Genomic DNA, 114,106 nt, shown 5'->3' with positions numbered 1-114,106 from the left:
AGTGTGGATATAGGGGTGACCGACTCATACTTGCAGGTTCTAGCAGCTGCGTTTTGCACTAGCTGTAGACAGGAGAGGGAAGACTGAGAGACACAAAAATAAAGTGAACTACAATAGTCTAGACGAGTTGTTACGAAATCATGAATGACTGTTTGGAAGTAACTCTGGGATAAAAAGGGTTGCACTTTAGAGAGTTTGCGAAGATGAAAAAAGCATGATTTTACAACAGTACTGGGACAGTAAATACACATGGGATTGTCCAATATACCTTCTACTGCTCATTTATTTCTTGCCGCTATGTTGAGTTGTATGTTACATTTACTCAGTGTTTTGTATTGTGCTTGTGTGTTAATTTTACCAGAAGGAGTTTTGTTGTACAGCTAAGTGCAATGACAATAAAGGCATTCAAATGTATGTGAAATTAAACTACACTGGCAACAGCAGATCCTGAATCCATGGCAGGAAAGTAGTTTTACTTTAAAGAGGGTCTTCCGGACAATCCCTGTCTTTTACCTACTTATTTACACACTTGTTACGCTAAACTGTACTATAAAATCAATATCACACAAGCTTTATCACAAATACAAGGATAGCACAATGCTGTGTAAAATATAGCTTATAGAGTCTAGCATGTCACAACAGGAATTACCACTTCCTGTGAACTACAAGCTTAACACTTCTGCTTTTAAATCTTCTGACTGTGCATTTACTGTAATCATTTCTCAGCCTTGCCACAGATCCTGATCATTGTAAGGTTAAACACTGAATATTCCTTTGGAAAGTTCCAGATTGAAATAAGAAACATTTTCACCAGTTTTAGTTGTACATGAGATATACGCTACAAAGTTCTTATTCTTGAAACACCAAAAATTGTGGTTTTGAAAATTGATATTGTATGTTAAACATCATAGTTGCCCAGCAGAATGATCAAACAGTCCATGCAGAAGTTGGACGTGAGTTTCTGTCATGGTCATGTTTAGTTTCATTTTCTTGTTTAGTGTCTATAGTCATGCTTTTCTTTGTCACTTTGTCATAATTACGGTAATTTTGTGATGACAACATGTGATATTCTGTTTTCAGTTGCTGAGGGGAAACCAGTTCCCTAATTCAAGAGTGATCATTTTTAAGCCCTCAGTTCATGTTTCTCTTGTTAATGTCAATGTTAAGTTGTGTAGTTTAGAAAAGAGACCAAGGCACTTCTTCTGGTTCAAAAAAAAGTTTAAAATCCTTTATTCACATCAAGGTTTTTTTTTAAACTTTTTTGTACTGAAATAACTGCTTTGGACTCTTTTCTGAAGTGCAAGTAAGCTAGCCTAGAAATCTAGACAACACCCTAGCGGCAGCAAAATGTATTTTGCAGCCAGTGTAGTCTAGCAACTCTCCGTTCGACTTTCGAGCTGGAAAAACCAAACTCTAGTCAGGCCAATCAAATCGTGTATAGAGTCGGTGGGCGGGCTTAATATAATGACGACAGAGTTGTGACGGTGTGAAACCAAACACACTTCACCCAATCCTGACTCTGTGAATCAGGTGAAGATTAAACAATTACTGTACTCTCACTGAATTGCATTTCATTTAAAATTTTTATTAATTTGGATTAAATGTGTTAATTTGGAATAAAGATTAAGAAAATCTTAACTGAACAACTTTAGTTGAATATGATAAATGTATGATACTGAGCAACCCAAATGCACCAGCCACTATCTAGTGTACCATTCATTCAGAAGCAACCAAAACTTCCTAAACCTGAAACTGAAACCATTTATGCAAACCACCAGCCGAGTATGAATAATATATAATGAAATTGAGCTTTCAATAAAGCTGAACTACTACAGTAATTCGAAGTGATAGTACATCATGTGTTCAGGATGTCATTTTTTTTCCTCAGTTGTAAATAAGCAGCATATATGTGCAATGTGTGTTTTAAATTTATGTAAAATTTCAGAACTGCTGTACTTGTGACTCAGACAGGAATGCAAAATCTCACATGGTTTCTGTAAATTTCTGTTAGAGATTTGACTCTGCCTTTGCAGGCAACACTCACAAAACCACTTCCTGGCAAGACTAAGTCATTTTGAAGGGACGTTGGGGGCTTTCACTTACTCATCCGCTCTCATCCACCTGTTTAGTATATTGAAAGTAATTTTAAGGAGAATTTAAACAAAAATGTACTGTACAGAGCTGCTTTGCAATTAAGGAAGTATAAATTATATAAAAAATATATGTAATAAATAAATAAACCAATAAAATAAATGTATCTTTGTTCTCTTTCTTCATGTAGTTACTTAAATCAAGCTTGTGTTTAACTCTTCTTGCAGCTTTTACCAACAAAAAAATAAAGAAAAAATAAATAAATATATATATATATTTGTGCAGCTAGATGCAACTTAGCATTCATTTATGCCCTAGCTATAGACTATAGCAAGTCTATATTACACTAAATCATATCAATGGAAGAACTTCTGTGCACACATTGGGTCTCATTCATGAAACATTCGTAAATATACGAGTAAATATGTGAGTGATTTGCGCGTAAAGAGACATTCCCGAAAATTCTTCTCCTGATTCACAAATACTTCGTAAACGTCAGATTTGATAGTGAAATGTGTGTGTGGGTTAATGAATTCCAATCACTCGTAAATGGGACGCGCGTGCACGCTCATTCTCAATTACCATAAATCCCGCCAATTAAAACCGACTGACAGCTATATATGGGCATCATATTATGACACGAAACGAAGGATTTCAACATGTCTTCTCAAAAGCGAATGCTATTGTATTATTACATGTATAATTTTGGAAAAAAAAAAAAAAAAAGCGAATGAAGAAGAGAAATTTCTCAGATGCAGAAATTGAAGTTTTATTATCAGAAGTTCATTCAAAACGCCACATTTTATTTTCAAGCGTACATAGTGGCGTATCAGGTCCTAAAAAAAAAGGATTTTTTTAGGTAATAGGCTACATGCTTTAGGTAAAAATGCTTGGCAGCATATTACAGATGCAGTTAATGGAGTTTCATCTTTTAATCGAACAGTCCCAGAAGTGAAAAGAAAATGGTTCGACATGAAGCTTGACTGCAACACTTGTAACTTGCGGACTTGTAAAAAAACAAACAAAAAAAAAAACAGCTTGAATATAAAAAAAAAAAAAAAACTTGTGGACTTGTGTTCCGTTTGCAGATGCTATTACTGGCTCTCGTAATACAAGTAAAAAGAAAAACCGTATGTAATTACTATATATAATACTTTTTCAAAATGCTGTGTAAATATGTACCCGATTACGTTGAATTAAAATGCAGTTTATTAATGAGCAAAACGTTCGGATGTTAAACGTACTATTTACGCGTGGCTGGGAGCAGGTGTAGATTTCTTTCGTACCAACTAACATTTGGGAAATACGAACATTTTAATGAATCCGAAAATTTACGCCAGAACCACTTTACACACGATTTACACAAAAATTCGTTCTGCTCGTGTTTCATGAATGAGACCCATTGTTTTATCATTTTTGTGCTCTTTTGATAAATATTTTCTATTTTCTATTGCACAAAAGTAAACCTCATGCATTATTTGCACATATTTAGAGTATTGACTTTAACACTCATCTCAACCCCCTCACATGTGTTATACGGGGGATATGAGGAGGTTTCAGGTTTTAAGATGAATATTGTTAAAGCCTACAGGTATATGATTCACATGTGTTTACGGACTAAGTGAAATTTAAATAAACCAGGAAAACACATATATATCTAAAAAATTGACTAATGTTAAGAGATACAACTTTTGATCTTATATTTATTAGTAAATATTGGGATTAAAATTAACAAAGAACAATGCTTTATAAGTATTGTTCATATTTCATGTTACTAATGTAGTTATGTTAACAAATGAAACCTCATTGTAAAATGGTAGCATGTATTTTCTGTATTAGCTGTAGGCCTATATTTAAAGGGGTCATATAATGGTACATGCACTTTTACAAGTTGATTGTACTGAAATGTGTGTTGGCAGTGCCTGTACACAACCATCATAAAATGATAAAAATCCATCCAGTGGTCTTTTTTAATCTTCTTATATGTTTTCCCCTCTCTCAAATCAAGCCGTTCGATTTTGTGACGTCACAAAATCGACGCCCCTCCCACGATTGTTGATTGATAGCAGCGTTTCAACACAGACCCGCCCTCGCTCGTGAGCGAGCTGTCAATCATCATAGTCCGCGCAGGAATATTCCCCACGATCAACGTCAATGCTTTCATGTTTGCACAAATCATTTCACCTGACCAGACTGCTTTATAAACCAGAACATTGAAAAAGGTAGCCTATTAGCTCCTGTCTGAGTATGTGTTGTTTATGTGCCTAATAACTGTCATAGTCTCACAGACTGGTTATTTTTTAAACAGATCAGTCAAATTTTAGTGCTTCAGCCCTGACAGTTGTACCTAAGACTGCATAGATATTGTTACGCATCACGGACAAGCCTACATTTACCGAAAAAAAGTTTTTCATGACCATTAGCTGTAACATCAATCTGTCAATGAACTAACCTATAGAGCTCGGGATCGTTGCGTCACGCCGCAATGCATTGTGGGAATCACGGTACGGAAGTAGATGTACTGTATAGTAGCGTATAGTAGGCAGTAGGTAACGTTGATCATTTGGTCATTAATTTAGGTTATTTTTTGGAAAATGGTTCAGTATTGCTGTATTGTGAACTGCTGTAATCGGTCTCATGATCGACAGGGCAAACGCCTCATAAATCATATTAGTTTTCCCTATATGGCTTGGGTCGCCGCTGGTCGTCAACCGGACGAAAACAGTGGATTATTGCACGTATAATAAATAACTCCTGAAGTGTAACAAACCCACATAGACAAGCTTCGTAGCTCACAGAATCTGACAAGTGTGTGTGTGTGTGTGTGTGTGTGTGTCACCACTGATGCTTGGTTCACGGTGCGAACGATTGTTTTCTCCGCGTTTACTTTGTAGATCTGCAGATCTTGCACTCATCCATTTGTGAACTGCAAGTGAGCCTCCAGTGACAAGTTTCTACTTTTCTAAAAGTGTCTACTTTTAAACAAACAATTCAAAACGAAAGAAAACAGACAGCTCTCTGCTTATGTAAGTTAATCCGTATGCAATTTGCATTTCTCTCTGGCGCGTTCACTTAACTTACAGCGAAGATCGCCAATCAGCATCGTCAACCTCATCTTTGCAGCCGACTGTGACAAAAAAAACCCATTTGTTTATTAAACAATTAAAATGTGTGTGTGAATGTTGTTGCCGAGGGCACAGGAAATTGTAAATCCGGCTCTGGATCGGAGGTGTAAGCGCTCACTCCACAGACCAGGTAGGAAAATATCAGGGAAACTGAGGCTTGGTATTAGCCTACTCCAGACTTTATTCATAGGGATCGATTCGCCTATAATCTAATTTGTTTTTTAAGTAGCGTTGTTTGGCTTCATTATTAAGTTTGTCAGTATACGGTATAGCCAACTTTTTTTGTCACGGCCCATAACTTTTTCTCTTTCTTTCCCGGTGCCGGTGGAGACCGGTCGGCTACGCTATTACTTTATTCCGAACGCTTCTGCGTTGCCTCTAAAATGGCCGCCGTTACCCACAATGCATCATTCCATAACGTCTACGCCCAAGCTCTATACATCATTAAACACATAGCGTTCGTATCTCACTACTCTACCCTGCCAGTACATACAAAGATAGATCAAAGTAACATTAGGTTAACCAACCATTCAGAAACGTCCTGTTTTCCGACTCCGGTTCAAATTGATAGGGTTGCACAGTGTCCTCAGAGACTCCCGCTGCCATACCCTCAACTGTTGTCAAGGCAACACTCCACGTGTGTTGTTGTCAAAACGCCCCACAGAACAGAGGGGCGGGGTGAGCAAAGCTCATTATCATTTAAAGACACATACACTTAAACGGCGTGATGAAAACAGCTGTTTTTGACCAGGTAAAATGAGTGTTTTCTTACAATACTAATGAGAATTTTTAATTAAAGTATATTACAAACTTTTAATTTAGACCCTAAAGAATCATATTACCTTGTACAAAAATGGCATTATATGACCCCTTTAAAACATATATTATACGTATATTCAGCATGGTAACATTTTGTGCTTAATGTTCTGAAGAAACAGTATTTTCATTCATTTTTAATGTGTGTGCATGCTTTTGTCTTTTTTCATGAATTCAAAAGTTCTGGGTTACATGTGGGTTTCATCTGCTGTGTTTAAAAAAAAAAAGTGATCAGTTCAATTAATTGTCAGTGGTGGTTCTATTAAATCACATGACGGAGAACTCAAATAATAGTTTTTAATCCAATAATAAACAGGAGATCAGATCACAGGAAGCAACACAACTGTGTAAATAAAAAACAACACGGTACAATGAACAGACAGAACCCATGGACTAAATACACAGAGAGAAGAAGGAGAGATTATTAACAGAACAGGTGAGGGGTTAATTAACAACTGAGGAAACTAACAAGGACACGGAACACATGCAAATGAGCACAGGAAACACTCTGAAAACAAAACCAAAACAGAACACACAAGTTACATTAATATCTTCTCAGATTAATTTGGAATGTGGACTTTTTTCATTTTCTTTCTTCTTTTTTTGTTGTTGAAAAATCGTGACTTAAGGGATTTTTTCAAGTCAGGAAGTCGGGTTTACCCTTCTGTAAGCAGCCATGTTTTAGCTAGTAGACCAATCCAATATTAAAAATAGCATTCAACTGTATTGTATGTGCCTGCCATCTCAGAACAGCTGATGGAGACCTCTTTATCAATCCCCAGACCAAGGGATGAACGACAACATACTGTAAACACTATAAAGTTATTTAAAACTAGATGTACCGCATGGCGGTACAAAATATGACCGCCGCTCAGGCCTGCACTGGCTTTCCACAAAAATAAATGACGTGGAGCAATTTGGCTGTATTGCGTGTTTATGTATATAAGTTGTATATTTTAAAAGACTGTCTGGAGTATTCCTGTGGATCATGGATAATTTAGAGTTTTGTAATTATTTGCCATTACTATTTAAGTTTTATATCAAAAGTCATTAGTTTAGACACTTAACATCCATAATGTGAAAACGTCACATCCATAACAGTGGTTAACAGTAAAAAGTGACTGAAGTGCCCTTGAGCAAGGCACCTAACCCCTCACTGCTCCCCGAGCGCCGCTGTTGTTGCAGGCAGCTCACTGCGCCGAGATTAGTGTGTGCTTCACCTCACTGTGTGTTCACTGTGTGCTGAGTGTGTTTCACTAATTCACGGATTGGGATAAATGCAGAGACCAAATTTCCCTCACGGGATCAAAATAGTATATATACTTATACTTATACATACTAAGTATGAAAAATCTGTGTTTTTTTTTTTCAAAGGACCCTCCCATTCAATTTATACAAACCTCTACCAAACGGTTGAGGTGCCTGTTGATGGTAAAAGTCTGTTATCTGACTTTGGCATGGGTTTGTTGTGTTTTACTGAAATAAAAAAAAAAAATTCCCCAAAAAAGTGGTTTTATCTTGTAGCCCTGGTCCCAGAGTTTTAAAAAAACAATGTTAACAAAATTAAACTCATTCCCACTGTACCTAGTAGAACACTTAAGTAAATGTCCCATTGAAATTAATGGGATTTTATGGATTTAGGTGAAGAAAGTGTACACATAATACATTTTGGTCTGTACCATGAAGAGAAAACTGATTCAACTATATAAACTATATATTTTCTGAAAGCGTAGACTCTCAGGATGTGATCTAACATGGCATGAAACATGTCCCACCCACGTCATTAGTATACTGCCCAAGCATAACACATTGGGTATTGGTAAATCGGGTATATGGCTGATACCTAAAAAAAGTAGTAGTATGTGCATGTCTGTCTGTGTGTGTGTGTGTGTGTGTATGTGTGTGTGTTTGTGTATGTGTGTGTCTGTGTGTGTCTGTGCATGTGGATTTGTATGTGTGTGTATGGGTGTGTGTCTGTGCCTGTGGATGTCAGTGTGTGTGCATGCTTGCGTTTGTTTGTATTCCTGCATGTGTGTGTGTGATAGTATCATCCTAAACCAGCAACCCTTCGCTCAACAGCACCATCTACAGGCCGATGAGTGTACAGTCACTAAATGTGCACATAAATGAATTTATTTTATACCCCCCCATGGATGAAATTCTACGAAACTTAGCATACCCCCAGAGGATGTCAAGTTAATCATACACATGAAATATGGTGCAGTTCTGAACATCTCCACTGAAGATAGGGGCGATTAAAGCAGAATAATATTGCATTTTAATTTTTTATGGGAGGGGCGCAAATCACAAATGAGTGATTATGGCCTAGGTTGATGTGGGCCCTTAAGACCAACATACCATAAAAATTTCTTCATCCTCTGTGCCACGGTTCAGGTAGTTATTTAGGAAAAACTGCATTTTTTGGGTTTGGGGGGGCCCAGCGCGGGGGGGGAGTGGCCCCCGGGGACCAAACGAAATTTTTCCGTAAAAGTCTAGTGGGGCTACATGCCCACCAAATTTCATGTTCCCCGGTGTTTCGGTGTCCCTGGTATCGTTGACGAAAAATTCACGGGGGGCCCAGCGCGGGGGGGGAGTGGCCCCCGGGGACCAAACGAAATTTTTCTGTAAAAGTCTAGTAGACCAACATACCATAAAAATGTCTTCATCCTCGGTGCCACGGTTCAGGTAGTTATTTAGGAAAAACTGCATTTTTTGGGTTTGGGGGGGCCCAGCGCGGGGGGGGAGTGGCCCCCGGGGACCAAACGAAATTTTTCCGTAAAAGTCTAGTGGGGCTACATGCCCACCAAATTTCATGTTCCCCGGTGTTTCGGTGTCCCTGGTATCGTTGACAAAAAATTCACGGGGGCCCCAGCGCGGGGGGGGAAGTGGCCCCCGGGGACCAAACGAAATTTTTCCGTAAAAGTCTAGTAGACCAACATGCCATAAAAAATTCTTCATCCTCGGTGCCACGGTTCAGGTAGTTATTTAGGAAAAACTGCATTTTTTGGGTTTGGGGGGGCCCAGCGCGGGGGGGGAGTGGCCCCCGGGGACCAAACGAAATTTTTCCGTAAAAGTCTAGTGGGGCTACATGCCCACCAAATTTCATGTTCCCCGGTGTTTCTGTGTCCCTGGTATCGTTGACGAAAAATTCACGGGGGCCCCAGCGCGGGGGGGGAAGTGGCCCCCGGGGACCAAACGAAATTTTTCCGTAAAAGTCTAGTAGACCAACATACCATAAAAAATTCTTCATCCTCGGTGCCACGGTTCAGGTAGTTATTTAGGAAAAACTGCATTTTTTTGGGTTTGGGGGGGCCCAGCGCGGGGGGGGAGTGGCCCCCGGGGACCAAACGAAATTTTTCCGTACAAGTCTAGTGGGGCTACATGCCCACCAAATTTCATGTTCCCCGGTGTTTCGGTGTCCCTGGTATCGTTGACGGAAAATTCAGTAAGGTGACAAAAAAAAAAAAAAAAAAAACTTTGACAATCCCTATATGACCGCTTTCGCTAGCTACGCTAGCGGCGGTCATAATAATGATAGATCTGTTATTTATATTTATAGCTTTACAAATTTCGTTGCTTATAAGTAATAAAGTAATGTGAAAATAGTGTTATTTTGTGAATGAACGTTAAAGCTGCTCACTGTTATGTACCAGTGTCTCGTTTTAAAAGCATATTCAATAACTGTGCTGAATAGGTTATGATTTTGAAGTTGAGAACACATTGTGCGCATATGGGTCTTTAACCAGTGGGGGAACTTATTATTAAAAATTGTGAAAACAATGTGTGTGTAAAGAAGTGAGAACGGTGACAGTGGAATACCGCAAAGAAAGACCCTTGATGAATTTAAAGAAAGAAATATCAGATTGAACTGTAATGCCCTTTAATCAAACCAAATTGACATGCTTTAGGACAGTTCTCGGGTTCTCAGACTTTTTGGGGCCAAGGGCCCCCCTCATAATTATAACAGTGATTAAGCATATGCTTGCTACAATTTATACTTTTGTAATCAAAAATCATGTCTAATTAATTGAAATTATACAACATATAAAATTTATCAACGATTTATTAAAAGTTTAACAAAAACTAGATTTTTAGGGCCATATGAAATCGGTTCTATTTTTTTTCACATTTTTTGCCAATTTTAATGTTTGAATTCAATTTTAATAATCAAGTAGCAGTTTCAAGCGGTAATGAAATTAAAGGCTAATCTTTTAAAAACGTAATATTTTAAAGTGTAATGAAATGAAAATGTAACTAAATGTTCCTTTTATTTTTTAGGAAAGCTCAAACAGAGGTTTACTATTAAAATGAAAAAAATGTGTGGTTATTCCTTAAAAAATAAAGTTTTAATAATTGTATTATTAGTCTTATTACTGTGAGAAGTGCAGTACATTCTTCTGTACAATAGTAGCCTAATATATTTCTGTTATAATTTCTTCAAGTTAAACTGAACTTTTATTTTGAAGGGTTGTTGTGAAAACCGCTCGCCTGCAGCGCTCATTCACATACATGTGCAGACCATCTTCATATTTAAATAGCATTTTTTAAGTTTAATATTCACAGTCCTACTTTTGTTTTATTCACCCAAGTTTTGTCAAATTCTGTGTTATGCTGTAAATTACATGTTTATGAATGGACGAAACCCTGCTTTAGAAAGAGCTATAAAGCCTATATTTTACTAAATATATTTCTTTTACTTAATAAATAAACAAAAACAATGTTAATTTAGTAAGCAAAATATTACAATAATTTTATTGTTTGATTTTGCTGTTTAAGCTAGAAAATTTTCATATTTCATTATTTCATATTTATGCTTTGCCTGTTACAGTCCTCAAATGGACCTGATTTTTTATCGATCATATCTATCGTATCTATCCTTCCTACCTACCTAAGATAGAGGGTAAGATGGTATATAAACTGGAACACATATGTGCAGTATAATGTTCCATTTGAGACGATTATGCTTTCTTTTTTTCATGCATTAGATGGTGGTGTATGTATTGTAAATGCACAGTAGAACTACATAATGTGGAGCACAAGTTTGTTGGTTCAGTGGGGAACAGTGTTTTGGTAGCCTGTTTGAAAACTTTTTCAACACTTTTAAAACTCTGGTTTTGTCCCAACTGCAGTAATAATTTGTATGTATTGAGAGGATCTGTTATGGGTTGACTATAATGTTTATGAATAGCTGTATATTTTCCAGATACCATTCCAAATATTCTTTTAAGCAAAACTTTATATTTAATGAAACTAAAAACTATATATATATATATATATATATATATATATATATATATATATATATAGTGAGGAAAATAAGTATTTGAACACCCTGCTATTTTGCAAGTTCTCCCACTTAGAAATCATGGAGGGGTCTGAAATTGTCATCATAGGTGCATGTCCACTGTGAGAGACATAATCTAAAAAAAAAAATCCAGAAATCACAATGTATGATTTTTTAACTATTTATTTGTATGATACAGCTGCAAATAAGTATTTGAACACCTGAGAAAATCAATGTTAATATTTGGTACAGTAGCCTTTGTTTGCAATTACAGAGGTCAAACGTTTCCTGTAGTTTTTCACCAGGTTTGCACACACTGCAGGAGGGATTTTGGCCCACTCCTCCACACAGATCTTCTCTAGATCAGTCAGGTTTCTGGGCTGTCGCTGAGAAACACGGAGTTTGAGCTCCCTCCAAAGATTCTCTATTGGGTTTAGGTCTGGAGACTGGCTAGGCCACGCCAGAACCTTGATATGCTTCTTACAGAGCCACTCCTTGGTTATCCTGGCTGTGTGCTTCGGGTCATTGTCATGTTGGAAGACCCAGCCTCGACCCATCTTCAATGCTCTAACTGAGGGAAGGAGGTTGTTCCCCAAAATCTCGCAATACATGGCCCCGGTCATCCTCTCCTTAATACAGTGCAGTCGCCCTGTCCCATGTGCAGAAAAACACCCCCAAAGCATGATGCTACCACCCCCATGCTTCACAGTAGGGATGGTGTTCTTGGGATGGTACTCATCATTCTTCTTCCTCCAAACACGTTTAGTGGAATTATGACCAAAAAGATCTATTTTGGTCTCATCTGACCACATGACTTTCTCCCATGACTCCTCTGGATCATCCAAATGGTCATTGGCAAACTTAAGACGGGCCTTGACATGTGCTGGTTTAAGCAGGGGAACCTTCCATTTCAAACCATGACGTCTTAGTGTATTACCAACAGTAACCTTGGAAACGGTGGTCCCAGCTCTTTTCAGGTCATTGACCAGCTCCTCCCGTGTAGTTCTGGGCTGATTTCTCACCTTTCTTAAGATCATTGAGACCCCACGAGGTGAGATCTTGCATGGAGCCCCAGTCCGAGGGAGATTGACAGTCATGTTTAGCTTCTTCCATTTTCTAATGATTGCTCCAACAGTGGACCTTTTTTCACCAAGCTGCTTAGCAATTTCCCCGTAGCCCTTTCCAGCCTTGTGGAGGTGTACAATTTTGTCTCTAGTGTCTTTGGACAGCTCTTTGGTCTTGGCCATGTTAGTAGTTTGATTCTTACTGATTGTATGGGGTGGACAGGTGTCTTTATGCAGCTAACGACCTCAAACAGGTGCATCTAATTTAGGATAATAAATGGAGTGGAGGTGGACATTTTAAAGGCAGACTAACAGGTCTTTGAGGGTCAGAATTCTAGCTGATAGACAGGTGTTCAAATACTTATTTGCAGCTGTATCATACAAATAAATAGTTAAAAAATCATATATTGTGATTTCTGGATTTTTTTTTTTTAAGATTGTCTCTCACAGTGGACATGCACCTACGATGACAATTTCAGACCCCTCCATGATTTCCAAGTGGGAGAACTTGCAAAATAGCAGGGTGTTCAAATACTTATTTTCCTCACTGTATATATATATATATATATATATATATATATATATATATATATATATATACACACACACACACACACACACACACACACACACACATATATATATATATATATATATATATATATATATATATATATATATATATATATATATATATATATATATATATATATATATATATTAGGACATACTGAAATGTTGCTAAAAATAAAATAAATAAGCAGTACAAATCTGAAGTACAGAAAAAAATATTGTTGAGTCTTGCAAAGTCTATGGTATGTTTTGATATTGTAAACGTGCTGAATAAACACCCTGAAACAATCTAATCATGTAAAACCATTAACTGCATTAAAATGAAAGCTGTTAAGCATATTTTAATAATATCAGTTTACATGTTAACTCAAAGAATACATCCACAACTCACTTTTTACATTCATAAGAATAGTTTGGCAACAACTGCTCCACTTGTTGCTTCTTTAGATCATTATAAGAAAGTCAACAATGCTTTAGACATAACCACTATTAAATCACTATTAGTATTAGACAGGCTTGGGAGGGTTACTTTAAAAATGTATTCCGTTACAGTTACAAATTACTTCCTAAAAAAAGTATTCAGTAACGTAATCCAAGTACTATAATATGAGAGTAATGTAACTGATTACTTTTGGATTACTTCAAGGTCACGTATATAAATAAAGTCAAGCAAGAAGAAATATTATAAAAAAATAAATTAAAAAAAACGTTTATTTATTAAGAATTTGGTCCAGTGTACAATATTTGCAAAATATACACACAGGCCTGAATATATATATTTATGTAAAGGGCTATACAGACATCTAGTGGCTAATGTATGGTATTACAGATTATTTTGTTTTATTTTTAACTAATTTTTAACTAAAAAATAAAAACAACATTTAGTTGTGTAAAATAGTTTATTTTAAAATAGGCTTACATGTTGACTAAAGCCGTGATCTTTCTTAATTTGCCTGACTGAACTTGGGGCGTTGGCAGTGGGAGTTCCCCTACGTTACCTAGACAGCGAACATCCCGTTACGTGAGAAAAGATTAAGAAAGGACATTTTGGGTACTAAAAAAGCTTCTCTCCTAATTTCTACAAAATAGCAGCGGAATTTCCATGAATTAAAAGCGATTTTGCCCGCAGGCAGCATCGTTTCTACTAGCAGCAGTGATTCAATCTGCGTCTGAGGAGATTGTAGAAAGCTGTTATTTGCACACGCACCAGCGCGTGGCACACGTGAGTCATTACTGGCAACAGAACCAGGAACTACTGTATAATCAAGCAGCGCTTAATATAGTGTTATTATGCCAAAATACTTATTTATTTAGTTTCAAATGAAACCATTGTAATCCTGAAAGTATTCCCCCTTTTTTCAAAATGTAACTATAATCTGATTACAACGTTTTTTGACGTAACTGTAACGGATTACAGTTATTGGATTTTTGTATCCTGATTACATAACGCCGTTACATGTATTCCGTTACTCCCCAACCCTGGTATTAGACAGAACAAATATAGGCCAATGTAGCATATGTAGGCATATGTAAATGTGACTATGAAATATAAAGCAAAAATACAATATCTGCCTCTTTGTCTCTGTCTCTCTCTCTGAAAATGTTTAAACTTTATACAAAAATCAACAAATGAAAGACAATATCATATCTATTCTCTGGAAGCCAGTCAATACATTTATAAAATCCTAATATGGAAAATGATTGAGAGCAATACATTTATTCAACTCCTTAATAATTCAAAGAGAAAGCATCATAGAACCCGTTGTGAATGTAAATCCATGCCTTCACCCATTTTCTTGGCAAATACATGTATGCTATTCAAATAAAAATAAAATGTTAAAGATGAGACCTTCCTTCTCTCTCCAACACACTCCTTGTCATCAGTCCTGCTCAGGATGAGTCCAAAAGGCTTAAAAAGAAAGAGCGGGAATTGTTATCAAACAGAGAAAGACCATCTGTCTTGTGATTTAAACAGACCATATTCATATTTCTAACAGGAATAGGATATAATATAACAAAATACGTGGTAATGAAATATTAACATACAATTCAGAAACTTGTACATTTAAAGTGAAAATGTAATTTTTTTAAAAATATATAACAAAAGGACCTATTAGATTATTTTTTTGTCAAATGTTATGTAAAACATACTTGTGCATCTCTCCATAGAAAAGCCCTGTTTGTTTAGATGAATCTTCACCCACTGGTCTGTGCACTGGTCATATGATTTCTTGCATATGGATCTTAAACCATGCAAAAATAACTACTGAGTTTTTCCACAACTGGGACATTTCACATAGTTCAACATAGTAGACTGTTAAAACATGATACATTTTGGTAATATTTATTATTATAGCATAGTTATTGCGAGGCAGACCCACTGTGGATTGAACTTGTTGGTCTAGCACGTCAAGTCAAATCAAGTCACCTTAATTTATATAGCACTATTAACAATATAGATTGTTTCAAAGCAGCTTTACAGTGATAATAGGAAATTACCGTAACAGATTGTTTAGGCTTTACAACAGCTCTAGGATATAGTTATTGTCTAGCTAAATTTAGTATCGATTGATTGATTCACTTCAATTGCAAAGGTCCTTAGTTATTATTGACTTAGGGGCCGCTAAAGGAACACTTCGACTTTTTGGGACTTTAGCTTATTCACCGTATCCCCCAGAGTTAGATAAGTCCATACATACCTTTTTCATCTCCGTGCGTGCTGTAAGTCTGTTTGACGCACCCACCGCTAGCCTAGCTTAGCACAAAGACTGGATGTAAATGGCTACAGCTAGCATACTAATCCCAATAAGTGACAAAATAACGCCAACATTTTCCTATTTACATGTTGTGATTTGTATAGTCACAGTGTGTACAAATAACAAGGTCATATGAGACACAGCCATTTTTTAAACGTTTAAATACTGGGAACTATTTTCTCAGAAGGCGAAGCACTGCTACTTGGGCGGAGTGATTAGTGCAGCACCCGAGAAGCGCCGTTCCGGCAACAAAACCAACGTGAACATCAGGCACAATAGCCTTCTTTGGCCTCGTGCATCGATGAGCCTGGAGTTCCCAACACTCTGTCACCGGTTTGTGTTTTTTTCCTACTCGGACCACTGTTGGTAAATTCTCACCACTGCTGACCGGGAGCAACCCACAAACCTTGCCGTTTCAGAGATACTCTTACTCAGTCGCCTTTCAATAACAATTTTGGACCTTCCTTTAGATCTTTATTCCTGCCCTTTTCTCCTGCATCCAACATTTTGATTAAGAGAACTGATTGTTTGCTGAACACCTAATTTTCCCAGACCTTAATATGTGGCCTTGTTAGGAGACAATGTCAGTTTCACAGACAGGGTTTGACTAAGCCAGGATTAGACCTTAGTTCAATTAGGGCATTTAAGTAGCTTTTATAAAGTCTTAGAAAAAAACATTACTGGTGTGCATCTTGAGACAAAATAATGGCACTGAGATATTTTAAGATATATCAGTGCAAGTTCAGTTCAAAACATTTCAAACATGCATTTTAGTCTGGGACTAGCTTAAACCTTGTCTGTGAAACCGGGAATCTTTACACAAGATTAGATTAAATAAGCAAAATAACAGATCTTCCAAAATAAGTGGACACCACCCGTAGTGTATAGGCTGGTATTCAGTTTTAAAATACAGCCTCAGGTGTCAAGCATCTGCACTTAAAAAACAAAACGTGGTTAAAAAGTTATTTGGTCACGATTGTGATTTTTCTTCAAAACTCACTGAAAGCTAAATGTTTTGGTAGGTTCAGTCTTTTATTTATTGTTGCAGATTGTGGCAATAGATAGAGGTGCAGATTTTTTCAGCCTGAGATTTAACCGGCGTGAAAAGAATATGGTAATTGAACTGATTAATAATACGACTGGTTATCAACAAGATTTAACAGATGAGAAAATATGTTCAAGATCTTATACATGCTTGCTTTATTTTTCTTCACCTGGACAGTTCTTCGTCGATTGTCAGATGAAAAGTTCTAATGGAAAAATAATGGATTTCCACACTGCAAACAAAAGCATCAAAAAATGAATGGTTATTGTGGAAGCTCGAATTTACTATTTTGAGTCAATAGTATTTTAAAAAAGTATTACCTCTGTGATCTTAGAGTCTGTCCCGTTGTCAAATTTTGCATAGTGCCCCCAAAATCAGAATCTGATAAATCTTCACCAGAAAGAGGAATCCTCCAAAACATGAATGTACAAACTTTATACTGATAATCCCAAATAGTTATGTTCTAAGTAAAAACTGCATTTTCTGAAAAGCATGATCTCCAAAAATACTTGTTGACCTGTTTAACTATATCCAGAAATTAGGATAGGGTCTTTGTCATTTCCTTAAGTCTGCATTGATTAGCATTACTTATCCAACACAATTCGGTTGTTGGAGACATGTTTGTAGGCAATAAGCAAACCGAAGATAGATAGATAGATAGATAGATAGATAGATAGATAGATAGATAGATAGATAGATAGATAGATAGATAGATAGATGCTGGACAAAGTACTCACTTTACTGAGCGAAATTTGTGAAGTACAGGCCCAATAATAGCCAGCTTTTCTGATGTTAATTGGCAGAAAGCAAGAAACAGTTCTTTAATACACTGGCAGCACTGAGCACAGTACAGCAGGACCCAACAGTCTGTTGTTCTTAGGACTGTACAGTATATAGAAACACTTGGCCAGGCTTCTGTAACTTCTTTCACAAAGTCTGCTTCATGCAGCTCGTACAGACAGTGGAAAAAAAACAGAGTCCTCTCAGAATAAGAATGAGACATCTCTTCAAAGATCCATGTTTGAATGAATTAACAGACCATGTCTCTCCAAAAGTGTGTGTCTTGTGTTCCCATTCAACAGACCAAAAATGAAGTGCACAACGGCTGCAAAACATGGTGCTGAATAATTGACAATGTCTGAGTTCTTATGAATGGAAAATATTTGCGTGAGTTTCTTTTTTGACTCGTGTTCATCAAGAATGAGATAGTACAGAGCAGTGAAGAACTCCTGAAAGCTGAGATGCATGAAACTGAACATTGTCTCCTGGTGGATTCTTTTTTTAAAGAGGAACTTGCACAAGAACGGACTGCCAGCAGGGTCAGAAACCATTGCATTCACGGTCTTCTCATCAAACAGGACTTGCTGTGCCAGTATCCCTTTCTCTGCCAGCTTACCTAGACTCTTCACTAGGGTGGGAACGGACTGACCCAAATCCTGGGAGTGATGATCTAGTAGAGTGCACAGGAAGTCTACATAAATGGATGTGGTCATCTCCAGTCCACTCGTTACGTCTGCACGATCGCCAAGCCTCTCTTGGATAACCGTGCAGATGATCCAGCAGATAACTGGGATGGAGCAGGCCGTGAGGAGAGTTTCATTTGCTCTCACATACTCATATCCTTTCCTGAAGAGTCTGTCTTTCTGAAAGAACTTTTTGAAGTATTCCTCCACCGCCTTCTCAGAGAAGCCAACAATCTCATTGAAACTGTGAGGTTCCTTGAGCATGTTCTTCAGGGTGTCAATAGCTGTAGATCTGGTGGTGACCAGAAGGCATGACTCTCGCAGGATGCGTCCCCTTAACAGGGCACAAAGAGTGACCTCAGGTGGGGCTTTCTGGTTCGGATCTGTGGGTGGCAACATGCGAGAAATGTCTTCTGTGTTTTTAAGTTCATCGAATCCATCGACGAGGAAGAGCACTCGCTCTGGTGACTGCTGCAGTATCATGGATATCTGATCTGATGTTAAACAGCAATTGTAGCTCAGGAGCTCCACCAAACTGGTTCTGCTTGAACTGTAGCTTATTTCTTTACACTTCAGGTGGAAAACAATATCAAATTTGGTTCTGTACAGATCAGATGCCCAGTTCGTCATCATTTTCTGCACAGTGAAGGATTTTCCATTGCCTGAGTTTCCCTGCAATATGACAGCACCAGGACTGATTCCACGGCTATCTGGGTTGAACAGTGTGTTCAGACTGATTGATTCTTGAGCGCTTCTGGAACCGAGCACCTGCTGGAAAGTCTCTCCTCTGGAGGTAATCTCTTCTTCTCGCTCTTTCTGATCTCTATGTTTCTGAATAATCAGAGGTTGTATGTAGCGATCACACAGCAGCACATGCTCACCAGGCAGAGAGTTGTACTCAGTCACATATTGGTACTCATTGCGTATCTGCTTCTTATATTTGAGAAGCACTTACTGCAGAAATAAGATGACCAAAAGATTAGTAAGTTTCAAAATGTAATGACTTTTAAAACAGTTTCTTAGGGCCGACACTAGCTATAGGCAAATTAGACAACTGCCTAGGGCTTTGAATACAAACTATAAATATCTTATAGCGGTATAGTGATATAATTTCTTAATTTGAGGAAGTATTCTCAGGAGTAAGTAAAATCAAAATTTCATGCAAAAACATCTAGTCCCTATCATACACCACAATGCAAGGCCAAGTGAGACGCAATTGTGTTTTGATAGTTTCAGCCCGACTCAGTTATCATTTTCACGTCCTGCGCCACTTGTTTAGATAGCACTGAGGTTACACTCAAAACACACCCATTACTCATTAAGAGAATAGGGAAAACCTTTTTAGACCATGCGCCGCACGCCGACCATTTTCCCTGTTGTTAAACTAGTAAAAGTGAATTTGGACATGCCCTAAGTTTAACTGCACCCTGCGCTTAGACCATGCACTTACATTTTTAAAATAGGCCCCCTGGTCATATACTGTAATCTACTAGGTTCAAATCCTCTTTGAAATGACAATTAAAACCATCATTCATAATTTACATGAAGTCTGTGTTCTCTCATTTCGGGTGTTTGGGTGATGCCCAGTGATACCTGTAGATGATTACACATTGCCTATGTTATTTTTTTAAAATGGGTTATGTGCTATGCATTGTATACAGAGATTTATAAATATATTTATATACAAACAAAACAAAAATAATTGTAAATAACAATTTATTTATTTATTACCAGAGGCATTATGTATGATCTGAACATTGCCTGTGATGTTATTGTTAGTGAGCACAGGTGCTGTAATATGGCTTTCACTCTGAGCTACAATGTGGACATTCAGGCCATCATGAGATGCACAAAAGTCTAGATGACAAGGAGAAACAATGTAGGTTATATAACGAGTACTAGGTTTATAAAAATTAAATTATACTGATACAACTGTTATGTTAAACTGGACCATCAATAAAATGAATAATACAAGCTTTACACAGATGAGAAGTAGATTTATTATGTAAAGGATTTTAGATAAAAGTTTGATCACAGTAGACTTAATACTCCACATAGACTTTATGCTCTATTAATTTACATTCATACAGATGCGAATGCAGGAATGAGTAAATGTAAATTCTGATGTGAAAATATGTATGGTCAAAAGATGTTTGACCAACACAGGATGTAAACACAGAATGAATACAAAGAGTCAAATCTTCAAAACGTAATATTTTACGTGTTCAAATCACTGTATATTTTAATATTTTTTAACTAACATTTGTTATTGGTAATTTACATCCATATGACATCATATCATGTGTAAGCTAAGATTATGTTTGTACCATAGATGCAGGCTATTTAAATGGTTTTTGTACAGTGTAATTTTGCTTTACTCGCATGTTTACAAGTCGTGTGACCAAGAACAAACAGGAAAAACTGAGAATTGTTCAAGTTTGTTTAAAGACTACCAAGTCAATTCAACTCTACTGATGAAATCATCAAGTTACACCAAAAACAGTTAAGTTCTTAAAGTGTAAATTGCAGGTTAAATTTTTCACGAAGATAATGCAATGTGTTTATTAAACATAAAGATAAGAACCGCCCACCATTGTTTTTTATACCAAAATGCTGAATATAATGAAAAGTTGGCACTTTTAACAGTGGTTTTAACCGCTCCCGCTCCCTTCCACTAGATGGGGCGTGACGTCATAAGAGGAACTCACTAGTAGAGTTACCGGCATAGTCAGTAGTACGCTAGCAGCTATATTCGCCTTATTCATCTATAGGGATGTAGCAAACTTGACGTTGGTTTTTATCTAAATGTAATTACTCATGCATTAAGTATGGTACTCTTCAATGTTGTATTTCTTTGAAAGCTATAGATGCCTTACATAACTACAGAAAAGTTGGTTGTATGTTTTATTTGATAAAAAAATTATGGATAAAATAACTCAATTGTAAACATACTCGTGTGTGCTGACTTCAAGAGGACCGTGATCCTGCCTGAAATGAGAATAAGCTATTCGCAAAACAAACGGGTTCAGGCACCGGGTTCAGGCACGTCAGATTAGTCGTTGTCCCTCCTTGCTATTCTACATGACGGCAAGATTTTGAAAAGACTGGCTTGTTCCCTTATATTATCCGGGTTAAGTTTGCACCAGGCTAGCCTAGACTAGCTCTAACGTAGCTACTCACCAGGACACCTGGCCAACCCTCCACTCATTCTCCTCACATCAAGCATTAATAACTCTTTGAGTGCCATGGGTCCTGGCAATTTCCTCCCCTCTCTCACGCCTGACCGGTTAAAAATTGTAGGGCTGTGGTCCATAAAGAATTTGATGGTTTCCCACATCCTCAGTTGTTCTCCAAATAGCCATAATACAGTAAGAATCTAGCAGAGTATGGGTTGCGAGTTCCTCTTATGACGTCATCACCCAGTTACTGAAAAAACACGCTACCTTTGAAGAAACCCCAATATATGTTATTTTAACGTATTTTAAGACAGAAATAATTAAATATATACATATAGAGCACTTTAATTTACACATTAATTGGCTGAGGTGGTTAACCTGCAACTTACACTTTAAGTTTAACATACCGTTACTGCGGTCCATTTCAGTTCATTTTCTGTGAGAGAAAAACAATGGTAAAAAAAGTCAGAGCATACAAAATAATATTTTCCGTTTACAGTAACAGTTGTATTATTGTTTTGTATACATTTTAAGAATGTAAAAGTAAAATTAAAACAACCAAATACAAACTTCTCATTCACTTGTCAAACAAAACTGGTGAGACCGAAAGTCCCTGCACTGCCAGTGCCACACTTTCCATTTCACATAGAACAAATTACACTGTTTACTAATTTTCCTTTATACTGTTCAGATAGACAGTAAACAAGCCATGTAATGTCGTATAACATTACATAAATATTAGGACTTCCTAAGGCTTAAAATCAGAGATTATACGTTACGTTCGACACGGAAGCGAAACAAGGGTAGCGCACCCATTTCTCTGAGATGAAAAAAAGTGCCATAACGGATATAGAGCTGGTAAGTCCCGCCCCTTCCGCTAACCCCACTGGACCTCTAGGTTGAAAAATCGTCAATGCAAGTGAATGTGAAAAAATAATTATTTTCTGGTCCCGTTTGAATTGTGAATGTGAACATATGTTGTGAACATATGTTGTCTGTGAATTTTTTATATAATTTTTCATGTTACGAGTTTGACAGTATATTGTATGATTCTTTGGCTAGCAGTTGTGGAAAAGACATAACGAGAAAGACTACATGTCGCCTATGAGACGTCACCCCATAACACATTATCCCTCCACTTGTCAAATCACGGTGCTAATGCTGCGATAATCTATGGAGACAGATCGAGATGCCTGTGTGTGCAGAGAATCAGATTCAGGACCTTCAATGCTGCCACACAGAGGTTGAGAGATGTATTACAGCTACATGGGTCAGCGTTGAATTACATCGAGCTATTCAGCACAGTTATCAGGTGGTTAAAATTCACGAGGTGTGGCATTTTCCACAAAGCTCTGACAGTCTGTTTGCCGATTATGTCAAAACATTCCTAAAATTCAAACAGGAGGCGTCTGGCTTTCCCTCGCATGTAGTGACGGACAAAGACAAACAAGCGTACGTTGACGATTATCTTGAAAACCAGGGCGTTCAGCTAGACATCACTAAAATAATGCATAATTCGGCAAAAAGATCCATAAGTAAACTAATTTTGAATACTTTATGGGGCCGTTTCTCTTTGCGTACCCAATTGCCTACCACAGAGCTTTTGACAGAGCCTGAAGAATTCACACAATGTCTTTTTGGTGGTGCTGGTCGGATTATTACCCGACACGTTGTGCTCTGCATCCACTTTTATGCTTTTAAACGCTCGTATTTTGGGGTCGACATGCAGCTTATAAAAACTTACCGTAGTTCTGTTTTTAATTTAATTTTTTTTTAAAATTTTTTATTGTTATAAGTAGACACAAAAATAGACACAAAAACTTTCATATTTAACATAATACAGCCACAGATCATTATTGTTTATTAATGTATATTATAATGTTTATTAATATTATTTAGTGCATAACATTCTGTTTAATCAGCATGTTGTCATTGAAGAACCAAGTAAACAATTGGTGCATTCAAGTCCTCCTGGGAAGTTCGTATGTACGAGGTGGGAAGTCGTGCTTACGACGGCATGTGCGTTCAAGTCACTTTCCTCAGAGCAAGATGGCGGAGTAGTTTCTCTTAATTAATAACACAAAAATATAGTAATGTTCTTAAACTCTTGCTCTAGAAAATGCAGAACAAAGAAATGTGCATCAGGTGTAACTTACTTTGTTTTTTTATGTTTTTAATTAATTTATGAAGCCACTGCCAACTTTATCGTTACTTGTTGCATTGTTAAATTATAATGCCATCATATTATGCGTCAGCGATGAACTTACTGGGCTGTAAATATAAAAGCCTGACAATATCACAGCTAAATACCTTTACGTATTGTGTATTCCGCCATGTTTCTCACTGACACGCCCCTAACTCGTAAAGATGCTCCCCACTGGTATTTATGACATTGTGGTGGCGTTCATTTGCATTCAACTCGTAAATACGATCTATACGTGATGACTTGAACGCACCAAATTACCAGTGTAAGAATAGCCTACTGTATGTTCAGATGTGCTCACCACATGCTGCACCTGCGGTCATACTGTGTATTCAGCATTTCTTTCTCGACATCCCTATTTCTGTCAACTCTAGTGGTCCTGACAGAAATAGGGACCACTAGAGTCCCTATTTCAAAAAACGATTGACAATTAGCATATAGTTAGGAGGCGGTATGGTTCTGGTCTGGGCAAGAACTCCCTGCACATCCATTTAGCCTAGCATGGATAAGAGCAGCAATAACCCCCCTTAGGGTAAACAGAACAGAACCAACATGAATGTATTGCAGATACCATTTATTCAAGATTTTAAAGTAGGCTACAACATAATTCGAGAATTTATTCTGATTCAAGGGGAATCTGCCATCCTGACTGACGAGAGGAGGAGCTGGGGATGGAGGAGGGTAATAAGCTCCTGAGAAACGCAATAGCTGCTGATAATACTGAAGGAGCTGATAGGCGTCGTATTCCTATAGATGGGTTTCCGTTTCTCGAATTACCCATTATCCTCTGCGGCGCGCCGCCATGTTGTGTGTCAAAGCTGTCATGCTCATGTTTACCGCCTTTTCATTTACCCAAGTATTTTTGACTCTTTTGTGTTGAGATAACGATGACAAATTCCTCCAAACCTGGCGACAAGGTGAAGGTTATTTACAGGGACACATTAGACGATTTTTGCAAGGCAAGATATGATGAGAAATTGAGTTATATCGATGGAAAGGATCCTTACACAATGTCGAAAGAGGACTGGTCATGTAATCCTGCGGCGTACCCCGATATTCAGGAAATGGACATTGCCAAGTATCTCATCCACACCGTTAGTGCGTACACTTTTGACGAATTAAGAGGAAGAAAGTCTCTGGAAGCATACAATTATTTTGTAAGTGGATGGGTACAAGATATAAAGCATGCTGCCATCGGAGAAAGGTGTTTTGACCGCCCGAGTGCGCCATTCTCAACGTACCACAGACCCTTTTCTGGTGCCCTGGTTGATAGCGGAGAAGAGTGGCAGCGTGATTTGTGGACATTGTACATGCTTGGCCGGATTGGGTGAGGTGTGTTCCCATGTTTCGGCCCTTTTATTTGCCATTGAAGCAACAGTGAAGCTGAGAAACAGCAAAACAGTTACACAGGAGAAATCCTATTGGCTACTTCCATCAGCTATCAAAAAGGTAATTTTTTTTGTATGTGTTTTAAATCCGTGTGTTATTCGTTCAATCAAATGACAATTTCTAAACAAACAAAATTAGTCAGAAGAAACGTAATTTCCAAGATGCTAGCTCACATTGTCACATTGCAGGGTTCAAGACTGCGACCATTTTTGGAGAATGTGCGAGTTAAAATTTTATGTGGTCGCATTTGTGCGAGTGCATGGTCATGTACTACTCAGTTAAATTCACGCATGAATTCTCCTGCATTGAACTTGTTTTAGCGCCCGCCAAAGTAAAATTTTGTCCCGCCAAAGTCTTATTTGATCGGTGAGTAATGTAGATGAACTGCTGCGCTTGTGACAGGGCGCATGTTTAACTGAAAGAACGAGCAGAAAGAGAGAGAGAGACGGTCGCGCGCGCGCGCACTCCCTCTCTCTTCGGAGCCAGGCGAAAGTGTAAACAAGACTTCACCGTCTCCAAACTAAGCGCTGTCTTGCTCTCTCTCCCTCGTGGAAAAGTTAGTCTGGAGCCCTGCATTGACGGTTCACATCGCTGTAGCCAGGCGGCTGATATCAGCACAGCCCTTATTATACGGTACATTTAGACTCAGTGTCTAGACAACACCATCTGGGTAAAAAAACAACAACAACACAACGCTCCGAACTAATTTAGTGTAGGAGAGAGATGGAGAGCAGAGGCATGGAGCGATGTGCTCCAGGTGTAGCCTCTGCCTCTGGCTCGACCAGCTGATGTGGCCACAGAGAAAGTGATGAAGGTGGACAATCGTCAGAGTGTGCTTCTGCCCAGCCAACACCTCTCAAGGGCTGTGTCGATAGTAGCCGCCTGGGTACAGCGATTTGACAGCCGATGAGAGCTAGCGCGTTATGTCTCTTGTACGAAAGCCTTTCCGTCTCTGTTCCTTGGTGATAAATCACTTTTGGAATATCGAAATATTGTCTCTTCGTCGTGTCGGGATCAGCACGATTCGTACAGCCCCACACAACACAGGTGTGACCCATTGCTTCAGGATATTATCATGCTCCGTAACACAAACGCTTGACCCACTTGACACACAAGATGGCGCCGTAAGGAGTTGCGGCAGAAATGTGACGTCATCGTAAATCTATGTATAGAGAGCCTAAGTCCCTCCCCTTCCGGTTGACCACCATGGGACCTTACTTCGGAAAAATATTGTATGGTAGTCAATGGCGCGAGACAACAAATATTTTAATTTCGTTTGAATTGTGCCCTGAATTACACATATGATGTTTGTCAATTTAAAAGATACATTTTAAAGTCAAGAAAGTCGCAGTTTGATGTAAAATTGTTGAGGTATATGACTGTGAAAATACGTAATTACAGAGACTACAAACCCAAAAGGCGCACGTGTGACGTCATACCTTTTCTCTCCATGAATGAAGCTAACTTTACTGAAGCTAACGTCTGTCATTTTTTCTATAGTTTTACATTATAATTGTAACGTTACGCCGTCATGCCTGAGTGTTTTGTACCAGACTGCACACATACGAGCAACGGATCTTGTGACGTACATAGTGCGAGACGAGAGATGTAGTTCATTGAGCGATTTTCACATAAAACTAAATGTTACTCTTCTGTTTTATGACAAACTGCGACTTTCATAATTATCTTTTAAATTGACAAACATCATATGTGTAATTCAGGGCACAGTTCAGACGGAATAAAGAGATAAGTTGTCTCTCGCCATTGACTACCATACATATTTTTTCCGAAGTAAGGTCCCATGAGCCGGAAGCGGAGGGGAGGGACTTAGGCTCTCTATTGGTAGATGTGGATCAGCTGAGAGTCAGCTGATGCGAGCTTGACTTACGTGACCTACCAGAACTGATGCTACGCTTGATGTTTAGTTTTGTTCTGATTAATTTCATTTTACAATATAGAGTTAAGCCACAGTTAACCCAGTTTTACAAATTTTCACTGATTCTTTAAAGCTACACAGTGTAATTTTCTTAAGTTGATTCTTAGCAAAAAACTATTTGTTCTTTCAAAATGATATGTGCTCATTCATGTGTAATTACTTCCACCAACTAATTCTAGTAAGCATAGAATCTGCCATTCAGAATACATACAAGCGAGTCACTCAAATGGCGACAGCTATGTTGCGCCTCCATCTTGATTAAAGATGGCTCCACATTAGCCAAAGAGGGACATACCTGGAAAACAAGTTTGGCCTTTTGCGCTTTTACTCAGTGGCACCGTGACAAATGCGAGGGGGAGATTACTCATAATACGGCCACCGTAGGAGTTAAATAACCCTCGGAATGGGAGGGGCTAGAAAGTAATATTCAGTTGGTGGTCATATACAATTTGACCGCTAGATGGGAGTAAATCTCACACAGAGTAGCTTTAAAACTCTGTCACTCTAAATAAGATAACAATATAATAAACTATGTGATTGTTTAACACTCTTATTTTAGGATATTTTTTTGCCATAATCTCTAAAGAAAGATAAAGTCTTCATCATCAGGGAACTCAGGGTCATCATCATTGTTGTCTTCTGTCTCAATGTTCTCTATAGTGAATAGTCTTGTGAGAGAGTCCCTGCAGAAGGTGACCTTTAGTTTCTCATCGCAGGCTGAAGATGATCTGGATGTGTCTATCATGATTTCAGTGCGCCCATCCATCGTTTTACCGCACTTCATCCTTCAAAGAGATTGAACAACAGTCATTAAACCATAATTAATGGTGCAATTCTTTAATAAATGGATAAATAAGATTATAGGACAAACCCTGTGAGGATAATCCTGCAATCTGAATCCATCTGAGAGCTCTGGAGGATCCTCACAACATCCTCCAAAAACAAGCCACCACTTTCAATGCAGTCATATCTGAAACAACATTAAAATACTGTAGAAATATTTCCATTTAAATGTTAACAATATCAAAAAAGAAAAAAGGAATTTTAAGTCTAAATAACAAAAAACTACATTCAGTGACAAACTGCAATTTCTTTTCCTTACCTGATCTCCTGAAGACTGGGACAGACTTCGGCTAAGAACAGAATCCTCTTCACCCAGTTCTCTGTTAGACTGCTGATCTCAAGTCCGACTCTCCACAGACCAGAAACAGAGAGTATGCTGGAAATCAAATTACCCACAAGCTCTTCGTGCTCTGAACAACTGGATTATGAGCAAAAAAATCCGAAATGTTAAATTCACTGTTGGCTGTACACTGTATGTAAATGATAAATATGGTGCATATTTGCTATGACCTATTAATTTTCACGTTTATAATGAAATGGTAGAATCCTTACCTTTCCTCTAAACCTTTAAGGTGGTCAATGATTTCAAAGAGTTCCTGTCCATCGAGTTTAGGAATCTCTGAACATGGTGATGTGAATGAAATGAATGATGGGGATATCATGCTATCACGGGCCAACCGAATCTCAACTGTACAGCTAGAAAAGAGACGACCATGTATGCTCATATTAGGAATCTGTGTCATTTCTTTACAGCCTGTATAGTTGAGATGGACTTACGTAGAGTCTGTGATGTTTTTGGTGATGATGAAAGAGGAACACACATTTAGCACACTGTGTCTCTTATCATACTCCACCTGCAAACTGACAGACGAGAGAGAAAAAAAAAACGGCTGTATTTTAAAAATATTTATTTTAATGTACCATAATATCCGATCCACCTGCTTTAAGTTAATCTTTCAGTATAAGACAATAAACCAACAACATAATAAAACTGCATGATAATAATAATAAATAGATCGACCAATAGCAAACCACAACCATCTGAGTTTGCTCAGATGGTTGTGAGCAAAACCATCAGCATTTTTTCCAAAACCAAAACCATCTTTCCTCAAAATCAAGTCCCGCCCTGCATTTTTTCTTATTCCAGAACCCCTTTCACACAGATATATGTCACAACGGAGAAGAAAAGACTATCATAACTTAGTAACTTTTAATTTTATTTCATGTGGAACAAACGTAGTTATCTACCAGAATATTTGGTTTTCATTCTTTCTAGCAGAAGTATTGGCAGATCATCATACCAGACGTTATGGAGGCTGGGACATGTGTGACACAGGGAGAGGATCTTTGGTGCCCAGTTCTCAGTCAGGCTGTCCGTCGTCAACTGCACCTTTATCAGACCAGACACCGAGTGCAGGGACAACAGCAGAGAGTCCACACTCTCGTGAAATGCAGGACTTCTGTTGTTACATGGAAAGTGATTCATATTTAGGTAAAGAGAACATATTATGCTTTATCTCTAGTGTGTATAGTCAGTCCAAAGGGAGTTATTCTCTAAATCAGTGCGCACTGTTTCTGAACTCCACTGTAGTCTTGAATTTTCTTTCCGGAAACGTATACATCTGACAATATCAATCATTTAAATAATTTCCGCTCAAGGCATAGACAAAAAACAAGTTAGTTATGGTAAGGGACGGGACATTTCCAAAACTGGAAGCGGTTGACCAATCATAACACACTGGTGCAGCCGACCAATCAGAGCACATTGCGCTTTTTGGGAAGGAGGGGCTTCATAGAGACAGGAACTAAACAGAGCGTTACTGACAGACTGGGAAGAAAGATGCTGCAATAAGGTAAAATATGTGAAAATAATGTGTGTTTTGAACATTCAAACATGAAAACCTATTGGAGACTAAATTAAGACTCTGTATAAGGGTATGATATGGCCTCTTTAATTTATTAACATTGATTTCATATTAAAGCTACAGTCGGCAACCCTGGAAGATTGAGTGGACTTATACAAATTTTTTAATGTTTACAACTCTCATGCCCCTCCCCCACTCTCACCGAGCAACCTCCCATCGAGTTTGTGCTCATCAGTGCGCATGTACCAGATTTTCTGTGAACGCGCCCGTCTTTTCAGCATCGAAGCATCATTTTCTTTTCCTTGCTTGTTTTGGATCTTCTAGCTCTGGGTGTTTTAGGAATTGGAATTGGAAGCTTGTTAGTAGATTTTATCTCCGCCATCACGCTTCGTACAATCCGACACACCTGCGAACTTCAGGCGTGTGCATGTGATATTGTAATGTGCGCAAGAGGGGAGGGGGGATCTGTGGCGTGGGCACGACCTGTGATTGACAGCTCTCACACAGCCCTGCGCTAATTGGACCAGAAGAACCAGGAGGGGTGGATTTTTGCAAAGCAAATAACACGCTCCAGGTGGAGGTAGAAGCGCATTTTTCTAAAACCGGCTGATTTATGTTGTTCTGTCGGATCATAGTGTCGGTTTTACTGAATATGATCAAAAAAATCCTGCCGACGGCAGCTTTAAATTGAAGGTTCTGTTTCATAGTGAACAATGGCAAAAAAAAAATGTTTACCTTATAGAGATCCCTTTGCATCGGTTATATGCTCGTATGAAGGTTCTCCAGTCACTGCTAGTTTCTCCTGAGTTTTCCGACAGGGTGAGCTCTATCCGTGAGAGCAGTGACTGTGTGCTGGGACTGGAGCCATTGCATTTTAAAATCAAGCTAAAAGGGAAATAGAAATACGAAATAAATAAATACATAAAACAGTAAAGTTAGCCTTAACACATATCACACTTCTTTTTTTTTATAAAATTCGGTGACAGAAAAACTGTATATGATGGTTTCAAAACAACACACTGAGTCAGATGCATACATACTGTACAGTATAAAACAATTATTTGGAAGAATCTTTAATGTTTGCTCTTCTAGAAACACAGTATGTTAGAAGGGCATTCAAACTTTATTTAAGATTTATGTGAATCCACTTGTTTTAAAAAGGTTGAGATATTGGATTTAGTAGGCTGTTTTATCCAAAGTGACTTACATTGCATTCAAGGTACATTCTATCAATACATGCATTCCCGGGTATCGAACATACAGTTGTTCCATGACGTTGCTAGCACTATGCTCTACTGGTTGAGCTACAGGAATGCATAAAATAGGGCTTAACGCCTACTAGTATTTCCCAGTTGCTCAGTAGCACCATAAAATACACAGTAATTAAATATTACTCAAAAAAGACCTTCCAAGTCATATCAAACCAAAACAAACCAATGAACACTTATCAACTTGCTCTCATGGATATCCATAATTCTGGTTTGTGGTCTACAGTATGTATAAGTACAGTGCTCTCTACCTGCATTTTCCAGACAAAGTTTTCCACATGTTGATATTTGTGCAAAGAATACGCTCCACATTGTCCAGCTGATCAGAATCGCTTCAGGTAAAAGAGACATAGCCTGTGTTAGCTTTCTTTGCAGATTTAACTTATTACAGTCTGATGTTTTGAGCAGAAGTAGTGATTGTATTATATGTAAAATATTTTCTCACTTGATTTCATGGCTGCAGTCACTGAGAGGCGAGGAGGACATGCTGTCACCTGACATCTGTCTTGCAGACTGACTCCTGTGAATATTTCACTGTTAGATATGAATACTTTACTCAAATACAACTGTGCTGAATAATCCAAAAATATATTGCATATCCTCACCACAAATAATACAAAAAGTCAAACTGAAATCAAACAAAACCTGACACTTTTCAATTAGATTCTGATTGATTAGATCAAGACTTGTTCTATATATGTCTTTGAAAATCTTGTTACACTCTGAAACGCTGTACATCAGATTACAGAAGTATAATAATTTCCAATTAGACTCTTGAATAAAAACTCTCATCCCACCAAAAGTCATTCGATCTGTCTGAATCACTGTCCTCTTCACTCTCACTCGGCTTATGGACACTGAAAAACAACCACAGAAAAAACAACATTTTAAAATATTTAATAAAAGCAGAGTGAAATCTCAAACAGAATCAAAACAGGATCAGTGACCAGCTGTCAAATTCATGTTTTTTTTACATGTTATTAATCTTCATTATTTATTATTATATAAGTCTTAACAGATCCAGTGGAAATGGCTAGAAATGTCATGAAACCTCGATTCATATATTCTCATATATATTCATAATCAAATGTTTACTAATTACAGACCCGTTAAGCATGTTTGTTAATGACCAATCATAGAAAGTGAATATATTGTTGCAGTGTATTGTGCATTGTTATTGTTAACTAAAACATAACCTATTTACATTTTTTGTTATTTTTTCGATTTGTACATTAAATATTAAATGAAACTTAAAAAATGTTGCCTTAAATAATTCACTTTTATTTATTTCAAGCTATATATATATATATATATATATATATATATATATATATATATATATATATATATATATATATATATATATATATATATATATATATATATATATATATATTTTTTTTTTTTTTTTTTTTTTTTTAATGATAAAAATGATAAAAGCACAAAACAAAATTTCTAAAACAAACTAAAAATGAAAACTGAAAAAAATAAAGACAACAGCTAATTAAAAAAATCATAAATGCTATTATAGTATATAAAATGTTACTAAAATAACACTGGTATTGTGTTTTGCACTAATAATGTTATAGCTTTATAGCATCAACGAGTAATAGGATGGAGTGCAGTACTGTGAGTTAGTCTTTCATTTTTCAATCTCTCTCTATTCTTATAAGTTAAGTAACTATGTGCTTTTTAATAAAGTATTAGTTGCTGGCACGTCTTCATGGATGCTTGTTCTTTATAATACAGAAATCACTAATGCCTCACCTGGCGAATTCATTCATGTAGTCCTTCTTGAAGTTCGCTTTACTTGTCTCAGGCCGCTCGACTGCCAAAAAACTGAGCCAAAAAGTACATTATTAAAGTAATTACATTATTATTAGTAATTAAATTAGCTTTCTCATCATGAAATGCAGTGATCAACATACGTGTCACCATCACTAAGTAACTGCCTTCTCTAAGAGTCTGCAAGCAACCATCAGTGTGTACTCGTATGAAAAAAAGTGAACTGAATTCTCACATCAATTCACTCAGACTGGGGTTCATCTGAATGAGATCCAGAACTCTGGACGCTCCGTCCACAGTCATGAATCTGAAGAAAAGATCGACCTTCTTCAGACCAGAGGCTGCGTGTAGGGCAGAGAGTAGATCACACACACTCTCTTCATACTCTGAAGAACTGTTAAAAACATAGAAAACAGATTTTGAATCATTGTGAACTAAAACTACTTATTTGTCTGTCGCTCTCCCTATTTCACACATACAAACACTCTCATTCCCTGGGTTTGAAATAGTTACCACTCAGTCAAGTCTTTCAGATGGTTGTAGGCCTGAAAGAATCTCCTCCAGTCAGCATTTGCATTCTCAGAGTCATCTGTCACTGTGATGGTGATGCAGGGAACCACTTTGTGCTCTGGAGGTTTAAAGAGGTCGATCATATCACAACAGTCATCCTCGTAATTCAGATGGTTACAGCCGACTGAGAGCCTGCAAAACAGAGGACAATATAGCATAATGCTTCTTTAAAGAACAAAAATTTATTTAAGCAATTATATTCTCTCAGAATTTTCCAGACCTGTTGGAAAGTTGGTGATATTTTTATTAACCGTTTCAGAATACCAGATGCTTTCCCCGCCCAATATCTAAGGCAGCATCACAACATTATAAAGCAATTCTAGAGAGCACTGCAAAAAGCTCAGGGAAAATATAGATAACTGCTAAATGTCAATTACAAATCTAAGCTAATGTTAGAAAGTATAGCTGGGGTTCATTTAAAAAAAAGATGTGTTACCTCACTCCTTCTTCTCTCATCACACCCAGACTCTCCACATCACTTACAAGAGACATACTGGTCTTCAATCTGCCAAAAGAGAATTTATTGTGTTTAGATGCAAGTACAAAAAGAAGACACAACCATTTCCTTACAGATGTATTGTATAACACCATGATACTTTAATATATGCCATAGTATTTAATGTTTATACAATGTTTTTCACACCATGTCACTTCTTTGTATGTTTTCAAGTGGAAAAATGCAACCGGTTATTCTTACTGCAAGTGAAGTAAGCTGGAACAAGACAGGAAGAGTGTGAACAGACCAGCCGCCCAGCTCTCAATCAGGCTGTTTAGCCAAACTTTAACCTCCTTCAGACCAGGAACAGAGTGAAGAAACTGCAGCAGAGAATCTGTATGCTCATCCAACTCTGGGCATCTTAAAAAAGGAAGATGATGTATTAGCTTGTTGAATGTATTGGGTGAATTTCAGCCAATGAATATATCAAGACAACTGTAAACGTCTTGTTTAGAAAGTTGTGAATGAACAAACTGAATGAACAAATTAAAATGGACAAAATATAGAAAATATTTTAAGACGGTAGTTGAGAGAACCTAAAAATCAGAACGCATCATGTTGCGTTACATTTTTAAGTTCTCCCAACAATTCCTTTTTTTTTTTTACAAACTCACTGTTCTGTCAATTGAATGACATTGTAAAGCCTTTTGAAAAGAACCTCCCAAATGACACTAGACCCTTCAAGAGGAGGGAAACTGAGCGTGAGCTTCACCAGTGCCGGTTTGTCCAGAGAATGGGAATGTGCCGGCTCTCCACTGCTACCATATCTGGAAAAAAATTATAATTTTCCTACAGTAAATGTGCATGCAGTAGGACTTAAAATGGTTATGAGCTTTGCCCTAAATTTAAAAGAAACTTCATAAAATTCTTGAAGTGTGAAGGTTAAAAGAATGCAGGATATTTCATGCTTGAATTCTTACGCCATATCATGAGCCCATCTGTCCATTGCAAGAGTCAATGATGGATTTTTCCCTTCACTGTCATGCATCTTGTACCTACAAAATATTTTACTAACAGTTATTTAGCACAACCATAGGCTGGATGGACCAAGCAAAATTAAAAGAAAGGATGACTTACGGTTCAAATGGCTTTCTAAAGACCGAAAAGGTTGAACAGACCCTTTCGTCATCACTTATCATGAGGTTGCTCACATGAAACCTAATAGATCATAAATGTGATCGAAATATAAATCAGCTGTAAATTTAATGAGAGATTGCATCTTTAATAGGTATCAAAAATAAAGATGAAAAACCACACTCTCAAAGTATAATTTCATAAATTTATTGTAACCATGTCCACACAGACGCGTTTCGGCCTAAGCCATCATCAGTGTGTACTGTGAAACACCGAGAAGATTGTTTCTTTTAAAAAACACATCACAGGTGAACCTCATTCCTCAAATCATCAGCACCATCAGGTGCATCAAATTACCAACATTGTGGAAACACAAGGAATAACACAACACAACAGGCCATAGATAATGTTCACATGTGACCCTTATGAACAATTACAACAACAACAAAAAAATAAATAAAATAATAATAATAATAAAAATAAAAATAAATTTATTCTATACATATTTAACAAATCAAATAAATTTAATAAATTTCGATATAGAAGACACATCATCAATATATCGAAACCAACATTTCAAACAGTGATGGAAAATGTTACTAGGAGAATACACAAAGTCTGCTTCAAATTTGCCCATGAACAAGTTTGCATAATTAGGGGCAAATGGAGATCCCATAGCCGTACCTTTCACTTGATGATAAAAGCCGTTCTCAAATTTGAAATAATTCATGGTCAGCACTGTGTGTATTCTCCTAGTAACATTTTCCATCACTGTTTGAAATGTTGGTTTCGATATATTGATGATGTGTTTTTCATTTTTAGTGGAACAGTTGAAGAACTTAATCAATTTCATGAATTCTTAAATTCTAGACTTGACTCTATACGATTTTCCTTGGAATACAGTATGTCTTCTATATCGTTTCTTGACGTAAAGGTTTTTAGATCTACTGGACAGACTCTACAGACGACAGTATTTCGTAAATCCACAGATAAAAATAATTTTTTACATTCTAAAAGCTATCATCCTCCATCTATGAAAAAAAGCCTTCCGTATAGTCAGTTTTTGCGTATAAGGCGGATTTGTAGTACTGATGAAGAATTTGAAAACCAGGTGAAAGTAGTATATGACCGTTTCCTTTCTAAAGGTTACGATAATACGAATCTCGACTCTAGTTTGGATAGGGTACGTGACATTGAACGAGAATCACTTTTTAAGAAAAAAACAGCTATTTCAGATAATCGAGTTGTCTTATCTACGACATTTTCTCGTCTGTCGGGTAAGATTAAATCAATAGTGAATAAACATTGGCATATTTTATCTAGTGACACACAGATCGGCCAGTCTTTTCAAAATCTTCCACTTTTTGCTTATAAGAGGTCGCGTAATTTGAGAGATATGTTAGTCAGAGCTGATTCTTATATTCCGCCTACCAATTGGCTTACAGCCCTTGATCCGGGCAATTTCCCTTGTAGGAGTTGCGGGAATTGTAATGCGATGATTATGGGTAATTCTTTCTCACATCCATGGACGGGCAAGGCATTCTCTGTGAGAGGGAGAATTACTTGCCGTACGTCCTTTGTTGTTTACTTACTCAAATGCCCATGTGGGCTTTGTTATGTTGGTAAAACAAAAAGAGAGTTAAGAATAAGATTACACGAACACAAAAGTAACATACGCAATCACGATATTAAGTCACCCGTAGCTAGACATTTTAATGAATTTGGGCATGATATTTGTACTTTGAAATTTCAGGGCATCGAGCTAGTTAAACCTCTCCAACGGGTTGGAGATAGGGAGCGCTACCTTCTTCAACGAGAGGCCTTTTGGATTTATACACTTCAAACAGTATACCCTAATGGTTTAAATGAAGAGTTGCCTTTAAATAGTTTTTTGTGAAACCATGTAATTTGAAATTAATTTGATCAATTTAATTTGTTTTTAATTTATTTGATTTGTTAAATATGTATAGAATAAATTATTTTTATTTATTTATTATTATTATTATTATTTAATTTTTTTTGTAATTGTTCATAAGGGTCACATGTGAACATTATCTATGGCCTGTTGTGTTGTGTTATTCCTTGTGTTTCCACAATGTTGGTAATTTGATGTTTTTAAAAGAAACAATCTTCTCGGTGTTTCACAGTACACACTGATGATGGCTTAGGCCGAAACGCGTCTGTGTGGACATGGTTACAATAAATTTATGAAATTATACTTTGAGAGTGCGGTTTTTCATCTTTATTTTTGATAACATTTTTACTACTCGCACCCATAAATGATTTGGGAGTTGAGCGCGCCTATTCTCAATATCTTTAATAGGTAAACATTATTTGCTCCTACTTTATGTGAGCAATCTTGGGATTGACTTGAAGGTAGCACAGAATTCTCGAGGTCCAAACATCTGTCAGGTACTCTGCTCGTAAGTCCAGCTCAGTTAAACCAGGAACACAACTTATGAAAGACAGCAGTGCATCCACATTCACACCAAACTCTATGTTGTTCCTTAAAACAAACACACAAATACCAATGTTATCCATGTCAAAACACAAAAAGGATGGGTACAGTATATTAAAGTAAAATGAGAATACCTACAGCTCTGAGAAGCATCTGAGGTTATGGGATGACTTGAGGAATTCAGTCATGGGTATTGCAGAGAAAGGACAGAGCGCGAAGGATATTTTTGAAAACCCTTGATAATAACAAAGACCAAGCTTTTCTGAGATTTCACCCTGATGCCCTTCTGAATGCCCAACAGTAAACCTGAAATTAGGAAAAATAATTAATAAATTATTAAAATATCAAGTTTTAATGTTATATTCTTATCTGAATAAATGTCAGAAATTTGAACTGAGAATTGGAAAATGTATATGAATTTAATTACCAGACAGAATTATTCTTGCTTGCCATGGTGAACTCTGAGCAAAGACTCGTATGTATGGTTTCTGCTTGACTGGCAATGCATACACTGTGAAAATCAAATGAAATGAGAATAAATCTACAAAATACCTGGTTTCAAATGTAAAAAGGCTGCATGTCTGCTTGTTCCTTGGGCAGCTGACACATCTACTTCATCTTAAAACTTTTTAAGTATTCTTTACTCTTTTATAATTATTATGCATATTGTTTTAATCACATCACATTAATTGAGAGGCAAGATGTAATATTTATACTGTAAAAATGGGCCCTTTTCTGTAAAAAGCTGAAAATGTTATGTAGCCTATAGGCTAATAAAATACTTTTCACATTAAATAACTATTGCACTATTGAGTATCAAGATTTGTTTCTTGTCTCTATGGGGTACAAAAGAAGAATTTCCTGATTGATTTTTCAATTAAATGTTTTAATTTAAGTTTAAGAAGCATAAAACTCATTTAATAAATGTATCCATTTCATCTAAACTATTTGATCAAAATTGAGTTGGACCAACTCACTTAAGTTCGGCAAGTTGGACCAACTCATTTAAGCTGGTCAAATTTAAGTTGGACCAACTCAATTAGCTACATTTCACTGCATGAATTTGTTTTTTATGAGTTAGACAGTTAGGCTACACATATTTATTGGATGGAAATCCTGCCCTCAATTAAATTGAGTTTGTCCAATTTTTTTACATATAGAGTACATATCACTAAATGTATGTACATTATAGAAATGTATGCATATGTTGCCTATATTTATGCTCAAATTTCCCTATAATTACGTACCTTAACGTTCATGTCTATGATATTTGTCAGCTACCTGTTTGTAACCATGTTCGTCATTGTATTTGGTTTACCTGAACCTTCTATCCATCATCTTTTGTACAAGGAAGTTCATGGTCCAATCGACATTTGCATCGCTGATGCTCTTCAACACCAGTCGAATTTTACCCACTGATTTTTGCCCAGTGAGGGTTTTCAGGATCGTCTGCACACTTGCATCTGACAGGGCTCCATCCTCCATGCTGCAATGCATTCATAACACTGCTTTACAAAAATAAGCAGGTTGTCTGTATTGCTTTCTTTCCAATCATTTAAAATTGCAAAACATGGATTTGTGTTGGATAAATAAATATAAAGTATTGCCTGAACAGGAGGATCAGAAGTATATTTCACAACAATGCAGAAAAGGAGAATGTACAGATTTCTGAACATGTATAGATGTGGACACATGGATACAATAGTTAATCAGATCATGGTGAAATCATGTTCACCATGGTGGAACTAAGTAGAACATGTTCCTGGATCAATGTCCAATAAACCAATCAGAGCTGAGGGATAGGCTTACAGTTAATGTCAAGTTTAGGCTTACAACATGGCTTCTAGACCATTCTTATTCACCTATCATTTCCCTCTAATTTAATGGCGCTTTTCCATTACCAGTACCAGCTCAACTCGACTCGACTCGACTCGCCTCGGCTCGGCTCAGCTCGCTTTTCGCTCCGTTTTCCATTGCAGATAGTACCTCCACAATAGTACCTGGTCGTCATAGCGACGCCGCAGGAAACTGCCGTGACTTAATCTTTTACGCGAGACGCGCGAGACACACCCACTACCCACACACACAGCACAATGGAGGAAATCGAGTGTATGCTGTTTTTGGATGTTTTTATTTTTGTTTTTGCTGTTTTTTTATTCAGGATACTCCGTCTGGCGCGTGCAATGATGACGCAGTGAATAGTGACGATTCTCTCTGACCAATCAGCAATCTGTCGTGTTTTCACGTCACATTTTAGTATCGCCTCAGCTTGTCTCAGCCCGCTTAGAACCTCGCCGGAGGTGGTACGAAAAAAAGTACCTGGAAGCAGGTACAGGTACAACTTTTACACAGTGGAAAACCAAACAGAGCCGAGTCGAGACGAGCCGAGTCGAGCCGAGGCGAGCTGGTACTGTGTAGTGGAAAAGCGCCATTAGGCATAAGTTAAGGGTAGGGTTAGGTTTAGGGGTAGAAAGAGGGTTAGAATGTTTTTGGGCCGGAATGTTGTTCCTGGAACAATGGATGTTGATCCAGGAGCATGTCTTACTTGGCAAAATAACAACAACCGTTTGACCCGAACTTGCAGGTCACTGTGATTTTGCCAAGTAAGGCATTTTGTTAATACTGGAACAACATTCCTGTCCAAATATTTTTTTACTATCCCTATACCCATAACTTATTCCTAAAATCATAGGCAAATTATAGGTGAATTACACTGATGTAGAAGCACCTAACCCTGGTTGTAAGCCTAACTTGACACAAATTATAAATGTGATTGGATGATTGGAATGTTGTTCCAGGATGAACAAAGATGTTAATCCAGGAACATATTGTACTTGGTGAAATCACATTCACCACAGCTATATGTATAATACTTGCTTGTATAAAAAGAGTAGCACATACTCCAAATAGTCCACGTCCTTTCTCCTCCCCAGGGCTGATGTCAGGAGGTTAACATCGGTGTCAGATAAGGAATCAAAATCCAGCCTTCAAAAACAAAAAACAGAAACCTATAATTCTTCATGACATAAACCAAACCCTTCATATAATAATAATAATAACTATAAAACATTGTATACATCATTAAGGTTTTTAGAACATGATAAGATCGTAATAACACTGTTGGACACTACTGTGATGGTATTCTTTGGAAACCATGGAATACAAATACTTTTTGTAAGAGCATGTTATTTAAGAACATAAATTACCATAAAGATGTACACCTGCTGAGTGCAGGATGAAGCATCTTTAGATCTTTTGCACTGCACTTGACATTCATACTGACAATGCGGGAAGAATACTTGAGGCAGTACATCACAACCTGACAGTCGATCCCCTTCAAAGACCAGTGTATGTTAATACCCAAGCGCTCCCACAGCTTCATGACGTTCTTCAGTATGTCCCTATCATGAAGCTCATACAAGCAATGAAGTATGAAATCATTATTGTAAAAAATATTTGTGCCCATGGAGTTCTTCTGTATGACTCTGCTGATCCATTTTTCCAACTGGGAGCGAATAGCGGTAGATGTTGACTGTGGATTTCCCCCCAGGATTAAACGGCTCACTTTCTTGTTTGAGAGACCAAAAAGGAACCGGATTACTGGGAAGAGATACTCATTGCGCCTCCCATTGCCTGCTGATTCCAATAGCTCCTCGATTTTTGTTTTTGCATCCGCCTCGTCTGTTAACATATAGAACAGAGCGGTGAAGAACTCCTGAAAGCTGAGGTGCATGAAACCAAACATCTCCTTCAGATTAGTTCTCTCTTGATGGCGGAATTTGCATAGGAAGGGAATGTTTGGTAATTCAGAGATTGCTCTGGGAAGATCGTTTCTGGAAAACAGGACTTGGCGTTTAGGCATTCCACTCTCGGCTAGCTGACCCAGATTCTTGAGGAGGTCGAGGTCTTCATGCTGACTCGAACCACTGTGATGCTTCAACAGAGTCAACACAAAATCAACAAATATGGACGTGGTGGTCGTCAACTCGCTAGTTACAACACCATCTTTTCCTTTTCTTTTGAAAATTGTGCAGACAATCCAACAGATGACCGGGATGAAGCAAGCGGTGTAGAGCATCTCTTGTCTCTTCACCTGCTCATACACTTGACTTGAAAACTCTTCGTCCTCAAAGAACCTTTGGAAGTATTCACTCACTCCTTTTTCGGAAAATCCCATGATCTCCATGAAGCATTGAGGCTTTTTCAAAATGTTCTCCAGTTTGTCAACAGCGTTCGATCTTGTAGTAACCAGCAGGAAGGACTCTCTCATCATACGTCCTTTCAGAAGAGAGCAAACAATGGCCAATGGGTGTGATTTAATGACTGGTTTTGGTGGCAATGCCTCATTGGATGAGGAAAGCATGAGTTCATCAAAACCATCAATGATGAACAGGATCCTCTGTGGTATGTCTTTTAAGATCTGACCAATCTCATTAGGAGTTAAACTGCAGTTAAGGAGATCCACCAAGCTCATCTCTCCTGAGAGACCACTGAGATCTTTACATCTTAGATGAAACACTACATCGAAGAGTCTAGCGTAGAGCTCTCCAGAGGCCCAGTCCAGAACGATCTTTTGCGCAGTGATTGATTTCCCACTTCCAGAATCACCTTGGAGAATCACAGCCCTTGGAGTCACTTTTTTGGGGCCATTCTCTGGATTGAACAGCTTATCAAGGCTGATGTTTTGGTTTCTCTGGTTACTTTCTCTTGTGTTGAAGAATCGTTCTCCTCTAGAGCACATCTCATTCTCTCGCTCTTTCTTTTCTCTGTGTTTCTGAACAATCAGTGGATCAATGTAGCGGTCATTAAGCAGCACCTGTTCACCGGCACGGGAAGTGTATTCTGTAATGTAGGCATATTCGGACAGTATGGACTCCTTGTATTCTGTGATCAATGAGCTTATATCTGCAAAAAAGATGGTTTATTTTAGATATTAGATTTTGTTGACCAAATGTATAATCATTACTCATTGTACAAGTACTGATAATTCTCACCATATAGTAAATAAATAGTTTTTTTACCTAATAGTTACCTAAGTAGTTCACCCAAAAATGAAAAATTCTGTCATACTCAAATTCTGTTCCAAACCTTTAAAAAAAAAAAAGAAGATATTTTGAGAAATGGCAACCTGTTTGGTTACCCCCAACATTCTTCAAAATATCTTCTTTTGTGTTCTGCAGACAAAGAAAGTCATAGAGGCTTGGAATGGCATGAGGGTGAATACATTTTAAATTTTCATTTTTGGGTGCGCTGTCCCTTTAACTGTTTATAAGGTCAAGACAGTACATGTGTAAACATGGTAAAAAATTGCAGTACAGGTGTAATTTTACCAAATGGTGTATATTACCTGTGATTTCAGCTGCAGGTCCTACAGCTGGAATAATAAAACTTTAGATTATTACAAATCTTACAAAAAGTATATCATTTAATTCTTTGGACATCTGTGCTTTGTATTATTATTGACAACATGTATGTTCCGCTGTGGCATTTCAACCAATAGAGAAACACTTCCACTCACCTGGAAAGTAATTATTAGAAATATTAATATTTCCTGTGACTTTTGAGTTTAATATGACAGGTGCTGAAACATTGCTTCCATTTTGGGCAGAGATATTGATTTGAGAGACTCCATGAGGCTCCATGTTTTCTCCTTTGTCCTCTGATAGAAAGGAAAGACAAATAATTATTTATATTTTTAACCATAGTTTGCATGCAAATATTTATGAAGGGCCTATAACAAAAATATTGTTATTTAACTTTTTTTTCAAATCAGCCCTGATCTGACAGGTGTGTTTCATGGGGCTGTACATTACCGTAATTTGACATGTCCATCTGCTGTTTTCAGTATGTGCACTCCTCTAATCTGAAATGACCAGCTCGACCTGAGAAAAAAAAGGCAAATATTATGTAGGGAAGTCTGGTTAATTGTGACACCATTTGCCCCTGAGATAACTGGGAAAAAAACGTCCCATTTAACCTGAATTCAACCTAATAAGTGACAATAATGAGGAAAGAATTATTATGTTTTGTGTGTGTTTTTTTTAAAACGAAATTAGCAGTATAGGCCCTGCTTAGAAATTGCAATGATTTATCTCCAAATGAGTTTACTATTTAGTGTTTAAGTGTGTCAGATACTTAACCAATCACAATCATTGTCATCACAATCATATTCATTACTTACCTCCTTCACAAATTTATAATTAGAATAAAATTCCTAACGTTATTGTTAAAACCGTGCTAACCTGACAGTAGCAAAAACTGCTATAAACAATGGCTGAAAGCTTCTTAAATACGATACTATGTTAAAATATTATTACGTTATTGTTTACATTTGAACATTTGCCATGGTTAAATTAAGGACTTGGCTACATCTTTTGTTGACAAGAACTGGTTGGAGTAGCCTATGCATATATTAAAGAGGACATGTGTTCTTTATAATATGTTGAGTCATGTTTCTGACAACAACAAACATTTCTTAAATCGAATGAATTGAAAAGAAACAAAAGTAGGCAAGGCAACATTAGCTAATAAGAGTTTTGGATTCTTATAGCGCCCTCTGCCGGAAGGACACTGCGTGGTCATCCTTTTGCTTTAACCTATTCATCACTCAATTCGCAACTTTAAGTTTAGTTTCGCTTTTTATATCCTACAGTATGTTGTGCAAATGTATATTATTAGGATAAATGTTATTTTAAATAACAGATGTTTGGTAAAAAACGAATCTCAAATAGGCTACTTAAAACTGACGAAAAAAGTATTTTACATTTATAGCGCTTTTTACAATAGTCTACAGATTGTTTCAAAGCAGCTTTACAGAGATAACAGGATAATAAGGCAACAAAGTTTGTTTTGGATGTAGGCTAACTCTAGAAGAAAATAGTATCATTGTCCAGCTCAAGTAAGTTCGGTGTTGATTCATTTCCGTTGTAAAAATCATTAGTTGTTAATTTAGTTAATCTTGGCAACTCTGGAGAAAACAGCGATGTCATCGCCCAGCTCAGTTCAGTTCTCATACAATGGTGTCAGATCAATAATATTGTTGAATATTCGGCTAAGTGTAGAACATAGAAAATTAAATATAGAACATTTTCTAAACGCAATAAAAGTAGGCTACGTCTTGTGTTTGTGACTGTAGATGATTAATAGGTCACAGAAAATAGGCCTATTAATAATAAGTGATTCGGTGGTTTTATTACTAGTAGCCTACTTTTTTAAATCATTAGGCCTATTAGTCAAGTTAAGAATATGAGAAACGCTATATTTACCTGGCGCTTACATCGCTGTGTATCCTGCGAGTTTGAGCAGATACTAGTGATGCCTGAGAGGAAAATACTTTCACTTTTCATTTGACAATGAGACCAACCACCCTTACGTGCCGTAAACATCAATTGTTTAACACAGTGTCTGACTCAATTTGAAACCATCCTGTACTTTCTCTTTCTTGATAGAATGCAGTTAGGTTATTTAAGGTTTTTATTGATTAATTTAATAAAAAAAATTCTCAGAAATGTGTCACTTTGGTTTTCAGTGGAATTGCATAGGTTGTAATTTTTACATTTAAAGGTGCTGATATAATGTATCTTAGTTTCATTTTTTTTTTTTTTTTTTTTACATATTGTTTTAACACAGGTTTATATCCACTGTATTTCAAAATATTTACATTTATGTAAATATTTGACATGACAGCAAGCATTGCTTTAGTCTCTGACACCATTGACCAACATTGATAAAACATTTGTGTAATTGAATACATCTGAACATGCTGAACAGATCAATCCAAAATACTTTTTTCCAACTTCTGTAGCCTGTTTTGTCTCACTGTGTCCCTAAAATTGGCAAAAAGTTATACAAGACAGAGGAAAAAAAATGATTTTAATATGCTTTCTTTATTCACTATTTCTTTTATCACAAAGAAAGTCTCTGAAATGCAGACTATAGAGTGTGTTTGGTATAGAAACTGTACACAAAAGCAAGGCACTATACTGTACATTTAAATTAATATCTTTTCTTTCTCTCGTCCATTACTCCATGCTGTCCGAATACAAACAAACATGACGTCCCTCACACCTCAGGAAGAAGAGACCATCACCACCACAAGCAACAGCCATTCACACGAGAAGAACACACACAAAATACAGACGCGCCATGTAAACTCCTCTTGAATCAAAAAGAAATACCCTAAGACATATGACAACATTAAGAGCGATCACACAGGATTTTCTTTGTTTGCTACAAAGTTTATACAATTTCCAATTTTTCATCAGATTTATCAAACGTACATGTCACAACAAAAACACATTGCAGATCAGACCGGATGGGAAGGTGAGCGAAGTATTCGATTCCATGTACTTCAAGAGATAAACATACTCACAGACTGCAAATCATTGTACATGAACGAGGTGAGGACACACACTGACACACACAGACATCACTTCCACGGACTTAATAGATACATCAAAAGAGGACGCCACAGCAGGTGCATCTGTAGATCCTAAAGTGACCTTTGACCTGACCGTTTACCCTGCTCTCAAGTGAACAAACACCTCCATGAACCGAAAGTGACCGCAGAGCCAGTGGTCATGGGGGAAATGGACAGTGATAATTCTGTCACCGTGAGGATTTTCGTCAGGCTTTTAAAAGAGTCCTTTGGCTTTTTTGAGGTTCACTTGCTTCCATCCAGGCAGAAGGTCAAACTCTTCTCTCTTCATGTCTAACACTCTCTGAGAACACAGACAATATTACAATGAGGGAAGGGAGAGAAACAAACTGGCACGTAAATATAAATACACTTACCATTCAAAATTTGGGGGTGGTAAGATATATTATGAAATATTACTACAATTTAAAATAACTGTCCCAGATTCATAGAGTCATGTCCCAGAGTCATTAATTACTCACCCTCATGTCGCTTCAAACACGAAAGACTTATATTAATCTTCAAAAAACAAATGAAGATCTTTTTGATGGAATCTGAGAGCTTTCTGTCCCTCCATTGACAGCTACACAACTACCACTGATGCTTCAAAAAGTTCATAAAGAGATCGTAAAAACTAATCCATATGAATTGAGCGGTTTAGTCCAAATTTATGCAGAATCGAAACTTGATCGCCTTCATAATGAACAGATTGAATTTAGGCTTTTATTCACATATAAACATTGATTTGCAGACACAAAAAAGCTCAACCGTACATGCTTTTTTACAATCTCTTTATGAACTTTTTGGGGCTGTTTACACCTGGCCACTTCATGCGTTTTCTCAGATCGGATAGCTATCTGATTTATCAAAACGATTCCTTTTACACCTGGTCACATAAATGTGTTTTTGCGAAACGGATTTAAATCTGATCTTCAATTCCCGTGCTAGCCTATATGCAGATTTAATGGAGTGTAGCCTACCGTGCACGTCACTGAAAGCAACAGATATGAGCTGCATTATTGATCATCAGCTAAAATTTAACTGATGAGAGAGAGATAAGAGAGAGCGGCAACAGTAAGATCATTTCGTTTCTTTACTTTTAATGATGATGATTGTGTGTTAAGCGTCTGCGACTTACTTTCACTTTGATTTGCGACAGTGGCGGTTCTAGGATTTTTCTGTAACAGGGGCCATTAAGGGGCCACATGTTACATTCAGGGGCCAAATACAGGGTACATTCAAGCACACAAAATAATTTATTCAGTACGGTGCAAATACATTTCGGCAGTCATTCCTTTTCAAACGCTCTAATAAAAAAATATGAGCCAGTAAAGTTCTTAATGATTTTTTTTTTCATTTATTTATACTGTGCATAAAGGACACAATGCACTTCTTTCTGAATTCCACCTTTTAAGTTTCATAATCATGTCGTCACTTACAAACAGTAAATTATTGTTAATTGTTTGGGGGTGGAATTGCATCTGTGATCGTTGTGAAGAATTCTCCGGTTGCTCTTCTCGTCGACGATTGATGGGTGGGAATCTCTAGGCACCTCACGATTCGCTTCGATTCAGAGGGTAACGATTATAGATTATTAACAATTTTTTTTTTTTTTTTTACTACTTGGTACTTTTAAAGCAAAGTATTTATGATGACCCATAACGAACTTACTTCCAATACTTCCTATATTAATTTTATTAATAAAACAAATGGAAGTGATTTGGCAAGTCAACTGTAAGGTTACATTTGCCAGCATTTGTCCCAACACTGCAAAGAACCAACAGGAAAATAAATGTGTGCCTGTAGGCTACTAGCAGCGTACTTGTAGTAAATTAATACAAACTTCAGCATATACTGAATCTCTAGCATTTAATAATAGACTTCTAACCAACATCCTCTTGTTATTTCCAATGAGCAATATAATCCTTCAGAAAAAAAACAAAAAAAAAAACATTTTGCTGTAGCAAATTCACAAACAGTTTTCGTTCAAAAATATAGAATTATGTACCAGCAGCTCTCATACAAACATAATGCTTGTGGACTTATGCATATTCTGAATAATCAGTAACATACAAAGCCGCTCTTATTCACAACTAAATAATAAAGAATTATGACTTGAACTGTTTGCTGTATACCACAATCAAAACTGCTTATACAAAAAAAGTGAATGAACATCTGCAGAGAGCAGAGTCAAAATTTAACTTTTTGTGACTGGCATTGCACATATTGCAGGGCAGTATAACGTAGAGATCGGTTTACAGCATATTGATGTGAAAACTAAACAATACAGAAAGCAGCTCTCATACAAAAAATACTAAATAGGTAACAATGAAATTGCCAATTTTCCATACGTTAGCTTTTAACGAAGAGGTTGCCGTTCGAATTTGGCGCTCAGCCATCACAGAGCCCGTCTACGGAGAGCCTTGGCACTTCCTATTAGCCCCATTGTATCGATCTTGGTTGCAGTTCCATTAGAATTCCACTGGAGGTGATCGCGGGCGAGTGCAGACTGAATGGGAGTCTATGGGGCTATACGGCTAAATGTGTCTCTTTCACCCGATTGCCATTGAGAAATCTCAGATTTTATTGTAGGTTTTGCAAGTTCAACATGGGTTATAGGTCGAAAGTTGAATGAACGAGTACTTATTTCTTTTCGATTTCTTACAGGTTGAGTTGTTGTTGCCCATAACACGCTAGCATTCTGCTAATGACGTCAGCATTCTGACGTCATTGACATTTTAAAAGACTTTTTAAACCAAATAAGTGACTCTAAAAAATCTAACACCCAGCAATGTGTAATTTCTTTGCATCTCCTTTCGAATACAACATTCAAATTACTAGACAAAAAATTATATCTTGAGAAAAGTGGATTTTGAGGGTTTTTCGCCATAGACCTCCATTCATTCTGCACTCGCCTGCGAGCGCCCCCGCATGGACAGAGATGTGTTACTGCAGCCAGTCCAGAAACCGGAAGTAAGCAGAGAGTGCCAATTCTCTTCCTATTAGACATTCTCTGGCCATCATGCGTCTGTTATGTGCGCGACTCTGTTATGTGCTCGCCACAGACTGTCCGCGCACTGCACGTCCGCTTTAGAGTTCCGCCTTTTGCGTTCCGTCAATATTACGTTATTAGAAAAAAAGATATATTTTTTTTAGAAAATCGATTTTTGACATTTGTGAATCGATTCAGAATCGTCCACGTCCGCATCGCGATGCATCTAAGAACCGATTTTTTCCCCCAACCCCTAGGAACGGGGGCCAATCAGGGGCCAATCAGATTTCAGCAGGGGCCAGGGTCCCTGTGGCCCCGCCTCTAGAACCGCCCCTGATTTGCGATAGTTTGCACGTTGGCTTAATGAATAGATGCTCAGCTTCTCATCTGCGGTGATGCGTGTCCAAGTAGCGTCGTCATATCTGGCTATAACATATAGCCTATAACACGCTCTCACATGTTTTTTTTTTTGTTTGTTTTTTTTGCATTTTTGGGAGGAGTAACCTACAATTTACATATGTGGTTTCAACAACCAGATGCATTTACACTTGTCCAGTTTCGTCTGGAATGGGCCCAGACCTCCTCCTGAAGTGGTTTGAGCGATCGGATTCAAATCCGTCTCGAATGCGTTTCGGAGGGCATTTAGCCTACACCTGGTCTTTTCACGATCAGATAGCTATCCGATCTGAGAAAACGCATGAAGTGGCCAGGTGTAAACAGCCAAGCGTCAAAGTGGTAGTTGTGTAGCTGTCAATGGAGGGACAGAAATCTCTCAGATTTCATCAAAACAATCTTAATTTGTGTTTCGAAGATTAATGAAAGTCTTGCGTGTTTGGATTGACATGAGGGTGAGTAATTAATGACAGAAATGTCATTTTTGGGATAACCATCAATGGCTGCAATTTATGAATGCTATGGAATACAGACCTATGGTTGGTCTCTTTTAAAAGACGACACTCAGCAGATTATTACAGAAAGTGTAAAAAGGTTATAGAAGTTTATGTTTACAATGAAGCAAGTGTATTGAACTAAATATTTTTATTTAAATATATATTTTACAAAATAATCTGCACTCTAAAATTACATAGAAATCAAGGCCATCTGTCTTTGTGTTTCAAATTTGAAGTTGATATAATAAAAATTGAGCCTGTTGAGTTCCCGTTTTCATGGTAACACCATTACTCCAGTCTTCAGTGTCACATGATCCTTCAGAAATCAATCTAATATGATGATTTAGTGCTCAAGAACATTTCTTATTATTATCAATGTTGAAAACAGTTGTGCTGCTTAATATTTTTCTGGAAATCATGATTCATTTTTATTAAGGATTCTTTGATTATTAGAATGTTTAAAAGAACATCATTTTATTTAAATAGAAATATTCTGTAACATCATAAAAGTCTTTGCTGTCATTTTTGAGCAATGTAATGTGTCCTTATTAAATAAAAGTATAATTTATTTAAAAAAAAAAATATATATATATATCTTACTGACTCCAGTATTTTGAACGGTATTGTACATGTGCACAAAGAATCTAAAATCAGGAGAAAAGGGTTACAGTAGCACAGTGTCATAACTAGGCACATTGATTGTGTTTCCAGCGGCACATTGTGTTTCCAAAGTCATTTTTTCTGTCCACACAAGAAAAAACAAAATGCAACATAAATCACAGTGAAATGGAAAAGATTTGACATTCATACACAGATAAATAGAGTGGGACTTTAGACCAATTAAAATTCCCTGTGGGTGGGGCAGGGCTGTCTTCTTGTAGATTAAAAATCATTTGTTGTCTAAAAATACTTTCTCTTATCATAGCACAATGTGCAGAGACTGTTGCTGTTGCAATTGCTGCATTGGTCCAAAGGTCTAGCTGAATCTCACTGAAAATGAATTCTGGTTGCTTTATCATAGCAAATTGCTATCTGTGCAACACTGACGTGGAAGAGATGATTTATTGCTTTTTATCATGTCACGCCTAGTTAGGACACTGTGCTTTCAGAAAAAACATTCCAAGAAACGTGTCAACTATTGCTGGGAAAATGAAAAAGCTTGTGAGGAAACATGTTCACATTGTGTTTGTGTGCATGCATGTGTGCTTGTGTGATTTAATGTGGGTGTCAAAGTGCTCTCCTGGATTCAGAGATTTCCAAAGTGAGGAAGACAAAGCATAAAAGTGAGGCAGTAGGAAATGTTACTTGAGTAGTTAGCAAAGAAACACTTGATTCCTGTGACTTCAGTCAATTTCAGAGATACTTACCTATTCAGAATTCCCTACTTCCCCGCCTAAAACGGTAAAACATTCCATTCTTAGTATCTAGTCATGTCATACTTTAAAGCAAGCCAATCATAGGGTGAGCAACCTACTCAACCAATTGTATTTACCAATAGAATTTAAAGGATAAAGAGAACTTAAAAAAATCAATATACCTATTAAAAACTGGCTTATGCAGAATCAATCTTGTGAGCATACATTATTTTAGGGTTTGCATAATTGGTTAATTGGTAATTTGTCATTTTCCCTCCCCATATTGAATTACTGTGATTTGAATTCTGGATTGTTTTTTGTTACTTTATTATGGTGTTTGAAATTTTAAATTGCTTGTTGGTTATATTTAATGTCTGCAATAAAAGCCTAACCAGGGACAAGTGTTGCAAAAAAAGAAAAAAGATACACACATATATTTTTATATATATACACTCACCTAAAGGATTATTAGGAACACCTGTTCAATTTCTCATTAATGCAATTATCTAATCAACCAATCACATGGCAGTTGCTTCAATGCATTTAGGGGTGTGGTCCTGGTCAAGACAATCTCCTGAACTCCAAACTGAATGTCAGAATGGGAAAGAAAGGTGATTTAAGCAATTTTGAGCGTGGCATGGTTGTTGGTGCCAGACGGGCCGGTCTGAGTATTTCACAATCTGCTCAGTTACTGGGATTTTCACTCACAACCATTTCTAGGGTTTACAAAGAATGGTGTGAAAAGGGAAAAACATCCAGTATGCGGCAGTCCTGTGGGCGAAAATGCCTTGTTGATGCTAGAGGTCAGAGGAGAATGGGCCGACTGATTCAAGCTGATAGAAGAGCAACTTTGACTGAAATAACCACTTGTTACAACCGAGGTATGCAGCAAAGCATTTGTGAAGCCACAACACGCACAACCTTGAGGCGGATGGGCTACAACAGCAGAAGACCCCACCGGGTACCACTCATCTCCACTACAAATAGGAAAAAGAGGCTACAATTTGCACGAGCTCACCAAAATTGGACAGTTGAAGACTGGAAAAATGTTGCCTGGTCTGATGAATCTCGATTTCTGTTGAGACATTCAGATGGTAGAGTCAGAATTTGGCGTAAACAGAATGAGAACATGGATCCATCATGCCTTGTTACCACTGTGGAGGCTGGTGGTGGTGGTGTAATGGTGTGGGGGATGTTTTCTTGGCACACTTTAGGCCCCTTAGTGCCAATTGGGCATCGTTTAAATGCCACGGCCTACCTGAGCATTGTTTCTGACCATGTCCATCCCTTTATGACCACCATGTACCCATCCTCTGATGGATACTTCCAGCAGGATAATGCACCATGTCACAAAGCTCGAATCATTTCAAATTGGTTTCTTGAACATGACAATGAGTTCATTGTACTAAAATGGCCCCCACAGTCACCAGATCTCAACCCAATAGAGCATCTTTGGGATGTGGTGGAACGGGAGCTTCGTGCCCTGGATGTGCATCCCACAAATCTCCATCAACTGCAAGATGCTATCCTATCAATATGGGCCAACATTTCTAAAGAATGCTTTCAGCACCTTGTTGAATCAATGCCACGTAGAATTAAGGCAGTTCTGAAGGCGAAAGGGGGTCAAACACAGTATTAGTATGGTGTTCCTAATAATCCTTTAGGTGAGTGTATATATATATATATATATATATATATATATATATATATATATATATATATATATATATATATATATTGTATACACACACACACACACACACACACATTACTGTGCAAAAGTCTTAGGCACGTTAGCATTTTCACAAAAAAAAAATTAAGACAGTAATTTATATCTTTTGCTGTAGTGGGTCAGTAGGTAATATCAGTTTATATTTTCAAACATTCATTTTGCCATTAATGGTTAATTACCATTAATTGCCACACTACAGCAAAATATATAAATAACTGGCTCTATAGAGCATCTGGTGCTCAACGCTGCAGATATGTTATTCTGTATTGACATATAAACAATAAAAAAAATTGTTTATGAAAAGATCAATATATATATATGAAAAGATTATTCTGGAACGTAAACTTTTTTTGTATCCATTTTATATTTTTTACACAAATCCCAGGCTGTACAGGCAATCTCTCTCATAGTGTACGGCCATACCTCAAAGTCCTCATCGGTCAGATACATCTCGAGTCTCAGAGGGTCGACGCCGTGGGGAAGGGGACGGGTTAGCAGCGTTTCTAGAGGATAAGTGCTCTGAGAGAGTCGAGCCAAAACATCCTCCACTAAAATGATCTGGTTACACACCTCTGCCTCCTGCACACACACACACATAATATATTCAGTATAAATGTCATTATTGTCACACAATTTCAGATTTTTTATATGAAAACAAAGGCTTTGTTCCAAACTCTTTAAAACGGTCATGTCCTTCAACTCTTCCGGCCATTTTCAATGAACTCATCATTATCTGCAACATGTCTTTAGCCAAACTAAAGCAACACAGCTTCTTAAGCACAGCATAAGGCAGTGGTTCTCAACCAGGAAGCCAGGGCCCACTAGAGGGCCAAAAGATGACTTAAAATGGTTTGAAATAAGACAAAACAAGCATTAAATAATCCAAACAACTTCAAATCAAGATATTTCTTTTTTTTTTATTCACCCTTTCCACAACTGTCTTGAAAGACCTGCATTTGTGAGGAAGCCAATCCGTGAACTTTACTGTAAAACCAGCAGTTGTGGTTGCCAGAACTTTACCATAAAAATATGGTAGTAACCTATTAAATTTTACAGATTCAAATAAATTTACAGTATAAAAAAATAGATTTCATTAACAGAAAATATGCTAAAATATATCAAATAGATTACCTTTATAATATACTGACAAGCGCCTTAAAAACACATGTTGTAAAGAGAAAGCCATATGATGAATCAAAGTTCATAACGTGGCTTTTACACAAGCTGAGTTAAATACTAATATATAGAGGGTGCACACAGTGTCATGTACACATGAACATAATACATCATCATGGTAACACACAAGATGAAATTAATGCAATAAACAATCATTTAAACAAAATGAGATATAACATAAAACCCTAATGTACATAACTGATAAGAAAATAAATGTTATTTAAATGAAAAAAACATCAAATGTAAATGTATTTGAAATCCTTGTAACTAATGAACAAATGGGATGGGGGGGGGGGGGCACTTTTATGAATTATGTAATTTTCCTGCTTGCTGGAACAACGTTACTGTAGTTCTAGACTAAATGTGAGCGTTAATTTACTCACCTCACTTGCACAAAAACAGATTCAGTACTTCTCAAAATTAATAAGTGTCAAATGCAAACTCAGAATATTAAGCAAATCAGCAATAACTAAATGTGTTAAATAATACAAATATACTTTATGTATTTAATCTCATGTCTTTATTAACCAATGTCTGCTGCTGACCTTCGACAATCCAATTAAACCATAATAATAAGCAAAAATTAGAGTAAAATTAAACATCACATTTTTGCTTATTGCTGGACCGTTGAACTTTCTTCTCCTGTGGCTTTATTTCTTCTAAAATCGAGAATGGCAGTACAGCTGAAATGTTTAGTTGAGCTGTGCTCTTTACTGTACAGACATGGATTTGCATTTCCTTTTGTACTTTTGGTGTGAAAGGGCCTTTACCTTTGCCAAAAACAAAACTTTTGATTAGATTTTTTTTTTGTTAATAAAAAAAACAAGCAAGGCCAGTCTAGGTGATAAAAAGTAAGTGATGATAATTCATAACAAAAAGTATTGTAATGCATTACTTTCCATAAAAAGTAAAAATTAGTTACTTTTAAAAGTAACTTTCCCCAACACTGTCTATTAAGCCTTAAACTGTCTAGTTAGAAAGCTTACCATGGTTTGGAACAGACCTAAAGTAAGATAGAGATACAACACACATTGAGTGTCTCACCCTCTCTGTGATTTCAGCAATATCCTCCCTGTGCTCCCAGCTGGGGAACATGTTTGTGAAGGTCAGAGGCTCCAGTCCAGCATGGATCAGGTACGACTTCGGAGGCTTCTTCTCGTTCTTCTCTGCTAGACAATAAGAGGCATCAGATATCTGTGTACATAGCATAAATGGAACAGAAACTGCATCTGAAGCAGCATATACATCATTACAAGGTGCTGGTTCAGATGCACACCTCTGATTTGCTGGAAGATTGAAATTTTTTTTGTCTAATAAGGCTGTCAATCACCTCTGCAGTACTGCAACACTGTTTCCATAGCACATTTCCTGTCTGAGTCCCAGCGGATGCGGGCAGAGCCGGTACTCTCGGCATCCTGAGGCCACCAGCCCTGCCACAGGTAGACTTCATGATAGTTATCCACTAGGAACAGAGCTAGAAACAGACACATGCATCATTATTCATGACTCATTGTTTGCTGTCTGAGATAAAATAGTTCAAGTGTATCATATCTTTTTTTTTTACCTGGTTGTGGAGCAGAGTACAGATCCTCCTGTAGGAACGGCAGGGAACAAACAAGGTCTGCAGCTCTGGATGGGTTGAAAAACTCCTGCGCCACAAACTCACCCGAAGAACTACTGAGCTGGAACAGACGCGGCGTGAAGTTAAACTTGCCAGGGTCTACAAAAAGAGAGAAAGATAAAAATAAAAACACAGAAAAAGCTATTTTTTTGAAGCAGAGAAAAATTACCAATTTTTTCTGGTAAAATCTCTTGTTTGAGTGTGACTGATAGTAGTCCATGAATTCTTATGATATGCATTTGCATTATGACATGTGAACATATGTAAGGCCATTTCCACTAAATAAGAAAAAAATAATGCTTTGTAAATCGTAATTATGAGATTAAAAATTCACAATTATGAGATGTACATTTTTTATTGTCAATTTCGACATTTCATAATTGTGACTTTATATCAGATAATTATGACTTATTAGGTAATAATTATCATTTATTAAAGCATTTTTCCTCTTATGCGGTGGAAATGCGCTTCCATATGAACATGTTATTCTGGAGATGGATTATTTCTGGCGTGATTTTGGAGCGAGGGAACTATAAACGCAATTCTCCTCCTCGCTCATCACCGGTGTGTGTTACCTTGCAGCATGCAGTCGTAGGCCTTACGGTCCTTCCTGCCTAATGCTTCCCAGAATTCCACTGGCTCGCCACCTTCCTCACATTCATGAATGGACACATTACAGCTGCTGTGAAGTCCAGCCTCCAGCGGTCGTCTTGGAAACACAAATATGAGTCAGATTTCAATCATAAAAACTTTCTGAAATGCAAAATATGACATCAAGAAGACATTATATAATTGGTTACTAGATTTAATATGCACCACTGTTCAAAAGTTAGGGGTCAGTGAGATATTTTAATAGTTTGAGTCTCTTATGTAGCCTGGCAAGCCACATTTAACTAACCCCTATACATTTAGCTAACCCCTGAATGAATAAATAAATAAATAAATGTATTTAGCTAAACGAAATACATTTAGCTAACCCCTGGCTGCGAAATACATTTTGCTGCCGCTAGGGTGCGTCTAGATCTCTAGGCTATCTCTTATGCTCACAGAAGCTGCATTTATTTAATCAAAAATATTGTGAACTATTAGTACACATTAAAATAACTATTTTCTATTTGAAAACATTTTAAAATGTAATTTATTCTTGTGATGCAAAGCTGAATGTTCAGCATCATTACTCTAGTCCTTGTCACATGATCCTTCAGAAATCATTCTAATATGCTGATTTGCTGCTCAAGAAACATTTCTTATTATTATCATTGTCTAACACAGTTGCACTGCTTAATATTTTTGTGGAAACCGTGATGCATTCTTTCCCAGGATTCTTTGGTGAATAGATATAGTTTTGTAAAACTATAAATGTCTATACTGTGACTTTTGAACAATTTAATGCATCCTTGTTCATGTGTCGTGTATATCTAATGATTTTGTGTGTGAAAGACTTACTGTTCTTTGATCTTGTCTGCGGCGGTTCGAGCTACATGCCGTGTGTGTGTTTGTGTTTTGCAGCCATGCCACAGGTAAATGAAGGCTTTGTTGATGTTCAGAAGGACCAATGAGGTGCGAGATCGCAAACTGCTGCAGTGACACGCCACTTCCAACAGGTGGCCCTCAATGGGTATCTCGCCACGCACACAGTACAGACGCCAATCATCTGAAACAGGGTCAAACAGTCGAATATTGATATGCTGGTGTACTGCTTGCACAGTATACCATGTTTAATAATAATAATAGTACTTGAAACGGTTTGCATGGATAAAGATTACTATATTGTTCTCACATGAGCCCATTACTTGCATGCAAGCAAGGTAATTTATGGGAAAAAAATCTTATTGTATAAATTTTAATCCAATATTGTGTAAAAACATTAACAGTTTGAATAAATGAGGAATCAAAAAAGAGATAATAATTGCTTCTGTGTCGCACATGACATGGGGAAACGGGAGGCCAAGTCAAGTGCACTACATTGTGGGATACTGTGTGCTTCACTATGTGCTGTGGTTATATTTGCACATTTTGGGAAATCCATGTATACAATAAATGCACATACCATGATTAGTATGCATAATGTATAGTACTTCTACAAAAGTATTAGGCAGACTGCCAATCCGAAAATACCCTAAAACTCTTACTCTGAATGTTCTCCTCTTCTTCTTCTCTCTTCCCAGAATGCACGGTCATCCCCCCATTGAAACACTGCAGGAAACAGGGCGGCTCCTTCCCCTGCTGGACCTGCATCTGAATATGAGTCACAGCAGCAGTGAGCGAGAGAAAGAGAGGAGCAGAAAGCAGTCAACCGCGTTTAGTCCAGCATCTCGTCCTACCTGTGCTCCTCTCTCTTCGTCCAGTTCAACAGTCATGAGTGCAGATGTTCCTTTCTCACTGACCGTGGAGTTTCTGCCCTGCCAGAAGAAATAGCAGCACTTCTCCCTGCCGGGACCTGCACTGCGCACCTGATCCGGCTTCTGCCTGCTGCCCACTGCACACGGACACACACACACACACACACACACACACACACATAAGATGACACACAAATAGAGAAGAGCACTGACATTTTTATACCAGTACATGAGTTTAAAGGAGATGCATTCTATACTTCTAACTTCTACTTTTTTTTTTTCATTCTAAAAGTAAAAATGGTGCACAAAAGCATAATAAAAGATAATCCCATATCTTATATGATAATAATAATCATATACAGTATGTCAAATAATTTTTTTGTGATTAACTTTTTATTCCGATTAAAAATATACACATCAATATTTTACATACAGGTATACAGTATGGCCAAAAAAGTCACTGTTTGTATTTAAATGCTGAGCAAATGCTTAAGAGTCTATGATTAGATTATTATTGCAGTGATTATTATGTTTCTAGCATGTAAAATGTTTGGCAGCAGTTCTTCTAACCCTAATAGAAGGAATTTATAGCTTTTCATTTCTTAAACAACCATGTAGGAAACCATGTCATGGCAATATTCCAGGATGACAATGTCAAGATTCATCAGGGTTAAAATTGTGAAAGAATGATTGTGAGGGAGCATGAAGAATAATTTTCACACATGAATCGGCACCTCTGATTCCAGACCTTAAATTCATTGAAAGTCTTTGGGATGTGCTGGAGGAGACTTTACAGAGTGCTGGACTCTTGCATTGACAAAACAAGCAAACTGATGCACCTCTTGATGGAAATAAATGTTGTGATGTAAAGTCTGTAAAGTGTACTCCAACACATTTAGGAAATGAAAAGCTACACACTCCATCAATTAGGGTTAGAAGAACTGTTGCCAAACATATAACATGCTAGAAACATAATAATCACTGCAATAATGATCCAATCAAAGACCCTTAAGCATTTGCCTATTTAAATTTGGGCAGTGTATATATAGCAATTAAGCAATCAATCAACATCTTCCTATTCCAATAAGCAAAATAGCTATATTTTACTGCACAATGTACATTGACAAACACCTACAGCATTTGAATAAACGCAAGAAGAGACACAGACCACAGCTCATTTGTCCCGGTGCAGTTACTGACCTGCAGCGCTCACCATGTACTTCCACTTCACCACATACGCGTCTCCCTCGTGAAACTGGCCGATGCTCTGCTTGGGCAGTCGGCTGTAGTCGAACTCCAGGATGTGCCAGACGTCAACGGCAACCGTGCTGATCTCCAGGGACCGCAGACAGTCGTCCGAGCCGTTCTCCACCGGACCATGTCCACGACCCACGTCCTGACCGTCCAGAATCGTGCTGATGGGCGACTGCAACACTGGCAGCATCAGAGAGGCGCTGTACGCCTGGCATTCCGAACGAGAATCTGTGCCTGGAGACTCCTGAGATGTGCAACAAGAGGGAGTGAAGAAGTTGTGTTCAGATCAAAGGAACAGTTGAGAATCACTATTTAATTCACTATAACACTAAATTATTCTTAATATTTCATTACATTCCTCACAATTCCCATCACTATAATGAATGTCAAATGATTTTTTCCTTTCTGTCCAGCAGATTTTTGTGTGTGGAAAAAGCAGATACTAACACACAGCCACCCACCTTCTGTTGGAATGGGTGTTCGATGACATTTTTAGGTGAGAGTCTAGAAACATCTCTCCAGTCCAGGAACTTCTCTTTAAAAAGACTTGTTTCATTATGTTCAGTCAGTCTGCCAAATATGGCCCAGTCTGGGCGACCTTGACCTTTCCTAAAAAAACAAAAACAAAAAAACACACAAATTTACACTGACTATAAAGTTCCACAAACACAAATTGTAAGATGAATTTAAGTGGATAATTAAAGTAAATTACTTTAAATGTGTGTAGTGTACCCACCTTGGTATGAGTGTGTTGTGTCCTCCAGGGTCCAGAGGGTTGATGTCACAGTTGGTATAATCAAAGGTCCCGTTCCAAAGGTGCTTGGCCAGCTGAAACGCCACCTTCCTCTGTGCCAGTGTGACCTCTTTACCATGCCATACGTACACTTCACTGCCGAAATCAAACACTATCACCTAACGAGAAAAAGAGAGCCAAGAAAAACAAATATAGATTATATACTATACATTATTCACATTTATTTTGATGAAAAATTGGTTGCCCTGAATGGGGAAAAGTCTTATTATTAAATATAACAAAACATGCAAAATAGAAAAAGAATGTGCTAAATGTTTAATTCATCCATTGATATAAAATAAATCATAATGCTAAACATAGTTGCCACAAAATTCAAATAATGTTAATCTATTTCATATTTAACCACAATGTCAATGCAGACATAAAATAATACACAGTACAAAGATGTTAATAAAAAATGTGTAAGATGGGAGTAAAAAAAAAAAAAAAAAAGTTTTAATGCCAGTAAAAATGCATACATTCATGCATTCAGATGAATATATGGTTCTCCGAAATGGGGAAAAAGCTTTATTATTATTATTATTATTAAATAAAATAAGAGTATAAAAAAAACTTTTGAGAATGTTCAATTCACACAATGGACGACTGTGATGACACGTTTTCCACATTTATAACACTATACTTTGGAAGCAAAACACAAAACAACGAATTAAAGCTGCAGCGTCAGTGTTTCTAATACAACGGCATAGGGAGTGACAGCTAATTTGACATCATTCTCTCTTCTGACTGCTGTAATCACTCACTACACATTTTCCCTCTTTTGGAAAGTTGGAATGTCACTTCTGAGAACCGTGGAAATGTGAAATGGGTCCATTACATAAATTAAATATTGGTAAATATAAAGTTATTTTTTATTTATGCAATGCATAATGCATGAATATGTTTATACAATATTTTTAAAAATACACAACATATTTGCTTTCTGACCTCTTTAGATCCCAATAGTGTGCTACGAGGCACTTTCCCCCAGGAATCATCATCAGGAAGCAGTTTATCATCCACTAGACGGAAGATACAGTTTGTCTCCACAATGGCACTCTCAAACATCTCATCCTCGTCTGGAGACCCGGCCGCTGTGATCATTGCACACATAGAGGGAAAAATATTATTCATTTCAATTAAGATAATGGCACATAAATTGTATATTTTTTTATTTCAGGGTATGTACATTGGTAGCTGGCTGTTCCTCCCAGGATCTTCCAGAACTCTGCAGCTGCGGGGCTTTGTGATTTCACTCCTTCTTCAATCGTCTCCACCAGTGCTGCTCGACAACCAAGGTCATGGTTCAGCTGGATGAAAGTGGCCAGTTCTGATGCCTAGATGCCAAGCAGTACAATACAACAGTAATATATAAAGCTAATCATATAAAGAATAACGTGAGTAAGATGTCAGAATATAAGTCAGGTTGTACCTTGGCTCTTTCAATGACATTTGCAAACTCTCCAATCCAAACGAAACAATGTTCAGGCGTAACCAGTAGAAAACAGTCACCGCTGTTCAGAGAGGACACTCTAGGCTCCACTAGTCTGGTCTGGACATGTCGTCGACCTGGGGAACATGCATGCACGTACAGTTTAACTCACACAATCAAAAACTCATAATACTGCAGTAATACATTACTATATTACTATTTATATCATATTCCATGCATCTTGTTGGTGTTTTGCAGCATTCTAATGAAGAGTAATACTATTTAAGTTACTAAAACTGAAAGGCTTTCCAAAGCCAATCAGAACATTTGATGTTTGGACCAAAAGGAATTTTCTGTGGGCTGGGCTATGCAGCTTATTCCATGCATCACTTGGGGTGTTTCTCAAACGGAAAGCTGCATCCTACTGAGCCAGTGTCCTTCCTAGTTTCTAGTTCAGTCCTTCTGAGGCTTGCAGGCTATTGTCCTCCTCAGCATTAAAGGCACACTATGCAGTTTCCGTTTTTCTCAAACAGCGACCCCTAGAGTCGCTGTGGAGTACTTGTATTTAACATTACTGTCGTAAATACCACTCACACAGAGCCGTCTCTGCACTCTTCCGACCGCGCTTTCTTCGTTTTCTTCGTCGACTCTGCCATGATTCACGTCTGAAATGCGTGCTAGTGTCTTCCATAGAGGCTGCTTCATATGTTGTTGATGCATGTGACGTCGTGCCGTAAAGCAAGTCGTGATTCTCGCGAGATTTGTTCGCGCCACCTCTCAAACCGGCATTGCTGGTTTTGCCAGCGGCGTCCCCCCCCTGATTTGCTATCGGTATGATTCGCCCTACTACGAGTTCGTTTACCATCGAAATGATTTCAAAGGTGTTATATTAAGGTACAAATCTTGCATAGTGTACCTTTAAACGCTAGAATGAGACAATCTAGTAAGTGTGCATAGCTACGTCACATATGTTCCCGCCCCCACAGGATAGTTTTAATACTATTAAAACTTTATTTTGGAAAAATACTTTATATTACAAATCTTTATATTAACTGGCTTATTATTAATGCAATACAGTGAATGACAGCTGCTGGGGTCTCCTATTGGCTTACATTATTGTCAGTTTAGAGTAAGTGATAAATTTACAGCAAAACAAAAGATGTCATGTCCGAAAACATTATTTTTGTCTTATATTTCATAATAAACTCAAGCTCAGTAACAACTCGTTTTCCGTTTTTCGTGAATTGGAATGTGTGCAAAGGATTGTGGGTGATTTAAGGCCGCAAAGACTACATCCGATGCATCCTTCAAAACAGGCTGAGAAACCAAGGCTGCCTTCCAAGGGTCCTTCAAATTGAGTTGGCCTTCAGCTACGTTTGATGACGCTGCAGCCGAGAGATGCAGCCTTCCGTTTGAGAAATACCCCTGGTATATCCAATTCCATGCATCACATCGTGCTTGGTTAGACACAGTGTTAGGGTACTACAGACTGACCTTTGACCTGCATGAGCATGAGTTTTTTGTAGGGAGCTGCGCTGTTATTGGTCATCTGCTCTGAGATGCTGACACTACGCAGACTCACGCTGCTGTAGCTTTCTTTACTGGCCAGACCAGCCAGGGCTGCGTCTGACAAACTGGAGCTCTTGCTCACTGGAAAACACACGTAAAAAACATATTATTACAACAGGAAAAAACTAAATATGTTTTATTAATCTTCTTATAATACAGTCAAAATTGATCACAAATTTGATTATTAATGAATTATCCGGGCACATCATATTTTTTTATTTATTCATATGCTCTCATAATTGATTCTCATAATCATTAATATTTATTCAAAAGCAAAACGTGTGAAAACATATTACAGGAAATGGCTAATATGAGGCAATAAATGCTCCTCTTCCGCCATCTACCGGTTATAGCGCATTTTTCTTTTTTTTGTTGAATAAATTTGTTTTCTATCAAATGTTGGATTTCCTACATCTTGAAAAGTTCACTTTTACAAATGAGGACAATATCAGAAGGATGAACAAATAATGTTTTTGGTCATCACATTAAAATAACATTTGAAGTGCTGGAAAAATGTTGCGTGTGCGTCTCCAATTATTTCTTATTCCAATGTTGCCATTAGCTTCAAGTCTTCATTGCAATGAATAAAACTGGTTTATTGGCAAATTAGGTAAGTGTGATAACTGCATTCAAATATAAATACAACATTAAAAAGTCAAGTATTGATGGTTTTGTGTCGATGTACAGCAAATGCAGAATTACAGCTAATAGTTCACTGGAAATGCCAAAGCTGGCTTATCGAAAACCAGGAAGTAACTGTGCATATGGTAACAACACTGAACTGAGGCACCTTTCCATCCACTACTTATCGACTCACTTTTCTCCTGTTTAATTCTCTTGCTCTCCAGCTGCCCGACATTCAGTCTCTGCTCTGTGTACTCCTGACGGATGTCTTCTCTTGCAGCGAGAATCTTTAACGGGTTCCTGGATGCCTGGACGTTACGAGAGGGACGAACAGCCCGCTTGTGCTGCACCATCGCCGATGTCAACCTGAAAGCCAAAGACAGGCCAGAAGTCAGACAGCCAAGTCTTTCAAATGTCAAATATTTCAATGCCTACAAGCATCTTTAAAAAAAAATTAATGTAAAAGAAAAGATGCAATATTCTTTGTAAAAATAAATAAATAAATAAATAGATATAAAATAAATAAATAAATATAAAATATAACAATGAATATAAAAAATGTATTATATTATATTAAATATTTTTTCAATATAAAATAAATGTACATGCTTGTATACATGTATAGCCTATTAAAGAAGCACAAAAATTACATTGGTGCTTGTTTTCCAAAGATGGCATCAAAGTCCTCCTCCAGATGCATTCTGCTACTCATGCTGCGGGGAATATCTGTCATGTGGCGGTAAAACTTTGAAAAGACCTCATCATCCAATCGCATCACTTCCTTCACTGCCTTTTCTGTTACCGTCAGTGTCGTCTCCTGCAAACCTGATACTAAGGAGGAGGAAGGAAGGTAGAAAATGAGAGAGAGAGAGACAGCGCAATGGCTTCAATAAAAGGTACATTATTAGGACACTGTGACAGCAATCGAAATAATATGTCATGAAGCTTCTTTTTTTAAAGACACCAAATGATTCAACAATCATTCCTACTCTGACTTCTATAATGGACTTATAACATCCTCCTGCAAAAAGGACTAGAAAATGAGCAGATCTTGCATCAATCAACTTACCTTTACTGTTCAAACGCCCCAGAAACGTCTCCAGCTTTTCCAACTTCTTATCAGACTCCATTTCTGCTCTGACCTCAATATCTGCAGCACATCAGGTTTTTTGCCCCAGTTATTATGGCGGAACAACATTTCCAAACGTTGTGACTTTCTAAAGAGGAATATCTTCTTTCTTTTAATGTAGCGAGTGTTTGTCTAATTTACCTTCCTGTGGTTTAGAGATAGCCGACACACTGCTCTTCAGTTTAGCAGAGACTGGAGACAGAATCGGACTGACCACTGCAGAAGAAGCGGCCAGACCTGACACACACATTTAGTTTAATTTTAAATATTCCATATCTGTAAGCATGTATGTACAGTTGTAATCGTTTAAAAGTTGTAAAAGTTTGCAATGAACAAATCAAACAAAAGTAATTGAAATAGCTCAACACAACAAAATATACCCACTGAAATATTTCCAATTTGCCAAAAGCAGCATTATGGGACCAAATATTTTGTATAATGTCTATGATGGCTAGGTTGTCTTCTCACTTAATAAAGTAAACTTATATTTTTGAATCAATGTGGTTTTAAAACATTTAAAATGTAGCAATACTTTCAAGGTTTTTCAGTAATTCATTATTTGATTATTAAATGTGTTTAGTTAGTTTTAGGAAAATGTATGAAAATGTATTAGATTTATTTTTTTGTATTTTTAGCATTAAAAATATTTGTAGCATTTTATAATACAACAATATATTATTTAATATCCGATCTTTGTGTTTGCACATTCTAACCTTTTTTCACCATCCTGGCAGCCACTGTGTACTGGGTCGAGTCATTGGCCACACCCTTCCCTGTGCTCTGCCACGCCTCCTCTCGGGTCGAGATCATCTGTTTCCTCTCTTCAATGGACATCTTCCCCTCCCCCTCTTCAAGTTTCTGATTAGATGAGACAAAACAGATATGATGCCTATAGATCATCTTGATAAATTCACAGCAAGGAAAGACCAACGACTTGAACATACAGGACAGACCACATAAGGATACATCACACAAGCATTCATCAGCAAACTGTCCAAAGCACTTACAAAACGTTTGAATATGACTATTCTCTTTGCTGTATATACAGTATTGAAATTTATCAGTCAACAGCAAAAGCCAAAAATACAGTAATCCTTACTCAAAGTGCGGTGCATTTGTGCATCTAAATTATATTTATGCATTTATGCTGCCAACACTCATTTAATGAATGCATTTGCCCTGAGAGTTATGTACAGAGCTGCCTGTTTCCATCAGAGAAATATAAGTGTTTTCTACTATCATTCACAGTGAATTAAAGGATAAATTATGCAAACTAATAATAAGAGTCCTTCATAAACTACAGTAAATGAAACCAGCCAATTTTTACCGCTGATGTATTAAAGCAGAGATATGTGTTAAGTATTTTTTGTGACTTTGTTGTCATTCAGTCAGGAAGGAAGTCAGGAAGTCAGTAAGTCTTACTGGAAGGAAGGAAGGAAGGAAGGAAGGAAGGAAGGAAGGAAGGAAGGAAGGAAGGAAGGAAGGAAGGAAGGAAGGAAGGAAGGAAGGAAAATGGATAGGCAAAGTTAAAATTTCAGACCTTTTGTAGAGTTATGTTAGAAATGAAATGGTTCCAAAATGCACAAGCTCTCTCTTACCTGGCCTTGATGTTCTACATATTGGCATTTTGGGGTAGATGGGAGAGGAGGAGGAGAGTAGGTGGAGGAAAAGACAGGCTCCTACAGACAGTGGATAAGGATGAAACAGGAAGTAGATAGAAAACAAGAGTGGATGAAAGAGCAAGAGACAATGATTACAGAGTTGATAGTGAAGGAAGTAGAAAATAACTCAGATATGGCGGAGAATGAATGAGGGGGAAAAAAGCCAAAGGAAAAAATGCAACATCTCTAAGTGTGGACCAGTGGTTCTCAACTGGTTTAGCATCAGGACACAGATTTTGCAATCGACATCGAGTGGCAGCTAACATTGTACAATAATACGTTTTGGCACTTCTCAGAAATAAAGGGACAAAAGCTGTCACTGGGGAAGTTTCCTTTCAAAAGGTACTAATATGTACCTTTACGATACTAATATGTACCATTTAAGGGTAAAGTCACTATGAAATAAAAATAAACAATTATAATTTTTTTATGGAACAATTCAGTATTTATTATGAATGATTTATTCATGTGCATATTTGTATTTAAATTCATGTGGCCTCATGATCTTTAATCAAAATAACCTTTAGTGACATCTCTTCTCTTCTCTAAAGGCGTGTTTACTGGCACGGGGGCGGGACAACCTGTCACTCACATGAGATCAACCAATAGCAAACCACCACCATCCAACCACCCAATCAATTCCCCATAAGCAAAATCAAGTTCTGCCCTACATTTTTCACTTGGATATACCTCACAATAGGGAAGAAAAGTACATTGAAAGTAAGTATTGTTGTTATTGTTTTTCTCTCTTGTTTCTTTTTAGGCCTAATTACATCTGACAAAGGGACAACCAATGAAATCAAGCCTTCGGGCTAATTTGGATACATTTAAATTCATGAATGTTGATTAATGTACACTCCAAAATGTTTACTTTTTGGGTGACAACCCAGTGACTACTTTTGTACCTTTTTTTCTGAGAGTGAACAAAAGTAAACAAAAATCGAAAACTGAAATATAACAGATTAATATGAACCACATAGGCTCAAAAATACACCAAATTATTAACATGATAACATACACAGACCATTTTGGTTTCTATATATAATAAAGGTGCAAGGTGTTTAATCCTAAAACATGCTAGAATTTGATTTGGACACACATCAAAACTAACAAGAGAAGCAAAAGGTCTATAACGGCAGTATAATGAGGATTCGTTTATAATGTTAAGTGAAATTGTTACAGCATATTCCTAACATTTCAACAGCAGTAACATTTCAGAGAGAAGCAAATATTCATTTATTATAGCCACCAGAAAACAAACTAAAAGGTAACACTTTACAATAAGGTCTCATTAGTTAACATTAGTTAATGCATTAAATACAGTAACATGAACTAGCAATAAGCAATGTATTTTTTTCATTTATTTTTTTCAATGTATTATCTTTGTTAATGCTAATAAAAATACAATTGTTCGTTGTTCATGTTAATCATGCATTAACTTAGGTTAACAGATGCAACTGCACTAATACAAAATGTATTAGTAAATATTTAAATTTATAAAGATTAATAAATGCAGTAGTTATTGTTTGCTGTTAGTTCATGTCAACTAATGGAGTTAACTCATGTGAACAAATGAGACTTTATTGTAAGAGTTACCAACTGAAATGGCAAAATAAGATTAATTTAGAAGATAAAGCAAGCAGCGTGTCAGTCCTTAAGAAACAGCCAATCAAATTGCAGTTTGCACTAGCAGGTCAGCCAATCATCTTGCAGCTAAAGCCAAAATTTCCTAGGACAGCCATTGATGCTGGTGCTTACCCAGAGCTGCTCAGATGATGTGAATTCACTGATAACAGTCTTGTCCTAAACACACAGGAGATGCATTTGTGTGTGTGAAGGACAAAAAGCTAAGACTAGAAAAAAGCTGTTTGGTGTGAAAGACTTGGCCTTTATCTTTGGATAAACTGAAAACGGTTTGCTTTAACCTCTGCACTTGCTGAATTGAGTGAATCACAATAACTCAGGAACGCACAAGTTACTTTATAAAACTCAGTGAACACCACGCTGTGAAATGACTCATCAGACTGGGCAGTCAATTCACAGCTTTGCCTGCTTCAGTAAATGATTGTGTTACTATTCACAAATTAGAATAACACATCTGATTCACAGTTGAGATTAAGAATAGTTCACCAAAAATGAAAATTACCATAATTTACTCACAGTCATCTTTCTTTTGTTCTGTGGAACACAAAGGGTGATTTTTTTAAAGAATATCCTAGCCATTTGATTAAAAAAAGCACCATAAAAGTATTCCATGTCCATATGGCACCATAAGAGGTGTTGCATCAGGACATTAAATGTCATTTGTTCTCACTTCTTGTGAAAAAAAAAGAGATTCTCATGTATTTTAGAGTTGAACGAATAATTTCTGACACTTTTAAGGTGCTTTTTTTGTAATTTCACAGCTTGATAGCACCAGTCCCAATTCAATGTCATCATATGTATGAAGTATTTGAGTACTAGTACTTCACTACTATACCTAAAATGTCTATGTGGGGTGTTTTGAATATACTTTAAGACAAACCATGTGCTAATTCATCAGTCAACACCATTGCGGAGTATTTTCTCCTTAAAACTGCAGTGTACCAAAGACAGTCTCAAAAACGTGGTTTGAAACCGCCCGTGTTCCCTACCATCAAAAACAAGTAACCAAACTTGTCAACATGCTTTTCCACGGCGAGCACAAGAACACTTTTAAGAAGGGACAGGAAAACCGGGTACATATATAGCGGGTGTATATGTATAAGATGTATATTACGATGTTATGATGAACTACAGTATATGCCTTTTTCCACTGACTTTCTATAATGTTCAAAGCGTTTCCAATAAGGATGTTTTTTAGAAGGCAGCTGTCTGTCTGTCATAGTTTGTTTAACATTAGCAACAAGTTATTAGCTGTTTGATAAAGTAGTCAGGCCAAAGGCTAATCATATCAATCACCGTTATGTGTCTGACACTGTAGAGAGCGATACATAAAACGCATTACCATTCTGATACATCGACTTGTAGACAAGCCTAATTCACTCTTCAATCAGTTTCTGGTTATGGCTATATATGGCTAATTTAAACCAATATTTCCACTTGTCATTGTGTAGCATTTGACTGAATGGATCAGGTAGTCCACACTGGTGTGATTGAGTGGAGGCAAGGACTAATTTGCATATCATGGCTGGCTCCACGTATACCAGATTAAGCAAGGGTGTAGAGTTACATTCAAGCTGAAGAAATTATTTTCACAGGAAAAAAAAAACATTTAAATCGGTCACTTTGATTATCAAAAGAGGAGTTTTAGGGGATAAAAATTATTTAGGGGACTTTAAGTATTATTTTGGACAATGTGTTTCTTACAGTTCTGTAAAAATGTAATACCTGTACATTTACAAGGGGGAAAAATACAATTACATGTAGACAATTTAATGTACATCATACATCATGAGGTCTTACATCTTTCCTCAATGATTTAAAAAAATAAAATAATCCTTAATCCTGATGTGATTAACAAGCCAATCAATAATGCTCATATAAGTTTAACTATTCTTTTATTTGAACAGCCAAATACATTTGAGTATAAATACTGATAAGATAGAATTAAGTTCACACACAAAAAAAAACTGTCATAATTGTCAATGAGAAACCCTAACAATGAGAAAATAGTGATTTGACAGGTTTCTTTACAAAGATTTTCCATCAAAATAATAAAATGCTAAAATCTCTACTGAGTATTATTTCATATCAACATAAAAAGTGAATTTAATTTAAGAACATTACAAACCTATACTAATGTTTTGCTAGTTATTACTTGCAAACAGAGATGTAGGAACCATTTGAAAAGTGGCTAAGTGGTGGAGACAGCTAAGACAATTGTAATACATTCATGACTATATATATATCAAAAAACTGTGATGAATTTCTATATTTGATTTTGAAAGGCAACATATTCTTACCTTTTTCTTAAAGCCTTGCTCCTCCACTATTTGACTGCTCTTCTCGCTTACAGACACCACTTCCTGTATAGCTTCCTGTTTCTTGTTGATCCTGTTTTTCCAATCATCCTCTCCACTCTTCTTCAACATGGCTAACCTGAGAAAGAAAAGAGTCAAACGCTTCACTCCATCTTGAACATTGTAGAGGCAAAAATCATGCAGATCTACTGTATAAAATGCAAGAAATGACAATTGAAAAAGAAATTAAAGGGATATTGGTACTTAAAACTCATTCAGAAATCACACCAAATACTAAAGCATACAAAATTCTTCACAATTCAGCATTCTCATACTACTTTGTCATGGTTCGTTCTCTCTCTCTCTCTGTCTATACTCATTTCATCCTGCCCTGTGGGGAAAGCTGGAGTGCTAAAATAGTGCTGTCCGCATTATCAGAGCTCGCGGAGAGCAGAGATGACCCAATTTCATTTATAAGACAAGACAGAAGGAGAACAGCTCCAGTCACCCTGAAAAATCTCCAGCCATGTGCCACTGTTTCTTACACCGCAATATGCCATGATGAGTGTGCTTTTAACATGCTATTATTATGCTACCTTTCATAAACTAATCCTGACACATAAAAATCTTGCCTTCTAGCATAACACATAAGTTATATATACACAACGGAACAAAAAAATATTTTTTTTTTTATAGAAATTATTTCTATTCGACAGGGAGACATTAAATTTGACAGTAAATACACTTATAACGGTACAAAAGATTTCTATTTAAAATAATTCCTACCTATTCATTAAAGAATCACGAAAAAAGCATCACGGTTTCCACCAAAATATGAGACAGCACAACTGTTCAGCTCAACATTGAAAATAATAAGATTTTTTTCTTACTAAAATTCAGGTTTCTGAAGGATCATGTGACACTAAAGACTGGAGTGATGATGGTGAAAATTCAGCTTTGTCATCACACAAATAAATTATATTTTAAAATATATCAAAATAGAAAACAGTTCTTGTAAATTGTAAAATAATATGTATAATACATCCAGCCTTTGTGAGCATAAGAGAAAAAATCTTACTGACCCCAAACAGTAATAATGAATGTTATTGTATTTACGGCGAGTAATAAGTTTGGTAAGGTAAATAAAATATGTACCACAGGCTATTGTCGAGACCTGTAAGGTCATTTTAAAGTTTATATGTTTACCAAATTAAAAATCAATTTCTTTATGGGAACTGACTATTTTATGCTAATCTGCCATATTTTGTGTGAATTACTATAAATAGGGTTATCTGTATTCCAGACATCAGAGTTGCCAAGTCCGCGGTGTTCCCAACGAATTGGGATACTTTTTATACTGTTGCCCGGGGTTGTTTTTATTAGTCTGCGGGTTGAAGTGACCCCCCTGAAACCCTCCCCACTCCCCTGGTTTTGAATAGCACTTGGGCTGGTTTTGTTTCACAAACTTGGCAACCCTGCCAGACATCCCACCTCTCCCGGAATGTGCAGGAGTCTCCCGCATATTGATAGCGGCTCCCTGATGGCCGCAAATGATATACAATATCCCAGAAATTAAGCAAGCTAGCGAGAAATAAAGCCTTTTTCCACCTGGTATTAAAGGTGAACTAAGTAACTTTTTTACCTTAACTGAACAGCTTCGGAGTCACTGGAATGGTTATATTACTTATTTCGGGTTGAATGGTGGTCGTTTCGCACCCCCCTGGTGCCCGTGAGCGGAAAATCCGCACTTGCAACTTTGAGCCGGCGGGCCGCCGGCCGCCGCGTCAGGAAGTATCGCGTGATATCAGGTCTCGCGATGTAACGAATTGCTTTACGGCCAAAATAAATCTGCTAAAATGCTGTCATTATTGTGCTCCCTCACGTTATTGTGTTCGAACCCGAATGAAGAAGACGTTTTAAAGAATATCCCATCTGCTTTGATGTCGTTGATCTACTAGCCTCTGGTGTCTGAGAATCGCCAACGAGTTTTTACAACAGTGTTGTCAAATATCTATTCCGAAGCTGTAGGGGGAGCTCTAGAAAGAAACCTGCGAGCAAAAAGCGAGAATACAGCGAAGAAATCCCGAAATTACTGAGCCCTGCTTTAAGATGCATTTTCGGTGAACCAATCACAAGATGCATAACCTTTACACCTGGTATTATCACAAGTTTCAAATGCGTCTCCTGTGAACACTTGCGTTCAGATTTTGTGGAGACCCTAGCCTCTTTTTTCGTCACACTTAGCTACATCACTTTTGGCGCATGAATACTATTGAATGAACGAACCTGTGTTAGGTGGCTTACGTGAATGAATATAATGGTATAATATATTTTTTTATATTATGGTGGTGGTGGTGGGAGGGATTGTGCCATCTCCCGGGAATGTTTTAGCCTGGTAATAGCGCTTGTCTGAAGTTTAAAATCATTGGTTACCCGTAAGCCAATCACATAACGTTTGGTTATGGCATGTGTTATGCGCATGCTCAGCCGCATCTAACTTCCACTGTAAACACATGTATGATGCGAAAACAAAACCATCGAGCGAAATACCAGAGTGAACATGGCTGTGAACGACTTTTGCAGATTATGTGAAGTAAATCTACGCATCCACGGTACAATCAGTGTCTACGTCGTCACGGCTCTCAGCCCGCCCTCTGTTCGTTGATTGGCCGGCTGTTTTCAGGCCGGAGGAAAACGGAAAGCTATTACGCTGTCTCAGACTGAGTACAGAAGCGAAATGAAATTGAGCGGAAGTACAAAGTCTGACGTAGTCAGGCTAGGAATGTTTATGCAGGATGGGATGTCTGGTATGCTCACAGCTGATGTACAAGTGAAGTAGCCAACACACCTCTCTTTGATTGACATAGATGTCATGGCCTCTGGATCTTCGTGGATCTCTGGCTGCTGGTCTTTGGAGACGATGGGTGCAGAAGGGCCGTATTTTCCCAGGATCTCTTCTTGGGGTTTTGTTTGAGGTGGTATGAAGCACTGGGGTTTTGGCTGGGTTTGAGGAGGTATCTTGGGTTGAGAGGGAATGTAGGCATGTGACTGAGGAGGAAGGAAGGATTGTGGTTTCGGCTGTGTCTGTGGGGGTACTCTGGGTTGTGTCTGCTGTTGGGGTTCAGAGGACACCTGAGTTTGCCATGGAGGAGCCTGAGAGTCAACGTGGGAGTGAGGTTGAAAGTCAGAAATGAGGTGTGTTTGTAGTTTGGCCTGTGTCTGTGGCGGTGTCGGCGGGCTGTAGGGTTGTGTTTGGGGTCGGCTGAGTGTCGGTGTGTAGACTTGAGGGTGCTGCACTGGTTTTGGTTGAGGTTGCGGAGGAGTGTACGACTGGGTTTGCTGGAGGTAAGTAAGCGAGTGTGAGGTGTGTGATGAAATTCTGGAGGAGACCGCAGCAGTGCTCACCGTCCTCCCGGGAACACTGGGATCAGGGACATCTGGAGAAACACATTGAGTCTAGCATGAGAGCAAATACACATAGAAAGAGCCTTAAAGGGTAAATTTCTCCCAAAAAGAAAAAAAAGAAACATACATTTTGCATAAAGAATGGACATTTAGGTAATTTTATGAATATTGTGACATTAATTTTAATGACAATTAAGCACACCATAAATCCCCATTACTGTAATGCAAAAAAAATTACTTTCAATTTGTAATGCATTTATACATCATGGCAGTATTTGTTGTACTACCTTTAAAAGTTATTATTGCATAGTATTACATTATGCTGATTGTTTTGCTGATTTATTTTAATAAAAAAATGAATTCAAAAATGAATTCATCAATTCTGAATTAGAGGCACTATATCAGTGTGAATTAATTAACAGTTGATCGTGCAGTTTGGACTTCAACATTTTGTACTTTAATACAGTAAAAAAGAGAATTAAATGAGAATTATTACTGAAAAAATGTGAGAATTTGAAAAAATAAAATCTTTGTTTTTTGTTGTTTTGTTTTTTATGGTGAGGGAGGTGAAATTATTAACTGGACATCACCCATTTTCAGGATTCATGAGATTGACCCTATATCCAGAATCATTATATCAGTATAAATCAATCGAAATACACATGTATAACAGCCAATCAGGCAGCCAACACTAATATACCATTCAAATATTTATATCCATCCAGTTAATAATACACAAACATGTGTCTAGCCATAGCTATTCAATGCACCAGATACAGAAAAAAAAACTTCATACATAAAACCTAGAAACTGCATTGCACATCAGCTTACACACACTCTCTCTAGTTTATCATGGGGCTCAATCAATAGCTGACACACATGAACAGACAGCACTCTAAAGCACCACTGCCACACACACACACACACACACACACACAAAAAAAACATGTTAAAAACATCCTTTATCCTGTGAAAGCCACTGTCGCATTCTGCTGTCATGGCTGTCCTATAACATGTGGCAGACATGAACCTGATAACCTCCTGTGTTTTTTCTGTGGGATGACAACATGTCTGTATCAATGTGGGCACACTTCCATCCGCCTTACCGCTCCAGTCTTTCATTCATCTCCCTCTTTACTACAAAATTCACACATACACGCCTCTTGCTTCCAGACGAATGGATAGTAACAGCTTTGGCTGGGAACGCAAACAAAAGCCACAGAGGGGAGCATCACTCCACTTTGCCTTCTGCCCGATTCATTTCAGCATCATTAGTTTTGCACGGCTCAGACAAAGAAAGCTGCACGCTTGATGTATGATAAATTATGCTAATCACATTCGACTCGAGCAGCGTGTAGGCTGGGAGCCCAGTTAACCCGGTTAACCCGAACAGAGGCCGGCTGCATCGTGCAGACGTGCATCATGCATGTGTGCATGTGTGTGACTGCATGTACAGAAACAATAGACACAGCTGAGAGGTTTGCACCCCTTTTAATATACTTTTCTTTTTTGTTCTATCTAACCTTACCTGAGATGACAGCTCTGGAACCGCTTCCTCTTGCCGTCTGATGATTGTCTGGTGAAAGGTAGCCTCCCTGCGAGACGGGTGAGCTTTCTTTTTCCCTCTCTCGCGGGCCGCTCAGCTCTGCATCTCCCCTGCCGTGAGGGGGGGTGTGTCTTGGAGCATGTGTGTGCGGAGGGGAAGTCGCACTGGGGAGCTCTGTCTCTCTCTCCTCTCTCCCTAAGTACCCAAGTCTTCCCCTCCACCCACTTTCATCCTGCCTCTGCCCATTGGCTGAAATCAGCTCAGCCCCACCCTTGCTGTATCCTGATTGGCTGGGCTGCACTGCGGGGGGCGGAGACTGAACATCAGGTGTGGGATTTTCCCCACTCTCTGTAAGACTGAAGTATCGAAGTCCTCTCTCATAGGCCGGTAGCTGAGTCTGATTGGGCGAGGCCTGAGTAGAGGGCGGAGCTGCGGACATCCCCATGCGAACATCTGCGGTCATTGATGGGGAAGCGCTTGTCACCATGGCAACAGAAGCCTGGGCGGTGACCGCAGTAACAGAGCGGACCAGTGATGCAGAGAGAGGCTCCAACTTCACGCTTCCATTTTGCAGCTGGAAAGAAAAAAAGAATAGTTGTATTTTCAGATGTCTTTTTAGATGGCGTTCACATTTACAGACGCCAGAGAGGTCAGAGGTCATATGCAGGACACACAGGCAGCTTGCAGAGATTGGATGTGCTTTGCATACCAAACAATCTAATCAGTTAACTTCTCAGACATGCAACAAACCAGAATTTTTGTTTACATCACCATCATAATCATCATCATCATCATCATCATCATCATCATCATCATCATCAAGGTCTGGGTGTTTAAAACGCAAGTTTGATTTCACTTTCTTGACAAAAACTGTCCGATAGCTGAATTTCTCTCATAGCAAGCACAGATTCAATCTTCTAAAAAAAAAAATTCTTCAATAAAAGCACCATAAAAGTTGCTTGTCCATTGTGAAAAATTAAGTGCACTCTAGCATACTTCTAAAAATAGTACTTATTATGGAAATAATATGCTTTAAAATAATATACTTAAGTGTGAACTAAATGTAACGTTTTCGGGCACTTAACTGCATGTTATTTGCAATTAAAGAAAATGTATCATAGTTAAAATTGATACTAAACTCAATTAGTTGAACTTAAGAATGCTTTTTACTAAATCTTTATGTATAATTTCATGTACATATGCTATTTCTATAATTTCGTAATTTCATCTATTTCATAATTTCTTTTTAAAACTTGTGTATCATGTAATAATGCAATATTTGTACACATTTGTAATGATAGTTCCATTTTGGTACATTTAAGATGTATTACTGTAATATAGAAAAACACATTACAGTTCCAATTATATATTCTTTACATGTGCATCAAAATGTCTATTTTTTTAATGCATGACAAAAAATTACTAATACATAATGATTTAAAAATGTACTTTAAAGTAAAATATTTTCTAACATTATTAGAAAGTGCATTTTTTTAAAATTATGCGTGAAACAGTCATGAAAGTGAACTTTCTTTAAGTACACTTAAGTGGCCTCTTATTTCATTAATATTATATTACCTCTAAGTAGAGTTTTTTCAAAATAAAAGTGCACATTAAATAGAATTAAATGTCGTGGATTATCCCAATTATACCATAATCACTGGCCTGCATTGACAATTAAAGCTCTTATTGATGTTTGCAGTGCAATATTTGAATGGAAGGATACAATTTTTTGTCATTTACGGCTCGCTATCTAGAATTCTGTGCACTTTAAATCAGACACAGAGATAAATTATTGAGAAAGAGAGAGAGATGCGTGTGTGAATTACCTGCATCTGTGCAGTGTCTTTCTCTATTAACAACGAAGATATGAGTTTAATTACTTCAAAACCAACGATGTTACCCCCTTCTTACTGAGACATATAATGTAGCGATTCCGTAGCGTAGATATTTTAATAATTAAAAATCGTGGGGCAGCGTTGATAAGTTACCGTGCTCCTAAATGTGTAAGCTGTGTATGCGCAGCATGATCTGTGTGCAAATGATGTGTGTGTGTCCTTCAAGGAAAACTGTGCATTAATATAAAACAGTGATTAAACTGATTTGGAACTACCTGTGCATTAAACGGTTTTATTGCACACCTTCCAGCCAATCAGAGTCAAGTATTCAGACATACCACGGTGTAATTCAAATCATTTGATGCTATATGATATAGCGCTGTGTGAGGAAAAGATACTGACAGTCCCTGTTCTCCATATGCTTTTGCTATATGAAGAAAAAAAATCAACATGAACATCCTGCCAAACATCTCATTCCATTAATTTGGGGGGGGGGGGAATGAGTAAATGACAGAATGCAGTGAAATGCAGTTACTACATTAAGAAATGAAACTGGTCAAAATCACAAAGCAGGTATAATGCAACTCAGCAGTAGCAAATATCCAGTTGGAAAATGCAATGTTGTCGGGGCCTCAGCAATTAACCAATCAGCAGCTGCTGCCAAGGCAAAGCTCTCACTGCTCAGCCAATCAAAAGTCTCAGTCCAGGGTCTCTTACTTGCTCGCTCTGAGGGGGACCAACAGAATCATTAGTCACAGCGCGTTGATCTGTGAGACTGGACGGGTCTACGTCTTTTGTAAATTCCTGTGAATGGCACAATATCTCTTCACTTTCAAGAGAGTATTGACTGAAGTCAATTACAACGCTAAATGATTCAGAATGAAAGACAATGTTTGGTTTTTTTTAAACCTCTCTATAATCATCTCTAAAGTAAAGGCCATCATCTCTAACGCCACCAAACTGAAATAATTTTCAAATATATGCAAACACACAAAGACAATAAAATAAGTAATGGCCTTATAACAAAAATAACTGACTAATAATAATACATAACCTCTGTAAACTTGGTGCAACTAGCATAGAAATGTTCAGATTTCACCTTTAAAGTAGCCTACTCAAAGCAAAAATATCCATTTCCTTAAGTGGTTTCCATAAAAAGAGTTAAAAAGGAGACCTCACCTGATCAACCTCGCCCTGGGTAATAGGTTGGGTCTGAAAGCGGGCATTGGCCCTTCGCTGGCGTGTGTCCGAGCGGAGTCCGTTAGCTGATTGGCCAGAGGGTTGCGACAAGCGATTGAATAATGCCATCTTCTCAGCCAGGCTTAGTGCTGATAGGTCCGGTTCATTAGACCCCAAGTCCCCTTCTCCCGCAACCGCCTCCTTTGAAACATCATCTTTCTCCTGCTCATGGTGGGCCGATCCATGTGCTGATGATGCCTGCAAACTGGGAGGAGAATTACAGGTTGTTTATGCAATAATAAAACACTACACACAGAGACCAGTCTGGCTGCTAACAAAATTGCACACAAAACGATTCATAAACAATTATAGTAACTATCGCAGTATCACATCACAGTAACTATCCTAGTTTGTGCATTTGTTTATCCAAACCTGTGTCTTTAAGACTCAGTCATCAAGTAGAGCAAAAAAGATCTGTATAGGTGTAACTGAACAGACTGTGGCAAGAACTTCGTAAACATGTACTTAGTAAACAAGTAAACAGGTGCAAATAATCTTGTAAGTTTCACCTAATTAAACACACACAAACGGAGTTCAATTCACTGCCAAGCCATTGTTTCAATCTATACAAGGTTAAAAAAAAGACATAGGACTCAAATGCATTGGTGTTGTGTTCTTGTACTTCATTTGAGTGAAACTTTATTTTTTTATTTTTTTGTCCTTTGTCCTAGTTTAAGGTAATCTCCTCCTCTGTCACTTTCATAAACGTCTTCTTGACAGATGGGTGACACCTCTGACATTTGGGTGTGCATGAAGAATGTAGAATGTGTTTTTGCTGCTAACCATGTGACTATTTACAGCTAATCTGGGTGACCACGCGCTGATGTAGACACCCAAAACATCTGCACATGCTTACACACATTAATATACTCTAACTTTTTCATAGACACAGGCACATGCTCACATTACAAAATTGAGGAACTGCATAACCCGTAACTGCATGCCAGCCATTGTTTTCACACTCCCAACAACATTTACAACAGCGTGTGAACGTAAAATCCACCAGCAGATGGCGCACTGTCACATAAACATTCCCAAAGAGACATTTTTGAGAATGAATTGAATAATCCAACACACCAGAATGAATGAACCATTTAATTAGACTCTTTCTTTCAAGTATGGTATGAATTCTCTATTAATATGCAATCGTGCTGTCATGTCTGTAAAAAGCCCAAGTTAAGCAATGAACAAACTAGGAAACAGCATGTAGCTCAAGACAACAATTCCTAAATTATCACGTATACACTGAAAAGTATACATAATAAAATAAAGCATTCAAATGATACCTGAAGCTAGTCATGGAAGTGCTGACTACGGCAGGACTGGGGATTCTGGGAGCAGTGGTTTGAACAGTGATGACTTGGGAAGGGGGAGCAGGGGAACTTTAGAGGAGGACAAGACAAAAAAGGAATGAAGTGAACAAGAATTATTGCAAAAGAAGGGGTGATGAAGTGGTCAGTGATGGGTATATATTTCAAAGGAACAGTTAACCCACAATGAAAAATTCTGTCACTATTTACTCATCCTCATGTTGTATGCTGTAATTTTTCTCGCAAAAACAAAACATTCACCGTAATGACCACAAGCTCCAAAAATGAAAAAAGTACTTAGTCGTTAAGTACTTTTTTTTTTAAAGAGTTAGACATTATTTGTTGACATAACTTGCTTCTTCAAAATTCTCTTTGAGTTCCACAGAAAAAACAACAGCATTCTGGTTTAGAATGACATGAGGGTGAGTAAACTGAATTAATAACTTCTGGCAAAACTATTTCTTTAAAACAATATTTTAATGATGAAAATTTGAAAGCTACTGATCCGGATCTGAATTCTGACTTGTGATGCAGCCTGAATCATAATCACACAGTGTTCGTTCGTTGGCCAGAGGAGAACTGGCTTGGTTTCTGCCAAGGAAATTGACTTGACTTGACTTAAAATAGCAGGTAAAATTGAATGATATGAAAACCAGATCCTTTACATCACAAAAAGTAGGAAATTATTTACGTAGTAGCAATGACAACTTCCTCTGACGTGACGGGCTGTGTCCGTGAACGATCTTGCACTCGTCTGAGTCTCCGCTCAACCGCAGCATTGCGTGACCGAGGTTTGGGTACACCTCCATCTGAAGTCTTCTCCAGCTCCTGCCAGACAAGAACAGATGGACCAGAAAAGGTCACAAAGAAAAAAAAAATGATGGCTATACATACAAAGGTAATATTAACTGCATTAACTAATTAAATATATATACAAATATATTCAATATTGTTTTTGTAGCCGTAAGTTTCATGTGAAATTTCATATTCAACAAGTTGTGTATGCTACAGAGAGCTGATACCCTGAAAAGAGACCTCTTGGCTGCCACACTCATTTTAGCTCGTTCATCCATTTTTTCCTCATCCACTACACAAAAGAGAGGGTCAAGTTACTCAATATTATCTGTTTTTATAGAAATGGTGTGTAAAATCATGACTTTGGCCAAATCACAGCTGCTGATATTAGGTACAACAGTTTGTTTGATATTGCTTCAATTTTTACTCACATTCTCCATGTTGACGCTCTGGACTAAGATGGGACCTGAAGAAAAAAGTACAAACAGAACAAAAATAACTGACTCTGATGATTCAACTGGTGTAATATGATGACTAAAGAAAAGAAAAATTAACAACATACTGTAGCCAGAACAAATGCACATTACAAATACTGACTAAACCTTTCAAAAAAGATTTCATAAATTCTGATAAGTAACATATTTTTTTTAAATACTGTGAAAGACTTGAGAATAAAACAGACAATTTACCACAACTAATAATAAATTGGTGATTTCAGTGCAACAAAGGACTTCCTGTTTCACTGTACCTATCAGACTCCAGCCTTTCGGCTGATGTAATTGGCTGGGTTCTAAACCTCTCAGATGACTTCCTGTCATCACCAGGGGAAAAATAACGTCTGGGCCGACGAGCTCCTCTCTCCCGGTCACTGCTGACAACTGGATCAGTCTCCACAGTAACCTGGTCACCTTTAGACTCCCTTTAGACAGGAAAGATTGTCTTAATAAAAGATAATTTTCAGAATTAGTTAGGTAAAGAGTCTCTAAAGCAAAATTAGCAGCATAAAAAACCCAAGACATTGTTGTGTGCATTCAAGAAAATTGTCATGCACACACAAAAGTCTCAGGGCAGTTTAGGGGCTCCATAACAAAGTTAGTCGATAGTCACAAATCAAAAACCCTTATCCAAATCCCTCATATTTCAGACTACTTAAACTGAGCAATACATCAACAAGTCAATCAAATCAACAAATCACACTATCAATTTTATTTAGTAATGATAATCATGCATTTGATGAAGACAGAACCAAATTTATTCACACAAGATCAAGGCAAGGTTAAGATCCAACAGTTTGTAACCCTACAAAATCTCATCCTGCAGCCAATATTGTTAGAGAAGATGCTAAAATAGATTTAAATTTAGTTTAGATTAAGTGATTTTAAATGCAAAGTCATTAGTTGAAGCCAACATTTCTCCATTCAGACTTAGTTGATTGGATGTGTGATAAAGTTTCAGCAATTACAAATTAAACTTCTAAATGAACAGCAGCATACGGTAGAGGCATTGCATTAACAAAGCAGAACTTTACATCCAAAAGAAAGGGTTATTTTCTTGAAGGTTAGTGGGTTTAATCATCATCTTTGACAAAATCTTGACTTAGCATGCTGACAGGCCAGTCCACGTACAGCTCAGGTCTGTGTCCAGAAGCATTCTCCAGGTAGGAATGTCTCAGCTTTGCCACAGAAACTCTTGTGTCCAAGGTGCCCATTTCACCATTGGCCACAGCACCCGGCTCCTTCGTATGAAGCCCAGGACCCATCACTATGGTAGACTCTCGACTGGCAGCACGCTCAAGACTTCTCAATGCAGCAGACCGCTGAGTTACTCCAATATCTGACATGGAGCGGATTCGTGCCTTTGGCCTGAGGTCACATGCAGCCTGACTCACGCGATGTTGAGCTTGTGGGAGGGAGGAACCTTTCTGCAAGTACCCTCCAACTTCCCCCACCTTATTGTGTGGAAAATGCTGTTCATTGGTTAGCTGTACCTGTGTGGGAGTGGTGTCCATACCTTCAGATGGTTGTGGGTTATACCTCTGTTGTCCTTTCTCACGTCCTTCAAACTGATCATTTGATTTGCCCATTCGATGTACTCCTTGCGCTTCCCATTCATCCAACTGGCCAATTGTACGTACCCTACGTCCCTCCCAATCATCTTCAGATTGGTTTATCCTTCTTCGTCTGACTTGCCCTTCCTCGTTCTCTGACAGATTGATCCGTTGTCTTCTACCATGTCCTTCTACCACTTCTTTTTGCAGGAACCTTTGGCCTTCTTGCTCCTCTACCTCCTGACTGATTCTATTATCACCCTGTACCAGTGGTTCAACAGACTGATCAGCTTGGCCTTTTCTTTGATCAACTTCCCATTCTCTTTCTTTGAATTTGTCAACCTTCCTGACACCTCCTTGCTCCATCCCCTCTAACTGGTTAATGCTCCAATTACCTTGACCCTCCTCCTTTTTAATACCACTCCTTTGCTTGTTTTCTTCTCTTTGACCAATCTTCCTTACACTACGTCCCACATCTTCACCTGTCCAACTGTTCTTTGTGCCATTATCTACCTCCCTTTCCTCGGATTGCCTGTTCCTTCGGTCAACAAGCCCTTCTCTGTCATTTACTAGACCAATTTCACCTGTTATTGTGCCATCTTCCATCTGAGCCATTCCTCTTCCATCAGGCCCTTCCCTTCCTTCCAACTGGTGCAACTTTCTTCCACCTTTGCCCTCTGTCTCCTCTGACTGGCTAATCCTTCTGATTCTTTGACTTTCCAAAACTTCATCAGTTTGTCCACGCATGGGATCATCCACACTTTTTTGTCTGCGGCGGATCTCTGAGGGTAGCACAGCCTTTCTGCTCCTAAGTAGCCCTTCTGAAGGTGGATGCACCCTGGATGCTGATCGACCCTCTCTGTGAACGGGCTGAATAAGATCAGCACTGGGACGCCATCTTGTCTCTTCACCCTCTTTTCCAGTAGATGTCGAACCAGGTAAGGCTAAGCATCCTTTGTGATCCAGCATCTCAGACATGCCAAGTGGAGGTCCAGGCACAGGCTGAGCTACATGAGCATTTGAAGGTGGGGATTGATGGCTAGATGCATGGGAAGGTCCAGAGTGGACAATTTGTCCATAGGCTGGAGGTAATGCCTGGACTGTACCGTATTGCAAAGGTTGGCTGTGACCATAATGCCTATGTGATGGACGTAAATGCGAGGTGTGTTCATATTCATGTAGAGGCTTCTGAGTAGTCGCATGTGCTTGAACTGGTTGGCGAGAGTCCCGATCTAAAGGCAGTGGTTGAAGGATAGCCCGATACTTTTGTACAGGTGGTGGGGCATCTCTGCGACCAGGTAATGGCTGCTGGAGATCTTTGTGTGCTGGGCGTAATTGTTGTGTCATTTGTGTCGGTTGTTGAGGATCTTGACTATCTCGCCTTGGTAGGGATTGCCGGATTTTCCCGAATCCAGGCTGATGACCCATGGTGCTAGGGTGTACACCAGGAATCTGTTCATAGTTTGGGGGCTCTGCACTTTGGGCACGCTGATGAATTCCCATTTCACTTGAAGGTATGTGCTGAAAGGCAGGTGAATCCATACTGTGATTGCGCTGGAATAGTGGCCGCTCTGCACTATGTGCCCTTTGTTGACGGGCCTCTGCTAGCTGACTCGGTTGTTGGATTGGGGGTTCAGTGCTCCGTGTTCGCGGCTGGTTAGCAGATTGAGGTCGTGGAGCCAAATATTGAGGGGCAACTGCTGGTTGACGTCTGACAGAGGATGCATCTGGCCCTGAATCAGAAACCCTTCCTGAGATATCCTCCCTTGTCTGTCTCTCTCTTACTCGTATTCTTCATGAAGGGAGGAAAGAGAGGAATTAACATTCACCCAGTTCAAAGCATGACCTACTATCATTTTGAGTAGGGATGCACAATATTTTGTCGATATGCCGATATTTTTCAACTCATTTTGGCGGATAGCTGATACAGATATTTTTTCCTTTTTTTTTGGAAACAACACAAAGTCTTTCCTGTGCACTTTCCTTAGAACTAAAACATTATTAAAGTTCCTTTTATAATGAGAAAACATTGAAAGCTTTGAAACTAACAATAATAAATTCACTGCTGTTTTTAGATGCAGTTGTAACCTTAACATTTTATTTGTGGATTTAACATTTGTAGATGGTCTACAGCAAAAGCAAAAAAATATTTTAGGCCCCGTTTACACCTGGCATTAAGATGCGTTTTGGTTGATCACATCACAGGTGGACGACGCTAAATACATGTTTAAATGGGGTGTAAAATGTTTTGAGCTTGTCCACTTTCAACCACTTCCATAGGTAGTCGAAAATGCATTTGACCGGATTGACCAGATTGCTTTCCTAGTGTAAACGCTCATGTGGAATTTCAACTTTTGTTTCAACAAAGTTTGGTTTGAAGACGAAAAACATACCAAGCTCAATGTTCTCTCACCCTTCCTGATTTCTAACACAAACTCACAGCGTTCAGCACAGTCTTGTGGCTGTCAGAGCAGAAACGAAAGCTGCTGCTTTCTGTACTGTATGTTTTTCCGTAGTCTCCGGGCGCGTTCATATGTAAATTGCGCACGCTTATTTTGTCCATTAGATCGAAAGATCTGGAAAAAACAACAACATACATTTACCCGCCATAACCCTTCACTCAAAGAAATCAGGACAGAAGTGGTTGAAAGTGGACAAAAGAGACTAATTGAAACACCAGGTGTAAACGGGTATGTCTCCCTCGTCCACTTGTGATCCGATCGACCAAAATGCATCTTAATTCCAGGTGTAAACAGGGCCATAGAGCTTCTTGGATTTATTGAAGTTATTTTTATAATCTGTTTGAAAGAATTACACATTATTGAATTAAACTGTATATATAAAATTATTTAATTTACAAGTGTCATGTTTGCGATTTTTATTCATCATGTAAACTATAGCTTCTGACCTTTAAATCAAACTAGATTTGTGATTTTATAACAGCAAATGCTGCTTTATTTATTCAGAAACACAAGTATCTTAATGTTATTTGTGAATTTAACTTTTCATTTTATTATTCTAACAAGTAGGCCTACAGCACCTTCTAAATAAATAAAACTCCTCACCGGGCGGACATTAGGACCCGGCGGAAGTTGCTGCATACGCTAATGACTGTATTGCACACCGGACGCATCATTCTGTACTTGCATTCTCAAATTCAGTACAGCGATCCAAAACATTGAATCTAATTACCATTCAGGCAAAAGTTCGCTTAAAAAAATGACCACAGAGCAAATGTGATCATATTGCTAGCACATGTGAGTTACTGCAGATGCATAATCAACATATCTTATTATCGGCAATGCATATCGGCATCATTTTAAATCAGGCCAATGTTTACATTTTAAGCCTTTATTTGCAGATAATATCGTGCATCCCTAATTTTGAGAGAAAGTGTCATCAAAATAAAGGTATCAAGTGTCATCAAAACAAACTTAAAATAGTTTGTTTCAATTAATTCTGCAGCTAGCTTTTTCCTGAAATCAATGTTAACCACACAAGAAAATAAATAAATAAATGCAAGCCAACTTATTTAAAATCCAGTCCAGTTATTTATTACCCTATTGATAGACTAATATGAAATCATTAACAAGCTATCATGTCCTGGTAACCATTTATTAGTTACTTGTAACCATTTATTGATAACCTCTCAACCAGCAGTGACTCACTGCCACACAAATAAGCTTCACCTGTTATAATTTTATGACAGGGACTAATTGAAAAGGACTGAAGCCAAGGTTCATTGTTAGGAGCTGGTCATATTTTGGTGAGGAACAAAGGTCAGTGGTAAAAAAAACGCAGTGGATGCAGGGGAGATTAAAAAGGGAACGGTTTGCCATCATCTATGGTGACTGTAGATGAAAGGGTCAAGGGGATGAAAACTAAGGTGTGCAAATGTATACTTGTGCGCATGAACTTAGTAGGATAAGGACAATTGTTGGAAAATGGAGTTAGCGGGTCAACTGAGGGAATTTAAAGGGTTACACTCCCACTCTGATACCTGGATGGCCAGTTGATTTGTGAGTATGTTTCACTGTCCATGTCTCTCCTGAGGGACCACTCACTCTGAGAAAGAGCTGCCAAGCTAAAGAACACAGAGGCCCAGATCCCAGTTATCACAGTAACAACACCATGACATTTACCACTATAACAAAGCACACTCATGACTTCACCAATCCTAAATGAGATTCTAGAAGGGGACTATTGTAATGTCACAAATAAAACATCTACTGTATGTTCACAATCCCTGATTGTTTCCTCTCTTTCTGGTTGTATACAGTAGTCATCTTGCCTGACTTTAGTTTTAAGGTTCTTCAATTAGTATCTGACATTATTACTGCCTTAGGGGCCTTCATTTAAGTATGATGATCTCATCAGTCTGGACATCTTTCTCCTCAAGGGTTGTTTAGAATTTCAGAGTTATGTAACACTCGATCAAAACACATGTACCCGTACTTGGATATAAAAGATAGTTTATCTCTTTATAAATTATTGTAGGGGTCTCCTATGGAAACAATCACTATGAAATAATGAGGGTTACACTAGCTGACTTGTATTTTCATGCTGACAATAGGTTGTTTATTTTAAATAAAATGAATTTCTTTTCTCCTCTGATGCTGAGATAAATGTTCTAAATGTCTGAAATCAATCAATTACTGTCATACTAAGTAATGTGCATTTCTTGTCCATGACTATGGAGAGACTAAGCATTGAAAATAGGTGAAACAATGCAGTATCTTTCAGCAGAGCTTCAGAGTGAAATTCTTGCTGATGTCCAGTGAACAGTTCTACATACAGGTATTTCACCCCAGCTCTCCGGCATGACTGCGAACTTGACTAAACATAAAAGCTAGTCCATTCAGCATTTTTACAAGGAGAATGTAAGAGCTTTAGCATTACTGGAGTGAGGCAAAAAACCCAAAGCATTAGTCCTTGTCGAAGTCCACCAGTTTATCGGTATAGATAGATGATGGCAATTGTTAACCCTGTTGCATTTACTTGCTTTATACAGTAGGATGATTTCTAAAAATTAAGCTGGGATCTCAAATCTCTTGTTTTATGCAGCTTTTCTTTATAGTATATGTTTTAAATCCGTCTTTGTAAATATGCAGTCCCTTAATTTATCCATAATTCATGTACCCATTATTTAACACATTTGTATTTTAATAAAACCTCATTCCAAACTAGTCAAAATCTTTTTTTATGGGACTTAAAGACCCCATCTTAAAAATCAGATTGGAAGTTTTGTGCCATTAGTCCATGATTTTTTAACTTTGAGGCCATCGATATGGTAGCATTCATTCAAGCTAAATATAAAAAAAGAGCAAGTCCTCTTATATGTCCCGCACCAACTTGTTGTTTCAATAGGAAGTAAGCCAACACAGGAAGATAATACCACGTCAATCAAAAGCAGGGTCCTCAAACAATTTCTAAGATCCAGAACTCTGCAAACATACTTACCCCTGTCTGTTGAGGATATTTTGAGCTTGTTGCTCAATGAACAGGTCTCCAGGAGAGATGCCATATCGTGTTGTGGGCAACGAAGCTCTGCGTGCTGTTCTCGGAGAACTTGCCACAGTGACAACAGCAACACCCTTTGTTGGTTGGGCAGCAGTTGTTTCCATGGGAACCGGAGCTTCCTGTGGCCGTGGTTTCGGACTTCGATCAGGTGCTCGTCTATAATTTTCCAAGTTCATTGCCCTCTCTCTCTCTCGCTCGGCATCAAAGCCTGACGGAGGAGCAGGATCGGGGGCGGGGTCAGAAGGCATGAAGACCCGCCCTATCCCTGAACTGCTGTATTTAGACCTGCTGCTACTTCGATCCCGCCCCTTATCCTGCTCTTGCAATGCACCGCCCCCTGTTCTGCTTTCACCACGTCCCCTGTCAGGAGGAGCACCTCTGTCCGACAAGTCAGACTCTCTCCGTGCACGTGTGTAGCGTGGCGTGTAATCCAGATCTACCTCCTGGTCGAGGAGAATTCCGTAACGTTCTGATAATTGTCGTCGGCGTTCAGCTTTGTAGAGTGCGATCCGCTCCGCTTTAGAGCTGAGGCTGGCTGCGTCAGACCCTGCTGGGGTAAGGCCAATCGGGTCAGGATTGGCGGACGACTGTGGATCTGGACGTGTCCGACCTCTGGATTGTCGCTCTGGAGCTTCCATCTCATCACGACTATAGCGCCGCACTGTAGAGAGGCAAACAGAGAGTGAGAGGACATAAACATTCATTGTATTCACAGCACACAATTCATTTTATTAAAAAAATTTTTTTTTACTTCTGAAGTATGTGTGATCAATGCCAGGGCATTGATACAGTATTCTGAGTGTTTTTTTAGTGTGTTGTTGTGTGGTATCTAGGTTGTAATGGGTGATTGCTTACTGGTCCAAAATTCTATGATACTGTGGTCACTAGATATGACCTGGCCTTTTTGTCCAATGCATTTTTTCAGCTGTTACATTGTCCGCCAGGTTTCAGGTTGCTAATAAAAGTTAAAGCACACCTCTTCTTCTATGTACCAAAGTTTAAAGGGGTTTGTCAAAATAACAGAACAACACTGTATATCATCTGCTTACAGAAATGAATAAATTGTGGTGTCTTACCCACAATGCCTGGATCACTGGGATCTGAAGCACGTGTGTAGCGTGGTGTGTCCTCCTCCAGTAGCCGATTAGTCACAAGGCCGGCTGTGTGTTGCATGCTTGTAGCAAGAGCAGATGGAACATCAGATTCAATCCCCTCCAACCTTCTTGCTATCCTCTCTTTCCTGCATGATTTATGTAGTGTTTGGGTTAACACAACATTCTGGAAAACTGAGAAGCTAAGACTGACAGTGTTTTCCATAAAGTAATGATGCAACATTGTAAGTTACTTAAACATTTTGTATTTTATTTGTAATGGTAACATTCCTTAAAACAGACTATATGAGTTTTCAAAAGCCTTCAGTCATTGTACATCTATGCATTTGGCAGATGCTTTTATGCAAAGCAATTTACATTGGATTCAAGGTATACATTTTATCAGTTCATGCATTCAATGGGAATCGAACCCATGACCTTTCCACTGCTAACACCATATTCAACTGTTTGAGCTATGGATATGCCATTTTAATTTTAACATGCATAGAAAACTTTTGGGAGACCAAATGTACCTGTTCATTTCTGGATGACTTCTGATTGTGGTTTCAAACTGCTTCCTTAGCTCTGAAACTAAAAAGGATTTTAGTAAATATCCAACTTTAAGAACTTTCAATATTTCCATCCTTTACGTTATCTTAGTATTTCTCACCTTTGGGCAGCACAGCAAGAATGTTTGCATCAATATCTGTAGTACTCCTAACCAGTGATGTCTTGTCATCCACACCAAAGCTGGAAGGCAAAAACAGAGAGTGCATAATTCAAAACAATCCTATTGCAATCAATATTGCTTTAGTAAATGTCACGTTCGTCTCATATTGATAAAGATACAGTAGATTTGATGTTTTTAATTAAATTTTTGGTCTTTCAGCCACTTTTTTTTTTAAAGGGGACTTGACCTACAGTAAGTGTAACCGCAACCCTAAAATCCAATTGGCTGATAGGAATGTTGATCTAGGATCCACAACGATGTAACAGTAGGCACACTACCTGCTTGGCCACGACGACCCAAATGATATATTAGATCTTTGTTGATTTTTCCAACATCTATTCTCTGCACACCTTGGAACATGGTGTCTCCAAAATTCTACATAGGCAGGTCATGATCATGTGGCCAAATCTACCAATGTGTTCCCGTGTGACATTTTAAGCTGAATTAGCATTGAGGATCTTGAACGTTTACTTGAATCTGACCACAGGAATAGATTAGCTGCTGAGGTATTTATACATCTAGAGTTCCCCTTCACCATGGTACCAGTCCCGCCATCCTAAACAGCACACTCCAATTACTCCCGTTTACTGCACACCATTCGCTATGCACAACAATCTCATAAGCAGGACCGCAGAACACCAATTAGAGCTTGAACAGGTTTAGATTGCATTCGTGGAACCTTTTCAGACACACCCGATATGGAAAATATACATGGATAAATAACTGACTCAGCACTGAATTATTGAAAAATAACGCATAAAAAGGTGTAATGGCCATTACACCCTTGATGTGCATTATAGTAAACAGGCCAGGTCAACTTTTCCACTTAAACCATAGTATATACTTCCCCACACCACTAAGTATCTTGCTTAGAAACAAGCTGTAGTTAACTAGTTTAAAAGTGATGTTAAAAGAATGTGGTGAAATGATATGCTACTGTAATGTGGTTAACAAACCTGAAACTTCTCCACTCCTGTTCAATAATAGGAAATTAAATCAAGACCCTTGTAACATACCAACCAATCAGAATCAAGCATTGTTACAGTGCTTAGTTTCATTTTAAATTAACATATAAATAAACATACAAATATCTGGCTTGATTTCTGTTAAATATTATTTGAATGTGCGTAAGTTTCTTATTGAAACCATTATGTTCCTTTACATTTCATGTATTTATGATAATAATTAGACATTATTACAGGACTATATTTACCATTTTCATACCATGAAATTGGCCACTCTCATTCTATGAAACACAATAACTAAGATATATAGCAGAACATAAACCACGATCATTGACAATGACATCCAAATATAAGCTTCATTTAGACATTCAGAGTTGTGACTACAACTTGTTCATGTTCTATATTGTGTTATCGTGAGAACTCCTTTAGAACTGATGTTTTGATTTATTCTGGACACATTAAAGGCATGTCAAGAGCATATTCTTCTCTTTTAACAGCTTAACCAACGGAAACAACAAAAGATAACATGCACATCCACCCACACATACACACTCTGGGTCTGTGATGATAACAGCAGACTATGCCTCTTCTTCTAGGCAAAAGTCTTTTTTATTGAAGAATCAATATATTGTGCAATATTGTGACCAATCGCAATTTGTGACCACAGTAACCAAAACATCTACCCTTTCCACTGATCTCAAGATATTTAACACAACACACAATCGGTGTCCTGAGGTCCAGAGTGCAACAGCTTCATTTCAAACAATCACTTTTATAACAGAAGTATAGATATGCCGTTCAGAAACAGCAGCAGCAAAAGATTTGATTTATTTGAACTCCAGAATAAAGATGTAAGAATGGGATATGTATATAGTTTAACAGCAGCACACAAGAAATCCTGCAGCACTCTATACTGTAGCTCTGCTCCAAAAGCCAGTTTGTTCCTATTTATCTGGCACTAGCACATGTTGCTAAGCTAATGAAGAGATGAGGTTTCTAAACATTTCTGAAGACAAATGTTTACGCGTATTTTGACTTATAAGCACACATATGTATTTTTGCTTATATTTTGACTTTGTCCATTTTCATTTATGAATTTAGCAGGTTTGTCCACCATCATAGATTTAAGTTGTTGCAGTGCATGCTGGGATTGCCTTATAAATGCTGTGTAGGCAGGCAGCTCACTATGGTCTGAGCTACTGTAAGGAGACAGTTTGGGCAGAAAATCTCTAATCTCTCATCAACCCATTTAGAGTTAAGTATTAAAGAACATAAAAGGATTAATTCAGGATTTAATTCAGCTATACACTTATGGGAACAGTTTAAAACTAAGATAAATGGTCTTTATAAAGGCAAGATTCATGTATTCTAACCTTATTGCTCTTTTCTTTGGTAGTGCAGGGCTGTAGAGCTTAGCAGAAGCTTCACCGACAAAGCCTGCAAAAAGAAACAAGACAATCTCTTAAAAGCATGTTTAGAAATAGATCAAGTCAAGTCACCTTTATTTATATAGCGCTTTATACAACACAGATTGTTTCAAAGCAGCTTTACAGTGATATGTAAACAATGTTTATAATATAGGCTATGTCTGAGATTCTGTAAGTGTTAGCTGACTTTTACAAGACAATTCACAACATCTATCCAAGAAATAACTCGTATTATACTGACGTAAATAAAATGAAACGTGTGCACACACAAACTAAATTTACCAGCTGAACTTGAATAGTTTTGTGTACTTACATGTACTTTAATGTTGCTTACAGTGAAGTTAAGCAACTCAAGTTTTCATTAGAATCGGGAAAGACACAAATTTATCTTGGACAAACATTTTAATGCCATATTTATCCTGAATGTCTCCACCTGCTGCCAACAACCACACCAATTTCAATAACATTCCATCTTAACTTCATGTTTTGGCCATTTAAAGAGATAGTTCACCCAAAAATGAAAATTGTGTCATCACTTACCCTCAAGTTGTTCAAACCTGTATGAGTTTCTTTCTTCTGTTCAATACAAACAATATATATTTTAAAGAATGTTGGTAACCAACCAGTTGACAGTCGCCATTGACTTCCATAGTGTGGAAAAAAATACTATGGAAGTGAATGGCTACCGTCAACTGTCAGGTTTCCAACATTCTTCAAAATATCTTCTGTTCAACAGAAGAAACAAACTCATACAGGTTTGCAACAACATAAGGGTGAGTAAATGATGACACTTTTCATTTTAGGGTGAACTATCCCTTTAAACCCATCGTATTTTTTTTTTTACCCCGCTGTACAGTCAACAGCTTGAGTTACTGTGTTTAACATTCTCCAGTGTCGACTGATAAATTTACCCCCTCCAAATGGAGCACCTGGGCTGGGGTGGGAGGGTTCGCTCCAAGAACAAGCTGAGAAGAACAAAGTAAAACGTGGGTGTGAAGACATCCTAATTAGCTTAAATGAAGTCTAGTGGACGAGTTTCCGTCCCAGGGTTGCCAGAGACTCACTTCAGGATGCTGACAGCCACAAATTAGCCGAGTGTGATGAGAAGAACAAGGCATTGTCTAAAAATACTAAATGGGGAGATCAGGGTAAAAAAAAATAGGCCCTGCTCAAAGGTTCACCCTCCTTCTTAAACACATGTAGTTCACAGCACAGAAAGACGGACGTCTAGTAAACCACTTTTACACAAGGTTTGCGTGAAGGATTGTATGATCTAATGTGTGGACAGCACAACGGTAATTATCACGTCCTGCCATTAGCACATTTTAACACAATGTTGACACACAGTCTGGGGTCATTTTTATTCATGATCAACACACTACGTTCAGGTTTATCCACAGTGTGACAGTTGCAGGCACTACAGAGATGCAACTTTGGCAGTTGAAACACACAGATTTGGCTTAACAAAACATCTTAGACAGACTGAGACATGCAGGCTCTTAACTGCTCCATTTCAACGAGACCTGATTTAAGTTTAGTGGATGACTGACAGGTTTTTTTCCAATGGTGAGCTGATGAGCAAGGTGTCAATAGTTTGTATGCTCAACAAAGCTGCATTTATTTGATCAAAAATACAGTAAAATAGATAAAAACAATAATATTGTAAAATATGAAATTTAGAATAACCTTTCTATTTTAATATATTTTTTAAATAATCTATTTTAAAGTAATTTATTTGCCATTATAGCCATTACTCCAGTCTTCAGTGTCACTTGATCCTTCAGAAATCATTCTAATATGCTGATTTGCTGCTCAAGAAACATTTATTATTATTATTGTCAGTGCTGAAAACAGTTGAGTTGCTTAATGTTTTTGTGGAAACTGTGAAACATTTTGCAGGATTCAGTGATGAATAGAAAGTTCAAAAGAACAGCATTTATTTGATATAGAAATTAATAATGCAACATTGGTTAATACAATTCATTTTTACACAACATTTGAAATTCACTGAGAAAAAAAAAAGGACATGTTTGTTTATAGTTTAACGCTGTGCCAGTTACCCCGGCTATATTCATGGTGGGAAATAGATTAAAATAAGTTTTAAAAATTATACAACTAGATCTGGTAAATAAAAAAATATAGAAAATGTGCTCACAGAAGACTTATTTTTATCAGCTGAGGTCAATAACCTCAAAAAGCAAAAATCAGCCAAGCGAATATACATCAGTCTATCCAGAATCATTTACTTTAGAGGTTGGTTGTTTTACCTGCACATGGATAAAATGATATATGACTTCATAAGTGAGCTTGCCAATGATCCTGTTCCCTTTGATGAGCAAGAAATTAAAAAGACAAACTCTATCAATTGCACAGACAAGTGTTTAATATTGATTAAACATTAACAAAATGGTTAATGTTGATACTGTTCTCTGGAGAGCAGATTGACTAATGGCCAATACAATATTTATTATACAAAATAATGATGGAAAATTAATAGTATAGAAAATTAGTGTTGCTGAATTTAATTGAATACTTATTTTCCACAGTACTCAATTTCCACAAAAAAAGGCATACTTTCTATTTGAAAATCTCCATTGACAGGGCTATCTGTATTTCTACACTGACTCCAGGCAGAATGACCACTTTGATTCATTTGGCAACAGTCATCAGCTGATGCAGACTATCTCCAAATGGTCAGTTCACAGCAACCTTTAGCACACCACAAGTATTCAGACTTCATCTGATCAATTTAATCAATCTTCATGCTCAACAGAACAAGAGTAAAGCAAGAGTCATATACTTCTGTTTTGTACAACTATTAAAATGAATTATGTTTTCCAGGATCACACAATGCCAAATTAATTCAAACAAAGCCATCCATTCTTAAATCAGACAACTGTGCGATCCTTTCTGTAACTATTCAATCAATGACCCGGTAACGATTTTCACTCAAATCCCCATAAATCAGCCTCACTGCTTGGACAGTTCCACACTTACCTTGACTAGACTGTGTGACATGGTTGAGATAGTTCGTAATCCACTGGTTTTGAAACATGTTGGAATGAAAAGGAAAGAAGAAAACAGAGGAAAGAGAGGACAGACAGACCTAATCACAGACTCAGGCAGACGAAGAAAGAGCAAGAGAGAGAGAGGGACCGCCACGGATGGACTCAACGTGATGGAAATGCACACAGGCAAAACTGCAGGGCTAAAGCAAACACATGGGAGGGTGGTAGAGAGAGAGAGAGAGAGAGAGAGAGAGAGAGAGAGAGAGAGAGAGAGAGAGAGAGAGAGAGAGAGAGAGAGAGAGAGAGAGAGAGAGAGAGAGAGAGAGAGAGAGAGAGAGAGAGAGAGAGAGAGAGAGAGAGAGAGAGGGGTGCTAGGCAGCTCACAGGCAGTAATCTGATTACAGGCAGAAATTAGCCTGGATGATAAAAGTGGATTGGTGGAGCACGGTAGATTCTTGGACTTATGACATGATCGCTGCTACATTTACACACACTCACACATGCGTCAGCAATCCAGGAGTCACAAATACTCGGTGATGCAAAGACGAAAGTCTTTAATTAGTCTGACCTGTTTATCACATATTTTAGTCAGAAAAACAAGGCAAATGAATGTGAAGCTTCAAAAAAAATCAAGCTGTATAATTAAGAAAATTCTGTATTCTTATAATGCACACACTAAAGACTGCTAAACAAGAAAAAAGCTATCTTCCATGTAATTTTGATGCTTTTATGCTTATTGCTACGAATGCGACAGGACATTTTGGATAATCTGGATTTTACTTCTGTAGTCAGTTTTATCCCTTAAAACTCTTCTTTGATCACCAAAATGACATATTAAAAAAAAAAATCCTGTGAAAAAAATTATTCATGCCATATGCAAATTAGCCCCGCCTCCACTCACTCACACCAGCTCAGAATACCTGATTCACTCAGTCAACTTTTAATATGTCACATAACGGTAATTAATATGATTAGCCTTTGGCTTTACTATATTATCAAACAGCTAATAATGTGTTGCTAACGTTACACAATCCATGTCAGACAGCTGCCTTCTAGAAATCAGCATCCTTAGAAACACTTTGAACAACTTAGCTTTACATCGTATAGTTCACATCGTAATATACATTATATACATAATTCACCCGCTATATTGCTAAATGTAGCCTACCCGATTTTTCATATCAGCAGAAAAATACTGTGATAACCTGGCTTCTCTTGAGACTCCCCTGCTTTGCAGGATAGTAATCATGATGTGCTAAAGTTCGCCCGCTTGTTGACATGATTGGTTTCAACATATTTGTGGCATCAGAAACACCAGCTATTTTAAACCGCATTGAGACTGTCTTTTTCACTGCAGTTTTAAGGAGAAAATACTCTACAATGGTGTTGACTTATGAATTTGCACATGGTTTGTCTTTAAAAACACCACATAGACATATAAACAACATTAAAAACTTGATTTTCACCACAGACGGTCTTTAAGTTTTAGCTGGTTAGCATTAAAAAGTTAGCCCTTTTACTGGTAGATGCTGTAACTACACCATCCAGTATATTACACATATTACTCACATACCTTTTGCTGTATTAACATTGACAATCAATCAATAAAATTGATTGTTAAAGCTGCAGTCCATAACTTTTTTTTTGTTAAAAATTTACAACAAATATATAATGAGCGAGTACATCATGAATCCATTTTCCAAACCGTTTTTTTTTTTTGTCTTATCCTGAATCACTACGGTACACCTATGTGTTTATATTCAGACAATTTTAGACCGGTCGGGTCGTACCAATGTGGAGTAGCTCAGTAACTGCGTGACACGTCATATACATAAACAGAGAGAAGTAGCTCCGGCTATAATGTTCTTCCACAAGACGCATGCAGTTCTGTTTATTAACCGCAAGAGCACCAAAAGTTATGGAATGCAGCTTAAATTTTATTGACAAACTATTAGGATTATTCTTGGAAATTGTTGCCTAGTTGCTAAACAGGTGTTTGACAACATTACTGCCAGTGTTGTTATTTTTAAGTGAAACTAAAACTAATTAAAAAAAAAATATTTTAGCAGCTGAAATAAAATATCAATATTAGAAGAAAAATTCAATATAAATATTAGAAGAACGTACATTTCAAACACAATAACAATAACTGCATAATAACTATGTGATCCTTCTTTGTCTGCACTTCCATGCGTAAAGTTAACTCTGTCACATCGCCAAAGTGTCTGTCAATCAAACCGCCTCAAAACTCTCACTGAAAAGTACTGTCGATTGCTTTGTTGCTGCAAATCACTGTTAGCATGAGACAAAGAGAGCGTGAGAGCAAACAGACAGAATGAAAGTGCAAGGGCCCACACAGGTATATGCCAACACAACCTAATAAAACACTACAACTTTGGTGTGACATTGTCATAGTGTGCACTAGAGGGAGCACCAAGAGCCAAAGGTCCTGTGAGTTCAGTAAACCAGTGTTTCTCAACTCCAGTCCTGGGGATCCATGCACCAACCAGAATGTTTTATATGTCTCACTAATCAGCTTCTTAGTATGTTGTATAGTGAGACATCTAAAACATTCTGAGAAGTGGGTCCCGAGGACTAGATTTGAGAAATACTGCACTAAATAACGTGTAAAACTCAGTCATGACATGAAAAGGGGCATAAGAACTGTTATGTTGGCACATTTAAAAGTATTTCTATTGTACGCCACAGTTCAATAGACATTATGTAAAACAAGACAGCACACAAACATGCAAACTTGACAATGTTTCAGTCCTTATTTAGAGTGATTTCATGCATGAGATTGATGGTTATCATGCAATTCAGAATGCTATCCGATTACACTACAAACAGGTACAACTTAATACAAATACATAAAATAATATGGGTTTTTCATGATTAACCCAAGTATAAAAATGTATAATCAAATTTTGAGCTCTAAAATATCATAGCCAAAAAAAAATTTGACTGCTACATTTTGAAAAAAACCCTGTCTAGCCAGAGCGTCATAATACTGGCACATGCACAAGCAAACATGTCCATCTCTTGTCATCTCCAAGTCATCTTACTGGACCACTCAAGCACTGCTGCCCTTAATAAGGCAATGTGTGACGTGATTGGCTGAGAGACCTCAAGGAGGAGTGGCTAACTTATGTTTATCCGGCTCTGCTGTGCATGTGCTCTTCACCACACTCATCTATCATATTCCTTTCACTCCTGGAAGTCATACCTCTACTTTTCCTTCTCCCTTGGCTAATTCTAGGATACAAATAAACAAAACTGTACAATAAACACAATGTATACAAGATTTTTATGTAGTTATGATCAAGTAGTTAAGAAGGAGATATCTAATTTACCTACCCTGACTGCAGAATTAGAGAGTACATTTTAGACCTAAAAACACAAAGGTAACACTTTACAATAAGGTTCCTTTATTAAACATTAGTAAATGTATTAACTAACATGAACTAACAATACTGTTTTTGTTCATCTTTGTTAATGTTAGTTAATGAAAATAAAGCTGTTCATTGTTTGTTCATGTTAGTTCACAGTGCATTACCTAATGTTAACAAGATTTTAATAAAGTATTAGTAAATGTTGAAATTAACATTAACAAAGATGAACAAATGCTGTATAAGTGCAGTTCATTATTAGTTAATGTTAACTAATGTAGTTAACTAATGAACCTTATTGTAAAGTGTTACCAACACAAACACAAAAAACTAGACTCGATGCTTCCAGTGAGCCAAGGAGTTATGACTGAGTCTATTCTGGTCATTTAGAGGTTAGTAGCTGGTTATGCAGGACTTTGAGTGTGGGTTGTGTAATAGGTCAATAACACAGTATATCTGGACAAAACTTCTAATGTGAGATGATGAAACAATAAAAGTAATATAATAATGTAATCTTCATATCTGAGATTGTGATTTTGTATAGAGTGTAATAGTAGGATAAAAGTCTCATTCATTTTCTGCATAGATAACCAGATTTTTAACAATAACGCACAAGTCAGTCACCATACACTCTCAATCAAACTAGTAATGTGTTTCACTACCATTCAAAAGTATGGGGTCAGTGTTTATTTTTAGAAATTAATACTTTTATTCAGCAAGGGTGCATTAAATCAATCAAAAGCAACAGTAAAGAGATTTATAATGCTACCAAAGATTTCTATTTCAAATAAATGCTGTTATTTTGTTTCTAATAAAATAATCCTAAAAAAATGATAAGTTTCCATATAGATATTATTACGCAGCACAACTGTTTTCAACATTGATAATAAGAAATGTTTGCTGAGCAGCTAAACAGGATATAAGTATGATTTATGAAGGATTATGTGACTGAAGACTGGAATAATGATGCTGAAATTCAGCATTGCATCACAGAAATTGCATTTAAAATATATTAAATAAAACTATTAACTAAAGTAATATTTCACACCATTACTGCTTTTCTGTATTTCAATCACTGAATCAAGAGATTCAATATAATCAAACAATAATTATATCAACAGATTCAAAATGAACTGCATTTTAGACATTATTGTATTATTTGCAATACATCTGATTTTCATATACTACTTTATAATGAAATTTCTAGGAAAAATTAAAGACAGCTGAAAATCTGAACTGTGAGTGTTGGATCCTGTTGTGTAGTCTAAGGCATCAAAATAAAAGCAGGATTCAAAACTGAGATTGATTTCACACATTCATCACTCAAGGAACTGCTAGTGCCATTGCCAAGCAACAATCTTGTGTTTACATGAGACAAAGTTGAACGATGGACCACATCAAAGCATTGTGGGAAGAACAGACATCACACAAAAACAACAAAGTTCAGTCTAAATGCTCTGACCTAAGCTAGAGATTACTAAACGCTCCATGCTCAAACATAGATGCCCACTGCTGTTATTCACTTGATATATATTGACATGAGCTCTTGTAATCTCTGTAAAGCTGCAATATAACAAGTACAAATTTAAGTATACAGACACACGTGACTAATATTATCATAAAGCAATAGAAAAGGTATCCCTGTATGGGAATATGAGAGACATCAGTATAAACAGTCAAATCACTTCTGGAATCTTATAAAAACTCCCTTACTTACATTTAACGTGCAGTCCCAGCACAGCTCGGAGGAGGAGTTCGGTCAGACTACATTCTGTAGTCGTTCTGGTCTCCATCTTCTGCCTTTATTAGGACACAGAGAGCTTTTCTGGCAGGATGAGGTTTGTTTAAATTACTGCTGAACTACAGACTGCACTGTGAGAACAACCATTCGAACATACTTTACAGACAGGAGTCAGGTGTGGATCTCTAACTGCCTCAAACATTAAAGGCTGGATTTCCAGACAAAGATAAAGCTCTGGATTGAAAGTGATTTTCTATTGGGATCCTGAGTCTGGACCGTCTCAATATGTCTCATTGTTCTGTCTCGTATCTAAACATCTATCCTCAAAAGGACTTTTCCTTCCCTTATTCTTATTCTCCTACTTTGAACAGTCCTTGCACTGTTTTTGTAATAGAATACTCACAATATGTATTTTGTTTACAGAATATATATATGCACAGAATATCTGGAGGACCTACTATGCCAAAATGTGATATATAGAACCAGCGAGCAATGCATGATGCAATACTGTATCCCACAATGCAATGTGCTTGATTTGAACTTTCAGTGTTGCAAATAAATCACCTGAAATACATAAAATAAAAAATAAAATAATAAATCTTGACTCATTTTGCTGGATCGCCAAAAGACATTTTAACACAAAACTAGAAAGAAAAGGAAAATAAATTACATTTCAAAGCATATGCCACTTGCTGATTTAATCATACAATACAAAAAAATTAAACATATTATCCAAATATTAATCTCAAAATAAAAGTCTTATCAAAAAATATTATAACTGCATGCCATTCACTGAATTAATCACACAATATATTAACTGTATTATAGTGTAATTGATAATATATATATGTGTGTGTGTGTGTGTGTGTGTGTGTGTGTGTGTGTGTGTGTGTGTGTGTGTGTGTGTGTGTGTGTGTGTGTGTGTGTGTGTGTGTGTGTGTGTGTGTGTGTGTGTGTGTGTGTGTGTGTGTGTGTGCGCGCGCGCGTGTATATATATATATAAAAATCTCTAAATTGAATAAAAGCAAAATAGTCTTATTTAAAAGATTATAAATGGACACCATTCACTGAATTATAGGTAGGGTAGGCAATGATTTTCATTTGTTAAACTGGTTGACACTCTCTTCACATCCTGATAGCAAACAATAATTAAAGTGGTCTATTAAAAGTCTCTGGACCAAAAAATCTTCGTCCAATCATTGCATTTCCATACCTCCGTGCACCTGCTCACGCAGACATCACACGTCATCAGTGCGTTTTTATGAGGCTATGCAGAGTTGTAGACAGACGTCAGTCACCGAGCACCGTAAACAAACAGCAGCCGCATTTTACAGCTTCTCCTGAACCAAAACAACGAGCTTATGCTGATTTCACGCCATGTTGTAACTGTAATCACGAGATGGCAACCCGTGACGTTCTACCCAGAGCTGTTCACATCCTCAGACTCGGATTTATGTGTTTCTATGTCAACACTATCAACGCCGAAATGAATCTGTAGCAGTCAGGTGGTACAAGAAAGAGCTCTGTAAGTTGTTTACATTTATTATTATTATGTGCTTTGAGACATGAGGTAATATAACACTGTCTGTGGTCTCGTGACGCTTGCAGACTCTGCTCTGGCTGTACGCGCTCATGTGGTTTGGAGGAGGTGTGGCTTTGGAGACTATTTGAAGGGAGGGTGGTATCTAATCCTTTCAAAGCTAGCTTTAATTGCTAGCCTCTCTGAAATTGACTACCCTACCTTTAATAATACAATACATTAATTGTAGAAATGGGTGAGAAAAAAATCTTATTTAAAAGATTATAAGTGGATGCCATTCACTGAATAAATCATACAATAACATTAACTGTAGTATAGTGTAATTAAAATATTTTTTTTTAATCAGATATAAATCTAAAAATTAAATAAAAGCACAATAGTCTTATTTAAAAAATTACAAATGGACACCATTCACTGAATTAATAATACAATATATTAAGGGTAATAAATAAATGAATTTCAACATAAAAAAAAGGCTAAATACAAAGGAGTCTTATTTAAAAGATTATAACGGGATGCCATTCACTGAATTAATTATACAATATTAACTGTAGAAGGGTAAAACAAATCTCAGAATTAAAAATGCAAAGTTTAAAAGATTACATGTGTATGTATAAAGGGAAAACTCTAAAACTAAGCAGTATACCGTATACTGTGTAGTATGCAGTATGCAGTACACTAGTATTCCATTTCAAACACAGCACACATCATTCTCTCTGAGGTTTACAAATGTCGAGGACTCACATTCTCTGCTCTTATAAGGTTGTGAAGAGTCTGAATCAGTCTCAGGCCTCATCACCCCATGAAATTTATTCAAGAGTTGCTCTTGGCTCAGTTTTTGGAAATAACTGATCTTGCATCAACAGCCGCACTAAACAGGAAGTAACGGTAAAGATCTACACAAGGAATTAATTCTAAACAGTTCATTTGTGCTGCTACTCAAAACCTATGCTCCTTCATTCCTCTTCTGCGTTATAAACTCCTCCATACTTCAATCTCTCTTGTAATCCAAAAACAACTACAGACAAGAACTCATAAACATTCAAAGCATTGTCAAACACAGCTGACGAATAGCAGGAAAGTGCCATCTGAAGTCTGTAATGATCAATGAAGTTGGCCCAAGTTTCAATCTGAACCAAGAGATTTGGCTGGTTAGCATCATAGGTTAGCATGGCCAGTTTTCCCCTGCTGGCAGATGCCATAACTACACCATCTTTCTCCATTGACTGCCATTCAAAAGTGAGAGTTTAATTGTAACATTTACTGTCAGGATATTATTATCCTACTGCCCTATAACATCTCTAACCTCATCCGCCATACTAGCAACAAATTCAACTTCTATTTGGAGAGATGTCAGATGTTTCGGAAAGATGTTTCTCAACCCGTAGCAGGGAAAGAGCCACAGCTGAACCTCAAAGGACAAAGACAGACTGTGGTGAGCTGCAAACAATACCAGTGGGAGTGGGAGATTTATGGATGAATTCTATTCAGACTCTGTAGCAGTTAAATCAAATGGTGACACATTGCAGAGCTAATGTGATAAGGAAGGCACATGAACACGCGCACACACACAGAAGAGCAAAGCATGGCTTTGCAAACCAAAATAAATAGTTACAGAATGCAGAACAGAATTTAAAATAAAATCTTTATGACCACATAACAGGAATTAGATTTTTTTTGTCACAACTTTTGCACACTGTCACTATAACATTATGGTTAAGGTTGTCATGAAATGGAAGTTGCGATGGTCTTTTCTTTCCTATTGTGATGTATATCCTATTGAAGCAGCTTCTCAAATGAGAAAAAAAATGTAGGGCGGGACTTGATTTTGTCCATAGGGAATTGATTAGACGGTTGTGGTTTCCTATTGGTCGATCTCATGTGAGTGACAGGTTGTCTCGCCCTCACGCCAGTAAACGCGTCATCAGAGAAGAGACGATTTGTTGCTGCAAGAGGGAGGGGATGTTATTTTGATAAAAGATTACTATGGCATGAATTTAAAATAATGATGTGCACGGATAAATCATATATAACACTGCAGTATTCCATAAAAAAAAGATTTGTCATTTTTGATTTCATCTCCAGCATCTGTTTTGCATGCATCAGAAGGACAGCAATCACTGTTCTAAAGAAAACACCTTAAATGAACAGCAAATCTTGGAGTGGAAGTGGAAGTGGAATATCTGCAAAAAATATCCAGCCTTACAGGTTTTACATTTCACTTCTGATTGAGCCTTATCTTGACATATAAAATCCAGAAAAGCCACAGAACATTTATGGCACCAGATCTCCATCCGCAGATCTTCGTAAACTATATGGATTAATAGATAAAAATCCTATCGCAATGCATATCACAAAACCTGATGATAAGAACATGGTCTTAAGTAAATTCTGTAGTAATTTATATATAAATAAAATATAACAATTCTATAAAAATTCTAAATACACTATGGTTCAAATTTTTAAAAAAGAAATTAATACATTCATACAGCAAGGTGGCAGTAAAGAATTTTACAGAGTTACAAGAAATATAAAGGTCACCACAAGCTATTTTCAATGTCAATAATAATAAGAAATGTTTCTTGAGCAGCAAATCAGCATATTAGAATGATTCAGCTGAACATTCAGCTTTAACATCACAGAAAAGTTATTTTTAATTGTAATAATATTTCACAATATTACTGTTTTTACTATGTGTTTGATTAAATAAATGCAGCCTTGATGAGCATAAGAGACTTTCAAAAACATTTTTAAAAAATCTAACCAACCCCAAACTTTTAAAAAGTAGTGTATATTGTGCAACCCTATAATTAAATAATGAATTAATCTAGCAGTTAAATATATATTATCCTAAACATCATCCATCCTCAAATATATATATTTTTAATCTCTGCTTTAAAAAAAGATATAGATAGACAATAACAAGAACTCTGAGACAAAGAAAAAGAAAACAGAGGGGTTAAGTGTTGACACTAAGTGTTGATATCTGACTGTTTGTTTTGACAAAAAGGGCAGGTGCAACTAATTCAACAGCTGCAATACCACAGTCTGCTCCAGGCCTCATAGACTCACTCACACACACGCACGCACGCACGCACACACGCACACACACAGCCATGTATATGGACTGCTTAGTGCCCTTTCCAGCCTCATAACCACAGTGACTGTGCAGACCACCAATTGCATACAATTACCCAACTGGTACTCATTTATGCCCGGTACACATTGTACGATTTTGGGCTGTCCCAGACAAAAGATGACCAATTGTGGCGATTTCTGTGGTCGTGGCGCCTAAACGGTGGACCTACGTCGTACAGTGAGAGAGGTTCAAAAACAGCTGTGTCACGTTCTTACAACCAAAGATAGCCTGAGATCATTTTCTGACAGTGTCACTTCAGAACTCAACTAGTTTGCTAGTTTCCCAGAATTGCAAACCATATTCAGAAACGGCTTGACCAAGACCACATAATGGCTCTCCTTGACAAAGCACAAGCAGAACAAATTTGTGCAAATCATTTGTAAAACCGCTCTTACACAAATTGTTGCGACAGTTTTGCAGTGGTTTTGGACAAAAGCATCTGCTAAATGAATAAATGTGTAAATGCACATAAGATTGTTTTTACGAGCAATTTACACAGAAATCTGCTCATGTTTCATAAATGAAGCCCAGTGATCCTAATGTTCCCAAATAAACTCCCACACCTGTGCATTAACTGTAACAATAATCTCCAAAAGTTAGATCCATAAAAATTACTTCTCTCTCTTCACTCTTAGTTGAATAATTCATGAGTAACCTTTGGACAAATCATTTATATGGTTAATGCATTGGCATTACAGCAAGTATTTTGAGAACTGGATAAATTTGATTGAGCATAAAATAAATGTTACCTGACAGAAAACCTATATTTTGTACCATGCAGAACTACTTTGAAATGCCAAAACATGAGACCAAAAATATGCACATTTTGATAGATTAAGGGACTAAGACACTTTACCCCACTCTCCCCATTTCTTAGCTCCAATTAACGTTTTTCTATATCCATTTAAAAATTTACACCGATTTCCCCCTCCCCTTAAAGTTGCAGTAAGCAATTTTTGAGAAACACTGTTGATATTTGAAATCAACCAAAACAAACACACCCCTCGCTTTATTGCTCCGCCCCCAGATGCAAGAGTGGATTTCTCTTTATCATAGGTGAAGCAAAGCAATATAACGCTTCGCAAAATATAAAGTGAAGATTACAAATGAATGACAAGGAAGAACAAAAAATGAACATCCAGTACACGAGTATATACTGTACAAGCAAGTGCTGGTTGTTAGTCGCCAGCAGCTCCAGATAAACAATGGCACTCAAAACTGTCCTGTTACTATGCAAACATTACAACAACAGAATACTTGGTTCTGTGAAACAGCAAAACCAATGTTACTTGCATATGGAGCAGAAATAACGCAACCTCTGCGTCCGTTTTCAGGCCTTCACGCTTCGGTCTCTCCAGCACTGGAAAGCTTTTCTAATATTAACGCGGGTCCGAAAGCTCTTGCCGGATCATAACCCTTCTTTTTCTAGTGATATTCCTCTGAGCTTTTCTCTTTTGTAATGTCTCTCAGCCATCTCTCCTTCTACAGTCTTTCTTTAAATCTCCATCTTGCTCGCTCTCTCTCCTGCCATATCATGAGTGGACACGCCCCCTTCTGCTGATTGGCCACAAGTGTCTTGTTCTCAGAAATCTCTTACTGCACCTTTAATATAGGAAGCAAGTTTGAATGCTAATGTAACAAAGATTTATAGATGGAACAATCACTTAAATGCTAAAAACATTTTAAATACTGTACATTAAGGTTTAAACGTTTGGGGTCAGTATGAGTTTTTTTTTTAAATACTTTTATTTAGTAATGAGGCATTAAAGTCCGCGTGAACCGGAAGTTGCAAACGACTTTTCTCCAGTGCTGTGACATATTTCCCAGTGAAAAGGAATATTGAACAGAGGGCAGGGTTTTACTCTAGCGCTCCTCCTCTCCATCTCTCGCTCATTACAGACTAACGATTTGAGGGGAGTGGTTAAGCGTTTCCCAAACCGGGGTAGGTCAAACCTACGTCATCAGAGAAGGGACGCCATTCCAGACCGGTAAAAAGCACTTACACGACACCGTCGTGTTTTCAACAGAAAACAGAAAACGTTTAACGCGTTCTGGCTGTTCATTTACACGATAATGGTGTTTTGGTGGCCTGAGAATGCAAACTTTGAAGTAGGTTTCAAAGTGCAAGTTTTTGAAAACGAGTTTTGAAAGCGATACCGTTATCATCTCCGTGTAAACTTCAAAAACGTGAATCTGTGAAAACGGTGATGCGTATTGCATGTTTAGTTTATAGGCACAGTTACAGTCAAGATATTTATAATGTGCAAATAATTTTTCTATTTCAAATACATGCTGTTCTTTTGAACAATCTGTTCATCAAGGAAATCTGAAATAATTGTATCAGGGTTTTCGCAGACTTAATTAAGCAGCACAACTGTTTTAAACATTGATAGAAGAGATGTTTGAGCACTAAATTAGCATATTAGAATGATTTCTGAAGGATCATGTGACACTGAAGACTGGAGTAATGATGCTGAAAATTCAGCTTTGCCATCAGAGGAATAAATTACATTTATAATATTTTAAAATAGAAAACAGTTACTACTGTTCTTACTGTATTTTTTATCAAATAAATTCAGCCTTGTTGAACATTGGAGACTTAAAAAAAAAAATCATACCTAATCCATTTTTTTTTTTTTTGACATTTCATTAAACCACATTGCCCAACACTGTATGGCTCTAGACCTGAGCATGCTCTTTTTCTTAAGGTAGGAGTTCATCTTCAGGGCAGGGTACTGTTTCAGTCACTGAGGTTATGGAGTTCTAGCTGGTCTCATTTCATAAGGTCTGCTGGATCAATCTTTATTCCTCTCGGACAGTAGCATGTGATATGACAGATCATGATGCATGTATCTGAGCCCAAAATATTGCAGAACCTTCAGTCTAAATAATCTGAGAAAGAGGGAATCTACGCAGTGCATTTTTTATAACTCCAAATTCACATACAAGCAGAAATAATCAGTCATTAACGCCTGACCTCAATGACAACATAATGAAAATACTTTTAAAAAGCAAGTGCTTGTTAGTGAACATAAGCACCCACAGGAGCAGGTGATTTTCTTGATGTGGTTGCACGCTCCTCCAGACATCGCAAACATAAACACACATGGGATGCCAGGCTTAGATATACCGGCATATGTTGGCACAGTCCTCAGACACACTCCGGTTACAACCCCGCAGTTAACAGCTGATTCTAGATGAGCTTCAGACGACTTAAGGGCACAGCGAGTCCTAACCTTCACGTTTATGATCAAAACAACAGTGCAAAGATCTCAATGTATCATGTCAAGTAAAATATCTATTCAACGTCCCAACCCTTCAGTTTAACAAATGAACTTCAATGCAAATGAAATAACAAACCTGTTAACTACAACTGTTCTGAAGGAAATGTTCTTAAGAAAATCTGAATGTTTCCTGTCCATGTAAAACTTGCTGTCACAATGCTCAAGTGTTGTTGGTGGTTGCTAGGGTGTTCCGGGAGGTTGCTAAGACATTACTAGGTGGTTGCTAGGTGGCCACCCCCAAATCTCTAGTTCCTAGATATACATTGGCTCTCTCTAAAACCTGAAGAAACAGGAAAAATTGTGTGCGTTTTATGGCTTATAAGTGAAATAAATAAAAACAAATAATAAAACTACATTTAATAAACAAATGAATAAATAATCAAGTAATTAATTACACAAATAAGTAAATAAACAGATGGACGAACGGAAAGACAGATGGAACATGGAAGAAAGGACGAACATTTCTGAATTCATTATTTCAACTGCTCCATCAAACATTGTCTTTATTCCACTAACTACCAAAGCACACGCTCAGGATTGTGGGATATCATAGACAACGAGGCGTGTTACATCAATTCTGCTTTCCAAAGCCAACCAGATGAAGGCATATCTTACCAGACAAGATTCAGATGTGCACAGATGCATCTCTATCTCCGTATACTCTGGTTTTACACATAGCCAATAAAAGTTCCTGGATGCTTTTAATCCCAATTCCACTATCACCAGTTCCAAAGCAAGGTCAGACCACATTTGTTCTTAAAACAAACACCAAATCAGAACGTTATTTGGTAAAGAAACTATGCAGCACCATCAGCAACAGAACATTCAACAGTTGTAGAAGATTCTGTCAAAATATACCTGTTGAGCTGTAAGAGGACGGACGCAGACGAGAATCACTGACACATGCTTCCCAACCTGTCCATTGTCCAGCAGGGAGCGGATCAGAGTGGGTTGGAGTCACAGGGGGATTACGCTATCATGGGGCTTAATAAAGCCGGCTCAGCCTGAGGGCTTACGGCTGCCGCCACACAGAGACGAAGACGGAGAAACAAAAAGGAGGAAGATGGAAATGGTACTTACTTGTTACTGCCTAGAAAAGCTTCCCAAGTTCATTTGTAGAGTCCAAACGCAACTATAGCAAATGCAACAGTCTCTAAAGAGTGTTTTGTATAAAGTGACCGTCAGTTTGTGAATGATGAGAGGTGAAGAGATAGCAGACGCCCATCATACTCCACCCTAAAAACAAAGGGATGCTGATCCATGTGAATGAAGGATGTAAAAGAATAACGGTGTTGACGACAGACAGGAAGAAGGGAAAAGGGGGAGGGAAGGGGGGAAAGGATATTTGGAAGGGGGGAAAGAAAAGGAAAAAAATAGGATACGGCAGCCAATTAAAGAAAACAACACAACACAGAAAAATTAAAAGAAAAGAAAAAAAGAAATGATAAAATTCCAATGGCGTCCTAATCCAAAGAATATTCCAGCAGAAGTGGTCACTGAAAATCCGCAGGTGGCAATTCTCTGAATATCCTGTTCAGTTAACAACTCCAGAGTGACAGTCTATTGAGAGTCATGCTAGTGCACATGCTCACACACTCGATCAGAGGTAACCTCAACCAGTGGACTCCATGTATGGCCTGAGAACTGAGTCCTACACGGGAATCTGCCATAAATAGACTGTGGGGGGTTGAGAGACCCAGGGATTGAATCAGCTGTTAGATCAACAACCTCACCAGACTACCAGAGATAGACACACACATGGACCAGACGGAACGCATGAGAGTAGGGATGGGTGAATTGAAATATCAATACTTCCGACATGATCACATAAAACATTGATCCTTTGAACATCGTAGTGTTTCGTTAAACTGTATTAAATTATTTAACAATAAAATCAATGTGCATCATCAGTTGCAAGGAGATAACAGTGAGTGTAGAATTCATTAAAATGGCATTGTGCAAGATTTGTTGTAAGTTTATTATGATAAAAAGTGGTTAAATAATAAAAAAATCAATGTGCATCATGTTTTAAAGAGAAAATGGTGTAGCATTTATTAAAATAGAATTGTGCAATTTTTCTTGTGATCATTCCAATTAAAAGTGGTAAAAAGCAGTTTGTTAATGAATTCAGCATTAAAATCAATGTGCATCATAAGTTGCAACGAGCAAACTGGTATTTATTTAAATGGAATTATGCAATATTTGTTGTAAGCTTATTTCAAAGAAAAGTGGTTAAAAAAAACTTGATAATATTGATCAAAGATAATAGATTATTTTGCATTGAAATTAAGTGTGGCTTACATTTCAAGTGTAGCATTTATTAAAATGCAATTGTGCAATATTTCAAAATGTTGAGAAATTATAAATATGTATGCTAATTTGCAATTTAGAAATGATGCATTATGACTAAAATAATGGGTTTCAATTATAATGTTTATAAAAACCTTTTTTTTATCATCAGAAAAATCACACAAAAAAACAACAACTGAATAACGATACTGCATCAAATGGAAAAAAAAAGTGGACAAGGGATCATAGCTGTATTAACCCAGTTATATTAATGTTGTCTCTTTTGGCCTTGAGTGTGGCAGTGCATGCCGACTCATTGCCAGAGCAGATCAGGCTGCAGGTGGGCACAAAGCCCTGCTGGGTGATCTGAACCTCAGCTCTGAACAACTTTTATGACCAATGTGGATTTCTGACCAGCACATGGTCACGCTGCCGCAGTGTCACTTTCATACACACTCGACCTGTTCAAGCTCATGACCAACTTACGAAACACCCTTGAATGTTTTTCTCACCAAAAACGGCAAAGGATGGCATCTGTTTGTGAATTTTATCATTGCACAACTTTATCCAAATTAAGACTCCAGGGAACTCATAGTTATGCTCATAATTATAAACTCAGAAGTATGTCTATCCCAAAAGAAAACACAAGCACCCTTTTACTTTATAATGTAACTAAACACACCTTATTCTGACATATGGGTGAATTTCACAAAACCTGTCATTTTTGAGACCAATGATGCTTTAAATAAAAGTTTTACATCATTTTAAAGAGTAAAGAAAATAATTACTGAGAATATAATTAGTGAGCATATACAAAATATATTGATTTTCTGCAGAAATGTATGTTTTATTAAAATTCACCCATTCAGGAAAAACTTCAACCACTTAAAAAGTTACATGGCAACAGATAGATGGGGTAACAAGTGACTGTATCTAGAAAGTCCTATGAAAAAATAAAATAAAAAATGAAATGATGGAACAAGTCCCTTCCAAAAACACTGTACACTAAGGAAGAGAGTCATCTGCTGGACAAATCATGCTATGACAATAATTAAATGCAATGATAATTACTTTCTTAATTAATTTCTTAAGGTGAAGACTTGAAAAGGTAAAAAATTTAAGAAATAAAAATATTGTTAATTGTGCAATCAGTAAGTTTTCCTCATTAAATAACCCTATTTTTCCAGTTATGGATTAAATTAATCGCATGACATGTACACTTGTGCATACATTTCTAGGCATTCATATGCAAAAGCCAAATTTTGATTTGCAACCCAAAATCGTTGTCTTTGGTGATAATTGGCAGAGAAGCTGCTCCTTGTGTTTAAAACAGTATTGCATCAAACTGTTGCACCCAGGGCTGCGTTTCACAAGCATTGTAAGCCTAATCAATGTAGAACCATTGCCATCAACGATCTCTACAATCAACTTAGCTCACAATGCTTTTGAGCAATGCAGCCCATACCAAGAGCACCGGGGTCACGGAGTGTAAACTGGGACACTTTTCCACTTGTCAATGGCCGGCTTCAATCACAGGGTCAAGGTGTTAGTCTTCATGAGCTTGATCCATGTCCACACATGCAGCATGGGACCAGGCAGAGGAAAGCTGATTATTGCCTCTATGGACTTCAATGCTAATGTAAACACACTAGAGACAGACCACACTGCACTCATTCAAGCGGTTTAACTTCAGCTGCTTGAACAGAAAGCACCAAAATGCATGTGCAGTATTAAGTTGCATTTGTTCGGCCTGGTCATGTGCACCCAAACACACACATTCTGTACTGTATGTCCACAAGCAATATGACTGTTTTTCTAATGCGCTTATAAGATTATAAAATAAGGCATTTATAAGCAGAAGTATAAGGACGTTTTTGTTTGAATTTAAACAACAGCACATAGGCTACTTAAATATCATTACTGTAAATATATAACCTTAATGAACTTTATACAAGCAAATACAGATTTATTATATGGTACAACTTTTGTTCCAACGGTCCAACTGCATCATCAAAGCATAAACATTTCTAAAATATTTTTGTGAAAATTTAATTTCAACACCTTTGTCTGTAATTAAATTGAGTTAGGCCTATATTATATATAGCCTACCCTGCTATATAGACTATATATGAAATCATGAAAACTCATATCAGCATCAGTAATTTCCTCGTCTGAAGTGCTGAAAGTCATCACTGGCTGGAAGTTGTCATTTGCAAGTCCAGAAACTGTCAATGCAACTTTTTGACAACACGGTCACCAACTTACACTCACAAAGCCTAGAGAAGTCCACAAACTAATTCAACAATGAAACATTTGTTGTCCAAAATTAATATTAACACTATAAATCCTATGTCCTGGAGTTTTTTAAACAATAATAAACACCTCATAAATATTACATAAACTTTCAATTTACACTCTAGTACCAAATAACGTTGCAAAAGCGATATTAAATGCGTATTCTTACCTTTAAAATTCTTACCTCTGCTTTACACTTTACCGCGTGTTTTTGGGGATTCTTTTTTCCGTTTGTTTCATTCACAACGTCTAAACGAACGTACTTCAGTCCCGCGGGATCAAGCGTTTGGTGGCATTAATGCCGATAAACACGAGCTCGAGATTTCCTGTGAAATCAACCAATGACAGAACAACATTGCAATTGGTAGAAGCCGGGGCTACAGTAGTTGTCACACGGGGATAGTATAGCTATTCAAATTACCAATTGCGTCTTTTTCCAAGGTAGGCCACATGTTGAATCATGTTGTAATTTTAACATAAAGTTGTCACATGTTTTAGGCTATATGATGTTATTTTATTGGCTGCATTTTATACATTGCAGGTTCTCTTTGCCAAAAGAATGGTTTGGTAGGCTAGCCTATTTTCGTTACCTATATTTTTTACTGTTTAAATTAGCCTAGAAATCTAATAAATCGTCTAATATAAATTTAAATACAGATATATTATGGGATGTCATAATAATCAGCGCCATAAACCAACCGTGAGAAATATTCAGTGATGTAAAAAGTGTAAAAACTTTTCTTGCTTTCTTTTTTTTTTCTTAGAAAACTTGTTTCTTCGTTCATTCATGCAAATTAATGCATTAGGGGCTACTTTCTCTAAAAGGTCCTAATCACCCTTGCCATTATCATGGTATTTAAATACCAGTCAAATTGTGTCTAACTGATGTGTAAACTGACATGACATAATGGCTAAGTGTTTTTTATTAATATAATCACAACTACAGTGTATTTAGTGACAGAGAACAGAGTCTGAGAAAGTCAAGAGTTTGTGTGTGTCTGTGTATTGTATCTGTTGGTGATTTTAGCACTTTTCTCTAGCCAGACTCCCACACTGAGCTGCCAGTTGGACCCAAATGTTGGCAAAATGTATTATCAATGGATCGCAAAGTTGGCTCAACATTTCATGAATGTATCAGGCCAGTAGAGCACTTTACGAATGAAACAAAATTCTCTCAGCTTGCACAGTCTAGACTTGGAGGATGTCCATCTATTTTTTTTCTCTTTTCAGTACACATGGACAAAAACATATCAATAGGCTATAGCACGTTTAAAATCATTAACATACTTTAACCTCAAACT

General features: G+C 37.5%; 3 protein-coding genes and 1 long non-coding RNA gene across 13 annotated transcripts; all 4 read right to left on the bottom strand.

The window, feature by feature from the left end:
- Positions 1-17,761: 17,761 nt before the first annotated feature.
- Positions 17,762-19,529, bottom strand: LOC311087056 (NACHT, LRR and PYD domains-containing protein 1 homolog; the record flags this gene model as incomplete). Its single annotated transcript, XM_084120307.1, has 2 exons — positions 17,762-19,167; positions 19,526-19,529. 2 exons carry the CDS (start codon positions 19,527-19,529, stop codon positions 17,762-17,764), a joined length of 1,410 nt encoding a protein of 469 aa, XP_083976433.1.
- A 231-nt stretch (positions 19,530-19,760) lies between these two features.
- LOC311086988 lies at positions 19,761-22,230 on the bottom strand. The gene is made up of 3 exons (XR_014607156.1): positions 21,801-22,230; positions 19,949-20,074; positions 19,761-19,810 (listed from the first exon to the last, which is right to left on the bottom strand). It is a non-coding gene; the product is annotated as an uncharacterized lncRNA (long non-coding RNA).
- A 4,518-nt stretch (positions 22,231-26,748) lies between these two features.
- On the bottom strand, positions 26,749-42,345 carry LOC311086731 (uncharacterized protein). The gene is made up of 25 exons (XM_084119753.1): positions 42,302-42,345; positions 40,487-42,185; positions 40,182-40,265; positions 38,599-38,766; positions 37,708-37,791; positions 37,419-37,586; positions 37,167-37,328; positions 34,826-34,906; positions 34,669-34,743; positions 34,363-34,515; positions 33,950-34,108; positions 33,689-33,757; positions 33,196-33,384; positions 32,918-33,076; positions 32,665-32,736; positions 31,695-31,754; positions 31,343-31,417; positions 31,149-31,229; positions 30,365-30,514; positions 29,066-29,224; positions 28,542-28,625; positions 28,317-28,460; positions 28,024-28,182; positions 27,793-27,891; positions 26,749-27,706 (listed from the first exon to the last, which is right to left on the bottom strand). Exons 2-25 carry the CDS (start codon positions 42,019-42,021, stop codon positions 27,502-27,504), a joined length of 4,374 nt encoding a protein of 1,457 aa, XP_083975879.1. The 5' UTR covers positions 42,022-42,185; positions 42,302-42,345; the 3' UTR covers positions 26,749-27,501.
- Positions 42,346-45,147: 2,802 nt separating this feature from the next.
- On the bottom strand, positions 45,148-109,823 carry svilb (supervillin b). 10 transcript variants are annotated; one of them, XM_084119744.1, is made up of 42 exons: positions 95,118-95,310; positions 92,067-92,130; positions 89,669-89,748; positions 89,532-89,589; positions 88,984-89,147; positions 87,848-88,568; positions 86,388-86,471; positions 81,966-84,179; positions 81,089-81,259; positions 80,772-80,806; positions 80,568-80,632; positions 80,237-80,373; positions 79,522-79,617; positions 78,176-78,440; positions 77,714-77,800; positions 75,141-75,732; positions 73,056-73,644; positions 70,211-70,346; positions 68,025-68,069; positions 66,204-66,284; positions 65,319-65,463; positions 64,747-64,842; positions 64,546-64,626; positions 64,127-64,307; positions 63,670-63,842; positions 62,778-62,933; positions 61,284-61,420; positions 61,041-61,188; positions 60,800-60,945; positions 59,795-59,970; positions 59,520-59,667; positions 59,005-59,302; positions 57,787-57,941; positions 57,595-57,700; positions 56,909-57,116; positions 56,038-56,171; positions 55,406-55,561; positions 55,172-55,315; positions 54,886-55,010; positions 53,089-53,244; positions 50,946-50,971; positions 45,148-46,000 (listed from the first exon to the last, which is right to left on the bottom strand). In XM_084119744.1, the coding sequence occupies exons 1-41, from the start codon at positions 95,173-95,175 to the stop codon at positions 50,960-50,962; spliced, it is 8,823 nt and encodes a 2,940-aa protein (XP_083975870.1). In that variant the 5' UTR covers positions 95,176-95,310; the 3' UTR covers positions 45,148-46,000; positions 50,946-50,959. The 10 variants fall into 10 exon arrangements, with proteins under 10 accessions (XP_083975870.1, XP_083975871.1, XP_083975876.1 ...); XM_084119745.1 differs by having other exon boundaries at positions 54,886-55,007; XM_084119750.1 differs by lacking the exons at positions 50,946-50,971; positions 95,118-95,310 and adding an exon at positions 109,302-109,823.
- Positions 109,824-114,106: the final 4,283 nt, after the last annotated feature.

This window comes from Abramis brama (genome assembly GCF_963993115.1).
Source record: "Abramis brama genome assembly, chromosome: 7".
Lineage (NCBI taxonomy): Eukaryota > Metazoa > Chordata > Actinopteri > Cypriniformes > Leuciscidae > Abramis > Abramis brama.
The sequence above is the reverse complement of the archived record's forward strand: the minus strand, read 5'-3'. Positions and strand labels throughout refer to the sequence as shown.

Excerpts from the sequence above, each read along its gene's own strand:
- LOC311086731 (XM_084119753.1), bottom strand. The coding sequence starts at position 42,021 with ATGTGCTCTAGAGGAGAACGATTCTTCAACACAAGAGAAAGTAACCAG. Across the intron at positions 31,230-31,342 it reads GACTGCAGCCATGAAATCAA|CGATTCTGATCAGCTGGACA; the intron begins GTGAGAAAATAT and ends TTTTACCTGAAG. Across the intron at positions 28,461-28,541 it reads AAAAACATCACAGACTCTAC|CTGTACAGTTGAGATTCGGT; the intron begins GTAAGTCCATCT and ends TCTCTTTTCTAG.
- svilb (XM_084119741.1), bottom strand. The coding sequence starts at position 95,175 with ATGTTTCAAAACCAGTGGATTACGAACTATCTCAACCATGTCACACAG. Across the intron at positions 86,472-87,847 it reads AATATCCTCAACAGACAGGG|CTTGGCAGCTCTTTCTCAGA; the intron begins GTAAGTATGTTT and ends TGTGTTCTTTAG. Across the intron at positions 59,303-59,519 it reads AACACCCATTCCAACAGAAG|GAGTCTCCAGGCACAGATTC; the intron begins GTGGGTGGCTGT and ends TGCACATCTCAG.